Below are 103,491 nucleotides of genomic sequence, written 5' to 3'. Positions count from 1 at the left end.
CTAGAATCTCAGCCATAAAGAAGGGCAGGACTGCTGCTTACAATGGGGGGGGGGGGGGGTCAGATAGAATCTGTGCCACTGTGACAGAATGCTCTGTTATACAGATAGCTAGAATCTCAGCCATAAAGCAGGGCAGGACTGCTGCTTACAATGGGGGGTCAGATAGGATCTGTGCCACTGTGACAGAATGCTCTGTTATACAGATAGCTAGAATCTCAGCCATAAAGCAGGGCAGGACTGCTGCTTACAATGGGGGGGATCAGATAGGATCTGTGCTACTGTGACAGAATGCTTTGCTTTTCTTTGCATATGGGACTCCTTGGTGACTCTCCTTCTATTTTACAGTGGGGTAAATTATAAAACGATGTTATCGGGTATAATTGCTTATTGATGTCATTTTTGTCAGGACTGACTAAAACATCACAGATAATGTACCCTCCTTGCCAACTATAAAGGTATTATAATTTACCTCAGAATTCCTTGTCCTTCATGACTACAAATATCCGTATATTTTTCAGCAGGGGCGGCTTGTTCTATACAAGTTTATATTATTCTATATAAGTTTATATTATCTATATTATTATATATGATATGTGTACATAGGCTGTATCACAAGTAAACATTACCATGCAGAGCGCGTCCACGGCGCACGGGGCCGCGCCCTGCGCGCTCCCGAGCCGTCGCTACTACGCGCGTCCCCCTCCCATGTGTGCTGCTGCGCGCAGGGCCTGACGGGATCGCTCGCCGCCTTGGTAATGTCCGCCATGTTTGCCATGGCGCAGGGAGCGGATCGAGCCAACAAAGCCCGGATCTAGGAACGAGGAGGCGCCGCCCGAGCCGCCGCATTCCGCCCCTTCTCGCACCCCGGGGTCCCCATGAGTCCACAGGGGACGTTACCGTGCGGCTCCGGCTGGTCTTTCTGACTGAGATTTTTACGTGTTTTTTTTGTTGTTCCTCCCCCCTCCCCTGCGCGTCGGGTGTTTGTGTGAGACAATGAGCAAACTCTCCTTCCGAGCGCGGGCGCTAGACGCCGCCAAACCTCTCCCTATCTACCGCGGCAAAGACATGCCCGACCTCAATGACTGCGTCTCTATCAACCGGGCCGTGCCGCAGATGCCGACGGGGATGGAAAAGGAGGAGGAATCGGTATGTAATATATATATTTTTTTTCATTCCCCCCTCCTCCCTCCATTGTAAATGGGAGATTGGTATTCAGGATGCCTCTTACGCCGGACGGGATACGTAGGGGTCGCTGTTTTGCCTGCTAGCTACGTCAGGGTTGGTTGGCGTAAGGCTCTGGCAGGCGTAGTTGGCGGCAACCGCCATGTTGTTGCGTGCGGTCCCTACGTCAAAGTGGGATGGGGATCGGGACGTAGGCGCAAGTGGTGTTGTGAATAGGAAGCGGCGTTGGGGGAAGCGTAGCGCAGCGGCTGCAGTTCTGTTGCCGGCTTGAGCTGTGTGTGTTATTGATACTGCTGTCAGTGTTATTAAAGGGGAAGTTCTCCCTAAACATAGTTACCTATAGACAGTAGCCAACTAGGTGTATTAGTCTGTGTGTGTTATTATTCGCGTTTTGTCATTCTGAACCCCTGTCATTTTTATTTTAAATTGCTGTCTGGTTGCCAAGACGCTTTTATTTAAAGGGGATACAAACCCTCACTTTAATGAAAGTAGATATAATTATAAGTAACTTTTTTTCCTACATTAGACATCTTCAAAAGATGTTACTGTAATTTCAGCGGGAAGCAATGTCTGTCCCTTTCTGCTCCACTGTTTCTTCCCTTTGTATCGCACTCATGCTTCCTAGGTTGGATATTGGGGAGTCTTTTCTTCCCCTTTAAAGTAGAAAGATGTTTCTTTTGGGGGAGGAGTCTGTGTTTGGAGGCTGAGGGAAAGGGACCCCTGCAGCCAGCAAAGCCTTATACTAAAAGCTCTTGGTTTAGTTGCCCTTTAAATCAGGGCTCCAGTATTCCCAGGGCATCTCTCAGTGTCTATAGGAATCCAAGAGCATCTGCTACAGCTGTGACTCTCCAGCTGTGTTTCATAACACTAGCAGCTGATACTCCGTCTCCCAGCATCCCTTGTGGGTACCAAGTGGGAGTGGTAGTTCAGCCTCACGTTGGTTTATGCCGCACGTAAGTGAAATGGTGCGGCGGGAGAAGCTGCACGGCTGGCCCAGGGCACGGCGGTCCGTACGGAGCCGCTTTACAAGCGTGTGTGATAGTAAAAGCGCAGAGAGATGTGTTTCCTGAATGAGAGCTGGGCCCCGCCCCTCGCACCCTGCTATTGGCTGCGCCTGATCCTGCTGTCACAAGCTCCCGCTAGCGCCAAATTATGTCCCGCCCCCGTGTGACGCAAGCTGCGCTGATTGGATGGACGTGTTCCCGTCCGCTTGGTTTGTCTGGCGAGCTCCTTCCTGCTCAGTAGTGTTCGGCTTGTGGTACATTCAGCACCGAGGGCGTTTGTCCTGGGTCCTCAGGGATGTCCAGCCTGCGCAGAGCGGAGCCCTCTTCGCCTTATTTCAAGCTTGCAGCCCTTCAATTGCAGAGCCCACCTTTCTTACAATTGCAATTGAGCATCAGCTGTTGTCGGCCTGCGACTTTGTCTTGGAATCTGTTAGAGATGATTCCTATAGTGTGTGAGCCCCCTAACAGGGCAGCCTTTCCTACCATAGCAATCACCTGTGCTGCTATTGTTTATTTGAAGGGTTAGTTCACCTTTTTGTATGAGGTAGATGAAGATATTCTAGACAATGCATTTGGTCTTCATTTTTTGTATTTCTTGTTGTCTTTGAATGCTTTAGATTTCAGTAGCGCTCCAGCTTGGGATTTCGGCAGCTGCCTGGTTGCTAGGGTCCAGTTTAAGGTCCCCATACACCTTGGACCGATTCGTCAGCTAATTGGCCTGTGTATGGGCAGAAATGAGCGGCCTGGCAGACCGATATCTGGCTTGAAATTTGCCAGATCTCGATCGGCCAGGTTAGAAAATCCAGTCGGTTGGGGGACCGCATCGGCTCGTTGATGCGGTCCCCGAACCGACTGCCCATGGCCGCAAATGTAAGGGCCAAACGATCGGATTATTATTTTTTTTTTTTAAAGCAACTTGCTACCCGATATCGCCCACCCGTAGGTGGGGATATCAGGTAAAGATCGCCAAGCGAGCGGATCTAATAGTGTATGGGGACCTTTACCCTTGCAACCATGTAGTAGTTTGAGTGAGAGCCTGGAAGATGAATAGGAGAGGAGTGAATAAAGAGATACACGATTCAGTGTAACAATAAAATTATAGCCCCATAGAGCTGGGGTCAAGTAATTAAAACATTGAAAATTGTTTATATTAAACGAAGATTTGAAAAGTTAAGGACCCCGTTAACAGTACAACAGTTGTACATACCGTGTCCAAAAATACACTTTTTAAACACTTGAAATTTGGTTTTATGTTGTTGCAAATGACTCCTGTACCCTAGTACCGGGCACAGATATGCTGTGTCAGTATTTCCCTCATTTAATTCTGAATAATGCAACAAATGGGCAAGATATTCCCCCATGTTCCTTGATGTTGGGATTAGCAATTTGCATCCTGACTTGTAAATTAGTTACTCATATTTATTGATTTATTATGTTAGCATTTTAAAGGAAGTAATAAACCCATATCAAATGAGAGTGTTGTGCATTTTTTCAGTTCTGTTTCTTGTCAGTTAACAGGTGGCTTTGTTACTAAGTACTTACCTTGGGGACTGGCCAAAACATCATACACCATACAACATTATTCTTGTAATATGTTTTATATGTCATGGAATTCAGTTTGTTATTCTGTTAAATCTTATTTCTTGTCTCTGCGTTGCTGTACAGATATAACTTATCCTTATTAACAGCCAAAAGTTTTAAGGGCTCATTTACCAAAACAGTGCTCTATGTTAAGTTCAGGACAGAGAATAATAATAGATCAGTCAATATATATATATTTACAAATAACTTGGAAACCCTTTTCATTTCCATTTAGAAATGAGCCCTTTAGTCTGTGGGTTCCTATGCAAGCAGACATTTCCACTGTACTCACTTCTTTGTATCACAGCACAGGTATGGGACCTGTTATTCAGAATGCTCGGGGGCCTGGGGTCTTTCCGTAATTTGGATCTCTATACATCAAGTCTGCTAAAAATCATTTAAATATTAATTTAAACCCAGTAGGCTTGTTTTGTCTCCAATAAGGATTAATTATATCTTAGCTGTGATCAAGTACAGGTACTTTTTATTATTACAGAGAAAAGGGAATCATTTAACCATTAAATAAACCCAATAGGGCTGTTCTGCCCCCAATAAGGGGTAATTACATCTTAGTTGGGATCAAGTACAGGTACTGTTTTATTATTACAGAGAAAAGGGAACCATTTAACCATTAAATAAACCCAATAGGGCTGTTCTGCCCCCAATAAGGGGTAATTATATCTTAGTTGGGATCAAGTACAGGTACTGTTTTATTATTACAGAGAAAAGGGAATCATTTAACCATTAAATAAACCCAATAGGATTGTTCTGCCCCCAATAAGGGGTAATTATATCTTAGTTGGGATCAAGTACAGGTACTGTTTTATTATTACAGAGAAAAGGGAATCATTTAACCATGAAATAAATCCATTAGGACTGTTTTGCCCCCAATAAGGGGTAATTATATCTTAGTTGGGATCAAGTACAGGTACTGTTTTATTATTACAGAAAAAAAGGAAATCATTTTTAAAAATTAGAATTATTTGCTTATAATGGAGTCTATGGGAGATGGCCTTTCCGTAATTCGGAACTTTCTGGATAATGTGTTTCTGGATAAGGCATCCCATATCTGCACATTTTTACATTATTATTATTATTATCAACTCTTACTTATGAAGCTCTAACATGTTCTTCAGCTCATTACAGTAAATTGTTGTATGCAATTAAACATAAAGATTACATATTAATATTAACTAGTACAAGGCCCTGCTCAGTCTAAAACTTAGTAATATGTTTTGAGGCATATTTAGTTAGGTTGGCTATATATACAGGTACATTGTTTAATATATGACTCTTATGTTGTGTCTGTGTGTGATGTACATAGCTGAAATTCTAGTGCAGTGCCTGTACATCTGCTAGGGGTCTGTAGGTCTGGTATTTGTGTGTGCACCTTTGGGAAATAAAGTTTTTGTGGTAGGCAATCAATATTAAAATTAAACTAAAACATAGAATGTTGAAATGCAAAAGTTTTTAAATTGCATTTGTCAGAGATGTGAAATTCAGCAGCGGCGCTTTATTTATTCTGCTTCTTGAATAATGGAATGTTGTTGCCATAATATGAAACTGAAAGCAGCCTGATATATTCACCAGTTGGTGCAGAGAGCCTGAAGCCATTTCTGTTTATTACCTGTGTCCTCCTTTCTTAGCAGTACCCATTTAAAGGCACACTAACCTCTCCATATAACTCAAATAAGGTATCTGATGTAAGTGCATAAATTGCATATCCTCCATCTAAATGATATTAGAATTCAAGGCATACTGCTGTTATTGCTATCTATAATAGTTTGGCCTGGCTGCCTACTAAAGTGCTTGCTGATTCTACTACACTTTCCCCAGTGTCCCAGGGTTTTCCTGATGAGATGCTGAAACCAGAACAGAACTGACCCAAATCCGTTTTCATATTCGTACCATGAACATTCTTATACTGTAGCCGCTTAACTGTGTCGTTGAACTGTTTGACTTTCAGATTTACTTTTTATTCATTTTAATGAGATTTCACCATCATGTTGACCCAAGGCATTAAACTGCCTTCCCATTTATGGGTATTATGGCTTGTGTTTACTTGAAAGCAAGCAAGCATACAGCTCCATCAGATGCAGTCATTAATACAGAGTGAGAGTGCGTTGTTGAGCTGCTTTAGAGAAATGGGTTGTTTTTACTTAGTGCCAGACCAATTGGAAATAAAAGGTTATATCTCCAATACAGTTAAAGCTAAAGCTGGTTTGTTAATTTCATCTGTTCCGCCTAGTAGGATTAGCACATAGTGTCAAAGGGGTGGTTCACCTTTCCATTAACTTTTAGTATGTTATAGAATGTCCTATTTCCAGCAACTTTGCAATTGGTCTTCATTAATTATTTTTTATATTTTTCACACCGTTTACCTTCCACTTCTACATTTTTCTAGCGTTCAAATGTGGGGGTCACAGACCCTGACAGCCAAAAACTATTTCTCTGTGTACTTACAAATATATTAATATGGTTACTTTTTATTCCTTATCTTACTATTCAGTCTCTCTCCTATTTCTATTCCAGTCTTTCATTTAACCCACTGCGTGGTTGCTAAGGTAAACAAGACCCTAGCAACCAGATAGCGACTGAAATTCCAAACTAGAGAGCAACTGAAAACATTGTGACTGGGCACAATTCACAACTTCTTCTCTAGGGCTTATGCATAATTATTATTAACATTTAATTTATAAAGCGCCAACATATTCCGCAGCGCTGTACAATAAGTGGGTTTCATATATTGGACATACAGAGTAACATATAAAGCAATCAATAACCGATACAAGAGGTGAAGAGGGCCCTGCCCAAAAGAGCTTACAATTTAGAAGGAGAAAGGGTTGAGACACAAGGTGTGATTGATTTGATGCACTCCCACCATGCAGCCCATAAGATAATACATCAAGTGAGCGGTGTTTGTCACTCCATGCTTGATGCCGTATTGTAGTACAGGTATCGAGCCCTTATCTGGAAACCCATTATCCAGAAAGTTCAGAATTATGGAAAGGTCATCTCCCATAGACTCCATTTTAATCAAGTTTACATTTTTAAAAATGCTTTCCTTTTTCTCTGTAATAATAAAACAGTACCTGTACTTGATCCCAACTAAGATATAATTAATCTTTATTGGAGGCAAAACAAGCCTATTGGGTTTATTCAATATTTAAATGATTTTTTAGCAGACTTAAGGTATGGAGATCCAAATTACGGAAAGATCCCTTTTACGGAAAACCCCAGGTCCCAAGCATTCTGGATAATAGGTCCCATACCTGTAATCATCAACCCATCGTCCCGCTCAGAGAACAGTCTCATAGCACAAAGCTATATCCAGCAATAGGTGTATGTGTTTATACTTCTTGTGTATTTCCCATGTGTTTCACTAGGAATGTTTTGACGCCCAGTTCAGTGGTTCATACACAGATAGGTTTGCTGACTGATAAGAATAGTAAATAAATAGGAAGCGATACTAAAGGCAACATCATTACTATGCCGTCTGTAGCAGTTATAGGTCAGCAAGCAGAAGGGCATTGCTCTTTTTGCCCATAAGGTTATCCAGAAAGTGAAAACCAATGAACTTACATTACCCTATAATAAAGACCTATTGCCTAAGGGCCAGCATTATTCTGGTATTATTTTTTATTAAATTGCTGTTAATATTTGAAGACATAATCAAATCTAAGACCTTGGGTTTTCCTTACGCTAGCTCTGTCGTAGGTCTTGTGATTCAGCAGGGCCTTGTGATTCTATTTCTATTTTGTAATCCTTTAAGCAATTGTTCACTTTTTGAGTTAACTTTTAATTAGACATAGGGAGTAATATTCTAAGTCAGTTTGCAATTGGTCTTTTTTTTTTGTTTGTGGTTTTTGAATTATGTAGCTTTTTGTTCAGCAGCTCTCCAGTTTGGAATTTCAGATGCTATCCGGTTGCTAAGGTCCAAATTACTGAATAGAAATATAAGTAATAAAAAATAAAAAAATAACAAATTCTACCCTCACAAATCAATAGTTTAGGGGCTGTAAGGGTCAGTGACCCCTATTTGAAAGCTTAAGAGTCAGAAGAAGAGGGCAATCAAATGGGAGGCTTCTTTCCATGTGTTGTTTGTGACTGAGCAGTATTCTGTGATCAGGGGACCCAGTATTAAGTTCTAGGTTTTGAAGTTCTTGCACACAAGCACTGCTCTGGGCAGGGTTCATGAACAGCGCAAGGTAAAACCCAGGGGTGCAGATGGGCATTTAAACATTTCATTCATGCCAAGGCCAGAAAAACACCATCTGGCCTATTTGTTTTCTGGATCTGCCGTTTAACTGTGTTTGTGCTGTGGTTAGAGATGTACGGGATGCCAGCCTGAATATGTAATTCCATTTGTGGCCCAACTGGGCCAGCTGTTAAAGACTTAATGGCACTATGATACAATATTACAGCTGTGGGAAATAATAAGAGAACTTGCAGCCAGCCTTCCTAGGAGATGCTAGCCATAGTGGCAATTGCCCGTAGTCCCTTTGCCTATGTACCACACCAGCGAAAGTGCAGCCTTGGAATAAGTTATTATTAGTTAATACTGGTTACTGCATGGGACAAAGGGGACACTACTGGGGACAAAATAATCCTTCCATGGCTTTTTGCTGAAAAAAATAAGGGTTTTGAACTCATTAAAAAACATAATGAGAATTCTATGATGACATTTAGAAATCAGTGTAATTAAGTATTCAGCCTGCTGCAGAATCAAATATGTGCAGTCTTTCCTTTCAATTACTTGTTGTTGGTACCCAGCAGTCACAGATCTCTGTTATATCTTTTTAATTGTTTCTGTAAGCCAAGTTTTTGTTTCCCTTCTAATAAATGAGTCCCCAGCAGTTTTTGCTCTACATACCCCTACACCCCTGACATAAAGTGACTTATATTACTGTTGCCTGCAAAATACTGTTGGTAAACCATGCATATGCTCATTTTCTTTATTCCATAACTTGTATGCAGCGTAATGGGCCTTTTCGGCGTATATTATTTTGTATGCTTAGACTTCTGTATGTGCAGTGTAAGTTAACTGGAAGCAAATACTGTATTGGCCCTAGGGTGAAGCTGTTGCTAGAGGCAGACACTGACAAGGTTATTGCATGGAGCTGAATGTAAGGTTAATGGCTGGCAGCTAGTCGCTTGCCTAGTTAGCTTCTTTCTGGGGCAGAGCTGTTGCCGTTTGTGGTATCCGTCATATGGAAGTGTTAGCTTTTCTACAGGCATTTGTGCGAGTGGGCTTTTTGGGGTCCGTCTCTCACATAATAGGCATGAGGGAATATACACCAACTGTAATTCAGCCAGACTGCTGTATAAAACCACAAATGACAAGGGGCATAGAGTTGGTACTTTTCATTGAAACATTATTAAATATAAAGTGGGAAGGGGAAGACCTGTGGCAGGGGTGGCATTTTACTGCTGTATTTTCCCAGGAAAGAATGCCACACCATTTCAGGTATTGTGGATCACTGGGTTCATGGCCCAGATGTGTTAGTGCCAAGAAAGCAACTATTGCCCTGTGTGTGGCTGGCTTTACATACAGAGGGATAGAATGGACTTAGCTACTAATAACTTTCTTGCTTATTTTGATCAGTGAGTCCTATTCATCTCATGTTTCTCTTTGCACTTATGTGTGGTGCTGCCATACATTTAAACCAACTGTATTTGCAATATTTTTTGATCTAAGGGGAATACCTAAACCAGCAGTGAATTATAACCGTAAGGGTAGTGGCACACACAGGGAGATTTGTTGCTAGTGGCTAAATCTCCGCTACAGTGGGTGACAAATCTGCCCAAAATGCTTTCCCCCCCTGCAGTAAAGTGAATTGCTGTTGGGAAAGCACACGCAATGCTTGGTTTTCCGAAGTTTCCTGAGCATAATACTGGGAAAGCCATTTTATGGAGGTTAGTCACCTGCGGTAGCCGAGATTTAATTACAGGTAATCTCCCAGTGTGCCACTGCCCTTGGGTAAATCTGTGCTACTGTGACTATAGTGTACTTTACATACACTAATATACATTATTTAAATTTGGTTTTCTCCAGTATTGGAATTCAAAGCTCACAGCAAGCAGTGCCATTTTGTGGACACTGTTGTTAAGGCTAGCATTGCTTAGATCTGATGCCTATGCACAGGATATACAGCTATAGAGCGTGAGGAGGGGGGAATAGGAGGAGTGCAGCGACATATAGAAAGTGCTAAATGGAAAGTGAAAGTAACTGCCTGCCCCACCTCTAGGAAAGGAAAATAGCAGCTGGCCAGGCAATACATGATTGAAGCTTTTTTTAATACTTATAACAGATGTGGATGTTTAAAAAAGAAATTCAAGTTTCATATTAAATTTGCAAAGGACTTTTTATTATACATGTTTTATTATATATGTTATGTGTGGGTGACAGGTCCCCTTTAAGTGCTTGGTGATGGCAAGGTTTCACTACAAATGCTTGGGGGGAGAGGTGATTAGTTAGGCCTGTAAGCTATAGTCTATGGCAGTGATCCCCAACCAGTGGCTCGTGAGCAACATGTTGCTCCCCAACCCCTTGGATGTTGCTCTCAGTGGCCTCAAAGCAGGGGCTTATTTTTGAATTTCTGGTAAGGAGGCAGGTTTTGGTTGCATAAAAAACAATTATAATGCCAAACAGAGCCCTCTGTAGGCTGTCAGTCCAAATAGGGGCTACCAATTAGCCAATTATAGCTCTTATTGGCACCCTCCGGAACCTTTTTTATACTTGTGTTGCTCCGCAACACTTTTTCCATTTAATTGTGGCTCACGTGTATAAAAGGTTTGGGGATACCTGGTCTATGGCATACTTTTAATTCTAATTGATTTTAAATAATTATTTCATATTTGCCAGAAAATCTGTGTTTTACTTTTTGTTTTTTTCTGTACAAGGATTAGCCACGAGCAGTTAGACATTATGGCCACGGAGCTGCACTGGGCAAGAGACCGCTTTGCTAGGCAACAAGCCTGTGTTCATACCTTGCCTGTTTTATTCCCAGCTTTATACATAAAGGGCATCTTTGGGCTGACATTTCATTCAGTTACATACCCAGCTGCTCTGACATTTACTACAGTGTATCCTTTAAACTGCTGCAACCTGTCAAAACTGTGTATGGGAAGAGAGAAGGGGGGCTTTACGCTTAGGGCTTCAGGCATGGCCCGTGTGGCCACTAACAGCCCGCTCACCCACATTTTGGGAAATACAAGTCTTTGTTATTACTAGTTGGCTGATGACCTCTCATACACAGTGGTAAAGGTACTAAACTGGTTGATTTTCAGGCCAGGATCACTGTCTCAAATGTCAGTCAGTGAGAATGACCTAGTGCCCCATGGCTTGCTGGTTTGGCCAGCCACAGCAGCCCTGGGGTAACTGATTTCAGAGGCATTTGTGGGTGCACCGTGGGAACAGAAGACATGTCAATCTGTGACTTATGGTGTTTTTGCTGAATGAGGGTATAAATCTGATGCCAGTGACAGGTTGGGACTTTGCTGGGATGTTAAGGCAATATGTTCTTTGGTGACTTTTTTTCTGCCTTATTTTAAGCAGCAGTCGAAATTGGTGCCAAATACGGGCGGATAGAATTCTTTATTCATACACTGCGCCTCTTTCATGTTGGAGTGCAGTTTGTGCTTGTCAGAGGTGGCAGATTTAGAGCAGAACCTGGAAGTGAGTAATTATCCCTCAGGGTCTCTTTATTCCACCCAAACCTCTACCCTGACCCCCCCTTTTGTTTTTGTCTCGCTCTGTGCAATATACATTCATTTGTAATGCCATTTCTGTGCAAAATGGGTTTGGTGTCATTGCCAGTAGGGTGTTTACTGGTTAGTAGGAGCTACATATCTCTGACTTTTCTCTGTATCAGGGAAGATAGATTTCCTGGTAGGAGTCGCTTTGTGCGTGAAATCTGGTTGGAAGCTGTAAGTGAAAGTGGTGTGTGTAATAGTGAATAGCGCATACATGCCCTAAGTCAGTGGAATGTCATTTCATTCAGTTTATTTGCCTTGAATATATTGTATGCCTTTATTATTGTAGCCCACACAATGCTTCATAGGTACCTGTATTGCATTTTGATGTTTGGTTTTGGATCTCAGTTGGGATCTATAGTATCTATACTGCAGGTTATTATTACCTTGTATATGATATTACTGTCTGACCAACCTGACAGTTTGCGGGTTGAGAAATACATTTTGTTCTGCCACTGCTAGTAACACACGCCAATGTCTACACTGAATATAATACTTCCACATGCGGCACAGAAACGCTTTGTCTTTCCTTCCTTCCGCTTGCCCACAGGCTCTCTGGATTGACTGCAAAGGTATCACAAGGTAAAAGACAAAGCCATCAGGTGATCAGTGTGTAATTACAGCAACGAGAGCGGTTACATAATTGGGAGCCATGCCCAGTTCCTTAGAACTACCAGCTTTGCTGACATTTACTAGGAGAGCCTGATCAAATTGGAAATAGGCTAATATCCAGAACAGGTTCAGCCACTACTGGGCTAGAAAGACTGAGCTAATGGTAGCCAGTCCAATATCATGGAAAGTTACCAGTATCCGATGTTCCAACATGGACTGTATCCATTGCGGATAAGATTGTCAGTGTTGGTTTATCCAGTCTGCGGGACCTGGCTGCTGTTGTGTAATGAGTGGCAAGGTGGGGGGGCACCTTGTGCATGGGTGGCTGCTTAGAAATTGAGATTTTTTTGCCTTTTACTTGTTGTTGCCTCAGTACAATTGCTTGGTAAATATATATTGTAATAGGAAACCTACAGCCTCATGGATGTTATTGATTACAGCTTCCAGCATTTTGGTTGTTGTGGTTCTGCTGTGGCTTGTAGTTCAGTGATATCTTGGGGCCAAAGACTGCTGTGCCCCCCCCCCCCAGCTGCTGGCAGGGTTGAAGGGTTAGGGTAATGGCACACAGAGCCTGGGCAAAAAAAGGTGCCCAAAACTGCCCCCAGTAATGTGTGTGGTGGTGAATGTGGGTGTTGTGGTGCTGCCTATTTCAGCTGTTTAAAAAACATACAGGGCCTGAAAATCTGTATTTCTTTCCTCTGAAAAAGCAGCTTCAGGGTTGTTTTGGATGTCTTAACATTCCTAAGATGTATGGCAAAATAATATCTGTGCGTTGTGTCCAGCAGCGATGAGGTTCCCCTGTGTTACTACTCATTCCTCAATTCATTTATAGCATTGCAGAAAGACACAGAAAAAGCTCAAACCATTGCATGTGAGTAGCCTATGGGAATGTTGTGCTCGGGCTCAAAATGCAAGATGCAATAACTACTAAAGACTCGGGCATAGCTGTGTTTGGCAGTAAGTTCTGACTGTCGGATTCACACCAGTACCAAGGGAAAGGTGCAGCAATAGGTGTTCCGTTGTGTATATGTATGTACTGCCCAAGCAAGTTATCCAAAGATATGTGTTTGTGATTACTCCAAGAACAAATGCAGTGAGCAGCACAGACAGATGGCAGGGGTCTCTCGGCGGGTTACGTTCCTCGTGGGTATCATACTGGTTAGTGTCATTATGCACAAGTTTCTGTGTTTCTGTGCCAGCATCGCCGTGCCCACCTGTTTCTGTGGCCCCCTTGTTTAATCTAGGAAAGCATGTGTTTGGTTTTGGCAGTGTAATTAAATGGTGACTAACACTCTTTGTCAGCATATTTCCAACCCAGCTGATCCATAGTAATAAATGGAATTGTGGCATATAAAAGCTGCTCCAGCTGAAAGGGCACAACTACTCTCCAAGCATAAAGGGCAAATAAAGGCTGCGTAACTGTGTGTGCTAGGAATGCAAAATCTTTCGTTTGTGTGCACTGTGACTCCTATGATCCCAGGGGGCGGCCCTTAGTACTTAAAATGGCAGTTTTCTATTTAGGATTACCCAATAGCACATACTACTAAAGTATATTTTCATGAAAATGGTTTATTTAGATAAAGCAGGGTTTTACATATGAGCTTGTTTATGCAATATATTTTTATAGCCATTGTTTGGGGGTATAGTTTCCCTTTAAGCACCAACTCAAGCTCTGCCTTTCGGCCACCCCTCTAGTAGAGTGTGCGATGGCGCAGACCAATGCATGTCCCACGATCAATGCACTTCTGCAGCAAAAGAGTTTCTTATTGGCAATTAAACTGTTTCCTTTACAATTATCTGTTCTGCATAGAGCAGAGTAAGTAATATGGCAGCTCCTGTTTGTTTAAAATGCCAATAAAGAGAGATGGAATGCTCTGGGCACACTAAGAGATGTCATTATACTTTCATATTTAAGGAAAAAAGCAACACTTTTATAAATAGAAATGATAGTCATGTCCTTTTATTCTGTTATTCTTCCCCTGACTGTATCTATTGTGGGGAATCTGTTCCTTCCTCTCCCCCACGTTCCCCTCTGTTCTATATAGAAGCTGTAATAGTGTTACAGGCCTGCTCTTTGTTACACAATGTAACACTTGGTATTTCTGCAAGAGAGAGAAGCGCTTTCCTTTTCCCACAGTAACTTGCACAGTGCCATGGAATGTCTGTCTGGTAATTACACAATTATAGGGTGCCAGGAGTTAAGGCAAAAATCATTGTTTATGTTTCCGCCTCGCATCTGTTGCTTTTTTTCCCCAAGTGTGATCATCTCTTATGCGCATTAGCTGGCTTGTTCCTCGTGGAGTGTGAATGCATACTAATGTTACTCTGCTATGAGGGGCTTCTCCCTGCTGGAGGGACACTGTTACCCCATATACACGTTCACTTGTCACTAGAAAGCACTGCAAGTTGCCCATTACATTATCCAGCTTGAATTGCCTATACTGGGTGCATGGTTCTGATCACCACCGCAAGTAATGGCAACCAAATGCAACATGGCCCATATCCAGGAGGCTTATAGCATATTTTAGCTGGCTTAAAAATGCCCATCATCAGGGTCGGCCTGTGGGGTGTAGGGCCCACCGGGGCTGCCACCCCAAGGGCCCTAAGGGTGCCCCCGCCGGTCGTGTCCCCCTAACCCCCCGCAGAGCGTCAAGGGAGGAAAGGTTGGCTGGGGGAGCGCATGAATGGGATACATGCAGAAGTGTTTTAAGCTATATAGTGCTCTCAGCCGCACTTCCATGTGTATCCCTTTAAAGTCAATGGGAGCAGCCGTTTGTGATCACCTGCCAAGCATGCTGCATTTGTGCTTAAGGGTGAAGACACACAGGGCTACTAGTAGCAGCTATTTGTCTCGGCTACTAAAATAGACAATGCTGATCATTTACTGATAATTGTCTCTACGTATGTTTTAGCAAAGGCAATTCTCAGTAATGTCTATGGCAGGGTATTTTCTGGCGTTTAGTAGCCGTGCAAAAGTAGCTGCTACTAGTAGCTCCGTGTGTTTTCTTTTCTGTTTGCTTATAGGTAATACAGTGAAGCCACAGGGGGAGAGGGCTGCTCCTCTGTTTAACATGGCTGCACTTCATATTCATAATATTTTAAGGATCATATCTTTCTCTGACTCCTGCATTCATTCTTCATTCCTAATCAGTGCTGAGAAACAGCAGCCACTCCTCCTTTGGCATCGTCCCCTTCTTTGGTTCCTAAGCGTGTCCCTCGGTTCCTGCATCTGGCTGCTTTCCTAGATATCCTGAACAACATGATGTAATTTAATGTGACTACATGTAATATCGTGTAATTTTCTGCAAGTCATCCCATCATAACTTTTCTTCTGAAATTAAAATAATGTGCTGCTTTCCTGCTCCCAATAGCAACAAAAAAATTCCATCTTTTCCCTTAAAGCTGCTAAATTAGTCTAAAAAGAATTCCCATTATCAGATATAGTGTGAATAAAGTACCCCCTGTTGTACTAATATAAGGATATTATAAGTCACCGAGGATTTCCATGATCATATAAACGCATGCGGCCAAAGGCTGAGTGCTTTTACACAGGTCATGGAACTCCTAGGTGACTTTCAATATCCTTATATTTTTTAATAGGGGGTTCTTCATTTATTTTAATACACAAGTTTCACTGATGTGTCACGTGACAAATTACATCATCCAGCCCCAATTATAACTAATGACATCACTAAGCACCCTGTATAAAAATGTAATTTATGGGATATTCATGCCTCTTGCACTTTTTAATATTTTATTTTATTGGGAATACAGCCTGGAAGCCTGTTATTATTGGCTACATTAGCCAGATGTCCTGCTCGCCATTTATTATTACATCTGTGAAGTGTGTTGTTATCCTGGTATGAAGGTAGTAACCTAGTCATGGTCATCCTACATGCTCTTAATCAAAGGGTCCACACTATTACCCTACCCCATTACCCATAGTCCTGTCTAAACAGCTTTTCTGATTGGCAGACTTGCCACATCTTTCCTTAGCTCCTCCCACAAGGCTTCTGTTGTGTATATAAACCTCACCAAGAAGCCAAAAGGGCTTGTGGTCTAGCAGTTCAGCATAGCTATTACCCTATACTAAGTACAATGCTACTGGGAAATTTAAAGGTACAGTCACCCTTAAGGTAGTATTAATGTAGGGATAGAAAGTCAGTGAGCTGGGTGCTGCTGGTTTATGCATATAATCTAAAATATAAAGTCCGGGAACCATGGGAGCACACTGATCATTTTCCAGGGGCGATATTAACTTTGATACATTTCTTCCATGGCAATAATGCCACTGCACAACCCCTGTATATGCAATATATACCCCTTTTATACAATGAAAATGTATGTCTTCAAATCAGTGTACATTAATTATTTTGACAATCTTAAGTCTTATGCCATTCTTGCCAGATGGATAGTTACGCTTGGGACTGAAATCTGTCATGTTATTCCATGGCTCCATAGACTGCTATAGCGGCTGGAAGCCTCATTGGCTAGCAAGAGCCACCAAAATGGTGGCTGCCAACAATGTTCTAATTCATTGCTCCCCAACTCGTTGGATGTTGCTCTCAGTGCCCCCAAACCAGGGAGTTAATTTTGAATTCCTGACTTGGGGGCAAGTTTTGGTTGAATAAAAACAAGATTTACTCCCAAATAAAGCCCCCTGTAAGCTGATAGTGTGCATAGAGGCTGCCTAATAGCCAATCACAGCCCTTATTTGGCTCCTCCATGAACTTTTATGATGCTTGTGTTGCTCTCCAAGTCTTTTTACATTTGACTGTGGCTTATGAGTAAAGGTCCCCATACACGGGCCGATAGTAGCTACCGATATCTGTCCCTTGGACCTATTCGACAGCTTATCAGACCGTGTAGGGGCATAAACGAGGGGCCTGCCCGACTGATATCTGGCCTAAAATTGACCAGATATCGATCCGCCAGGTTAGAAAATTCAGTCGGATTGGGGACTGAATCAGCTCGTTGATGCGGTCCCCAAACCGACTGCCCCATTGACGCCAATATAATGGCCCCCGTAGGTGGGGATATCGGGTGAAGATCTGCTCGCTTGGCGATCTCTCCAAGCGAGCGGATCTCAACGTGTATGGGGGCCTTAAGAAAGGTTGGGGACCCCTGTTCTAATTCATCTATTCAGGCAGGGATTTTTCTCTGTGTAAAACAATCCACTTCCCCATTCTTCTCCGTATTCAGGATGGTATATTTTCCTCTTAATGATTATGGAAGTGGGTTGGGGCTGTGAGACTGGAAAATCAAACAGTATTCAGTTATTTATAGCTTTTGTAAACTGTGTCGCTCTAAGGAAAATAGGTTTCCATTATAGTGCCCCTGTCATTTTCCTTTTTGTACTTACTGCAGAAATATAAATACATATATTGGTAACAAAGTGCCTAGAAATAATGTAGCACAGGAGATATTAAATGGTACACATGAAAAGATGACATATTCTTGGTTTTAGCCACTAATAGGTTTGAGTCCATTTCTGTAAATGTGCTTTGGCCAGACAGATAGCCAGAAATGTGAAGGCCCTGACAATGGGAGAATAAATGCCCTTTTATAACACAGGCTGTGCAGGTATGATATGCCATTTCTATGACACTCTCTCCCTTGCCTTTGTTACATGGATACTGAATAATAATTCACTTTCAGCTTTCTCTGCCAGTGCTCAATTAAATATCCTACTTAGCCTGCAGTGGTATGGTGCCCCACAGTGGCCAAATTACCTTGAAAATAGTAACATGCCCAAATAGATGCCCATAACTTGGGTTTCTGGGGGCTTTATGTACTCTCATTTATATGTTATAGGCATATGATACTGACCAAATAAAAGGAACACAAACAAACTGTTTGAAATAACAGAAATGGAATATTGTGTGTTCATTAAGACAGATGTTCTCTACTGGCAGCCACGCTGGAATCAACCCATTACAGTGTCCCGTGTCCCTGATCTAGAATGTGCATAATGATTCTGGGACCTTATACGGGCTCAGCAACACAATACTTGCCTATTCTTCAGAGGGTTATATACCAGGAGAAGTCCAAGAGAACCTTGTTTGTGAGCTTCTTTTTATACTGCTAAGCAGCCCGAGCAAGTGAGAAATTATAAACATAATGCTTTGCATTTATGGGCACAAATTGCTTCAGATAACAGATGGATGCTTAATGTGTTCTAGAGAGAACAAAGCAATTTTGCATAAAGCAACAAAGTACACATTTTATCCACCGCACACATCTGAAATGTAATAACCAGTCTATGTTATAGCTTTGGCATTAATGTTGTGTTATTTTCTTCCTGGAATTGGTAGCCCCATGGCTCCTGCTCTTTTCAGCCTGGGTGCAACTTGGGTCACAGAATGACCCCTGCAGTTGCATGTATCTGTTTTCTGTTCTTGCAGATTTTTCCTGCCATTGGTAAGATGGGTATACAATGGGGTTGTCTAAGAGTAGTTCTTCACCAATTTTACTTACCAGTTTGTGTTACCAGCTGGGTGTGTTCTGACTGTATTAAATAATAGGAATCTAATGGCATAGACTGGGCCCAGTAAGGCAGATACAGCCTCTAGATATTATTGTCTGAGTAAAGTGTTTATTTTTACTTAAATATGTGTAATATTGTGTAGTGTAGTGTTCACAAATATTTTACTTTGCTGCTTTAAAAGTAATTGGTGCTTTTTGTCCTCCTATGAGAGATTCTGTTTCCTTTCTGGCAAACAACAGAAACCTATTATGCTGTATTGCGTGGATTTTAGATACGTTCTTAACTTGTCCCCAAAACACAGAGCAGGATCATATATAATCCTTAATAAAAAAAATTGAGTGCGAATTCTAAAATGGTGTCTTTTTCCTCCTCTGTTTCAAACACACACCATGCGCTATCGATTGGCCAGATATAGACTGTACAGGATTGAAAACATCTTGGAGTTTGTCCAGTTAGCCCATTGGTGCATTGGTTGCCCCAGAGGCCCCATTTATGATCTGATTGTGAACTAACTTAAAGGAACAGTAACACTAAAAAATAAAAATGTTTTAAAATAATTAAAATATAATGTACTATTGCCCTGCACTGGTAAAAGTTGCGTGTTTGCTTCAGAAAGACTACTATAGTTAATAGAAATAGCTGCTGTGTAGCCACGGGGGCAGCCATTTAAATTGAAAAAAGGAGAAAAGGCACAGGTTACATAAGAAGATACCAGATAAACTGTGTAGAATACAATGGGAATCTGTTACTTATCTGTTATCTGCTTAGTAACCTGTGCCTTTTCTCCTTTTTTCAATTTAAAAGGCTGCCCCCATGTCTACACAGCAGGGTATTTATATAAACTGCAGTAGTGTTTATGAAGAAAACACACAACTTTTACCAGTGCAGAGCAATAGCATATAATATATTAATTATTTTTATACACTTTCATTTTTTGGTGTTACTGTTCCTTTAATCGGTATAGTTGATTCCCCTTCTTGGGTTGCCATACTAATTGATCTTTTCATATGAGTGCCCAGCTTTAGTTAAGACAGCAGTTGCACTGTACCTATAAACTACCTAAATACCTGAACCTCTAATGTAACAAAATAATGGGGTAATTATGTGATGAAAGTACATCTTTAGATTTTCTTATAGCTTGTGTTGAGAGTGAGCATAAAACTGTGACACCCCGCCATTCTGCTGTTATGTACAGATGCAGCCAAGTTCCTTTACCATGTTGTTGCGTTATGTCACAAGGGAAAAAAAAAATAACACCAAAATTAACCCCCAGGTGGGGCACGGTCTGTCTATGGCATTTTCTATTGTGTTTTGCTGGCAAGTCTTTGCAGTTGAGCACCATCTAGAGGCAGTATTTAAAGGGGTTGTTCACCTTTCAAGTTAATGTTTAGTATGATGTAGAGCAGTGCTGTCCAACACGAATGCGTCCCGCGACCCCCCTCTGTGTGGCCCCCCACCTGTCTGGCTGCTTTGATGGCTTACCTTTGTGTAAGCTTTAAATGGTATCAGTACTGTGATTAACTGCCCCCCCCCCCCCCTGCATGGTTCTCACCTCAGATTCAGGCTGTAATCAGGCTGTATTGTTTAAATATGTAATCCCCTGTGTTGTTCACACCTTTTAATCTCTGCATTGTTCTACCCCCTGCAGTGTTCACACCTCAGGCTCAGGCTGTAATCACTCCCATTGTTCACTTCTTCACACCTCAGGAGCAGTAGAAACCCACAAATAATCCCTGCATACTACAAAAAGAACATATACTGAGGTGGTACTGCAATTAAAAAGTTTTTTAATATATAGTTATTGTGCAGACTGTAGGAGCAGTGCCAGCATTGTGTCACAGTAGGCTGCCTGTGTGTGAGCATAGGGCAAGCAGAGTATGGCACACACAGGCAGGGTAGGGAAGGCAGAGTATGGCACACACAGGCAGAGTAGGGCAGGCAGAGTATGGCACACACAGGCAGAGTAGGGCAAGTAGAGTATGGCACACACAGGCAGGGTAGGGAAGGCAGAGTATGGCACACACAGGCAGAGTAGGGCAGGCAGAGTATGGCACACACAGGCCAAGTTTGGCACAAACCAGCCAAGAATGGCACACACAGTGAAAGTATGGCACACGCAGGCAGGGTAGGGAAGGCAGAGTATGGCACACACAAAGGCAGGGTAGGGCAGGCAGAGTATGGCAGGTTTTTGCTGTACTACAACCATTAATATGGGTATGGTCATGTGATAACATGGGTGTGGTTTCAAGTGGGTGCGGTTTCAAAAAGGGGAGTGGTCAAAACTGGCTTCCATTATCGTCCCTCCACCACGTAGGTCGGAAAAATTCCGGCCCTCGGTACAACAGAAGTTGGACAGCACTGATGTAGAGAGTAATATTCTGAGACAATTTGCAAATGGTCTTCATTTTTTCTTTAGTTTAGTTTTTAGTTTTTTTCGGTTCAGGAGTTCTCTGGTTTGGAGTTTCAGCAGCTATTTGGTTGTTAGGGTCCAAGTTACCTTAGCAACCAGGGAGTAGTTTGGAGAGAGACTGGTATGTGAATAAGAGAGGGCCTGAATAGAAAAGAAAGGTACAAAAAGTAACAATAACAATAGAATTGTAGCCTCGCATAGCAATAGTTAGCAAAGAGTTGTAAGAAGAAGGCAAATAATTCAAAAACTATAACAAATAAATAATGTAGACCAAGTGAAAAGTTGTTTAGAATTGGCCATTCTATAACATACTAAAAGTTTAACTTTAAGGTGAACCGCAAGGTACAGAGAGAGAAAAAGGTCATATAAATAAAATACAAATAGTTTGCTTAAAATTAGCCTCTGTGGGAGAGAGCACTCCTCTGTCCAGAACCTGTAATAATCTTCAGTCAGTGCACCTTATATTAATATATTCAGGGTGGGTTACAGGAGTAAATTCAGATTTATGCCATGTATTTGTGTGTGTGCATAAGGAAAGGGAGAGGATTAGTAGGAAGGAAGGTCTGTGTGTTGCACAGTAGGGCAGCTCCATTCAGCCTAAGGGACATTACCATAACAAATAGGCATTTAAAGGCTCCACTTTCAGTTTTCAAGCTTTTGCCTGTGTTATGTTGATGGCGCACATGGTGCCAGAGCAATAACTCATTGTTATTATTATCAGGCCACGTGTAGGAAACTGCTGCGGGCTGCTCATTAGCATCCCCGTGCTTTTATTTGTAGGCATTTCTCTGCTCCAACTGGGTGATGTATTATCTGCGCTCCCACACCGTTATACACAAGCGCTGACTCAACATGAGAATGGCCTTATCCTTGCTCAGTATTGTCACCCTTTCCCTGCTGGGCACACAGGGATACACAGGGGAAAGAAACTGGGGGTAATTATTGGGGCTGTACTTTCTCCAAGACCATAATCTTGGAGGGCACACATAATATACACACATATATATATATATATATATATATTTATTATATATATATATATATATATATATATTTATTATATATATATATATATATATTTATTATATATATATATATATATATTTATTATATATATATATATATATATATATATATATATATATATATATATATATATATATATATATATATATATATTATATATATATATATATATTTATTATATATATATATATATATATATTATACAGTGGCTTGCAAAAGTATTCGGCCCCCTTGAACTTTTCCACATTTTGTCACATTACAGCCACAAGCATGAATCAATTTTATTGGAATTCCACGTGAAAGGCCAATACAAAGTGGTGTACACGTGAGAAGTGGAACGAAAATCATACATGATTCCAAACATTTTTTACAAATAAATAACTGCAAAGTGGGGTGTGCGTAATTATTCAGCCCCCTGAGTCAATACTTTGTAGAAGCACCTTTTGCTGCAATTACAGCTGCCAGTCTTTTAGGGTATGTCTCTACCAGCTTTGCACATCTACAGACTGAAATCCTTGCCCATTCTTCTTTGCAAAACAGCTCCAGCTCAGTCAGATTAGATGGACAGCGTTTGGGAACAGCAGTTTTCAGATCTTGCCACAGATTCTTGATTGGATTTAGATCTGGACTTTGACTGGGCCATTCTAACACATGGATATGTTTTGTTTTAAACCATTCCATTGTTGCCCTGGCTTTATGTTTAGGGTCCTTGTCCTGCTGGAAGGTGAACCTCCGCCCCAGTCTCAAGTCTTTTGCAGACTCCAAGAGGTTTTCTTCCAAGATTGCCCTGTATTTGGTTCCATCCATCTTCCCATCAACTCTGACCAGCTTCCCTGTCCCTGCTGAAGAGAAGCCCCCCCAGAGCATGATGCTGCCCCCCCATATGTGACAGTGGGGATGGTGTGTCCAGGGTGATGTGCAGTGTTAGTTTTCTGCCACACATAGCATTTTGCATTTTGGCCAAAAAGTTCCATTTTGGTCTCATCTGACCAGAGCACCTTCTTCCACATGTTTGCTGTGTCCCCCACATGGCTTGTGGCAAACTGCAAACGGGACTTCTTATGGTTTTCTGTTAACAATGGCTTTCTTCTTGCCACTCTTCCATAAAGGTCAACTTTGTGCAGTGCACGACTAATAGTTGTCCTATGGACAGATTCCCCCACCTGAGCTGTAGATCTCTGCAGCTCCCCCAGAGTCACCATGGGCCTCTTGGCTGCATTTCTGATCAGCGCTCTCCTTGTTCGGCCTGTGAGTTTAGGGGGACGGCCTTGTCTTGGTAGGTTTACAGTTGTGCCATACTCCTTCAATTTCTGAATGATCGCTTGAACAGTGCTCCGTGGGATGTTCAAGGCTTTGGAAATCTTTTTGTAGCCTAAGCCTGCTTTAAATTTCTCAATAACTTTATCCCTGACCTGTCTGGTGTGTTCTTTGGACTTCATGGTGTTGTTGCTCCCAATATTCTCTAAGACAACTTCTGAGGCCGTCACAGAGCAGCTGTATTTGTACTGACATTAGATTACACACAGGTGCACTCTATTTAGTCATTAGCACTCATCAGGCAATGTCGATGGGCACCTGACTGCACTTAGACCAAAGGGGGCTGAATAATTACGCACACCCCACTTTGCAGTTATTTATTTGTAAAAAATGTTTGGAATCATGTATGATTTCGTTCCACTTCTCACGTGTACACCTCTTAGTACTGATCTTTTACGTGGAATTCAAATAAAATTGATTCATGTTTGTGGCTGTAATGTGACAAAATGTGGAAAAGTTCAAGGGGGCCGAATACTTTTGCAAGTCACTATATATATATATATATATAATTCATTAGCAGAAGCTGTGATGCTTCTCCCCTTTGTGGCCATATGGTGATTCTTACATTGCTTTTGTCTGTATAGAGAGCTGAGACAAGTACAGGTATGGGACCTGTTATCCAGAATGCTCGGGACCTGGGGTTTTCTGGATAAGGGATCTTTTCATAATTTGGATCTCCATACCTTAAGTCTACTTAAAAATTAATAAAACATTAATTAAACCCAATAGGATTGTTTTGCGTCCAATAAGGATTAATTATATCTTGGTTGGGACCAAGTACAGGTACTGTTTTATTATTACAGAGAAAAGGGAATCATTTAACCATGAAATAAACCCAATAGGGCTGTTCTGCCCCAATAAGGGGTAATTATATCTTAGTTGGGATCAAGTACAGGTACTGTTTTATTATTACAGAGAAAAGGGAATCATTTAACCATGAAATAAACCCAATAGGGCTGTTCTGCCCCCAATAAGGGGTAATTATATCTTAGTTGGGATCAAGTACAGGTACTGTTTTATTATTAGAGAGAAAAGGGAATCATTTAACCATTAAATAAACCCAATAGGATGGTTCTGCCCCAATAAGGGGTAATTATATCTTAGTTGGGATCAAGTACAAGTACTGTGTTATTATTACAGAGAAAAGGGAATTATTTAACCATTAAATAAACCCAATAGGACTGTTCTGCCCCCAATAAGGGGTAATTATATCTTAGTTGGGATCAAATACAGGTACTGTTTTATTATTACAGAGAAAAGGGAATCATTTAAAAAAATTAGAATTATTTGCTTATAATGAAGTCTAGGGGAGATGGCCTTTCCGTAATTCAATGGGTTTCTGGAGAAGGGATCCATACCCTGTAGTTACTAAGTATAAGCATCTGTGGAGTGTGTAAGTGGCACCTATATATTTTAATAGGGTAGTTAATGTTTAAGTTCATTTTTAATAGTTATTTGCCTTCCTTTTCTGCCTCTTCCTAGCTTTTAAATGGGGGTTGCTGACCCCGGCAGCAATTTCTCTGTAAGGTTACTTAGTAAGTAATCTTCCAGTTTCTTGTTCAAACTACTACCTGGTTGCCAGGTTAAACTGAACCCTAGCAACAAGAGAGCTGCTGAAAAAAAGCTAAATCATTTAAAACATTTAAAAAAAAGCCCAGTTTGTCTCAGGATATCACTGTCTTCAGCATACTACAAGTTAATTTAAAGGGGAACGACCCTTTTAAGGTTTAAGGGACTGTGAGAGATGATAAAGTGTCCCATCAGGAGAATGAGGGGTATGCTTTTCATTGGAAGCTACTGTACAAAAGAAGCTGTTTTTCTATTTTTCCATTCTACAGGTTTGAGCACATTTTGACACTTTACAGAAAAAAAAACACTTGCTATTTTGAGGATATTGTCAAAGGGAAAGCAAGTTCTATTCAGCCGGTAATTCTTCTCCTGGAACAGAATAGATTGCTGTTTCTCATATGATCCACCCTTCCCTAGGGTAAATCTGACCCCTGATCTCAGATATTATACAAAGTTGCATCACTACATTACCGTTTTTTAATCAGAACATTAAGATCACCCTAATTATATCCCAATACATTGGCTGCCATTCTTCCCCACAGCTCTTCTGGGAGCTCTGTGAGTTGTAGTTACACTTCCCCCGGCAGTCGGGTCATTTCTGATATGTAATGCCTCGCTGGCAGTATCCCGGGCAATCCCATGGGCCATGCCTGCCCTATACGCACACACGCTATAACGAATAGAAAACATATATATGTATATATAATAACTCTGTAATGGTTTCTTTTAAGTGGTAGCAGTGAAGTCAGGCTGATTAGGAAGATGACACAGGTACACTGAGCGAGTGTGTCATTATCATGGTTGGAGGTGATGGCAGGATCAGTATGTATGTATAATGGGCTGGTATCCATGGAAACAAGGAGATGCACACTGATAAATACGAAATGGATTCAAACACAGACCATGACTTGCTCTGTATAAAGCTGTGAGATGCTGTGTGGCCCTTTGTTATAGGTTCCTGGGAGTTTCTAGCCCACTGATGTACCGGAGCCAGAAGCTCTTGGTGTCCCCTTATGTACATATAACATAAAGGGAATTGTGCCTTCTGATCTGTGACATATCTTTATATAGCATTACTGTATGGATGAATAGACTGAACGTTCACTCCAATAAATATACGCATATACGCAATATAGTGTTATGAGAATGAGGAGCTTCCTGACCCTTACAGCTTGCAGTGTAAATGCTATGGGCATCTCCCTGGGCTTGGGGCACACACTAGGCACTTTGTATAGTGCAGGTCACCCACCACTCATTGTGCGGAATCAAAACTTCCACTAGGACCTTTGGTAGCCTACTAGTGCCAGTTATATATCCAATACAGATCGTCAAAGGCTGGGGGTCACTGGTACATGGGCAAGAAGTCCTTCTTCTTAAAGGAAAACTATACCCCCAGAATGAATACTTAACATAGTTTATATTATGTTAAGTGGCCTATTATAGAATCTCTCCAAACTGGAATATATATATCAGTAAATATTGCCCTTTTACATCCTTTCCCTTGAGCCGCCATTTAGTGCTGGGCTGTGTGCTCCCTCAGAGATCAGCTGACCGGAAATAATGCAACTCTAACTGTAACAGGAAGTAGTGTGGGAGCAAAAGGCAGAACTCTGTCCATTCATTGGCTGATGGGGCCTAGCATGTAAGTGTGCCTTGGCTTGTTTGTGTGCACTGTGAATCCTATGATCCCAGGGGGCGGCCCTTAATTCTTAAAATGGCAGTTTTCTATTCAGGATTACCCAATAGCACATACTACTAAAAAGTATATTTTTATGAAAATGGTTTATTTAGATAAAGCAGGGTTTTACATATGAGCTGGTTTATGCAATATATTTTATAGCTATTGTTTGAGGGCTATAGATTTCCTTTAAATGAGTTGTTCACCTTTAAATGAACTTTTAGTATGATTTAGACCTACATCTACTGAGACAATTTGCAGTTGGTCTTCATTTTTTTTCTTTGTTTGTGGTTTTCCAGTTATTTAGCACTTTGTCCAGAGACCAATAGTTTTTTGGCTTCAGGGGGTTCCGTGGCAAAAAAAGGACTGCAAATAATTGAAACGCTATAAAAATAATTAATAAAGACCATTTTAAAAAGTTGCTAGGAATAGTACATTCTATAACTTACTACAAGTTAAGGCAGAGGTGAACCACCCCTTTGTTGGAGTGATACTCTGTTCTCCAACATAGACTGAAGTGTCAAGGCATTTCTTATATATATATATTTATTATATATATATATTATATATATATATATTTATTATAAAAAAGACCAGCAACTCCGGGATTTCTTGTGAAAAATCAAAACATGTATTCAAAGTAGCATAAACAGCCGACGTAACGTTTCGGTCCCCATTGGGACCTTTCTCAGCCCTGAGAAAGGTCCCGATGGGGACCGAAACATTACGTCGGCTGTTTATGCTACTTTGAATACATGTTTTGATTTTTCACAAGAAATCCCGGAGTTGCTGGTCTTTTTTATACTATTGGAACCCTTTACCGAGCACCCGAGGTATGTTATGTAGCGGTGTGCCATCCTTTGTGTATGTATATATATATATATATAATACACACAAATAGGTGAAAGTAACATTTTCTGTTCCTGCTCAAGTGACAAATTGCACTTTTTTTATTGATGTAAATAAATCTGATTTGTTTTGTGCCATTGACTTGCAGGAACATCACTTACAGCGAGCAATCTCAGCACAACAAGTTTTCAGAGAGAAGAAAGAGAGCATGGTCATTCCGGTTCCTGAAGCCGAGAGCAATGTTCACTACTACAGTCGTCTGTACAAAGGGGAATTTAAACAGCCCAAGCAGTTCATTCACATCCAGCGTAAGATCCTCTTGTTGTTTCTTCCCTGAAAGCCTCGCTGTCCTTATACTTGTCTCTCTTCCAATGCACAAACAAGCTCGCATCTGTTACTCATAAATGGGCTAAGCCACCTGCCCCCTCAAGCGCCAAGCCTTGCCCATTGCCCTGGATCCGAACGGCTGAAAAGCTCCACTCTTTAGTACCCTCTTCATGTTGTTATGGGACTTCCTAGTTTTTGTTTTCTGGTCCTAAAGGGCTCTGGAAAATACAGAAATCTAGGATTTATAAATCCCAGCACTTTATCTCAAACCAAATGCCTCGGTGTCGTGTCATTTATTTTCATGTGTGACTGTGTCAAGCTTCCAACTATGGCTTGGATTCAGTTTGGTTTCCGTCCATACAATTTGAATCAGAGTGGTGTTTCATTGCTGGAGAATTCATCCCCAAGATTCTGTAGCAAAACCAACACTCTGATTCACTTAAGTTGGAAACACTTGACAGCACTTTTTCAATTAAAAACATGTTTTGGTGCATTTATTTCTTCCAATTTTGTATTAATATATTCTTATGAGGGAGGTTCCCTAGGGGACCTACACAAGCCATTTTTTTTTTTTACTTTGCCCACTACACATAATTATACAAATATCTGCAGACCTTTGTGCTCCAAAACGGAGCAGCACAATGCGCTTTGAATGGACCGTTGTCTACATTACACAGCGGGGATGGAGGGGTGTAAATGTTCCTCCTACCTGCCTTTTATCTTGTGTGTCATTCACAGTATGGAGTAACACTCCACAGGGTGTTCGGGCACCTACGCCCCCGAGGGTCATGAAAAACCCCTCATATGTTCTCATAGGCATTTTCTAGCTAACATTTAAGCACTGCCATCTAGTGGTCATAAGTAGATGATACTTTTGTTCAGGAGTCAGAAGGTTGTCTAAAAAAAAAAAAAAAAAAAAAAAAATGACTGCTGAAATCATATGTATAAATGCATACTGATGAACAAATGTGACACTTTTTAGCTTTTAATCTGGACTATGAGCAGCCAGATTATGATATGGACTCTGAAGACGAGACGTTGCTTAACCGACTGAACAGGAAAATGGAAATCAAGCCACTGCAATTTGAAATTATGATTGACAGGCTGGAAAAGGCAAGCTCAAATCAGGTACCATACGAGTTATTATTCATAATGCGTCCTGGGCTTGCTGTCCCGTCTCTAATTATGATAATGGGGGATTTGGATTCCAAGTTTTGTAGTGTGTGGGTTTTTTTTTTTTTAATGATTGTATGTTTGAAGGGCATCCAGAAAGTTGCAAAATTGCAAATTGTAGCAAAACGATAGCACAGTAAATTGGTGTAATTTAATCCTTTCATTATCGCTACCACTGGATGCACCCATCTGCTCTAAATGAGATAAAGATTTGTAGCTCATTTCCCCCTTTAAATCACCTGTAATGTGTTAGATTCTATTTTAAACTTAACTCACATAGCTGAGAATAAAGGCTTTCGGCAGTAACATTTGCATAGTCTTGTTATCTCTATTGCAGTATGGAAAGGTCACCAGATCTGGCCCAAAGGGTAGTAGTGCCAGGGGTACATTGCTGCCAAGCACGCTGATGCCCAAACCCCCTCTTGTTTGCATGTTTGTCCAAATATCTGCCCCCCGCAGCTGCCCTCTATGCACATGCTTTTGAAGCCTACTCTACTTCTGAAGGTCACTCAAGTTGCAGGGGTTTCATTGGTTGTGAGAATACCAATAAAATAGGCAGCTGTCTATTAATTACATCTTGTTGAGGTACAGGTCAATATGTTGCCAGGGTCAGAGAGACTAGCAACCAGGCTCATTGCAGAAGGGAGAGTTTTTTTTTTTTTTTAAACTAGTAGCAGCCAAACATATAACTCTGCAACATTGCTCTACAATACCAAGGGACATTGTGTGGAGGAAAGAAGGACCTATGTCAGGGACCAGATGAAGGATGGGGACCCGGATTGCCATTTAGGGCACAGTAACATAACCCACTTTTCAGCTGCATGGTGATTTTTTTTTCCTCACTATATTAATCATATATTTATTTGTGCATTTCCTTTTAGCTTGTTACTCTTCAGGAAGCTAAGCTGCTGCTAAATGAAGATGATTACCTTATCAAATCTGTATATGACTACTGGGTAAGAAAACGGAAGAACTGCAGGGGGCCCTCCCTCATTCCTCAAGTCAAGCAAGAAAAAAGAGATGGTTCTACAAATAATGACCCCTATGTTGCTTTTCGACGAAGAACAGAGAAAATGCAAACTCGAAAGGTAATGTTCTGAGGCTAGAGTGTCACTGTTTAGCTGACCATAACGATACACTTGTTTGGCGAGGCCACGTTAAGCTGGACTATATCAGGCTCATCCTATCGTTTGGCCCTTGGACTAAATTCGAAACAATTTGCACTAACGGAGAAAAGCACACGAGTGAATATGAGGCGTACTTGCGAGTTGTTCAGTTATTCTTTTCTCTTGAACAACATTTTTTTCCCCCTTCAATTAAAAACCCTTTTTTCATAATGGCATCTCGCCTTTCTTGGTAACAGTGTTTTGTATAAATGTAAATGACATGCAGCACGGTGACGCATTAGGCATTTCTCTGCTGAAATATTCCCACAGCGAAAGGTTATATGTGCCATAGGCTTAAAGCACTTCAGCTGAACTTTGCTAGTGCTATAGGACTGCTGTGCTTTCTCTGAGGCAGCTTCTTAACACAATTATGCTCCCTTGTCTTCCCCCACCCAATACTAATGATGGACAAAATATGTTTTACAATGAACTAAAAGGCAAGCTGTGTTGAATGATATTTAATTATCTCTATTTGCTTCCCTCTTGCAGAACCGAAAGAATGATGAAGCCTCTTATGAGAAAATGTTAAAGTTAAGAAGGGAGTTTAGCCGAGCCATAACCATTTTGGAAATGATCAAAAGGAGAGAAAAGACAAAGCGGGAGTTGTTGCACTTAACGTTGGAAGTGGTTGAGAAAAGGTAAAAGATGCACAGGAAACGTTGTTATGGTAACTCAGCTTGGCAACGAGCAAGAGATATCCACGGTTTCCCCTTCTGAAATATTTCATGTTGCTTTATTCACTCAAGGTATAATCTGGGTGACTTTGGAGGTGAAATACTAAATGAAATAAAGATTCCAAAGGTTGAGAAGGAGATCCATGCCATCCCACCATCTCTGCATAATGGAAACCATCACAAAGTACCAGAATGCAAAGTCAAGGTATGGTATTTGCTACTTGCAGGGATGTCTGTGTTTTTGCCCCTCAAAGCATATATTCTCCTGATGCTGTGCTTTGAGAGGCCACTATTTTTTAAAAAAATTGATCTGCTACCACTTTCCCCCATAATATTGCCAGCTGCAAACTACTTCATACTATGTTTTAGTTTCATACTTGACTATATGGTATTCTGCAGAAGCTGGAAATTACCTTTTAGTAGAAGTGCAGTTGTTTAGAAGGATATTAATATAAACTGCATTGAAATTTTATTGTAGTATACTCTCACTGGGACTGCCCTGTTACTCAAAATCAGGGGAAAATGCACTAACCTGTTAGATTCATTAGAACCATTTTTGCTTCTTTCATTCATTCTGCAACATGATCTTGACACTCCAGAAATAATGAGTGTTTTCCTCCTAGAACACCCACCACCCCTCCGTAAAAGACGAAGTCTTAGAAATCGTTCGCCTGAAAAAGAAGTATCCAAAGAAGCCAAAAGCAGAAACCCTTGTAACCCCTCAACCCCAAGCCACCTCAGAGCCATTGGCAGTAATAAACAAGAGTGATATCAAACAATATGACTTCCAAAGCTCCGATGATGACGAATTCCCACAGGTATGTTTTTACATAATTGTGCACTGTATTTTTTCCCCCCCGCTATAAAAAAGCCAACTCTCCATTCTTATTGGCTTTAGCTGGACTGTGACAGTCTTTCTATTACAGGTACCCTCTCCACTGTCAGAGCTTGAGGAAGAGAATGACCCCGATGGATCTTATGCTTTCAGAAGGAGAACTGGATGCCAGTATTATGCAGTAAGTGTAATGGAGTAAATTCTTTCCTATCCTCTTCCAGTCTTGCAACCTCAGTAAGTAGCACTGTTAAAAACGAGCTTCAGTACATTTTTTGGGGGTTTAGATTTCCTTTAAAGTATTCTTTCACTGTATATTTGGCTTTTAACATATATGTTTACTACTATTATCTAATTAGAGTTGACGCTCTCTTTTAAAACCCCACACACCAAAATATGGTAAAAACACGCAAGTGACTTTTGTTTGCTCACAATACAAAGAATAAAAACGAATCAAATAAATAAAAATATATTTTATTATTTTAATATATATGGAGCACATTTGGCATGTAGTATTTCTCCAGAGTTTCGGTTAATATTCAATATATCCGGATTCTTGCCCAGTATTACAATCTCCTTATACCGTGATCTATTTTGGACAGATAATCAGTGGTTTAGTGAGGGGATATGTACAAGTAGGTAGCCAATATAGTAAGGTGGAGAAATCCCAAGTGAACAAATATCACTAATATGTTAAAATCGTCCCAGCCGGGAACTTACTCAGTTGCTAGTGGGTAGCCTCTCTCTGTACCGCTCCATTCCGATGGCGTTTGATTTAGTTGTTACAATATATGTCTACCACCCCCACCCCTTCCAACACCTGACCATAAGTGGTCTTAGCTTGGCCACATATTAGTTAAGGTGCCCATACACTACTAGATAATAAACACTGCCTCTAGCTAATAAGAAATTTCAAACAGTAATGATTTTTTCCCCCCATACAGCCTCGTTTGGACCAAATGAATGATACTCCGGAAACCACAGACTTATCGGGATTAGCAAGGCATCGGTATAGGCATTGTCTCACAACCCTCACAGTCCCCAGGCGATGTATAGGATTTGCCAGGAAGCGATTAGGCAGAGGCGGAAGGTAATTATACCGTTTCCATATGCGTTCTTTATACAGTCTTTGTTTTTTTACCCATTTACAGAAGTGCCAGTATTTTAATTTTTTTCTTTCAACATGTTTTAGGGTAATAATGGACCGACTATCGACAGAACACGACTCCATTCTCAAGCAAATTGACCCTGAAATGTTATCTGGCTTTTCAAGCTCTTCCCACGTTGCACAGCCCCCCTCCTCACCTTCACGGACCAATGCTTCCGATAGACATTGTGAAAACAGACTTTCTCTTCCCGAGATCTTAAGCAATATTAAATCTTGTCGACTGCAGTGTTTTCAGCCAAGGCTACTACATACACAGGACAGCGATAGAGAAGAATGTACCTCAAGGCTAGGGCAAGCTGTGAACGTGAAAAGAGTCTCTGCCGCTTTATTAAACACCAGCAAGAACGGCATAACAGGTATAGCCACGTGTATATGCTTCATTTTCTATTTGAATGCGGGCTTTTTATTTTTCATATTAGATAAATATGCAGACAATCATTCCCGGTAGCGTAACCGCCTTTAGTAAACTGCTGCGCGCCTAGATAAGCTTCAGGCCAATCAGGTGCCTTGGTGTTCATTTTGGCTGCTTATCAGAACTCCAGTTCATTGTTGTGCCTTTTAACTTGTCTGCTGCTTATTACTGCAAAGCTCTTGGTAGTGCAGAAAGAGCACGTGTGCATTAAGGGTTAAATCAAGAAGGAAAGGATAATAGAAGCAGTCCAGAATAAAAAAGCAACATATGCCAAAAACAGATCTTCCAACCACTATCCCCATATACTAAAATGAATGAAGTGACTACTGAAGTGTTCTACTGCATTGGAAAGGGTTTGTTCGCCAAGAAGTTAACTTTTCGGTTGGTCATCATTTTTCTTTTTATATTTTTTTTTTCATTGTTTGCCGTCTACTTTTGCCTCTTTCCAATTTTCTAATGGGGGTCAATGACTCCAGGAGCTAAAAAACAATTGCTCTCTGAGGCTACAGTTTTTTCTTGTTACTGTAACTTTTTGTTGCTTAACACTCTATTCAGTCCCTTTCCTATACATATTCTATCATTAAAGGAACATTTCAGTGTAAAGATTAAACTGGGTAAAATAGACAGACTGCGCAAAATAAAAAATATTTGTAATATAGTTAGGCAAAAATGTAATCTATAAAGGCTGGAGTGAGCAGATGTCTGACATAATAGCCAGAACACTACTTCCTGCTTTCAGCTCTCTAACCTCTTATTCGGCAGCTTATCGGCCTGTGTAGGGACAGCAACGACTAATCTGCCCGACCCATATCTGGCCTGAAATTGGGCAGATATCTATCGGGCAGGTTAAAAGATTCAGTCGGATCGGGGCCGCATTGGCTCGTTGATGCGGTCCCTGAACTGACTGCGCCCTTAACAGTCGTTATAATTCAATTGTTTGGCCCCAGGGCGAATTAGCCTAAATTCCCCCGATATCGCCCGGCGAGTGGATTGTTACGTGTATGGCCACCTTAAGTCAGTGACTTTAGGGGGCGCCACATGGGACATAACTGTTCAGTTCGTTTGCGAGCACGCAGGTCAGATTTAAAAGCGAACTAACTGAACAGTTATGTCCCATGTGCCCCCCCCCCCCCCCTAAAGTCACTGATGTGTTCTGGCTATTATGTTATACAACTGCTCACTCCAGTCTTTATAGATTACATTATTGTCTAACTAACTATATTGAAAACATTTTTTATTTTGCACAGATTTTGCCCATTTTCATTTTCACACTGAACTGCTCCTTTAAAATCAATGCCTGGTTGCTCAGGTAATTTGGACCCTGGCAACCAGACAGCTGTTGAAATTCCAAACTAGAGAGCTACTACATAAAAAGCGAAATAATAAAAAAAAAAAAAAACTACGAATAATACAAAGAAAAAAAAAGTATGTGTGCAATGAGATGATGTGCCTGCCCCAGACACCTTACAGTTACACCAACGGATAATATTTTGGTTTTGAATAAAAAAATCCATATATATTATGATAGAGTTCCACAATTAGGACTGTAGCTTCCCCCTATAGGCTGTAAAACAATATAATTATTCCGTGGCACTGCTGCAGCTATCACCAACAGCAGATCTACCGGTGAGACTCCATATGGCTATTGATTACCCCTGCTGAGAGGTTTGCCGAGAACCCTTTACAAAGCCGCTCATGTGATGGGATTAGGGAAGGAATGTGTTGCAGTGGGTCTAAGCACCCTCTGTGTTTACAAACCATTCCTGGAAAGTGATGCTGTAGTAACATCTCTGCCGCCGATGCTTGCGAGCGCTATCATTGCACGTCCAGTATAATAAATCACAGGCAGCTGCTACAGAGCCCTGTATCCATTTTGCAAGTATGGATCCTGTTATGCTAACGTGTGCCCTCTTTTAAGGTTAGAAGATCACTTAATCAGATATTAAGACTGTCACAGGGGGGTTGGAATTTGCCATCTGTTCTTTCACTTTAAAATCATTGCTGCCTCCATATTCAGCTAGGACCACACAGATTGAGTTCAATATAAACCAAATGTTATCGGGCAGCTGCTCAGAAATCCATATAGCGAGAGGGAGATGCAGCTTTATAGCCGCTGTCTGGTCATCTCTGACTACTGACATGTCAGAACCGGTTCCCAGCTGCAGAACATTCCACAGCTCTCATCGGGGCAGCCATGACAAGGGCAAACATATTGGTCTACAGCTGCCATTGGCAGGTCCTGTTTATTTAACCACACAAAGCTTCCAACTCCACTGCTCTCCTGTGCCCAGGAAAGTAAATGGATTCTGATTGCATCCGTATGGCACAGAATGGCACACTGCCCCAGAGCCCTTTCTTTTGCTGTGTGTTTGTCTAATAAGAATATGGAGGGGCAAATGCATATTTATTTTCGTTTGATTGTCCTAGCTTCTGTGAAGGTGTTACTGACTCAGTGTAGTTTCAGTCTTCACTAAGCCTCCATTGTATTTCACTAGCCTCTTTATTGTGGTGTTATCCCCACCAGGGGGCTAGTAGGATTAAACATAGAATAGCATTAGTAGGGATTTAATCCTAAATTTGCTTAAAGCCTGCACTGAAAGATGCCATAAAGCTATGAATATATTTGTATAGCCTTGTACTTAGTACGGTTCAGCAGGAACAACCCCCTAGATTATCTTCTAGCTTGTGTTTTAAGTATATATATTTTGTTTTTGTTGTTGTTGTAGTGACAGGAGGCATCACAGAGGAACAGTTCCAGACACACCAACAGCAGCTGGTTCAGATGCAAAGGCAACAGCTGGCGCAGCTCCAGCAAAAACAGCAGTCGCAGCAATCCTTGCAGCAGAGCCATCCGAAAGCACAGGTACATTGTCCCTAGCACACTGCAAAATGCAGCAAACTGCAGCCGTTCTGCTCGCCAACATTGCCCCGGTGCCCAATCTGCCTCTTGGCTTTGGATCTCCATAGCGGAGTTCCAAAAATAAAGTGTCATCAGTACATTTTGCTTATTGATTATTGAGCAGAAGTGGATGTTGTCGTATTGTAGCTGCAACATGTCTGTAATGGGAAGATTTCGCTATGGAACCCCTGTTCTGTAATTAGTGTGACACTACCCCTTAGAGAGAGTCAGCAAACATATGTTTTACTATATCGGTGTTACCTGGTTTATTTTGTCTCCTGGATTCATTCTTCCTTTTTTTTCATCCCCTGATCGTGTCTAGGGCTCGGCCAAATCCGACTGCATGTCCAAGACGCTTGACTCAGCAAGTGCCCTTTTTGCTGCATCTGCTGTGGTCAATTCTCCAACTCCAGGCCGCAGTGAAGTGAACAAGGATCAAAATGCCGGTCATAGCAACCTGAATGGCGTTGTACAACCTTCAGGTACGAACGAAGTGGAATAAAAGAAACATCTCTTCATAAGATTAATCAAATAAAGGCATGCCAAATATAACAGAGTTCATTTAAATGCTTTTGCAATCAGGATGTATCCATTGCTTGACACTAGGTGTGATGGGAGAGATTTGGCTTTATGGGCGGATGTGATACTAGGGAATATGGTGGCGAGAATGCAAATTGGACATTTTACCCTGAGTTGTTATGGGCGGCTAAAGAAAATGGGGAAGATAATGTGCTTAGGGTGGTGCATTCTGGGAAATGGGAAGCTGCAATTGGGAAGGAAATGGTTTTGTAAACCTGCAGACAGGATGTGATCCTACAAGGGATTCGTATGGCTCCCAGCCTGCTTAAGAGCTCAATAGACTCCCTGATCTTGTTTTAAAATAATATTGTCCTTGGGTATGTCAAATAATCTGCCCACTGCATGGCTAAAGCACTATTTATTATTTACCATGGGTCGTTACAGGCTGCTAATGGGAATGAGAAGGTTAAGGTGAAAGGGAAGCATATAGAAAGAGGTGAATTCTGGGGAAAGATGAGAAGAAACAACAGTCGGGGAAATGTCACACAATGTCCTTAAATCACCAGGTTTACAAGATATATATATTTTATCTGCTGTGCAACTGGTAAGGGTTAACTTGGATCAGGGTAAGAGCAGCCTTCAGCTTGGCAGATATATATGTGGCTCCTTTTGAGACCCAGCCCATACACACTGCTTGCTGTTACAGATGCGAGTATTGGGTCTAAGACATGTTCCAGCGATTCCTTTATATTTTATTTTGGTTGAACATATGGGTTTTCTTTGTATTTTCCAGGCACTGCTAAAACGCTGTACTCCACAAATATGGCTTTATCGTCCAGCCCAGGGATTTCCACCGTTCAGCTTGTAAGGACAGTTGGCCATCCTACCACTAACCACTTAATTCCAACATTGTGCACAAGCAACCCTCAGACCCTCACTATGGGTAACTCTTGCCTAGCTAACACAGTCCACCTCAACAATGTCAGTGTTGTCTCCCCTGTCAATGTGCATATCAATACAAGGACTTCTGCACCATCGCCAACAGCCTTAAAACTTGCCACAGTTGCTGCCAGCATGGACAGAGTGCCAAAGGTTACTCCTAGCAGTGCCATCAGCAGTATAGCAAGGTATGTATACCAGTAGGCTTTCTCCTCACTCCCTATAACCAGTATGCATGTCTTCTGTGGGAGAGTCAGCTGACTGAAGACCTTACGCTTCTGCCTGCCAATACGCCTGCTTCCTTGGCTAAAATGCATTGCTGGGCAAGCGGTTTTCCAGCAGCACAACATAGGTGCTATGTAGTTAGCAGGCTGCCACTTTGCTTGCCAATGTCCTAGTACCTGAGTTGGTGGCAGGCAAAAGGTTAAAGGAAGTCAACCCAGAATACAATTTTTTGCCTAATAAAAAATTTAAATTCTAAGCAACTTTGCAATATACATTCATTACAAATTTGTAATGGATTTTTAGTTATTTGTAAATAAAATTGCTATTAAAAGCATTTTCTGTTCTCTGCTCTGGTGGCTCTGGCATTTCAAACAATGCAACACAAGGCAGCAGGCTGACAGACCTGTCTTGCTGGAGGAGACTGACCTTTGCAACATTGTTTAAAAAGAAACAACCAGGATTCCAGCAAATGCTGTTTTCGATAGCAATTACATTCACAAATAACTTTAAAAGCAATGAAAATTTTTAATAATTTCATATTGGAAAGTTGCTTAGAATTATGTTTTCTTTTATTAGGAAAAATATTATTTTTGGGGTTGACATGTCCTGTAAACGATGTTTACTGGGAAAATTAGTTTTTAATTTGCGCTCGTTTCTATTCACTAATTGCCAGGCAGTCCCTAGCTGTGAGCAAGCAAATGCCTCTTGTGCCTTTGGGGTTTAGGCATGTCACAGTGCTATGGAGTCACTCTTTCTTCCACATATTTTACATTGAGGCTAATGCCACATGGAGCTGGTTCTCGCCTTGTGGATAAACATAGACAAGAATCAGCCCCTGCCCTGCCATAAGCCTTTCCTGTGCCTTCACCTGGAGCCATTGTGTCAGCCCAGGTATAGATGCACAGAGTGGATTTTGCCACTGTAATGTGTACTTACTGTATCATTGCCAAAATCTGCTCTGTGTGCCTGCACTTGGGCCGGAGCAATGGTTTCTGGTGCAGGCACAAGGAAAGGCTGATGCCAGCATAATGCAGTCTGCGAATCAAGCCCAACTGGCATTAGCCATATTGTTTGCCCTCTGCCATATACGGCTTGGTTGCCACTAAGGGTTAAGACACACAGAGCTACTAGTTGCAGCTACTTGTCACGGCTACTAAAATAGTCAATGCTGATCATTTACTGATAATCGTCTGTGTGTTTTAGCAGAGGCAATTCTCAGTATTGTCTATAGCTGGCCATACACGTGGCGATCTCACGATGTTTCGTACGACCGTCGGTCGCACGAAACATCGTCAGATCCGCCACACACCATTCAGGGCTGAATCGGCAGGTAAGGAGGTAGAAACAATAGGATTTCTACCTCCTTCTGCCGATTCAGCTCTGAAGGGAGAATTTTGGTCAGGCGCCTTCTATGGCGCCCGATCAAAATTTTCTAACTTGGCCGATCGGCGAGCCGACCGATTTCAGCAGCTTCCTGCGATATCGGTCGGCTCGCTGACATGCCATACACGCACCGATTATCGTACGAAACGAGGTTTCGTACGATAATATCGGTGCGTGTATGGCCACCTTAAGGCAGGAGATTTTCTTGGACTTAGTAGCCGTGACAAGTAGCTGCTACTAGTAGCTCTGTGTGTCTTCACCCTAAGGGAAAGTCTACACAGGCACAAAATCACTTCTTATGGTTCAATTGGGGCTGTTCCTGAAATGTTTTTTTTGGATTACAGGCTGATTCATAGATGTGTTGTTTGTCACGGTATTGATCTTGTGTTTCCCTCTCTTCCCTTAGAGAAAACCATGAACCAGAAAGATTGGGTTTAAACGGAATCGCCGACACCACAGTGGCTATGGAAGTGACATAACTCTCAGCCCACAGACTTTGCCTGACCCTTCCAGGCGTTTGTTTTCCAACAAAATGCAAATTATATCTAACGCTCTGCGGATCACAGTGCGCTAATATGGACCTAAACGGACTGTCCGCGTCATCGGCCCGTTCCTCCGATCACGCCCGTGTACATTTTGTAAAAAAAAAAATTAAAAAAAAAAAATCACTACCTTGTAAAATAGTTTATTTGTATCATCAATATTATTTCTGTTACTTGAATAGTAGATATTCATCATCATCATCATCATGCTTTTGCACTTGAATTTGCAACTGAATGGATATAAAACAAACAAACAAAAAAAGACAAAAACATAACAAAAAAATAAATAAGAAATCTTTCCCGGGATCATGAGCATGAAGTGGGGATCCCGTATCACTTGTTTTAACTATTTATTTTGCCATGTTTACATTTTGTATCTTGTACAAATAAATCCGACTTTGTGTCTACAGAAAGCGCGCGAGGAAAAAAAAAAAACAGATTCGTAGCTAGGAAAAAAAAATGAAATTCTTGTAATTCTTTTTCTAAAGGAAATTGTAAAGTTTTCACTCGGTTCATTTGGTTTCACAATTTGACTTATTACGAACCTTTTTTGGTAAATAATTTAGCGGCATTTCACTGTCAGAATATGAAGTTCGAGGCAAAAATAGTATTTTCTATTACTGTGCTGGGGAGGGGGGGGGAAGGGATGGATCGATAATTAAAAAGAAAAAAAAAAATGACATACCGACTCACTTTTCCATATATTTTGAATGTATATTTCTATTTATAAGACCAGTTTATATTAGTCTACGGGGGGGGAGGGGAAAGGATGCATCTGGCGCAGACCGTGCAGACACACACAGTGATTTTTTTCAGACATTTTACATTTTATCAGAAAAAAAAATTGCATATTTTATCCAACACCCAAAGTACAGAGTATTTTACCAGTTACGTATTGCATTCTATACCATTGCAATAATTATTGGATGTCTAATATCGAGCCATCCCTGGAGGGGGGCGGGGTTGTGGGGGGGCGGGGCAGTTGCTATGGTTGTCTTACCAATTTGGATCTTTTTTTCCTGTAGCTGCAAGGCAAGTAACGGGTCTGAAATAGTCTGACTAATCGTTGGACACTTTAGTAGCGTTGGTAACGTTTTTTTGTTTTGTTTTTGTTTATTTTTGTTTTGTTCTGTTTTTTTTTTTTTTTTTTTTACTTTTTTTTTTGTATTTTTTATACTGTTCCTGTAAATTAGATATGTGTAGTGCCGTTTCTCCGAATGTTCGTTAATGCACTAGTCCAGACAACTTTCCCTGTTACTTGTTCTTGATAAGTGAAAAACCGCAGGGAAATAAAATACATATCAAAAACACTGAATCCTGGCGCCCATGTCTTCTTTGTCTCTGTGGCTGGAACAAAGCTGACCCCTCCCCTCGGGCACAGTCATTGGGTGAAGATCATTGCATATGGAACCGCTCGGCATGAAACATTACCCTTGGCACTGTGGGTGCATAAAGCCAAGGTACTGGCCCATATCTGGGGTATATTGCATATAGAAAAACAATGGTGCAATGGCAACTCTGGCCACTAGAGGTGCAACTTTCCTCATTAGGCAGATTGTACATGAGCACTAGTATATTTTGGGCAGGGGGGGCAGCCTGTATACCATAGGCTTTAGTTTCAGCTTAGCCTTTGCCATAAGGGATGGCTATAGGAGAAGGAATTCTGGGTAACCATTGACTTCACTATGTTATGGAATTAAATCCTCTCTCTGCTCCCGGGTTGGCAAATGTTCTGATAGAGCCCAGAACAATTGTGCCTGATCCATTCCCTTAAATATGTGTGAGGGCTGGCCTTGCCTATTGCTTCCCATTGGCTGCATGGATTGGAAAACAGAGGCGTCTTTCTTCTTTTTGGCACAAACCCCGCTCTCTGGTTTTTGTATTGAGGATAATTACTCATATCTGGGAAATGAGGACAGCACAGTACTATTATATAGAGCAACGAGGGGCCCTCGCTATTGTGTTTGGCTTCCAGAGACCCTACATACAGTCACTATGGTCGGCCCATTCTTTAGATACATAAATATGGGTTAGTCTCGCCCCCCTACCTTATTTATATTGGTCCGTTTGGGATCCTAGTGTAGGCCCTGCTGGTGTCCCTGTATTGCGGTAATGGGAGTGAGAGTGGGGAATGCTGGGAGCTTGCTCAGGCCATACGTACCTGTACATATGGACAGACTCACTGCACATACAGGTATTGATGGTAACAGTCACATTCAGTTGCAGACTCCTGCTGTGTAATGTTTCTGGGGAACAACCCCCTTCCTGCCCGAAGGTACCCCCACATACAAGTACGTGCTATGTAATAAGTTATATAGGCAGAGCTCCTCTACAATCCCCCCCCCCCCTCAGCCTCTTGTAACCTCCCATCCTCTACTCACTGTTTCTTCCCCCATACTGATTTATTTTCTGTTTTATCTCCTCCCTTCTCTCCATGTTATCTGTTGTTCTGTCCATCTTACCCTTTATATTCTGCCCCCCATGGCTCTTCCTCTCTTTATTCCCCCCATTCCCATTATATCCTTCATGGTCTGTTTCTCCTTCCCACTTATATACCCCCCCACCTTCTTTATTTCCACTCAGCCCCAATGCCTTGTTCTTTCCTTTTACCCCTATCTCCAGTCCCATCCCAAATTTATTGCCCAATCCTAACCCATTCCTACCCCCTCGCTGCTAACTAGATTGCTGGTCTGAAAACGCACAATGGTTCCACTTATTTGCGGGGTGGTGAAAATATTATCATTAGAAATGTGGGGGAGCAAGAAGCAGGGCACCTGTTGGCCAGGCCTGTTATAAAGCATTATGTACCCCTTAAATTATGTGACGCCCCTTAGAGATTTCAAATCCAGCCCTTAGCAACCCCCAATAATATGGAGCTGTGTGTTTTATATGGGGTTATACCAGATCCTGAGCTTCTAAAGCTGCTGAGGCTGATGGGAAAGGTAGGCAGGAACCCCTAGTAACTACATACCCCAATGTGTAATCAAAAACATTGGAGCCATTGTCCTGAGCATAGAGACCACAGCTGATAACAAATTGCACCAATTACTCCATTATTACAATGCTTGTAACTTGAACTTGAAACAGACCATATTAACAATTAGTGCCACAGTCAAGCTCTGGATTATTACAGAGACCACCATACAAATATTAAGTCCCACCAGAACCCAAATTAATCTTTAACATCCGCCTCTTCCAACTTCTTTATTTTTATTAAAGGCCGGTGTTCTGCCACCATCCCATGCCCAAAAGGTGTCAAATTTAACCCCCAATGGGTCAGGGAGTGAGGTCCCAAGAGACATTAATGGAAGGTTGTTTAGAGGATGCTTCCCAATCACAAATTCAGGCACCTATGGAGCAACAACCTAGGCTTGTGCTTTGGATTGGTGGGCCTTGTATCATAGAATGAGCCTATAGCTTGCTTTAGACTGATACTGTTTGGAACTGCAGTGTTTCTCTTTCCCTTCCTGCACTGCTGCTTCTGACTTTCAAACAATGTGACAGAAGCCAACTAACCACCTCCAGCCAAGGCTCCACTTCGTCAGAAGCTCCAGGACAGAGAAAAGAAAAAGCACCGATGCTGCTTTCAGTAGTAATGAGACAAAAACAATTCTCTCGTTATGCAAACTTCCCCTTTAAGACCTTTCCCTGAATTAAATAAAAGAATTGTATTTCAAATAATTCACATTCAGGTGCAACAAACTCATGAGCCTCCTATTGTGTTATACAGTCAGAAGTGGGAATGGCCTAGCAGTTAAATGGAGAGTTATGTGACATAACTGGGGCATCTGAAAGCTCTCTAGGTTTCCCCACATTCGGCACAGACAGAGACCTGGAATCAGTATTCCCTGGTGCTATGTACAGTTGATCAGGAACATAGAACAAGAATAGAATGTAAATATAGTAATTTCTACACAGTCCCTTCTGTATGAATATAAGCTGCTGGGGGAATGGGCATGGAATCATCTGTCGTTTTCCTGCCTATAATAACCTTTGCTTACATTCAAGGCAATTTCCCATGTAGATCAGTGATTCATATAGCAGCTCTGTATTAACTCCCGCAGGGCCAAGCAAGTGCTATAACCTTACCCCTAGCAATGGTGTAGTTACCGGCAACTGCCCACAATATCACAGTCCTGCTGAAACCCCAATTGCTCTGGATGCTGCTTATTTCAAGTCATACTGAAGCCATAATACAAGAGGCAGGAATGATCTAGCAGGAGCAGCCTGTAATCACAGGGCCCCATTCTACTTAGTCATTAAGGCCCCACCCTCCAGGGGACCTGGGTTATTGCCCTGGGAAGTGGGCCCTGCCAAATAAGTTGAAAGGGACCCCAAGGAAATACAAATAGGCAACTAAACTGTAGGTCTGGCCATGTCTTCAATCAGCCCATCAATGTGCCCAAACCCCACCCATGATCTGCCCCAAATCCTCATACTCCTCCATAAGCCCTGCCCTCCCTGAAATTGGATCTTTGTATCGCTCAGGGCTCCCCCTGTACCCCCAGATGGCAGCCCTAAACATTATATCATTTTATAAGCTATTTAAATAGTAATAGGGATTGTATTCAGCAGGAACATCCCACTAAGATTTCTCTACGCTTCTATTGAGAGTACCAGCTCTCCTTGCTCATAGCCTGTGTACTGAGAGCATAAGCATTAGCAGAGTTATACCCTTGTATTAAACCTAGTTAAGCAGGAACAGCCCATGTATCTCATAGCTTGTACAGAGGGGCTACCATACTCAATTCCCATTCATTTCCCATGTGCCCTTGATTGGAGGGCATTGGTGCCATAAGAATACAGTTAATTAGGGCTAAAGATATATTGGACCAGCCAGACAAATTACATGACCCCAGTGTGTGTGAATGTGATAGGGACGTTTAATTGTAAGCTCCGCTGGAGCAGGGACTGATGGGAATGATGTATAATCTCATTAAAGCCCTCTTGTATATAAACATAGGGTAGCAGAATGTGTGAGCAGTGACCATAAATATACATAGGACAGATATATGGATATAGGGATATATATATATATATATATATATATAACACAGGCAAATCTGTGCCAAGTGGAATGCTGTGGGCTCAGTATGGATCCCAGGGCTGCAGCAGCTCTATAGAAATGTCTCCATCCCTCTCTCCCCACTCACCTTACCCCGGCAAATGCATTCGCTGTGTGCAAAGACTACAATTCCCATGAAGCCTTGCGGCCGTAGAAGTGCGCCTGCGCCGGGAGGCTGATGCAGTACAAAGCTGCTGGTGCTGATGCGGGATGGCTGGGCTCTGATTGATGCCGATCGGATGGTACATGGGGCTGGGGATGAGGTTGCCAGGGGCAGGGAGATGAGCTGCTGATTGTGCCCCGGTTCTGGGTTGATGATTTCCCGTTAGACTGGGGGTGGGGGGATCCGGTTCGTATTTGAGCCCCTGGAAGGAATCGCTATGGCAGATCCAGCCGAGTGCAGCATTAAAGTCATGTGCCGGTTCCGGCCACTCAACAAAGCGGAGATCCAGAGGGGAGATAAATTCATCCCGGTCTTCAAGGGAGAGGATACCGTCGTGGTCGGGGTGAGTGGGCTGCCGACCCCGGGGTCGGTGCTTTGTTGGCTTTCATTATGTAATGTGGGGGAGATACTACCTGAAAGTGGGGGTTCCCTTGCTACCAGCAAGATGAGGGTTCCCTGTCTGTCAATAAAGTGGGGTATTCTACCAGCAATATGGGGGGTCCATGTCTGTCAATAAAGAGGGGTATTCTACCAGCAATATGGGGGTCCCTGTCTAGCAGCAATGTGGGGGGGGGGGGATATTACCTGTCTGTCAGTAAAGTGGGGTATACTATCAGCAATGTGGGGGGGTCCTTGTGTGTCTAAGTGGCATCCCCTGGTCTCTGCAATGAGGGGGCCCTTCCATTCAGTACAGTGGGTGGTTCCCTGTCTCTCCTGTGCATCAGCCGTACAATGACCGGGTTGGGTCTATGGGGTTATCAGTGTGGGATTCCTGTGCCTCATAGGTGATTTACTAGGCCAAACCAGTCCATTTGCAGTGACCCCTTCCTGGGCTAATTGTGGGGCAATCCCTGTACATCGGCTGCTAGTCAGCGTGGAGGTTCCCCTGTGCATCTTATGTGACCCATTAGGGTGTGATTCCTGTGCATCTCTATCTGTTTAGCTGGGAGGAAATCCCTGTGCATCAGCACAAACATCAAATGATGATCCCTGGGCATCAGCTGTAACTATGGGATTCCTGTGCATCGTGCATAGCCTGGGCTCCCTGCCTCCCTTAGCTGTGTTTAATTAGCAAGAAGATTATATATATATATGTATATACCAGCCTGTGCCCCAGAGGCAGACACATCTGCACCCCACGTGGGTCTGAATGGCCCTGTGATGTCGTTCTGGTGACTCCAATAGGGCAAGAGGCAAAGGGTGAGATCCAAGGGGCCCGGCTGTGGAGCCCAGAACTGTATTTATTCAGTGTATTCCTTAGACTGTGCTGTTAACTCTCTGGATGCCAGTGGCCCTCATGATGCACTTATGATGGGAGCACATTAACTCCTAGTCCCTAGTGCATAGAGACGTGGCCCTCTGGCTGCTGTTGTTGTTGAACCATAACATCTCTACTGCAGAATTTTGGGAGATGTAGTTCAATGCCAGCTGGACTGGACAGCCGTCCCTGCGTTAATGCTTTGCCCTCCTGCTGTGCCTCCATTCATTGTGCAAAGACTTTGGCTGGCTGGGCACAGATGGCAGCCCAGGGTAGGGGGCACTGACTGGTGGATTACAACTGGTTACTTTGTTATTTAATCCTGCCAGTCAGAAACCATTCAATCACCAGCCCCGGGCACCGTCTGTCCCCCCCCCCCACCCCCCCCCACTGCAGATCAGCAGCCCTGGTTCCCTGGCAGCCTCCCCAGCATTGAGCCCATGACGTCACCATTGGGACATGCGCAGCCTCCCTTCTGCAGAGAATCAGCTGATTGACGTCCCACCCCCCCATCCCTGTCCTTTCCCTTGGAGACAAGGGGGGTTTCTTGTAGGACAAGAGCTGGCTGAGGTGGGGGAATGTAAATAAGGGCCTTACCGGTCTGACTGAGGATGCAATGCAGGAGTAGCTGCAGAACCTCTTGCGACGCAGAGCCCAGTTACACAGAGCAGGTTCAGGAAAGATCTGGTTATAGATACAAAATAAAGCTGCCATATTGCTTCCACCTCAATAAGGGCCTTCTGTGTCCTGAATCCTTGACTTGCCCTTGCTTTTCAGTTACCTGTAAAGGATCAATTCACAGTATTACTGTACGGGTTTTAGTTGGGAAATTGCTTCCATGGTACCAAGTAGGGATGCACCCAATCTATTATGTTTGGGTTCAGCCGAACCCCAAATCCTTTTTGAAAGATTCAGCTGAATATCAAACTGAATCCTAATTTTTACTTTTGTGTTCTTGTTACCAAAAGTCAAGGATTGGGTTTTTGGTTAGGCCAGACACTTCAATTCGGCCAAATCCGAATCCTGCTGAAAAGGGCAGAATATTTGCCAAATACCGAACTGAATCCTGGATTGGGTGCGTCCCTAGTACCAAGTCAGAACCAGACCAGCCCAGTGGGACACATGATCGTATTGTGAGTTTGCTGCCCACAGATGATGATTGGCCGTGCTTACGTTATCCTTTGGGCTGCTGAACAGTGATTTGTGTCATTTCCTGACAGACAAGTTGATGAGAGATTGGTAGTGAATTTATTGGTCAACAGAGCTGACTATCTAGATGCACGTGGGGAGAGCTTAACAGCTTAACTGGCAGAAGGAGGGGGGGGTCAAATTTGTTTAACTCCCCCTAGTGTTCACTCCTGCCCCAGGCTAGTGTGCCTTTTCTACTCCATCTCGGTGTAGAGATTAGTAGGAGGGGAGGGTTTCATTACTGGACAAATGGCCCCTTAACCGTTCTGTAGGACTGTTGAAGGAAATTAGGATTGGGGTGTGTGTTGTACAGTTTAGCCACCCCTAAATAGTGGCAGGTCAAATGGAAATGGGGTCTTAGACCCTTCTTGGTCAGACAGTGGCCCAGGCTTGGCCAGTGGGGTTATATACCAATTTTTGAACAGTTGAGGGGCATTAGGCAAAATCCTTGACAAATATTCTTTTCTTTTGTGGGGTGATTTCTCAATGACAAACTTGACAAACAATGACAAAGCTGCTCGTTAGGAACCGTGAGATTTAATTGTACAGGTGAGCATATTGCTGCGCAGTGTTTATCCCAGATGCAGCACGCTGTGATTCTGTGGTTATGGCTTCCTTCTGAATAGCCATTAAGTGTTGGCCACAGCTCAGCGCTGGGTTTGCAATTCACCTTAATTTGTGCAATCTTTGCATTAGCACAGAGCTGTTTTTATATGGGGGTTCAGGTAAGGATGACATACATGAGCAGTAAGGGGCACAATCTGCACCTGTTAGTGGTGTTGCACTTGCACCCGGGGTATGTGTAAATGACCCCCACTGTATATAACCTGTGCATCCATCAGGACGCCTCCTGGAAATTGCTGATCCCAACATGGGGGACTTAGTAAAGAATTAGGGTTTGGGGGAATCAGGGTTGTGTGTTGGTATAACTCATTAGAAAGGTGGGAAGGTATAGTATATAGAGAGGGTTAACCTGCACTGTGTTATTTATTTCTTATCAGCAGTGGATGAAATTGCTCTGCTGAGCGGAGCCGGCGCCATGCAGCACAGGGAAATATCCAGCCAATTATAGAGACAAGAGCCTCGACCACAAGCGTTAATGAGATAAAGAAAGTTGCCAGCTTGCTGGAAAGCTCCGTGATATAATGTTCCGCTAGTGACCGGTAGAGATTTCTCCTTAAAACAGTTGCTTGGCAATTTTAGTAGAACTAGGGACAAAAAAAAAAATGCTTGTAAAGGGTAACTTAATATGAACTTTTCTGAAGTCGCGGCAGACACCATTGGTTTGGCTATCCAGGTCCTCCCCAGCTTTGGAATATAATATACAGGTATTGGATCCCTTATCCGGAAACCCGTTATCCAGAAAGCTCCGAATTAGGGAAAGCCTGTCTCCCATAGACTCCATTTTAATCAAATAATTTAGAATTTTAAAACTGATTTCCTTTTTCTCTGTAATAATAAAACCTTACCTGTACATGATCCCAACTAAGATATAATTACCCCTTATTGGGGGCAGAACAGCCCTATTGGGTTTATTTAATGGTTAAATGATTCCCTTTTCTCTGTAATAATAAAACAGTACCTTGTACTTGATCCCAACTAAGATATAATTACCCCTTATTGGGGGCAGAACAGCCCTATTGGGTTTATTTCATGGTTAAATGATTCCCTTTTCTCTGTAATAATAAAACAGTACCTGTACATGATCCCAACTAAGATATAATTACCCCTTATTGGGGGCAGAACAGCCCTATTGGGTTTATTTAATGGTTAAATGATTCCCTTTTCTCTGTAATAATAAAACAGTACCTGTACATGATCCCAACTAAGATATAATTACCCCTTATTGGGGGCAGAACAGCCCTATTGGGTTTATTTCATGGTTAAATGATTCCCTTTTCTCTGTAATAATAAAACAGTACCTGTACTTGATCCCAACTAAGATATAATTACCCCTTATTGGGGGCAGAACCGCCCTATTGGGTTTATTTAATGGTTAAATGATTCCCTTTTCTCTGTAATAATAAAACAGTACCTGTACTTGATCCCAACTAAGATATAATTACCCCTTATTGGGGGCAGAACAGCCCTATTGGGTTTATTTAATGGTTAAATGATTCCCTTTTCTCTGTAATAATAAAACAGTACCTGTACTTGATCCCAACTAAGATATAATTACCCCTTATTGAATGCAAAACAATCCTATTGGGTTTAATTAATGTTTTATTGATTTTTTAGTAGACTTAAGGTATAGAGATCCAAATTACGGAAAGACCTCTTAACCGTAATGCCCTTGGTCCCGAGCATTCTGGTTAACAGGTCCTATACCTGTACTAATGTGCTAGGAAATACATCTATCAATCCAAATATATTGGATTAAACAGCAGAAACCTCTCCCTCAACTGTAGGGTTTTAACAAAACAAACCTAAATAGTCCCCAGTGCTTCTCTTACTATGGAGACCCGGCTGGTTCAGTACAGTAAAATGTAGACCACAGTGGAAGGCCCACACCCCAAAGAGCCAACGGCTTATGAGTTCTGCACCCCCTCCCCTCAGCACCATCTGTGCCTGCTGAATGGGGCTCTGATAAGAGCCCCATAAGGGGTAATTATATCTTAGTTGCTATGAGCCCCATTGTGTTTCATAAGTCCCAGAATCCTCCCATTGTGTTGTTCTGACAATGCTGTAGGCGAAAAGGGCTTTGTGCATCGTTCTGCATCTGATAAACCTGTTGTGTGTTCCCTGCAGCCATCCAAGCCTTATGTGTTCGATAAGGTGTTCCCCTCCAACACCACCCAGGAGCACGTGTACAGCGCCTGCGCCAAGCAGATTGTCAAAGGTGAGCCATGCCTCCATATTCCAAATATTTATGTCATGATTTATTCCATATCCATTTATGTTCCCTTAAGGTTCCAGACTTCCATAACTGCATTGCCCTGTGGGTTCCGGCGAATGCCAGAGGGGCTGCTGTAAGATGCCATAGACAGTCACTATTGATTGGGCCGGTGGGGGGCTGTTTGTGCCTCTGTGTAACTGAAATGCCAGGGCCTATTTTGAATCCCAGTTCAGACCTGATTCCCAGCATGCTCCATGTTCTAAAGGTTTTGTGCATACTGGGGACCCCCAGGCTTACCTATCTGGTAGGCAGAGTTCATACTGGATTATCATGACACTTGTAAGGTTTGTGTTACTGTACCTTTAAATGGAGAAACAACATTTTCCTATTGTTTAACCCAAAATCATAGTGCTTATGTCAATTTATTGCAATTGCTCCATCCCAACGGGTGGGCTCTGCAGGGGACAACAATTATTTACTGACTCTTATTTCCTTCTGTATAATTAAACACTGATAATTTATTGGACTGATTGGAAGCAGGGAGTAGGTATTTATTATGCACAGCTCATTATATAGTCCCACAGTGTTGGGGGGGGGGGGAGAAATTGCCCCTCCCCTAATGTCTGGACCAGTGTTTATAAGTGCTGGGGTACTGATCAGGATATGGAGTTTCTATGTTCTTTATAGGGCTCATTTACAAAGGACTAGGTGCAATAGCAATAACACAAGGGTCAATGCAGTAGGCGCTTGTATCTGCTCCCTGCTTTGGATTAAAAGGTCTAGTTAAACCTAATGTGTATTTTTGTGGTTGGCATGTAGTGATTGTAAGCTCTGCAGTAGCGAGGATTCACGGCAATACGCTGTACAATGCTATGCAGTAGGGTATAAATAATATAGGATAATAATAAATATGGAGTAAGCTGATTTTTGGTTCAATTTGTACTATGAATTTTGACAGCCAGTCGGAACCCCAGAAACCTACACCCGGTGTTTATATGCTGGTTTCTTGTATAGATGCCATTATAGAGCATTCTCCACTCCCCTGAACCCCCCCCCCCTTACAATGGAGCCTCTTGTGCATGGAAGCCATGGTTACTGCTGAGTAGCTGGTGGCTCGGATCGTTAAAGCCCTTCAGTCATTTGCCTTCTGAATAAATTAGCGATTCAGCTGGGGACTTGTAATGAGGGGCTGATCAATACCTGAGCGGCAGTGTTTGGTAATTATAGCGGTGGGGGGGTTGGACATCGGTCTGGGGCTGCAGGTCCTTTCCAATCCATATGCTGTTTTCTACCCACAGCTTCACACTGGTCCTGTCATGAAACGATTGCCCCTACATTATGGACAATTCCTGCTTCACTACCGGATTTCATGTAGCCATGCAGTGGGTGTTTCCATAGTAGGAAAACTTTTGGTAGTCTGACATCAGTAGTAGGAAAACTTTTGGAAGGGGTAATAAGGGATAGGGTACTTGAATACATTGCAGTTCACAATACTATTAGTTTGTGCCAGCATGGTTTTATGCGTAACAGATCTTGCCAGACTAATTTAGTTGCCTTTTATGAGGAGGTGAGTAGGAACCTTGATGCTGGAATGGCAGTTGATGTCATCTACTTGGACTTTGCTAAAGCGTTTGATACAGTACCTCACAGAAGGTTAATGATCAAATTAAGGAATATTGGCCTAGAACATAATATTTGTAATTGGATAGAGAACTGGCTGAAGGATAGAGTACAAAGAGTGGTTGTAAATGGAACATTTTCTAATTGGACCAGTGTGGTTAGTGGAGTACCGCAGGGGTCAGTCCTTGGGCCTTTGCTGTTTAACTTGTTTATTAATGACCTGGAGGTGGGCATAGACAGTATTGTTTCTATTTTTGCTGATGACACTAAATTGTGCAAAACTATAAGTTCCATGCAGGATGCTGCCGCTTTGCAGAGCGATTTGACAAAATTAGATAACTGGGCAGCAAACTGGAAAATGAGGTTCAATGTTGATAAGTGCAAAGTTATGCACTTTGGTAGAAATAATATAAACGCAAACTATCTACTGAATGGTAGTGTGTTGGGGGTATCCTTAATGGAGAAGGATCTAGGGGTTTTTGTTGATAACAAGTTGTCTAATTCCAGGCAGTGTCATTCTGTGGCTACTAAAGCAAATAAAGTGCTGTCTTGTATAAAAAAGGGCATTGACTCAAGGGATGAGAACATAATTTTGCCCCTTTATAGGTCCCTGGTAAGGCCTCACCTTGAGTATGCAGTGCAGTTTTGGGCTCCAGTCCTTAAGAAGGATATTAATGAGCTGGAGAGAGTGCAGAGACGTGCAACTAAACTGGTTAAGGGGATGGAAGATTTAAACTATGAGGTTAGACTGTCGAGGTTGGGGTTGTTTTCTCTGGAAAAGAGGCGCTTGCGAGGGGACATGATTACTCTGTACAAGTACATTAGAGGGGATTATAGGCAGTTGGGGGATGTTCTTTTTTCCCATAAAAACAATCAACGCACCAGAGGTCACCCCTTTAGATTAGAGGAACGGAGCTTCCATTTGAAGCAGCGTAGGTGGTTTTTCACGGTGAGGGCAGTGAGGTTATGGAATGCCCTTCCTAGTGATGTGGTAATGGCAGATTCTGTTAATGCCTTTAAGAGGGGCCTGGATGAGTTCTTGATCAATCAGAATATCCAAGGCTATTGTGATACTAATATCTACAGTTAGTACTAGTGGTTGTATTTATAGTTTATGTATGTGAGTATAGATTGGTAGGTGTGGGTTAGGTGTGCTGGGTTTACTTGGATGGGTTGAACTTGATGGACACAGGTCTTTTTTCAACCCTATGTAACTATGTAACTATGTAACTATCCTAAAGGGATGATATTATAGCCCTATATCATAACCAGAGTTAGTGGTTATACAGTAAAAAGCATTACATTTGCCAAGGTGCACATTTGCTTTCTTGCAGTACATGATAGCAATAACAATATATTAAATATATAGGTGATTAATTTTCAGGGAATCCATCACCCCGTGGTTGTATGGGCAGCTAATGTGCATTCTGGGAAGTGGCATATGAGGCCTGAGTGTTTGCTGCCATGCACATTTAGGGCCTGGATGAAACAGGGAGAATGGCTGCTAAAAACCCATCATACCTACTAATTTCTCTACCAAGTCTATATAACCCCCCTAAAGCTGTTAAGAATAGGCAAAAGATATGATGATCTCTGCCCCCCATGCAATACCCCAGGTGCTAACTTTATACATATGGTCTGGACATATCCCCTATAAACAGATTTTGGAAGGATATAATGGGGACTCTGGCTCTGGTACCCCCCAAATAGTAGACCCTGTGGTCTGCCTACTAGGGGTCATTGATGATATAGTACCTACCAATGCAGCCAGAATTAGCCTCCGCACTTTTATGTTCTATGCAGAAAAGACAGTGATTATGCACTGGATGGGGAATAACTTACCTTCCCTGACTTTCTGGAGGCAGTTAGTAAACTTAAATATGAAACACATGGAGCTGCAGACAAATTTGAGAGAGTATGGAGTGACTGGTGTAACACGGACCCCTCGGGCATGTAACCTCTACCATAGACTAATACTCCCTATATCAGCTCACCCCTTTGACAAATGCACTTGCCATCAACAACAGATCACTTTAACAAACTGTGATACTGGTAACGACACCATATTGTAATATTGTTACTGACTTACTGCAACCAATTGTATAGCATTGTTTATGTCCTTTATTTTTGTTTGATATATGTATAAACTCAATAAAACTTTACCTTTAAAAAAAATCATACCGAAACCTAATTTTAAGATTAGGAAGGTGTATAATTTGGTAGGACTGAGCCCCACAGCAACATTTTTTCTCACCACCTCTGCATTCCCAAATACCTGGCAAGATAAATGAGTTAGATAGTGGGGAGTGATGGTTGTGACCCCCATCAGACCCCTTAGAAGTCATGTGGTTTGCTGAGATGGGATCATCTTCCCGTTTGACTTAATCCTCGGCCAGTTTGGCTACATATGTGTTGGGTACAGCCACTACTGGTCCATATTTCCCCCTCTGTGGCAAATTAGGCAGTTAGGCAGGTTATATATAGGCATTATGGTTGAACTTGATGGACATATGTCTTTTTTCGACCTAACTTACTATGTTACTATATCTTATTATCAGTGGCTGCCTGAATGGATTTGTATGGAGGTACAGAAGGTTCCACTATGCTAATGCAACCCTTAGTCATGAGGTTTTACCAATAGGAACTTAGCTTGTTTCAAGGCAACATGGAGATTTTAGCTAGTTTGGCTAAAAATTGCCAGCTGGCTGCCCGTACCTACTCTTGTGACTCTAGGACAGAGGTCCCCAACCTTTTTTTACCCGCGAGCAACATTTAAATATAAAACAAAGTTATGGAGCAACGTAAGCATGAAAATGTTCCTAGGACTGTGATTGGCTATTTGGCAGCCCAATAGGGATTGGCAGATTACAAGAGGTTCTGTTTGGCAGTACACCTGGTCTTTAGGCCTTCAAAACTTGCTTCCAAGCCAGGAGTTCAACAATAAACATCTGCTTTGAGGCCCCTAGAAACAATATCAAGGGGGTTGGTGAGCAACACATGGCTCGCGAGGCACTGCTTGGGGATTACTTCTCTAGGCTTACGTTCAGCTCCTAAAGGTCTATGTGGGAAGGCATTTAGTTGCAATGGGAATTGAAAGTCATCTTGTTCACACAAAAACTGGGCAAAAAGTAATTCTTTTGTCCATGTGGAGATTATATTTTTGCTCCAGAGTAATGGCTGAGCTTGCACACCCTGACCTGACCAGACTCTCATTCGACCCCCAGGCAGATGGTCTCTAAGAATAAACAGCACCATGTATGTACGTTATGTTCTTCTATTAAACAGTATGTGTATTTAATTGTGTTTTTTTCTTGTAGATGTGTTGGACGGTTACAATGGAACTATCTTTGCCTACGGACAGACCTCCTCAGGAAAAACACACACCATGGAGGTAATGAACGATTGCTCAACACCAACCTACTTCTTGTCCCTTAACCAAGACTCAATCATATTTTAACAGGGGGGGTGGGCAACAACCCAGACCCCCTCTTACTGTATTTAGACTCAAGCAGAAGTAGTTGCCCCATACATATCCTGCTAATGAAAGGCATGGCCACTCTCTGTTATCCCCGGTCCTTCCCCCAACGTCTTTTTACTTTGGTACTTCTCCCTACTCCGCTATATTTGGTCCTTCTCTTTACTTTGCTATCTCTGGTTCTTCTTGTAAGTCTACTGTATTTGGACCTTATTCTGCTTTCTCTAGACCTTCTCCCTTCTCTGCAACATCTTCCTACTATATATCTGGTCCTATCTGAGGGTTACCACAAAGTTGGACAGCGCTGGTCTACTGTATTGGACCTTATTCTGCTTTCTCTAGATCTTCTTTTCAGTTATATCCGGTTCTTCCCCTACTTCTTCTTCTTTTTTTGTTGTCTCTGATCCATATCAGGAGAGTATTTATGGCTTTTGCGACCCAAGGCCTAGGCTATAATGAAAATGGGTTCCTGCCTGACGTATAGGGTATATACTGTCGAAATATTCCTGTTATTCCAGCTCTATTCTGTATCATAAATCATTATAGCGTTGAAACCAAATTAAGCTATATGGTAAATAGTCTAATCCTATGTATGTATTATGGTAGAACATGTATTTGGGACCCCCAGGTCCCCCTGCGCTGTATGTGACTGACCTCCCTTTGCCTATAATTTCCTTTTGTTTCCAGTTCTATGTTCCCTATAAAGACTCTCGTGGATAATGATCAGTTGGGTAATACCCTGTACAAACACAAGATCTTCAGTAGAATGGCTGTTAAACACAAAGCCTCTGTACCAACGACTGTATAAAATAAGTGCTTGAGAGAATAAAGTCTCCCGACCACTGGGGAACCAATTAGGGAACGTAATAGATTCTAAATTCATTTAATTTAACGTCTGTGCTATTTATAATGTTCTACTGGCATAAGAACGAGGGAGGAAACGCTACTTTAATGTAATAAAACCGCAGATGAATAATGAATTGTCTGATGGCTACTCACTGCGCCTGACAGATGTTTCATTTTCTGGCGGTTGGAATAGATGCAGGACTCGCTTCTCTACATGGCCCGTGAATAGAATATGTTTCTTCCTTTGCAGAATAAGTGCTTCTCATGGGGGGCTAAAAACAAGCTAAAGGGACCACTGCCTACAGCCCAAGGCTGATAACTGGTTACTTGGATATTTTTATTGGTATATTCACCATCTTCTGAACGTGTCTGCAACACTGTAGGCTAAAAGTCCTCATATAAGACCAAGATATTGGTTTTGCCAGTAGCCTTTATCATTTAAACCAGACATCCCTAACCTTTTTTATCTGTGAGCCCCATTTAAATGTAAAAACACTTGGGGAGCAACAAAAGCATGAAAAATGTTCCTGGGGTTACAAATAAGGTCTCTGATTGGTGATTTGGTAGCCCCTATATGGACTGGTAGCCTACCGGAGGTTCTGTTTGGCAGTACTCCTGGTTTGTATGCAACCAAAAGCCAAGAATTCAAAAATAAGCACCTGCTTTGAGGCCACTGGGAGCAACATCCAAGGGGTTGGGGAGCAACAGGTTGCCCTTGAGCCACTGGTTGGGGATCACTGATTTAAACTACAAGATCCTATAAAAATAACCCTTATAAACGTGGCTTGGTAATGTCATCAGTTATTTTTTGCACTTTGCACACTGCACTTTTGCACATTATAAATGGCCTCCCCTAACAGGGTGGGACTGGCAATCTGTGGATTCTGGCAAATGCCAGATGCCATAGACCAGGGATCCCCAAACCTGTTTTACTCTTCAGCCACACTCAGGTGTAAAAAGTGTTGGGGAGCCACACAAGCATGAAAAAAGTTCTTTGGGGAGGCCAAATAAGGGCTGTGATTGGCTATTTGGTAGCCCCATGTGGCCTGCTGGAGGCTCTGCTTGGAGCAAAACTGTGTCTCTGGGCTTCCAAAACTTGTCTCCAAGCCAGAATTTTAAAAATGGCACCTACTTTGAGGACACTGGAAGCAACATGAATGGGGGTGGGGATTGCTTACTAGCCACTGGTTGGGGATCACTGCCATAGACAGTCACTATTTAGTGGGCTAGTGGGGGCTGTTTAGGCCTCTGTATTATAAAATATGAGGAGATTACAAGATACTTTGGAGTTCCATGACCTCCATAAAATCCTCCAGCCTTGTACCTTTCTACAGTTTGTCTTCATGACTTCTATATTATTCCCTGTATAATACTGAGCACTACGGGAGCAGGTACCTTGTATTATTCCTAGATATAATATACTGTATGTAAAATCATAGTTGTTTCACTATGTATATTTATATATGAACGTATTTTGTAGGTGAGTGCAGTACAAGCTGTTATTCTGTAATTAGCTGTGTAAGGCTCTCAGCGGCTCCGAGTAATGTCCTTCAGCAAGTATAATGTGCAGAAAGGAAAAAAGGGAAAATGTTTTATTCATGGTGACAGCCATTATTTCTAACAGGTTACTGATCGGTTAACATATGAATTTATGAGTGTTACCTGCAGCTCTTATTATGATGTAAATTGCACTTTAAATGGTTCTTTAACATACAGGCTAGCAGTTTGCATATTATCTATAATATCAGGGTGTTTAAAAGGGAGGGGGGCATTGCACACACTGTTAATATGGCAGATATTAAAGAGAATATGTGAAAATTCACAATGCAGTCTGGCACTGTAGCAAATGGAAAAGGTTGAGTTGATGTGGCTGTTGGATAAAGGTGGCCATAGAAGGTGAGATCGAGATCGCCAAAGAGCGAATCTTCTACCAATATGCCCACCTAAGGGGGCGATATCGGGCTAAGTCGGGTCAAATGAAACCGGCGGGCATAGGTGCCGTTGGACTGAGGACTGCATCAAAGATGTGGTCACCGATGCAATGGAAAATCAAACCTGCCCAAATTTAGGCCAGATCTCAGTTGGGTAGGCCTCGTTGGGGGTGTCGATACATGGGCAAATCAGTCTAAAGCAGTGTTTTTCAACCTTTTTTGGGCAAAGGCACACTTGTTTCATGAAAAAAATCACGAGGCACACCACCATTAGAAAATGTTAAAAAATTTAACTCTGTGCCCAGCAGCAGTGCCCCCCTAGTACACTGGTGCCCAGCAGCAGTGCCCCCCTAGTACATTGGTGCCAAGAGCAGTGCCCCCCTAGTACATTGGTGCCCAGCAGCAGTGCCCCCCTAGTACATTGGTGCCAAGAGCAGTGCCCCCCTAGTACACTGGTGCCCAGCAGCAGTGCCCCCCTAGTACATTGGTGCCAAGAGCAGTGCCCCCTAGTACATTGGTGCCCAGCAGCAGTGCCCCCCTAGTACATTGGTGCCAAGAGCAGTGCCCCCCTAGTACATTGGTGCCCAGCAGCAGTGCCCCCCAGTACATTGGTGCCAAGAGCCAGCCCCCCTAGTACATTGGTGCCCAGCAGCAGTGCCCCCATAAGTCAGTGTGCCCCTTGGCCCCCCCTAATACATTGGTGCCCAGCAGCATTTTACTCTTCGGCGGCTTCAGCAGCATCTTCCCCTCACGCGCGCCGCCTCTGCACTTCTGCCTACACGCGACCGCACACAGGCCCTTTTATAACGTTGCGCCCCGTGCGTACTAACGTCTCCCGTACACACGGGGCGCAACCAATGACAGGGCCCGGATTTTTTTTTGAAAGTAAAAATTGCGGCCCTGCCTACGGCACACCAGGCAACATCTCGCGGCACACTAGTGTGCCGCGGAACAGCGGTTGAAAAACGCTGGTCTAAAGGACCCGAAGACTTCTAGTGCTCAACTAGATATTCCCTTTGTGTCTGGAACAATGGTCAACAGTTACTAGATGACAGTAGTTCCCAAACTGTGTTGGAGCATTGGAAGTGGGGCTCAGCCTGAAGGCCATTTAAGTTGAGAATTTGGGAGATGGCCATTTAAAATGAATGCTCATTTGGATATGTATTTGCTGTCCTAGATATGCTGGAAGCCATGACTGATACCCTGATACACTAATATTTTCCTGTATATGTAGCCATTTAATGAGTTTAGAGGGATCTGACCAAAGGTTGGACCATCAAAGGGCATTTGTAGATACCAGATATTTGATTGTTTAGATCATGGTGGGCATACTTTTTGGCTCAGGGGCTTACAGACGGGCCGGGCCAGCGTTACGCCCAGGGCTGCCATCAGAAATCACGGCCTCTCAGCTTCCCCTAGCATCCCACCCAGCATCCTCCACCTCCACTCCCCAGCATCCTGCAGCTCCCCACCCCAGCATCCTCCCCAACATCCTTCAGCTCCCTCCCACAATCCTTTAGCTCCCCCCCAGCATCCTCCAGCTCCACCCACAGCATCCTCCAGCTCCACCCCCAGCATCCTCCAGCTCCACCCCCAGCATTCTCCAGCTCCATTCCCAAGCATCCTCCAGCTCCCTCCCAGCATCCTCCAGCTCGATTCCCTAGCTCCCCCCCAGCGTCCTTCCCAGCATCCTCCCACCAGCATCCTCCATCCCCAGCGACCTGCGACTCCCTCCATCCTCCGGCTGCTTCTGACCCCGGCTCCCCGCTGCATCCTTTTATATGGTTGTGCCCTGTGCGTGCTGACGTCACGCACACATGGGGCACAACCAATCAGGGCCCATAATTCTTTTAAAGGGGCTGGATTAAAAAGGCCAGCGGGCTGTAGTTTGCCCACCCCTGGTTTAGATATTCCTAGTCCATTACATCAGTGCTGTCCAACTGGCGGCCCGCGACCCCCCTCTGTGTGGCCCCCCACCTGTCTGGCTGTTTTGATGGCTTACTCTTGTGTAAGCTTTAAATGGTATCAGTACTGTGATTAACTGGCTCCCTGCATGGTTCTCACCTCAGATTCAGGCTGTAATCCCCCTGTATTGTTTAAATATGTAATCCCCTGTGTTGTTCACACCTTTTAATCTCTGCATTGTTCCCCCCCTGCAGTGTTCACACCTCAGATTCAGGCTGTAATCAGGCTGTATTGTTTAAATATTTAATCCCCTGTGTTGTTCACACCTTTTAATCTCTGCATTGTTCACCCCCTGCAGTGTTCACACCTCAGGCTCAGGCTGTAATCACCCCCATTGTTCCCCTGTTCACACCTCAGGAGCCGTAGAAACCCACAAATAATCCCTGCCCACTACAAAAAGAACATATACTGAGGTGGTACTGCAATTAAAAAGTTTTTTAATATATAGTTATTGTGCAGACTGTAGGAGCAGTGCCAGCATTGTGTCACTGTAGGCTGCCTGTGTGTGCCATACACACAGGCATCATAGGACAAGCAGAGTATGGCACACACAGGCAGGGTAGGGAAGGCAGAGTATGGCACACACAGGCAGAGTATGGCACACACAGGCCAAGTACGGCACAAACCAGCCAAGAATGCCAAACACAGTGAAAGTATGGCACATGCAGGCAGGGTAGGGCAGGCAGAGTATGGCACAGACACAAAGGAAGGGTATGGCAGGCAGAGTATGGCACAAACCAGCCAAGAATGGCACACACAGTGAAAGTATGGCACACAGGCAGGGTAGGGAAGGCAGAGTATGGCACACACAGGTAGGGTAGGGCAGGCAGAGTATGGCAGGTTTTTGCTGTACTACAGCCATTAATATGGGTATGGTCATGTGATAACATGGGTGTGGTTTCAAGTGGGTGCGGTTTCAAAAAGGGGAGTGGTCAAAACTGGCTTCCATTATCGGCCCTCCACCACGTAGGTTGGAAAAATTGCGGCCCTCGGTACAGCAGAAGTTGGACAGCACTGCATTACATTATCATTGTGCGATTGCTGTGTCTCCTCAATGTAGGAACCATCTATAGAATAATTCGCTTCTGATATCTGTGTTTGAGATACCTTAGCTGATTGTCTTGTTAGAATAGAGTTTTAGTCATTTTCTTTAGGACCTGCCCCATGGCAACTCCCATGTTTTCAAGGAGACAGTCAGGGCATAACCCCCTTCGATGAGGACCATCCTGACCCCAAGTTTATAGTAAATTGTGGGACTTCAAAAATCAAGCCCTGGGAGGAATTCAGAACTTCTAGGTCTTCTTCTTGGACTTCTAGGTCTATACTGCATATTGAAACTGTAACTTACCTTATTGGTTTAATGTTCATAAAAACTTTGTCACTTAGGTTGTGTTGAGCTGTCTGATAGCTCACACAGATCTGGTGCAGCTGTATGTACAGAAATAATATGGGCAAAGTTTGCCCTGTTCCAGGAACCTAACTTAACCAATCACCATCTACTGGTCTACTGCAGATTGAAAGCAAACATCGGATTGGTTCGTGTCATCTTTGCCTGTGTTGCTGTATAGGCCCCTCCATCTCTGTTGACAGGGTATTTCATGTGAACATTGTCTCTACTAATGTGAAACTCAGGTTATGCAGTTTCCCGTTTGTCTTTGTGCTCCCAGGGGAAGCTGCACGACCATCAGATGATGGGAATAATTCCAAGAATTGCACATGACATCTTTGATCACATCTATTCCATGGATGAAAACCTAGAATTCCACATCAAGGTAAATATAAAGTGGCATGTTATATAAGGGGGGCACACAGGGGGCACACGGGGGGGTGTGCAGAATACACAGAGGTAAAATGATCCGTCACTTTCTGTTTGTCAACCTGTACAGGCAAGGCTTTCTCAGAAGGTTTATTTGAGAGCTTATCCTCATTTGTACTTATTCCTCTTTATTTGTACAGTGAAACATGCAGACATATATATTTAGGGATGTTTAGAGACCTGAGATGTTCATGGGTATCTCTTATTCTAGTGATCTTCTGAACCAGAGCCCCACACAACACAGAAACCCCTAATATACCTATCAATATAATCTGTTCCTTCGTATGAATAAATACCATTTTTATGTGCTGAAATCTAGATGCAAAACAGATCCTTTCTTTCTGCATCATTTGAAATCCTGGCAGGGGAGGAGGGACTAAAACACTGATATTACACAGCTTACAGACAGCATTCAGGAACTACATAACCCACAATGCATTGCACTGTGATGTTCCTTTCCTTATTGACATCACGTGTGCAGGGAATTGTGGGATTGGGAGGATGCAGGCTGAAGGCAGGCTAAGGACAGGCGACTACTGTTACATTTTATTTGGGTCTCGAAGCAGTCAGTCAGATCAGCAGGGGAACAGGGGGCGGGGCTTAGGGAACTGTTCCAAACCATATTATTATTACATAAAAAATCATCAAAAGGCTGCATATTTTTTAATTGATGTATCTTGTAAAGTTGCTTGAATTATGTTTTCTTACGGGCTCATTTATGGGGATGTGCTCCAACTGAGGCACCCTAGGGCCTATATGCTTATGGCTAATGCCATACGTAGCATATTCTCGGCAAGCGGAAAAATGCTTGCCGAGGGCGGGCGTATTCCTGGCAAACGCTTTTCCGCTTGCCGAGAATATGCTACATATGGCATTAGCCTAAGCACTAGCGCTGTACCCCTAGGAACCAAAGAGCACTGCGATGAGGCTTCTATCTCCCTATTACTATAATGTTTAATTCTTTAGCTATTGTTTCTTTTTCCTTAGTGTGACAAGGCCAACTAAAGGCATCATTTTCTATAAGAAAGCTGTCTCTATCGCTGCACACATTATGATTATTTTTACAATGGTTTTTGTCTTGTTTTTTTGGCCAGGTGTCCTACTTTGAAATTTATTTGGACAAAATAAGGGACTTGTTGGATGGTAAGCAAAGCCTTTATGCATAGTAAAGTCTTAAAATGGCTTAGGTGCCTGTCTTTGTGTTTTAGTAAGGAGAAGCCACTAACACGGTTGCTCAGTTGGCATTAGGTGGTGGGGTGGGGGCTTCTTCTAATGGTCCATGCAGTTATCTGGCTTTATATTGTTCCTCCACCTCCCTATGGTGCCTCCTCAGAACTCCATAAGGGTCAAGATTTTCCCAGCTTGGTATATTCATGTGTAGACTTCATCATCCATGCAAAGCATTTTGGAGTTAGGCTAATGTCCCACAGAGATTTAGTGATAGATCTCTCGCCGGTGGTAAGGCCTACGCATCGCTTTGGTTTTCCAAAGTCGTGCAAGGTTTCCTCCTTCTGTAACTTTTTAAAACCAAAGTGATGAGTAGGCCTTTCCACTGACCCTTGTTGCCGGTGGAAAGGCATTTTCGGAGCGATAAGTCACCCACAGTAGCAGAGATCTATTGTGGGCAACTAAATCTCTCAGTGGGACATTATTCCCTTTAAAGATTATAGAGACTATATCATTCTTTCTCATATTTATGATATCTTGTGGTTGTGGTGTAACTTGGCAGCCAGGGGCCCCAGACCACCCCCACGTTGGGGCCACCAGCCAATTGGCTACATATTAAGGTTAATTCATAGTACAGGTATGGGACCCGTTATCCAGAATGTTTGGGACCTGGGTTTTTCCAGATAAGGGGTCTTTATGTAATTCGGATCTCCTACCTTAAGTCTCCTAAAAAAATTATTTAAACTGTAATTAAACCCAGTAGGATTGTTTTGGCTCCAATAAGAATTAATTATATCTTAGTTGGGATCAAGTACAGGTACTGTTTTATTATTACAGAGAAAAGGGAATCATTTAACCATTAAATAAACTCAATAGGGCTGTTCTGCCCCCAATAAGGGGTAATTATATCTTAGTTGGGATCAAGTACAGGTACTGTTTTATTATTACAGAGAAAAGGGAATCATTTAACCATTAAATAAACCCAATAGGGCTGTTCTGCCCCCAATAAGGGGTAATTATATCTTAGTTGGGATCAAGTACAAGGTACTGTTTTATTATTACAGAGAAAAGGGAATCATTTAACCATTAAATAAACCCAATAGGACTGTTCTGCCCCCAATAAGGGGTAATTATATCTTAGTTGGGATCAAGTACAGGTACTGTTTTATTATTACAGAGACAAAGGAAATCATTTTTAAAAATTGGAATTATTTGCTTAAAATGGGGTCTAAGGGAGATGGCCTTTCCGTAATTCGGAACTTTCTGGATAATGGGTTTCCGGATAAGGGGTCCAATACCTGTACATTTACCTCCGTCTGTAAGCAAACCAGTAGGGAACAAGAAATATCCATCCCCTTGTTTTGGACCTGAGACACTTGGGTAAAGGTGCAGGGATTATTATAAAGGAAATTTGCTTCCTAATAAGAAACAAGGCATCCAACCACCCAAAATGATTTCCATGCCAATGCTTTGTACGCTGCCCCTTTATATACGTATTGTAGCCTTTATTGTGCTGGTCGGTTGCTTACACACGGCGGCACCTTATATCTAATTAAAACAAGCATGTGATGCCGGTCATGTATTCTTAGCATGAACCCATGGCAAAGTCAGCCGTGACCTGCCGTATAGAGAAATCAGCAGTGAGTAATTGCACTGACGGGATTCTAAATGCACCATCAGAAGAGCAGTCTCATATGACTCATGAAAACTGCTGATTCTCCCCCTCTCCTCCGACAGTCTCAGAGCCCCAGTCTCTCGTTCCAAGTCACAGGGCTGCAGCCTGGCGGGGTCCTCGGAGATTTCATCAAAATGATCTTGTTAAAATGCAGAATTCTCCCACAAACAGGAGCTAAGGAGCTTCCAGCTGATTAAAGTGGGGTTAATGAAATTACCCTGTTTAGCTGAGAAGCAAATGCTTTCCCCTTTGGACAGAAAGGAGACAAATAAGCTGAAAGAATATAAATTATGAAGCAGCAGATTCTTCAGGGCAAATTAAGCTTGTGTATAAATGTAACTGCTGTGATGGATAAAGGCAAAGTTGTCTCTGTTGATCTAGTTTCATGTTCGTAAAAGGGAAAAATATTTATTTTGGCCCCGGGGACGCAGTCCCGTGTTTGTGCACAAACTACAATGAACTCCTCTCTTGCTTTCTGTAGTGTCCAAAACCAACCTCGCTGTCCATGAAGATAAAAACAGAGTTCCGTTTGTTAAGGTATCGTCCGATTAGCTATTTATTTCCTTCTTGCAATATGAAAATCCGGCACCACAGGCACAATAAGAACATGAGGGAATGGATGGGGGATTATTGCAATGTACATTTGCCTCCCTTGTTAATTGAACATCTATTAAGGGGATTGTACCATCTAAACTGGGGTCTAGTCAATCCCAGGCCTCTCCTACCTCTCCCTCCTGACTGTTTCTCACTTGTATCTCTCTCACCTGCCTTTCTTATTCTATTCTACATCTGCCTTGTACCCCCCAACCTCTCCTGCCCTCCCTCTCACCTACCGTACCCTGGCACCCACCAGCCTCTTTACTTATTCATTCTTTCTAACATATCGGGAGATTTCCCTCCCACACTTCTTCATTTCAAATCCTACCTCTCACCCCCCAGCCACCCCAACTCCCCGGCCTGCCTTCTCCCCCACCCATACCTTTACATGCCTTCCTTTTCTTTTTCTTCCTTTCAGTCTCTGCCCACTTTAACTTTTTCTCCCATCTGCCTATACTGCATGCCTTCCTCCCAGCCTATTAACTCCCCCCAACATCCAAATCCTTTTCCTCCTCCTGCCAATGCTCATCCTTTACTAAACCACCTATCAGCTACCATCTCCTGCTTGCCTTCTTGCCATTCATTTTCATACAAGCAAGTTTACCCCATCCCTTTCTTACTTTCACCTACATTCATTTTTCTTGCTTCTCCCTTTACTCTCTATCCAGCCATACTTTCCTAATTTTCCTATCTGATGTCCTCACTTAGTACTTTGTATGAACTGCTGTTCTCTCCCACCTCTCCTTTCCCCTGCCCATCCTCTCCTATATTTTCCTCTCACCACCAAATTCTCTCCCACTCACCTCCTACCTTTAAAGGCTACATATATATATTTTTCTCTTGCTTCCCTTCCTTACCCGTGCTTACTACCACTCTCCTCAGCCAGGTGTCCTATTTGTCATCTCTTTCTCACCTACTGTGCCCGCCTACCCTCCTTCTGTCCTCTCTTACCTCTCCTACCCACCTTCTGTCCTCTTTTATTTCTCCTTTCCATGCATTTCTCTTTACTTTTTACCTGCTCTTGTCTGCTACCCCCTGTCTTATTTGGCCTTCTTTCCCTACCTCTCCGTACCCCCATATCTACTTATCTCCTGTTACTTTTCTCCCCTTTTCATCTTCCTTCTATCTGCTGTCATCTTCTTCCTACATATTCTATTGTTCTCTCCTTTCAAGTTTAGTGAATAAAATATTATTATATAATATTATAATGTATTCTATAAATATAAATAATAATAATATAATATTATAATGTATTCTATAAAGAGAATTTCATCAGTATTTCATCAGTATCAGTATTAGTAGTGCCATGCTCATAAACCTTCCCAATATCTGAATAATCAGCTATTGATCTGCTGTAGCCATAGCAGAATATGGATTAGAAGAAGTGACTTGGCTGAACTTTTCCTTACTATGATGTTTGCATGTTTAGGGTTGTACAGAGAGATTTGTATCCAGCCCAGAGGAGGTGATGGATGTAATTGATGAAGGAAAGGCAAATAGACATGTTGCAGTTACAAGTAAGTAGCCAAGAGCCCCCTTGTGAGTATCTGCTGCTGGACCATTGGGAAACTGAAGGTGACAGTGGGCCATCAGGTTGGGTTAGAATAGATACCCACAGTAGCTCAGCACGTTGGTCTGTGTTTCTTTTCAGATATGAACGAGCACAGCTCCAGAAGCCACAGTATTTTCTTAATAAACATCAAGCAGGAGAATGTCGAGACAGAGAAAAAACTTAGTGGAAAGCTCTACTTGGTGGACTTGGCCGGGAGTGAAAAGGTAAGTCCCGTAAGCCTATTGCATGTGTGTGTGCAGTGTCTGCTCATTCTGTACAAAGTGCTGAGAATCCTGTGCTCTCCGGCAGGTCAGCAAGACTGGCGCTGAGGGGGCGGTGTTGGATGAAGCGAAAAACATCAATAAATCCCTCTCTGCTTTGGGGAACGTAATCTCTGCTTTAGCCGAAGGAACTGTAAGTAATGCATTACTGGCGCCTTTTTCTCTTCGTTAACTCAATAAAAAATGACCAGATTAACCTGCTTCTCAGATGCTTTTGTGGTCAAAAAATGTCCTTTTTATATTATAAGAAACTAACCATTGGCAACAGGTTCTCTGCGTCTTTATTAGTCATTCTGTCTCATTCTTTTTGACTGTATTGTCCTTTCATGATTATGTTTCTTACTAATAGGGGGTTAGGGGGTCCCAGCAACATTGGTGCAGGGATTCTCACTTTTGCATTGGCCACCCCTTACTGGAAACCTCCTAATGGGCCCACAAGGTGCCCTCAACCTGGGGCCTAGGCCACAATATTTTTTTATGGATTCAATAATATATATATATATCTATTCATCTATCCATCTGTTGCTCTTCAACTTACCAAAAGCCATCAGAAGTTGTACTTTTGCAATAACAATGTGTGGGGCAGAGGGCAATTGTCCCTATTTGTACCAGTTTAGGCTATCTCTCCTTTTCATAAAGGTTTAACCCAATAAAAGAAGTTGGTATCAGAGATGCCAAGCTTGTAGATCCCAGTTCTGTGGACGAGCACTTGGAGTTGTTTATTGTATTTGTATTGTCCACAGTGAGTAGATTTTTTTCCATTTGGAGCCTTACGTACGTCTTGAACACTAACCGCCTAAGTAATAACAGGCACTAAGTTTGCCCAGGAGCAGTAACCCATAGCAACCAATGGGTTTTTAAACAGGTGACCAGTAAATGCTACCTGCTAATTGGATGCTCCTGGGCAACTTAGTGCCTTTTATTACATTACCCCAAATCTGTTCCCTTAAAAGGCCCATGGCACACAGACCAGATTTTTCCCAGGGACTCTTCTCTGCCATTGTTTTTCAGACAGCACAGAAGCACCCAAACCACTGGTGTCTGTTCACTTGCTACTTTTATCCACATAAAGGGTCTCTGTGATTCCGGGGGTCCAGGAAAATGTCTTTATTATCATTTCCTAAAATCAACCTTGAACTTTAGCTTCCAGGCTCCAATGTAAAGGAGTAACTCTGCACAGAGACAACCTTTCCTTGGGGATTGTTTGCAGAACTTCCATCAATTTTATAATTATTCCCTTTCTAGAAAACCCACGTCCCGTACAGAGACAGTAAAATGACCCGGATTCTACAGGATTCCCTCGGTGGAAACTGCCGGACCACCATTATAATCTGCTGCTCTCCATCTATTTTCAATGAAGCGGAAACAAAGTCAACGCTAATGTTTGGGCAGAGGTAGGTTCACCTCTATTATTTATCTCTAATAAGGTTCCTAGGAGAGGGGGGTGGAGGTAAACATCTTGCATCATCTCTGGGAAAACACTTCCCAATATACTCCTTGGAGGTGCTGATCTCAGAATGTAGATAACATGGTGGTATAGGAGTGATCTCTAGTTTTGGCCCGAAAGCTATCACTGGAGAATTAAGCATCACCCCAGTTAGTCCTCTTTTATAATGAGGATATCTTTCATGTATTTCCCTTAATAGTCCTGTACATTGGCTGATTCTGGTCATATTAGATGCTGAATTGCACGCTATGTGACTACACACTGACCTGTTAGAGAGCAATTTGATCACGGGAATCAAACTGGGGCCCTTGACATTTGTAGACTGGCCAATACAAATTGTAATGGGAAGCGACAGGGTTTTGACTTTAGATCAGACCAGTGATCCCCAACCAGGGGTTCTTGAGCAACATGTTGCTCCCCAACCCCTTGGATGTTGCTCCCAGGGGCCTCAAAGCAGGGGCTTATTTATAAATGCCTTGCTTGGGGCAAGTTTTGGTTGCATAAAACCCAGTGTAAAGCCAAACAGAGCCTTCTGTAGGCTGCCAGTCCCCATAGGGGCTACCAAATAGCCAATTATAGCTCTTATTGGCACCCCCAGGAACTTTTTCCATGCTTGTGTTGCTCCACAACACTTATTCCATTTGAATGTGGCTCACGGGTATAAAAGGTTGGGGAAAAGACCATCTGAATAGACCCAACATGATAGTTATTATTAACAGCATATAATAGAGATGTCATCTACGTTGACATTTGGGATCTAGAACATTGGGTGCTGGTGATGGAGGAGATCAGTTCTACCAGATCTTTCATTTAGAGACACAAGTATGGAGTCTGATAAAATGCCGTTTCTCCCCGGCACAGGGCGAAGACCATTAAGAACACTGTGTCTGTCAACCTGGAGCTGACGGCGGAGGAATGGAAGAAGAAATATGAGAAAGAGAAGGATAAAACCAAATCTCTTAAGAACATCATTCAGCATCTTGAGATGGAGCTGAACAGATGGAGGAGGGGTAAGGACACCCGGCGCTCATTAACATTTAATGATTTCCCTTCAGCAGCTCGTGTTGTTAAAGGCAAAGTGCAAAGAATTCACTTGACTTGAAACCCCTGCTTGAAAGGGAAAACTTCAGCGAAAACCAGTTTTCTTGCATAACGAAAGTAAATGTGATTCTAAGCAGCTGCCCAATAGGCGTCAGTTAGGAAACGTCCGTGGTTGGAAAGCTGTTAGGAAATGTAATTGCCATGGAAAGCGGTGCCTGCGTAACCCTTTGTGTTCCCTGGGAGGTCAGCTCCGCCCACCAGGTCTGTCCATCAGCGGCTTCTGCTGCATTGTTTCCAGACACACACACTGCTTTCAGTAGTAATTATATTGACAAGTAACTTTAAAATCAATGGACTTTTTCAATTAATGTCTATTGGAAAGTTGCTTACAATTATAATTTCTTTTATTATGCAAAAAAACTATTTTTGCACTTACGTCACAAAAAATAAACTGTGTAAGTCAAAGATCCCAGTCCTTCAGAGTCATTTAGCATTAATGGGCAACTCCTGTCCTTTATCAGGTAAAGGTTGACATATACTGTAGCTGGAGTGCAGAGTCTCTTCAATCACTTTTAATATCCTTATCATTTACAGTAGGGGGTACATTATCCCTTATAATACATGAGTGATACTCAGAGTTCCCTGTATAACTCAGCCTGCAGCCTTGTGCCTTTATATGGGCACAGAACCCCTCAGTGACTGCTAATATCCTTATCATTTACAGTAGGGGGTACATTATCCCTTATAATACATGAGTGATACTCAGAGTTCCCTGTATAACTCAGCCTGCAGCCTTGTGCCTTTATATGGGCACAGAACCCCTCAATGACTGCTAATATCCTTATCATTTACAGTAGGGGGTACATTATCCCTTATAATACATGAGTGATACTCAGAGTTCCCTGTATAACTCAGCCTGCAGCCTTGTGCCTTTATATGGGCACAGAACCCCTCAGTGACTGCTAATATCCTTATCATTTACAGTAGGGGGTACATTATCCCTTATAATACATGAGTGATACTCAGAGTTCCCTGTATAACTCAGCCTGCAGCCTTGTGCCTTTATATGGGCACAGAACCCCTCAATGACTGCTAATATCCTTATCATTTACAGTAGGGGGTACATTATCCCTTATAATACATGAGTGATACTCAGAGTTCCCTGTATAACTCAGCCTGCAGCCTTGTGCCTTTATATGGGCACAGAACCCCTCAGTGACTGCTAATATCCTTATCATTTACAGTAGGGGGTACATTATTCTTCTTTTACCATTATAAGATTGTAGAAATGCAGAAAGAATGTGAGACAGCCCAAGTCATGACACAAGTGGGTGGGTGAGGGTGTTCTTATGAAGCCTGGCCAAAATAAAGATGATAGATGATAGATAGATAGATAGATAGATAGATGATAGATAGATAGATAGATAGATAGATAGATAGATAGATAGATAGATAGATAGATAGATAGATGATAGATAGATAGATAGATAGATAGATAGATAGATGATAGATAGATAGATAGATAGATAGATGATAGATAGATAGATAGATAGATAGATAGATAGATAGATAGATAGACAGATAGATAGATAGATAGATAGATAGATAGATAGATAGATAGATGATAGATAGATAGATAGATAGATAGATAGATGATAGATAGATAGATAGATAGATAGATAGATAGATAGATAGATGATAGATAGATAGATAGATAGATAGACAGATAGATAGCAATAACTAAAAGTCACTGAGGGATTTCTTCCACAACTTTTTTGTAGATAAATGGAGGAATCTCTGTTGAAGAGATTACTGTCAGCTCACAGGGAAATACAAGGCTGGCAGCGTGGGGGGAGCAGGTGTACACGGGGGCCCTACATGCCTAATTCCACTGACAGGGGCAATAAAGGATTCCCTTCTCTATCAGCAGGCTCTCGCCGGCCCTTTGTTCTCTATTGAGCAGCACAGCTCTGCGTTTAGCTCTGTCCCAGGGGTGCGTGCCGACTGCAGAGCAATGAATGTATTTTTGATTAGAAGGAGGAAGTTGCCATGGCGACGGGTTGCCGCCAGCTCTTAGATTGCCAAGAATATAACTCCCAAATGTAATTACAGGTTCAGCGGCTGCATTTTCCCCGTCACGTTTTCCTACAGGTTCCATTTCTGGTCACGTTTTCACACATGTTCCCTTCCTGGCCCTAATGCTCTTGTTGTCCTACAGATAATGGCCTTAATATACAGAGAGGCAGAGCTGTCCTTAATGGAACTGAATAAGGGAGGCTCCCAAGAGCCCCTGCACATAGTGTGGCCTGTAGAGCAGCAGCTATTGGTGGGAAGAGTAAGGGAAGTAGGTATGGAAGTGCGTAAGATAGGACCATGGGTGCCAGCTTCCTGTTCTTTTGGCTCCATATCTTTGGGGTAACCGTAGATAGGGCAATTGGACAAGTCCGCTACATTAAAACAAGAGGACAAAAGAAGAACAAAGTTTCAACAGTAAGGCTGGGTGTTGACAGTAGGAATAGATTGTAGGACAACAAGGTGGAACAACATAGAGACAGTAGGGTGGGATTGGAGAGCAGAACAATATGTTGACAGTAGGGCAAGATGGGGGCAAGGGCTGCCATCTATTCTGGTATCTTTCCTTTCTTTCCTATCAATTGCATTGCTATTACAGTAAATATCAATTTTATAACAGCCTGGTGGCAACCCTAGATGGAACAGTAGGAAAAATGGCTACAGTCATGCATGTTGGCAACGTTGGAGGCAAGGTTTCAGCAGTATGGAAAGATGGGATTTTTTTTTTTTTCAAAAAAGACAAAAGAACGGCAAAATGGCAACACTAGGACAAGGTTTCTGCAGTAGGGCAAGAAGGGGACTTTCAGACAAAAGTAAGGCAAGATGGTGACATTAGGACAAGGTTTAAGCAGTAGGGCAAGAAGGGGACTTTCAGACAAAAGTAAGGCAAGATGGTGACATTAGGACAAGGTTTAAGCAGTAGGGCAAGAAGGGGACTTTCAGACAAAAGTAAGGCAAGATGGTGACATTAGGACAAGGTTTCAGCAGTAGGGCAAGAAGGGGACTTTCAGACAAAAGTAAGGCAAGATGGTGACATTAGGACAAGGTTTCAGCAGTAGGGCAAGAAGGGGACTTTCAGACAAAAGTAAGGCAAGATGGTGACATTAGGACAAGGTTTCAGCAGTAGGGCAAGAAAGGGACTTTCAGACAAAAGTAAGGCAAGATGGTGACATTAGGACAAGGTTTAAGCAGTATGGAAAGATGGGATTTTTTTTTTTCAAAAAAGACAAAAGTAAGGCAAGATGGTGACATTAGGACAAGGTTTCAGCAGTAGGGCAAGAAAGGGACTTTCAGACAAAAGTAAGGCAAGATGGTGACATTAGGACAAGGTTTCTGCAGTAGGGCAAGACGGGGACTTTCAGACAACAGTAAGGCAAGATGGTGACATTAGGACAAGGTTTCAGCAGTTGGACAAGATGTCAACAGTAGGACAATGGAGACAATGAGATAAAAGGATTGTGACAGCAGGGCATGATGGGACTACTGCTGGCACCTTTTCAGGAATTAAACACCAGCCCTCTGGTATGTTCAGCTTTCTTCCATATAAATAGCATTTGCATCAATCCTAATCTTAGCCAGGTGGCCAACCGTAGATAGGACAGTAGGGTATGAAGCTGACAGTAGGGCAAGGAGAAATGTTCTTGAAGTAGAACGCTCTCACCCTCCAGCAGCAGAATGGCCTTATTAGCTGTTATCTGTACCAACAATCATATATTCCTCCCTCAGCCTCTTCCATATATGTATACTGCATTTCCATTGTATTTTTATTTCTATTTAGAACTTCTTCCCTGCCGAGCTGCTGCACGCAGACACTCGGGCAGTTGTACCGACTAAGTGTCCTATGGATTTTTCCTTGCCTTCTCCTCCTTTTGTGCCCCCCACCAGCATATACTCAGGCATTTGGTATGCTGTGTGTGTTCGGAGACATTTCCTTTGTCAGCACGTCGACCCCCACCTGATCTGTATGCTGTATCTCCATCCCGCTCCCAGTGCCGCACTGCCAGGCTAATCCAGTGCTGACATGAGAAATTTTTAATTTAGCTGCTTGAATGTGATATCCATCTGATGAGTGAATTGAATTACAAGGGTTTATCCTATTCAGCACTTATTAGCTGTGTATACACCCCCTTGTGCTCCCTTCTGTACCATAGAAAGCGAGCATTTGGGTGCATTGTGCAGTGTGCATGGCTACCAGCAGGGGGTACACTCCCACGCACATGTTTATTCTAATGGAGCCTTGAGCTTTATTCAGGCAATGGGATTTTTATAGAGCCACACTATGGGTCTGTATTCAGGGAATGGCTCTGCTGATCCCTATTGTCACGTTAACATTCTGTGCCCTGATTTACACAGGGGACTATCAACATGGGGGTCTTATTAGTATTTCACGCCCTTATGACACCAGTGCAGCTATTTCCAAGGTCCCCTTTCCCTCCATAGTGGGATGTTTGGAAAGATTAATGGTATCTCTGTAAAGGCTATGGGAAGTCCTTTCTGACTGTCATAAAATGAAATGGTATGATAACACAATTGGTGCCCTATAGTAGAGTCCTTTGCGGAACCAATTTTTGAAACCCAGCCCATGGCCCGCAACCTGTGACCCGAACCCACAACCTGCATTTAAACCTGCTTGGACACACTACCTTGACCCAACCTGCAACTGCCTTGTCCACAACCCCATCAGCCACCCACTGACCACCATTAAACAGGAAGTGCTGTTGCTGCCAACTAATAGTGATATCATCAGTAGTGGGCGGGGTGGAAAAAAAAGTGTAACATTTATGTAATATAGATAGTACAGGTATAGGACCCATTATCCAGAATGCTCGAGACCAAGGGTATTCTGGATAAGGGGTCTTTCTGTAATTTGGATCTTCATACCTTAAGTCTACTAAAAAATCAATAAAACATTAATTAAACCAAATAGGATTGTTTTGCATGCAAAAAGGATTATTTATATCTTAGTTGGGATCAAGTACAAGTACTGTTTTATTATTACAGGGAAAAAGGAAATCAGTTTTAAAATTCTGAATTATTTGATTAAAATGGAGTCTATCGGAGATGGGCTTTCCGTAATTCGGAGCATTCTGCATAATGGGTTTCCGGATAAGGGATGCCATACCTGTATAACAAATAGAGATAAGACTCACAACCCAACCCCCAGACCCGCAACCCACAGACCCCCATCTATACCTGCATCCAGAAGCCCTACCCATAGGGTACCTGCTTTTTTTACAGGTAACCTGCACGTACCCCATCTGCTGCAGGACTCTACCCTATAGAAGGTTTCCAGGCTGCAAGACACCCTTATTAAACCTTGTAGGAATAAAGCAAATATAAAATAGGTCCATTAGACAAAAGAATGAGGGAAAAAAACAAGGGTGGCCTTGCACTTTATGCGGCTTGAGTTTCTTTTCATCTCCATGGAGACTGCAACTTCCCATGGTTATAGATTCTGTGCTGTGTTACACGTCTACATCATGTTTTTCTGTACAGAATACAGCCAGCTGGGATTCACTTACAGTAACAGTTGAAGGATGGGCACAGGTTGGCACAGCCCAACTGCAGTGCCAACATATGATGCCTGTCCAGTTAGGAGTTTATTTGAGACCCCGAGGCAGGGGTTTCCTTGTAGCGAGGCAGTAGCATCTAAATATTGCTAATTACCATTTAACACATGGACATTTGAAATTTTTGGGTGGCGGTTCCATGTGTGGACAATGTGTTTTGTGAGCTATAAAGGTTGTGCCCTTCTCTGTGCAACAGGAGAAGCTGTGCCTGTAGATGAGCAGACAAGTGCAAAAGACCAAAAGACCCTGGAACCATGTGACAACACCCCAGTCATCGATAATGGACTGGTTGGCGCAACCAACATCTCCTCTGAGGAGAAGAAGAAATACGACGAAGACATTGCTTCTTTGTACGGACAACTGGATGATAAGGTTGCTTCCCATTACCCAAAGCCTTGATTGAATCCCTTGCACTGAATATGTCTATATGGGAATGGTACCACTATGGACAACAGAGCCATTTGCTGGCCGGTTCTTCCTACCGACCTGACAGTCAGGAAGAAATTTCAAAATAAGTAGAGGAAAGCCTTCTGCTTAGAAAAGAACAGAGAAGAACCTTCTTTTCTAAGCAGAACAATGTCGGAATACTTTCCTCTTCTTCTTCTGAAGTTTTCTCCCAACCAGCAGATGGTGCAGGAGAGCACCCCAAACAATTTTACATTCATTGGTTTTTATTGTCTACATTTCCTTGAAGACTTTTGCTACCAGTACATAACAGTAACACTATTGAAGTGCTTCATATTATGTGCCACCACATCCTACGCCCTTTCTGTACTCCATGCTGTCCATCACACAGCCACCCAGCACCCTATCTATAATACTGCTGCCTCTCAATACGTTGTTCCCTCTTCATATATATTGATAGCATTTCCCTGTTTCTCTAGGATGATGAGATTAATCAGCAGAGCCAGCTGATAGAGAAACTCAAGCAACAAATGCTGGATCAGGAAGAGGTAAAATAAAATATTATTTCCGCTTATTGACCACATTATGTTAAGGACATACTTGAATATTACTCTTGCTGGAAACTCATGGCTGACAAGTTTATTTATTTTTTGTCTATACCCTGTTGAGCAGTCAGGTAGCTTCAAAAACACATGCTTATTAATAGAAGAAGCCATCAAGCTCCACCCATGTGGTTCCTCATCCAAAAAGTTTGGTATATGTGAGATTGAGCTAAATTAGAGATTCTTACTGAGAGAGGCAGCCTATCAAGCTCCACCCATGTGATTCCATATGCACAAAATTGGTATATGTGGAATTTAGAGATGCTCAGACCCAGACATTGTCAAGAGTCTTGGGCCTTAAGGATCCTTCCGATAAAGAAAATAATCTATGTAATCCAACATCCCCCAATAGCCTTTATCTGACAGCTGAAGGGACACAGGTTGGATATCCCTGATGTATATGCTCAAAGGAGCCCCTCTAGTACTGGAGGCCCAGAGAGAATCCTCTTTGTCTAACTACCCTAAACTCAACAAGATTTGGTAACCCAGTTCTACATTTAAACAGTGGCCAATTCCTTCAGCTCTGTTGAGGAGTTTCAGTATTTTGGCTTCCCAACTGGGGATGATAGTTCATACAGTTGCTGTGTGTTTATGGTTTTCAGCTTTTGGCATCAACGAGGAGAGATTACGAGAAGATCCAGGAGGAGCTGACGCGCCTTCAGATAGAGAACGATGCAGCCAAGGATGAGGTGAAGGAGGTGCTTCAGGCGTTGGAAGAGCTAGCTGTCAACTATGATCAGAAATCTCAGGAAGTGGAGGACAAGACAAAGCTTAATGAACAGCTTTCAGAAGAACTGACCCAAAAAACAGTAAGTCCAGGAAGAACTTGTTTGGCACCGACAATCTGTATTTCTTTACAACATTGAGTTCTCTGTGGGACGTCTGTACTGATTGGTTTTATTAGTTGACCAGGGATTTCTGTTGATCTATGATGTCTATGAGGGCCACATTTCACTAGTGATCAGATTGATCAGCCCATATGCAACAGTCATTGTAGAGGCTGGTTACCTTGGGTGCCAAAGTTCCTTGGCCCAGTTCTGAAGAATGATGTCTGTATTTGCTACTATCTGTAGTATTTCCAGGGTCGGACTGGCCCGGGAAACTGGGAAAAATCCTGTTCCTGTTGGGCCCTGCCACCTAAGCACCAATTTAGTAAAGATTCAAATAAAATTTAAGATGGCCATGCATTCCACGGTGGAATGTATGGCCATCTTTAATTGTTTAACCTAGCTTTGTGGCCTGAAAGTGGAAAAGTAGTGGAGCTGGAGCGGGGACGGACAGGGGACAGGGCTGGACAGGGGTGGTGGTGGCTGCATGGTGGGCACTTGACTTGGGAACCCAGTGGGCCCCTGATTTCTAGTAAAGCTTTTGAGTACTGTTCATTAATGTGCATGATCTGAGGGTCCATTCACACAACACATCATTGGGACAGTACATTTTTACATTGCATGGGAGAGAAATTGTACAACGTGTCACGTAAAGCTTTTATAATATTTTTTTTTTGGTGTTACTGTTTCTTTAAACATTGCCGAGCTGAGATAATGGAGGGAATCCATAATTGTGGATAATGCAGCTCTCCGCAGCAAATTCAAGCCGGCGCTATTAACAGCCATTTCTAAATGGTGCAAAATTAAATTTGTTCCCACCATAACTGCTGCTAGATAACAAAAACCCATTAAGATATGCAAAGTAAATGGCCTTCAAAGTAGCTATTACGATCGTTAGCGATAAAGAGCACAAATAATCCGAAATATCTTCTGAACTGCGTGGGTGGTGCTTGGGGGAAATCGGTATGCGGTAGGTAGCGCGTGGAGATTGGTTAATTAGATATTAGTGTGTTATAATTATTAACCCTTAAGTCCACTGACACTGTTACTTGTTAGACTTTCTGGGTAATAAAGCCTACAATTCCCAGGAGTGTATTGGGGAGTGGGGTTCTCATGCACTTATTGGGGTACGGATGGAAAGTTGTACTGAGAACATCAAGGGGGATAGCAAGTATAGTACAGCAAGATGGCAGGAGTATGACAAGGTTTTGACAGGAGGTCAAGATAACAGAAGCCCGTGGACCTCCAGTTATTGATCTACAGTACCCAGCACCCACAGACAACTGAAACAATGGGGCCCTAAAAACTCTAATTTGGTGTAGGCCCAACTGCTAGCTCATTAATTACCCAATATCTGAGACTCTTGTATGACTCATACCAAAGGTTGACACTTAGGGGCACATTTACTAATCCACGAACGTCCGAAAAGCGTCCGAATGCGTTTTTTTCGTAATGAACGGTATTTTGCGACTTTTCCGAGAATTGTCGCGACTTTTTCGAGCTCTCAATACGAAAAAGTCGCGACAATTCGCAAAAGTCGTAATGGCTATGAAAAAGTTGCGACAATTCACGAAAGTCATAATGGCAATGAAAAAGTCACGACAATTCACGAAAGTCATAATGGCAATGAAAAAGTCGTGACAATTCACGAAAGTCATAATGGCAATGAAAAAGTCGCGACAATTCGCGCAAGTCGTAACGGTTACGAAAAAGGCGCGACAATTTACGCAAAATTCGTAACGGCAACGAAAAAATCGCAAAAAATATGAAAAAGTTGCAAAATGTTCATTTTTTCCAATCCGAATTTTTCGGATTCGGATTCGTGGATTAGTAAATCAGCCCCTTAGGGTGGCTTTTACCAAATGCCGTCTCTTATCCCATATTCTATCTATTCCCATCACCCTTTGATAAACCACCAAAGAAATGCCACATCTTTCTTCTGTCTTTGGATGAAGAGATCAAGGAGGAAGCCACGGATTCCCTATATATTGCCCTAAGAGAACTACAAGGTCATCTACTAAATCAGCCTGAATCCTGCTGCTAAATATTTCCATCTTGTTTGGATTTGGGATCAGCCTAAGGACATGACTGTCCCCAGATGATGTCCCTTCAGATATCTCTACATGGCGTAGACAATATCTTAGTTTCTATGAACATAAGAAGAAGAATTATATATTGTCCTGTTATGTTCTATGCCAAATATTGAGTCCTTATGAGAACAAGGAACAAGGAGAATGAGTCACGTTGTGTGGATCTTTTAATCTAACGTGCAAATCAAATTAACATGCACTAGGTTCAGTTTCATCAGAGGCCAATTAACCGGCCTTTATGGTCTTTGGAACATGGGAAGAAAAAACCAATGCAGACACTGTGAGAACATACAAACTCCATGGGGATAAAGTCCAGTGTGGAATCAAAATCAGGATTCCAGGGCATAAATGTTGTGTGTTGCACCTCAGGCCAGAGGTTCCACTTGTGTCAACCATATGGAGCAGCCATGTGGAATGGAATGAGAAAGACTTAGATACTACCTTAGATAATTAGCTCAGTCTAGGACACAGGCAGTTGCAGGTGTTGTTTTGCTATAAAATTGGCGTGATAAATTGTGATACCTAAGACTGAGCCTAAAGTGAGAGGTCAAACACAGAGAGTGGGTCTGTGTCAGCTACACTGGAATGGTATTGTAAGCCAAATGATAAATGGGTACAGCAAGGGAGTGTGTGGCCCCCAGGGCAGAGCCTTGAGTTACATCAACCAAGATGTCAGCACTGGAGAAGGTAGATAGAGTATGGGAGGGAAAATCAGGAATAATGAGTATTATATTGCCCCAGCCCTGAAACCCATAGCAACCAACCAAGAAATATTGATGATTATTCTAGTGCAGTTAGATTCATAACAGTAAATACTCAGCTGGTTGCTATGGGTTAGTAATTTATTATAGGGCCACAATGAGTTCTATTTATGGGCAAAGAAGAAGCACTGGCACACTACACAGACACAATTACTATGTGCAAAAAGCCAATTATATCATTAATCTCATTAAATAATATTTTTGGCACTCAGCCTTTTACTGTATTCTGAGCTTGTGTGGCAGAAAGAGCCACTAGAATGCCCCCAACGTGTCCATAGTCCTCGCTGGTGCTCCTCACATCATAACCCGAATTTCCTTTTCTAATCAGCTTTGAAGACTTTCTACTTTGACAAATGCCCCCCCATTCATCTCTGCTTGGCACAATGTCTTTAATCTTGTTTTATGACTGAGCTGCATAAAAGTGGCTGATATAATATGTTCTGGGGATGTTGTACAGCAGCCGGGAGAGGATTAGGCCATTTCATCTCTCTGTACAAAGTCCTTCTGTAGAGTATGAGCCATTCCTCATCCGCCGGCGCTGGGCTTACAGATAATGGAAACCTCTTTCGGAGCTGCCGTACTGATACAGAACCACATCAAATCTGCACGGGAATGATCCAGGCTTATTGCAGCCCTGGTATATAAAGGGACCTGTGTAATTTTCTGCTACCCTAGAGAAGCCCAACCACTTGAATTTGATTATCACAATTTTAATTGTAGTGTTTTTCCATTTCTAATGACCCAATAATATTAGCTCAGCAGGGTACCCAACTGCTGTGTTGACCTGCCCTTGTCGCTATATATTCAGGACAATGTGATCCAGCTGCAAGTGCTCCATCTGTCAGAAACAGATACAGATCCCACCTCTGACCCTCCCACTGTAATAGTGTCCTAAGGACATGTATGAGAAGATGTGCCCTGAACGTTACACCAATGATTCATTGCATTGCTCACCTAAGCGTGGGAAACCATTGGGAAACCATCAACAAGGTGAAACTGATAACCTAATGTGCATTTTGTTTTTTTCCCCTCCTCTCTTCCTTACAGACCAACCTGACTGTCACTCAACGTGAGCTAAGTCAGCTTCAGGAGCTAAGCAACCATCAGAGGAAACGCACTACCGAAATCCTCAACTTGCTGCTCAAGGACCTTGGAGAAATCGGAGGAATTGTTGGCACCAACGATGTCAAAACAGTAAGGGCGTTCAGGCCACCCCGTGCCTTCGTTATCTATGACATATGGGGTCTTTTTCTATGTTACATCCCACAGGTAGAGTCACCATGGTAGATGGAGAGCTTAAACCTTCAGGTGAAGGAGCTGATGTACCAGGGTTGATGTAGGCCTGGCACAACAATGTCTACAGACCAACAGACTTTTATTTACTACAGAATAATATATAAATGTATAGCCTAATTTGTTTTATGTTGCATTCTTGCTCTGGAGATATCTCTTTGATTCCCTGTCCTTCATCAACCCTGATACAACCTACACTTGCCCCATTATTATTTGCACAAAACGCGTTAGGCTGTGCATTTTATATTACTATCTCCTAAATAAAAGACAGTTGCTGTTGCAATCTTACTTTGGAGATGTCTCTTTAAGTCCCTGTCCTACATAAACCCTGGTACATCCTACACTTGCCCCTTTCTCACTGCTTTTGTTGCTTTCCCAGAGATGGGTTTCATGGTGGAAATGTTTCAGTGGTACAATTAACATTTGACTTGTTAAAACAGATTGAATAAAATATGACTTCTGTGTTTGTAGTTGGGGCAATTAGATTTGCCATTGAAGGACCTTGTGTTTGACTCTTTGGACCACGACTTGCCCTCAGGTTGCGGAATCTCTGCTCATTTGGCCTTTTCAACTTGTTCCTTTGCTTGTAGCTGGCAGAAGTGAATGGAGTCATTGAAGAGGAGTTCACCATGGCTCGCCTATACATCAGCAAGATGAAGTCAGAAGTCAAGTCGTTGGTCAACCGCAGCAAGCAACTGGAAAGCGCTCAGATAGAGGCAAACAGGAAGATCAATGCCAGTGAGAAAGAACTCGCCGCGTGCCAGCTACTGAGCTCCCAGGTATGTGGGTTCCTTCTTTATCATCTTTTACAGAGTTTGGCCCAACTCATCAGGAAAGCTTATTTATAGCCTTGGTCAGTGTTGGACTGGCCCACCAGGATACCACGAATGGGTGGCCTACTACTGAAGGGCCAAGGTGTCAGTGGGCCCTCCTGCTCCTGACCATTTGGCCTGCTTCATGGTCATTCCCTATTTCTGAATGGGAACAAAGAGGGAAGAATAGATTCTAGCATGTAAATAAAAGAGACTAGGAGAATAAGGAGGTTCGGTGAGGAAAGGAGGAAAATATAGTTTGGAAAGTGGGCCTAGGGTCTAAGGTTTTCTGGTGGGCCCCTGGGTTCCCAGTCCGACACTGGCCTTGGTATCTTGACTTGTTGATATATATATGAGGTGGGTTCAGCTTGCCTTCATCAAGTGGCCTCCAAATGGTGTGGCTGGGTTATGTGGAGGATGCCCATATCTATTGTATGTGGTCCTGTTGACTGATGTTCTAGAGCTGGAAATTCATTTCTCCATAGTGGAGCCACTAATCTGAAAGGACTGACCCCCAAGCACTGGTCTGGGGCATTATAAGGCCATTTCAGCTGACGCTGAGGGTGGGTTCCTATTCCCAGTACTAGTAGGCGTTTGGTAGCCAGTAAACTACATGTGGTTGGCAGTTGCTGTGCCTTCTAGGATTGTATATTTGTACCATTCATTCACTGAACGTGTGTTTCTCTTCCCAGCACGAGGCGAAGATTAAATCCCTAACAGATTACATGCAGAACATGGAGCAGCGCAGGAGGCAGCTGGAAGAGGCCCAGGATGCACTTAATGAGGAGCTGGCGAGACTCCATGCCCAAGGTACCCACGCTGAGCTTGTTGGATTTGGCCTGCTGGGACTGCAGCTCTCACAGGGTTATTAACTCTATGAACTCAGGGAGCAGCTTCTGGTCGGCTGCAGGAGCAGATGTTCATTCAGGATCATTTGGACCAAGCTAACAAAATGCTGAATAACTGAGCCCTTTCTATAGAGCTGTGAGGCCCATTCTCATCAGTCTGCCCCCTGCTGCCCCTCTGTGTCCCTGCACTGATACCCTACCTACAAAGTGACAATCACCTATTTAAAGGGGAACTGCCCTAAAATAATGGAATAAATAGCTAAAACTGCAGTGGAATGTAGCTGCTCAAATAATATAGATCTATAAAACAGTACATTTATACTCAGTGTTTGACTCCCACCTACCCATTAACCAGTGTATTATTATTAGGGAATGAAATACCCCACATCATTAGCTATAAATTGTCTGTATATATATATATATATATATATATATATAGATAGATAGATAGATAGATACAGCTGCTTGCTTATTACTGGTGTTTACTGCGTAATTACACAGAGCTTTGAGCTCATTAGCAGAACATAGGTGCTCCCTATAATTACTGCTGGGTGCTTATTCAGCCCTATATAGTTACATAGTTACATAGTTACATAGGGTTGAAAAAAGACCAGTGTCCATCAAGTTCAACCCATCCAAGTAAACCCAGCACACACAACCTATACTTACCAATCTATACACTCACATACATAAACTATATATACAACCACTAGTACTAACTGTAGATATTAGTATCACAATAGCCTTGGATATTCTGCTTGTTCAAAAACTCATCTAGATAGGATGTTCCAGCCCACATTTTCCTCTATTAAGGAACCAGATTTAGTTGTTCCAGGGGTCTCTCCCATCATACTTTTATCTTGTGAAGCAGCCCGGAACCGTCCCTTCCTAATAGAATCTCAGCGCTGCCTGATTCATTATTCCTGCCCTCTGTCTGTACATTGAGCATTGAATTAGCCCCTTAGCCAGGAAGCCGGTGAATTAACTATACGTCAGCCATAATCATGTTACTGTCACAGGGCTGTAGAATTATAAAGTGCACTTACACAGAGCTGTCTTTTTGCTGTAGCCCTTTGACCTCCTAAGAATGCTGTATATTTGCTTTTAAAATACTGCCTTGAAATTATATTGGCTTTACCCCACCACCACCATAAACTCTTTAAAGCTCCCAGGGCCCAAACAGGGAATCAGAGACCAGCAAGTCTGACCATAAAAATTGTCACAATCTATTGTGCAAAATAGGGCCAAATAAGTTTCTGCAGGGGAAGTTTCTGGGGTGTGGGATTCAGACAAACACTTGTTTTAGTGGTGGCAGCAGACAGACCCTAATGTGGCCAGATTGTCTGCTTTACATTGACATTTCATGTTTCCAGCATTCCATACTGTATGTGTTATGGATTATTTACATCTTTTCCACAGAAAAAATGCACAAGGTATCATTTCAGGACAAAGAAAAGGAACATCTGACAAGACTCCAGGATGCTGAAGAAATTAAGGTAGAGCATAAATTGTCTTTTCCCTTGGGGATATTGAGAGATACATCCGCGTGTGTTATGTGCCCAAGCTCCTATCAAGGTGCTACCAATGTTGGACAGGACCTGCCAGAGAAAGTGGCCCACTCATACAACAATTACATGTAGGCAGTGCTAAATATAATAGATTAGCTATAGGCCTATGATGGCAATAAGAATGGACTTATGGGAATTGTCCTTGGCTGGGCCCTTCGAGAGATCCACTGGTTTGACCATGGGTGCTACTGACTCAACTCAGCATTTTTAGTTTGTGAGTTGCTCCTTCCCTATTGGTTTCTGGCTACAAACTCTTTTATGGTTGCCATACCCCCTGTTGTGGTATAATTCCATTACAAGCAATCAGAAGGGACAAAATCTAGCACTTCGGGTGTGTGGCTAGCCGAATTGGGACAAAACTGCCAAAGCAAGGACCATGCTCTTGGTATTGCTTGAACCTGTACAGAAAGATTCCATAACACAAAACATTTCCCAGTACTAAGAACAATTTAGCAGGAACTGCCCTCTGTGTTTATTCATAGACTGTGCAGAACAATACCATTTATCTATGGCAGCCCAGACATTTCCCTGTAGTAAGAACAGTTCTCCTGGACATTTCCACTGAGCAGCAGGGTGTGTCCTTTGGACCTTTCCAGGGCGCAGGGAGACAATGATTATGTGCTTTTTTGTCTTCTGGGGGGGTCAGAAAACTTTGGAGCAGCAAATGGAAAGCCACAGGGAAGCCCACCAGAAGCAGCTGTCTCGCCTACGCGACGAGATCGAGGAGAAGCAGAAGATGATTGATGACTTGAAAGAGTAAGTTAAACTTGTTTTGTGGAACTTTCAGTTGAACCTTTCTCGCCCACGTTGCAGACGTTCTTGCCCTCTAAACCTGCTTCTTCTCTTCTTGCCATGAAGCCTGAACCAGAAGCTGCAGCTCCAGCTGGACAAGCTGACATCTGACTATGAGAAGCTGAAGACAGAAGAGGAGCAGAGGGAAGAAGACCTGCAGAAGCTTGTGTGAGTAATAGCCCCTCATTTGCTGTGAGTGTAGCTGGCCAACTGTGGCACCCACTTATTGAGTAGCGCTGTACACCCCAGGCAGTTTGAGATGGTAGAAGTGATGAAGGCCATGTCCACATGGACATTTTAGAATCCTGAAGAAGATTTCCAATGCTCATTATTGATCCCATATCACACATGCACATAGAATGATGGTCAGGACTATGTAACGGACTAGTGGCCACCCCAGCCACTTTATATTACAGAGATTAGCTGCTCATAACTGATATCCAAGCGACCTATGGTAACATCACCTGCATGTTGATTCCCTAAGCACCTAAAGGTAAATATGGCCATTTTGGTTACACGGACTGGTAGCCAATTGCCAATACAATGGCCAGTATCTCATCAAACCAAGTGGGTGAGACTAATAATCCCTCTGGCTGTTAATTGTATATACGCACCAGTGAGGTAACCTAATGAATGGCTTACCAATATATGCCCTGAACCCACCCCTACATGACCCCTACCCAACCAGGCCTGGTGGCCTCCCTGGAATTATATAGACACACCCCTCGGTGACATCACACATAGGTATGGTATAGGTGAAGATGCAATGGAGGCCGTACAGTTTGCCTTCTAATGTCAAGGAAGGGAATTAGATTAATGTTGCACTGCTACCAGGGGGGGCAAATACCTATTTTATTAATATTTGTGCTTCTGCACCTCAGGCTTCTGAATGAGAAAAGGGAACAATCACGTGAAGACCTTAAAGGCCTGGAAGAAACAGTGGTACGTATACAATATTTATCTTCCATTTCATATGTAAGAAATAGACTGTGAAGAAAGGGGGCGGAGCTTCCTTTATACCCTTCTTATTGCTTCTCTGCCCCTTTGGGAGCTGCCATATTAGAGTTACCTTCCTGGGCAGCCATATTTGTTTTTTTTTTATTTCACGCCCAGCTGTGTAAGATAAAGGGCATAATTATATTTTATTTTACACCCCTTTATACATACGGCCCAGTGTGATCTTCCTGCACTTTAAACTTTCAGTGTCACCTTTGCTTTTCTGATATATTTCTTGATATTTTGTATCTTCATTTAATTCTTTGTTTACATTATTTAGTTATGAGAATGATATGTTTAAATGTCTATTCATTAGAAGCTCAGTCTGTAGAAGCCCTGTCTCAGGGTACATATACTGTATATATATATATATATATACATATCTGGTTTGTCCCTGAGGAAGAGCACAGTTGGTGCTCGAAACGTTGGATCGTTTTCATTAAAAAATTTTTTCTTTTCTAACAAAGTCCCTGCATGTGCGGCTCATTGTCTTGCTATATATATATTTGTGTATCTGTTCTTTATTCTCAGGCCCGGGAACTCCAGACTCTGCACAATCTGCGCAAACTTTTCATTCAAGACCTCGCCCTCCGAGTGCAAAAGGTACGCCCCGCACCCTGGTTATTCTGAATGATACAGCAATAAACAGTTCTTCTCTTTCTGCATCATTTGAAATCCTGGCAGGGGAGGAGGGACTAAAACATTGATGTTACAAATTGTAACAATTTCTCCACAGCTTACAGACAGCATGCAGGAACTGCATAACCCACAATGCATTGCACTGTGATGTTCCTTTTCTTATTGACATCCCGTGTGCAGGGGATTGTGGGATTGGGAGGAGGCAGGCTGAAGGCAGGCTGAGGGACAGGCGCTACTGTTACATTTTATTTGAGTCTCAAAGTAGTCAGCCAGATCAGCAGGGGAACAGGGGGCAGGGCTTAGGGAACTGTTCCAAACCATATTATTACATTAATAATCATGAAAAGGCTGCATATTTTTGTAACTGATGTATATTACATTTATGTGTGATATAGCCGTTGCCTTTGAGCCCACGTATGCTCTTTGGGTTCCCTGTCTGATTTATTTTCCTTTTCTAATTTTTCATTGCAGCGAGTGGAACTGGACAGTGATAACGGAGGGGGAAGCGCTGCCCAGAAGCAGAAAATCTCCTTTCTTGAAAACAACCTTGAGCAGCTCACTAAAGTGCACAAACAGGTGGGACCTGCCGGCTGCATGGTATTCGAGCGACCACTAGATGTCACTGTTGCTATTAAATTAGTTATTATTATTATTAACATTTATTTATAAAGCGCCAACATATCCCGCAGTGCTGTACAATAAGTGGGTTTCATACATCGGACATACAGAGTAACATATAAAGCAATCAATAACTGATACAAGAGGAGAAGAGAGCCCTGCCCAAAAGAGCTTACAATCTACAAGGAGAAAGGGTTGAGACACAAGGTGTGGGAATGGGCATGACCAGAGTTGTGAGAGGTTTGGCACAGGGTATTGCTTTTAGCAGCAATATATTAGTTATAGTTCACAATTATATTAAGCAATTTAGTTTATCAATTAGGTCTGAAATTTCCTCGTTGGAATGAATACTGTTCACAGTTATTGTATTTACAACTCAATGCACAATAGTTGCAGTACCGCATCTCACCAGATCTGGCACTGTGCAGTGTTCCCATAGCGTCACAGTTGAACAGCGCCACCATAGATTTGTACTGCAGACAAGATATTGATGTTTCACAGCTTATTCTGTTTGTGTGTTCTGCAGCTGGTTCGGGATAATGCAGATCTGCGCTGTGAGCTTCCAAAACTGGAGAAACGCCTTCGCGCTACAGCTGAGCGAGTCAAGGCCCTGGAGGGTGCACTGAAGGAAGCCAAAGAGAACGCAATGAGGGACCGCAGGAGATACCAGCAGGAGGTGGACCGCATTAAGGAGGCAGTAAGAGCAAAGAACATTGCAAGGAGAGCGCCCTCTGCCCAGATTGGTGAGTACTGCACCTATTCATGGCGTTCGAAAGCTTCCTATCTTGTTCCATCCCCGAATGTGTCCTTTAAAAACTGATTTGAATTAAAAATATGCTTTTTTTTTTGTCTCGTTCTTAGCCAAGCCAATCCGCCCTGGACATTACCCAGCATCCTCTCCAACTGCAGTTCATTCCATCCGAGGGGGAGGTGGATCAACCCATTCTTCCTACTACCACCACCACTCAAAATAAATGAGAAGTAAGTGATGTACCTCTCTTTGTGTCTTAGCTGCAAAGTTGCCCTGGTCTAATAACCCATAGCAACCAATTATACCTGGGAGCTGTAAAGCTGGCATTGACAGGGGCAGAACCAATGAAAGGGTCTGGCAGAGATGGAATTAACCCTGGGCCTACAGAATCAGAGCAGCTTCAGTATGGTTACCCTTAGCCCAGTGGGTATTAATGGGCTATCAGTTAGTGGGATATTACAATATAGAATGTTTCCACTAGAGGGCATTGTTAGACTTGGCTTTATTGCACTGTCTATTGCAATTTTAACATCTCCTCCACAATGTGAGCAACTTTTATTTGTGCATTATTTCCTCTATATTAGCATGTATTAGGTTTTAGGAAACTACAAATAAATGAATGGGTAAATTCACTAAAATAAATCCGTATTATACACAGTAGGGGGTACATTATCCCTTATAATACATGAGTGATACTCAGAGTTCCCTGTATAACTCAGCCTGCAGCCTTGTGCCTTTATATGGTCACAGAACCCCTCAGTGACTGCTAATATCCTTATCATTTACAGTAGGGGGTACATTATCCCTTATAATACATGAGTGATACTCAGAGTTCCCTGTATAACTCAGCCTGCAGCCTTGTGCCTTTATATGGGCACAGAACCCCTCAGTGACTGCTAATATCCTTATCATTTACAGTAGGGGGTACATTATACCTTATAATACATGAGTGATACCCAGAGTTCCCTGTATAACTCAGCCTGCAGCCTTGTGCCTTTATATGGGCACAGAACCCCTCAGTGACTTCTAATATCCTTATCATTTACAGTAGGGGGTACATTATCCCTTATAATACATGAGTGATACTCAGAGTTCCCTGTATAACTCAGCCTGCAGCCTTGTGCCTTTATATGGGCACAGAACCCCTCAGTGACTGCTAATATCCTTATCATTTACAGTAGGGGGTACATTATCCCTTATAATACATGAGTGATACTCAGAGTTCCCTGTATAACTCAGCCTGCAGCCTTGTGCCTTTATATGGGCACAGAACCCCTCAGTGACTGCTAATATCCTTATCATTTACAGTAGGGGGTACATTATCCCTTATAATACATGAGTGATACTCAGAGTTCCCTGTATAACTCAGCCTGCAGCCTTGTGCCTTTATATGGGCACAGAACCCCTCAGTGACTGCTAATATCCTTATCATTTACAGTAGGGGGTACATTATCCCTTATAATACATGAGTGATACTCAGAATTCCCTGTATAACTCAGCCTGCAGCCTTGTGCCTTTATATGGGCACAGAACCCCTCAGTGACTGCTAATATCCTTATCATTTACAGTAGGGGGTACATTATCCCTTATAATACATGAGTGATACTCAGAATTCCCTGTATATATATATTTCTGCTTGAGCTGCAGGTTTATGGGGGAATAATAACATTACAATAGCAGCAGTTGGGAGTGAATGGTAACTGGGCCCCGGCTGGTTTCTATACACCAGCAGCTCGTTTCCACGGAAATGAAGAATCATTGTTGAGTTGTAGCCTTGCAGGATAAACTATTCCTCTCCCAAACAAAAACTCTTTTCAGGGATGGGCAGAGCTCTGTGCATGGTCGGCTGGGGATGAGACAATAGCGCTTCCCCGCTTCTCTCCCGGAGCTGAAGGCACGTTGGGTAAATATGGAGTTGGTCACAGTGTGGCCGGTGGGCTTTCCCTGCCCGGGAACCAGCTGAGTTATAGGCCTGACTTTGTGCTCACATAAGGGGCAGCATCTCTTGGTGGGATGCAGGGAGTATTAGTTTAACAACATCTGAAGGGTCACCAGTTACCTGGTTTAAAGGCCAATCATAAAGTTATTTGTTTAATATCCCTTTGTGTTTGTCTAATGGGGAGAAACATGTACAATTATTTCCCACCCTATTGCTTCCCCCCTGGCTTGTAAGAACGTGTCACTGACTAAACCGCGTTAGCAGCCATTTTCCTCAGCGAGCTCCTCCTATATTATGGTATAGCTAGTGATGTCACATGACCAGTATCAATGGAGCTTCATACTGTTGTTATTAATAGAGAGTGAAGGTAGGAAGATGATATTTTTTCCAGGAAAGGTGACAACAATAGTCATAATACTATTAGCAAAAGTGATAAGGGTGTGGTCTAGGTATCCAAGGGGCGTGGTCTGACATTTTTAGGGTGTGGCCAGTCAAATAGGGCTGTAAATGGAGCTGTCTGCAGCAAAGAAAATTGAGAGCCTGTACAGGATATCATAGAGCACCACCATCAGGGGGTACAGGGGGTACAATTCAGCAGGAACAGCCCCCTAAGTTTGCTCATAGCCTGTACAGAGAGATACCATAAAACTATGGCACATAGGGATTCCCCTGTACTAAGCACAATTCAGCAGGAACAGCCCCCTATGTTTGCCCATAGCCTGTACAGAGAGATACCATAAAACTATGGCAGCATAGGGATTCCCCTGTACTAAGCACAATTTAGCAGGAACAGCCCCCTAAGTTTGCTCATAGCCTGTACAGAGAGATACCATAAAACTATGGCAGCATAGGGGTTCCCCTGTACTAAGCACAATTCAGCAGGAACAGCCCCCTAAGTTTGCTCATAGCCTGTACAGAGAGATACCATAAAACTATGGCAGCATAGGGATTCCCCTGTACTAAGCACAATTCAGCAGGAACAGCCCCCTATGTTTGCCCATAGCCTGTACAGAGAGATACCATAAAACTATGGCAGCATAGGGATTCCCCTGTACTAAGCACAATTCAGCAGGAACAGCCCCCTAAGTTTGCTCATAGCCATATGGTGAGATACTAGAGACCCTCTCCTGTGGGTACAGAGATATTTTTATAAAACCAAAACCTTTTATTTTGATACATTTTCCCTTCTTTCTCCCCCACAGAGAAGAGCATCGCTCAGCATGTGAAGGCACTGCCATCATCGTCGCCATCTTGCCAACCTCACACGTGTAGCTCGCACCTTCCCGCGCTCTCTACAATCATTCGACGTCTCCCAAGATCACGGCATCTCGAGCTTCACCAGAGCCATCGCTGTGTAGATCTCTCCGCCTGTGTAATGTAACCACGCATAGCCATCAGCGGGTGCTGCAAAGAGCTCCTCCCCTTTTTGTAGACCCCTCCCATCAGTTACATACGAGACACCGCCATTCCCTTGTTGTGATGTCACAGCCTCCCTGGCAGAGTACAGCCAATGAATGTAACGGGAGAGTGTGCGCATCACAACTGTATACTATTTTATATATTTACGGAATGAAGGAATAGCGCTGCTCTCCCGCTGTCAGCCATTTTATATAGGTTCAATTCCCTAAACTTTTTTCATAGTCATTAAATGGGAAACATTTAGAAATCAAGGGGAAGTAGTACTTAGAAATGTAATTACAAAAACTCTTGGTCAGAAAATGGCCTTGGGTATAAATACAAAGAAAAAGATATTATTCTGTGTAAGAATTTGATATTTCCTCCTGGGATGTCCAGCCTGTTGAACGGCAACTCCCAGAATCCCCCCCAACTTCCTGTCAGACGGTGCAAGGAGTTGTTTAACAGCAGTTGGAGGGTCTTCTTCTGAAGTCTGGGCACTTACGTTCCTGGGGTCTATCCTGTCCCATTGCAGCCCCAGAGCTGATAATGTTAAAGTGAAATGAAGGGGAGAGCTCTGAAAGGTGATATTTCCTGGAGTGCGTTGGTGGCCATTTTTGTTTAACATAAGGCGTACCCATGCTTTTATGCCTAATGAATGGTTTTATAAATATAATTAGGCATAAAACCCCTGCTAGGATGTGATGAGTATCGCAAACCCGGGCAAAACAGGGCCCTATTTACTTGCCTTTAACTAGCAAGGTTGACATCATAAGCCCAAATGGCACTTAAAGGGGAAGGAAAGGCTAGTAAAGAGTTAATCCCAAGCTGCAGGCATACCTTCAGTTCTCTCAATAGTGCCCTTAAGTCTCCCCATATTTCTCCCGTTCAGATGATCAGAAGCCAAACAGGAAGAAAAAAACGCTGAGCTGTGTAAAGAAAGTTCCCATAATGCCTCGCTCCTGCACCGAGACCCAGACCAAGTGAACATGCTCAGTTAGTAAGACTATGAGTTAGCTTCCTGCTGATTGGCTCAGATCCACATTCTTAAGGGGGGGGGTGAGTTCTTAGCATTCTTGAGGGAGGGGGGAGCAGGAGAGGAGAGAGCTGCGTGTCTCTGGCAGAGGAAAACAGAGACAACAAATCTTTTGACAGAGGACTGTGAGTGCAGCGTTTCTGTGAGTGCTTATGGCTGTATTTACATAGACCTTTCTGATAAAGCTTACTTAGTTTTTACCTTTCTTTCTCCTTTAAAGGGGAAGTGGCACCTTTTTATAAGAATAGCTACACGGGGACTCTAGCAGATGCTTCATTCCAAAGTTATTCCATTTCAGATCTAAAGTCTCATCTAGGAGTGTTTTTGCTATGAGATAATGTCAGAAGCCCCTTAAGAGGAGAAGTTCAGCTCCTGTTAGGGCTTTAGATAATGTTAGCGCCATATTAGCGCCCAATGAAGTTCCCACAGACTCCAGTGAAAATCACCCAATAAGTGAGTATGGCAATGCTTGTCAGGCAGTAGAAGAGAAACCATTCATGCACATTGTCAAGATACTACTGCTGCCTGAGTGTGTCATGTGGTTTACATTAAAGTCTATGGGGGTCTGCTGTGGGGGCTACTTTGGCTACTAAACTACACAGCCCTAAAAGCACCCAGAGGAGCCAAGTGTGATGTTCTCTTTAGGGAGAAAGAGGGGGTGCACCCTAATCCTTAGTATATGTCCCTTTACAGATCAGGACATAGGAAGGGGGTCTGGGGTGACCCCTTGTTTTATTTGCAGGATAATTCAGCCTTTACTGCTGTCCCACTAGAGCCCAATGGAGCAGAACTGGCTGATATTCTTGATATTTTTTAAGACTTTGAACTTTGGAAACAGCACCTCCCAGAGGCGGGAAGCCCCTCATTCTAATCAGCTTATATAGGGCACCCCAGCCCCTTTCAATGCATTATATTTGGGTGCTCCTGACCCTCTTTGTACGACATCATCATTTTATTATAGACGGGGGGGGGGTTTATATATATGTGAAACAATTGGCCAGCAAGTTGGACAGCACTATCCCTGCAAAGAGGACTAGTGATGAGCGAATCTGTCCCGTTTCGCTTCGCTATGAAATTTGTGAAATGGCAAGAAAATTCGTAAAACGGCGGAAAATTCGTAAAAAGCATTTGTCACGTTATTTTTTTTTGTCGGGCACGTCTATTTTTTGCCGCCCGCGTGTTTTGGACGTGGCCGCGACCAATTTTGACGCGAGTGCCGTTTTGGTGTGCGACAAAAACAATCCTGTGCAACGAATTTTTCCGAGGCGAATGTTCTTGAAGGTTTCACGAAACAATTCGCCAATGGCGAAATGTGGAAATTCGCTGTGAATCCATGCCTGGCGAAAAAATTCGCTCATCACTAAAGAGGACTAACTCAACATGCTGCAATGTGATTGGCTGCCCCGGGTGTATGACTTTGCCCTATCAGAATTAGACAGGTCAGAAGCACATTCCAATGAGAAATGAATGTACAAACCGCGCTTTCATGCCGTTGCTTGGCCACGCCCACCTTGTTGCATCATCACATTGACAAACATGACTTTATGCCTTTTTTAGAACCCTATGTGCCAGTCAGAGGTTTTCCTCATGGAAATAAAAACTGCCAGTGTATTATGTATAGGATTAGCCCAAAAAAACATACAAAAAAATGATATTTATTTTACAGACGCTATGGGGGAAAAAAACCTTTATAAGGATTAACTTCAAATACTCCGGTTGCACTTTTTTTTGGGGGGGGGGGGATTTTTTGAATGAATAATTTAGCTATTTATTGTTTTGTGATTTATTTATTTACATCTATTTGTATAATAATTTTCTGTTATTTATTATGTACATGAGAAAAAAAAGGAAGCAAAATGTATATACGTATGGATGAAATCATGTAAATGGTATCTTCCACGGACAAAGTCAAAGTCAGGAGGGTTAATTAGAGGTTAGAAAGACTGTGTTTGCTGAGGATTATGGGTATATCAGTGAATGGATGTTTGTAATGAGACATGCAATAATGTCTCCATTGTTACGTCACTTCTGGATGTCCAACTGTTGCAATAACCTCTCCATTGTTACATCACCACTAGATTTCCTGCTGTTGTGACAACCTTTCCCTTCTGAACCTGCAGCTGTTATCATAACCTCTCCATTGTTGCATCACTACTAGATCTCCAGCTGTTGTGACAATGTCTCCCTTGTGAACCTGCAGCTGCTATCATAACCTCTCCATTGTTACGTCACTACTAGATCTCCAGCTGTTGTGACAACCTCTCCCTTCTGAACCTGCAGCTTCTGTCATAGCCTCTCCATTATTATGTCACTACTAGATCTCCAGCTATTGTAGCAGCCTCTCACTTCTGAACCTGCAACTTCTGTCATAACCTCTCCATTGTTACGTCACTTCTGGACCTCCAGCTGCTGTGAAATGCAACTCCCATCACCCTCAGCCAGCCAGCCACCCACTGAGTGCTGGAAATTGTTTCTCACAACAACTGGCTGATACAGTTGTGCAGTTCACAACAGCTGAAGGTGCATATGTCCAATGCCTGCTTTAACGTGTTTACTGTTTGGGGGGGAGCCTAAAATAACCAGTGTGGGGGGCTTAGTTACTGAGGACTTGGACAGAAGAATGCAGACCACAAAAAGGGAATAATGGTTCCCCTTTACAGCGAGCAGATCTATAAAACACCAAAAAAAAAAAAACAAATTCAATAGCAGCGTGTGAAAACACGTTCCCAAATACTTGTGATATTTGTTATGTACTTGCCTTGCACAATGCCGAGGCAGGGTTCCCAGGGGTTAACTGAGCGTTATTCAAATTCACCGGGTGCCGGAGACTTCCCTGAACGCTAAAAAAGATTCACTGGGTGCCGGAGACTTCCCTAAAAGCTAAAAAAGATTCACTGGGTGCCGGAGACTTCCCTAAAAGCTAAAAAAGATTCACTGGGTGCCGGAGACTTCCCTGAAAGCTAAAAAAGATTCACTGGGTGCCGGAGACTTCCCTAAAAGCTAAAAAAGATTCACTGGGTGCCGGAGACTTCCCTAAAAGCTAAAAAAGATTCACTGGGTGCCGGAGACTTCCCTAAAAGCTAAAAAAGATTCACCGGGTGCCGGAGACTTCCCTAAAAGCTAAAAAAGATTCACTGGGTGCCGGAGACTTCCCTAAAAGCTAAAAAAGATTCACTGGGTGCCGGAGACTTCCCTAAAAGCTAAAAAAGATTCACTGGGTGCCGGAGACTTCCCTAAAAGCTAAAAAAGATTCACTGGGTGCCGGAGACTTCCCTAAAAGCTAAAAAAGATTCACTGGGTGCCGGAGACTTCCCTAAAAGCTAAAAAAGATTCACTGGGTGCCGGAGACTTCCCTGAAAGCTAAAAAAGATTCACTGGGTGCCGGAGACTTCCCGAAAAGCTAAAAAAGAAAACCAAGACGGCAACACAGCAAAGGCCACTTTGTAATGGTTTTAGCCTCCCTAGTATCTGATCAGCCAGTCAGATCTTCTAGAGAACAAGTTGCAGTTTGGTTTTCTATCTGGATAACAACTGGGCCCCGCAGCAAGGTAATTTTAGGGCCCCATCTAAATGATGGGAATAAAATATTTTTGCCCCCTTTTACCTCCCAGGCTCCCCTAGTGGTTGTAGGGTGTAATTCCTCTATGGAATCCTCTATATGTATGCTCACATTATGGGGTTTCCCCAGCAATATCCATTTTTGATTGTTGGTATCACAGAACATTCTTTTGTATCATATTTCCCTTTATATGTATGGCAGGAAGCTGCCACACTGCTTGCTGTGGCTCATAGATGTTGCCAGGGGACTTAAAACCCAGGGGCACACAACCACAACCAATCAGAACTATGGATTAAAACTTGGCCACCCTGTACTTAAATAAGGCCATTGCTTTATGTTAAACTCAGGTAAAGGGCAGATAGCGTTCAGGAAAGCTTTAGCCAAGCAGTATGGCAGCTCCCCTTGATTAAAATGAAGGTAAACATAAAAGGGATGTTCTGTGCTAACGATAAGCTTTTGCTCTTCTAATGGGATGCCATTATCATGAAAAATCATTTTCTTCAAGCTTTGTAGTCAGGTTCTACAGTAAGCAAATCATGTCCCCGCCCCCGAGGAGCAATGAACCGCTCTGTCACCCTGCAGAACCCGCCCCCTAGGTTCCAACCTGCTTGTTACTGAGTAATTTCAGTAATTAAATGTAACAACTTGATTCTGCAATTGATACTGATAAACTGACAATGATTGCTTACCAGTTGGACCTCTTGATGTTGTTGTCTGGTCAGAGCTGTGCGTTTTGTTCCGTGTAAAGGCAATAGGCGTTCAGGCATCCGTAGCGCTGTACCTGTCTGTGTATTGTAACCCTATGTTATTGCTCCAGCAATGTGTCTGAATAGGGGTTGCCCCAGGAAATCAGCAGGGGCTCCCAAAAAGAAAAGGACAATTACATTTATTAAAAAACTGCAGAAATGTACAAACTTTGATTTTGTTTTTAACAATAATTTATTTTTTTTCCTTGGGGTGGGACGGTTTGTCTGTAATTGTTACATTCCCAGACAGCCCCCCAAAAAACAATTTGGGATTTTACAGTCAGAATCTCCCCCCGGGGGAACGTTCCCAGGTCTCACAGATCCGTATACACTGGCAGACTGCATGATGTTTTATCTGAAACTGTCAAAGTGAGAAATAAAAATGAATTACACTTTACACCTTGGCCCTCGTTTCTTTCTTTCCCTTGTGAAATTGCCGCTTTCCCTAAAAGGAGCTCGAGGACATGAGTTGGTTGCAGCTTAAAGAGAAGGAGAATAAAACCTCAAAAAAGAATTAGCAAAGAAATGCTGCACATTATGTTTTGGGGTTCTGTCAGGTCTGGACTGGGAGTCAAAATAGGTCCTGGCATTCCAAGCACTGAGAGGCCCAAACAGCCCCCCACTGACTGACTAAATAATGACTTTCAATGCAGTGGAGTTTCTAGACCATGCGAAGCCCCCCCACAAAAAAATCTTTGGAGGGGCCCAGCACTCAAAGCAAGGGCTCCCCATTCACCCCTCCCATTCCGTGCCTGCCTTCCCCTCTTTTCCCCCCTCCATACCTGCCCTTTATACATTCATGCTCTGGGCTTCTGCCACTTACCTGAGCTTACCTGGCTCACAATTTACTGTATATATAGAATATAAAAATAACTCTGCAATATTAATTGGTGATTAATTCACATTACATGGCAGCTCAGAAACCAGTGAATTCTGCAAGAGAATTTGGTAATCAGCCCCATAATATCAGCTTCTATACCGAATGTGACAACATTTTGCTCCTGATGATTTCTGACGACCCCTAAGCTCAGCTTCTCAGCAGCCCAGAACTTACTGAGCATGTGCAGTGCCACTGGCACACAAAAACAAGATCCAAGATGGGGAGCTCCTGTGGACAATTTTGAAGGCCTAGATAATTACTGTTTTAGGGATGCTGAACCTCAGTGTCTTCTAACTAAACCCTGCACCCCCCAAAATATGCTGATGCTATAACACTTTATTATCTCCAACTTGTTCACACTTTTTAATTCGTCAGACTTGATGATTATTACAGTAATTAGACATATGTGGGCCAAAGCGAACCATTGGTTTATTGAAATATTAGTCTACTGTTGGAGAATCCCTCCACTCCGGCAAACATTATGGCAGCACCCGTTCATTTGGGTAATTTCAAGTACACAGAAAACTGTGTTATGGTATTTATCTAGTGTTATGGTACTTATCTAATGAATGAACAAATAAACCTTACATGTAAGTAGGGTCTATTCTATGCAGTGGCAGTTACACAACAGCTGTGAATATGACTTTCGGAGCAAACTTCTCCAGGTGCCCTGGGGCCCCATTGTGCTCAGGAAAATACAGTGATGTAAAAAACAGAGAGGAATTTCTAGTTAAATTGTTCCCTAAATAAACTCCTATCTTTAGGGGATTAATTTAGAGAAAAAAGTTTATTTTTACTGGGACCTGCCACTAAATTCTGCCCATAAATTGGCACATTAGTAACCCGGAGCCCCCAGTGGGGCAGGACTAAGATGGAAGGCCAAGTTTAAGAACATGGTGGTGTGGTCTGAGGCCGAGCAAACTTCAGGGGGTCCCAGTATTTGTACAAAGGAAGACTGGCCAAGCTGTGGTCCCTCAACTACAACTACAGCTCCTAACCCAAGGCTATCAGTGGTGCTGGAGTTGGGTAACACTTATATAAAGTGCCATCTTGGCTACTGTGGTCACCTGACCCGTCTCTACCTGTTGCCCCCCCTTATTCTTTCTCGAAGGAACGCTCTGTTGGGTGCTGCGATGTGCAGTGACCCTGTGCAGTCACCTCTATTTGCACCCTGCTGCTGACAGCTCTGATCATGAAAGTAAATGAGCCATTTGTTTGTTTTTATGTATTGTGTCCTTCTCTGTGTCTGCATTGCCTGACAGGGCTGTGTATATAACTTGTGTTTCACCTGTATCAGTGGCAGCCAATGGCCGGCACAGCGATACTGCTGAACTACAGTGAATAGCTACCAGCTGCCGGCACCACCTACTAACCATAATTATGTCTATGTCCTATGTGGGGATGCACCAAATCCACTATTTTTGGGTTCGGCTGAACCCCGAATCCTTTGTAAAAGACTCCAAAATCTTAATTGGCATATGTAAATTAGGCTACCGAAGGGTTAAATACAAATTTTTACGTTTGTACTGTGTTCACGTGACCAAAAGTCCCGTAATTTGAGAATTCGGAGAGAGAATTTGGCCAGATTCAAATTCCATGAGCGAATTCTGTATTCGGTGCTTCATTAGTCCCATGTAGTACCAGGGGCACAAGATACAAATGTGGCATCAATGGGTCATTATAGTATGAAATCTGATCTAGGTACCGCTGGGGTTTGTCCTTAAAGGGATGCTATTGTCATGATTTTTATGGGGTACTTTTTATTTCTAAATGACACTGTTACACAGCAAATAATTCCCTCTGCCATTTAACATTTTATTCTTGAACCAACAAATGTATTTGTAGCTGTAATATTGGTGTGTAGGCGCCATCTCAGTGCATTGTGCCTGAGTCTGAGCTTTCAGCCAGCGCTACACATTAGAACTGCTTTCAGCTAACCTATTGTTTCCCCTACTCCCATGTAACTGGAGGAGTCCCAAGCCGGACTTGGATTTCTTACTATTGCGTGCTATTCTGATACCTACTGGGAGCTGCTATCTTGCTCCCTTCCCATTGTTCTGCTGATTGGCTGCTGGGGGTGAGGGGGGGGGATATCACTCCAACTTGCAGCACAGCAGTAAAGTGTGACTGAGGTTTATCAGAGCACAGGTCACATGGCTGTGGCACCCTGGGAAATGAAGAATATGGGAAAAACAGATTACAATGCAGGATTCTGCTGGAGAAGCTCTATTAACTGATGGGTTTTGATGCTTTCCCATGACTTTATTCCATTAATTGGATGCCATGCCACGCCTCTGTACTGCAATCTCCGCCCCTTTATGCTCCTTGTAATGAGATTATAACACAATAAGAGATGTACAAGGGGTGTAGGAAGGTAGTGGCCAAAGCTAAATACTGCAAGCTAATTTACTTAAGGGTGGAATTCCCATTGGTGCAATAGGTGTGGGGGCACTGGAGGCCCCCTTTTAGTTCTAACTGTGAAAATAGAAATGTTCTGCTCTGTTACTGCACATTTATTAATTCCCACGTTATTATATTTCTGCAAAAAATACGGTTAAAGAGCCCCCATATGTGTAACCCCTGTGACTAATGAGTCAGTGACAGGACATGGCATTTGAATGGCTGCGACGCAGAAACACTAAACAAACGCAATGGAGCCCAAGGAATGGATGAGGCAACAGAACAAACCGGTATTTTCACTCGGCGGGGCTGCAGCAATGACTGGGACTGTAACTGCCCCTCAGTTCTCTGGGATTCATATTCACTTGTCTTTGTCTCATTCCCTTAGTTCTTCCGCCTCTGAATTCCCCATCCCCTTAATTCTCTTATTTTCCTGCTTCTTCCGTATCTTTCTAAGCTTCGCCTTCCCCTTTATTCAGCCATTGTTACATTCTTCACACTCTTATTCTCTTCTTAACACTTTCCCTTTCTTTAGAAACCTGAAAAGGTTTTCGGACTTTCAGTTTGGACATTTCTTCATTTTTTTACTTCTACTAATCTGATTTTTTCCAGAACCGTCGCCACTTTTTAGGGCCGTGCCCACAATGGACAGCAGCATTTCATGGAACAGCAACTCTGTAGGTCTTACTGTCCCTTTAACAGTCAGTAGCAGAAGGGAAAGGGGTATAGGGTTTCTGTGCAGGAAGCCAGAAGCCATTCACCTGCAGATGCCTGCAGCCATATCAGCCCTACGAGTGACAGGCACAGTGCACAATGGCTTCTTGCAGTGTAAAGAGCCCTAAAAACTCAGGTTACAGGTTAACATCCCCAAAACCTACACAGGACTGGGTATTATACCCTCTACACATATGGCTGGCTAGAAGGGCAAATACATGTGTGTATGTATGTATGTATATCTTTATTTATAAAGTGCTACTTATGTACGCAGCGCTGTACAGTAGAATACATTAATACAAACAGGGGGTTATTAAGATAATAATAGATAAATACAAAGTATAATAATAAATACAAATAAATACAAGATACAGTTGCAATAAGATAAGAGTCTAAGACACAAGAGGATGGAGGTCCCTGCCCCGTAGAGCTTACAATCTATATGGGAGGGGAACTTACAGACACAAGTAGGCAAATATAAGTGCTGTAGGTCACAGTGGGTGACATTACAATATAAGTAAATATGTGTGTAAGCCTGACAGGGGGTTGACTGTGCACAATAAGGATATATAATACAATCACCCAGAAAAAGGATTATGCGCGCATAGTTGGGCTTGGGAAGGGGTGCACATAGGGTTATCCCCACACCCCTTTAATACTGGCTACATATTGAGTCTATGTCCTGCACGGCTAGTTAGCAATTATTTTAAATGCATTCTGCATGGCTGCACAGAAATCAGTTCAGTCTGCAGCACGTTTCTAAATTAATTGCTAATTAACCAGACAGGATGTGGGTGGTACTAAAGCGGTGACATGGCAACCCTAGGTGCACAGTATAGCTGGGAAAAGCTTCATCCAGCTACCCCTAACTCTCAGGGGGTCGTAGAGTTTTACAAGGGCTTTTTATGCATAGCAACCAGGGCCCCCATCAGTTAATAGAGCTTCTCCAGCAGAATCCTGCATTGTAATCTGATTTTTTTATATTTCATTTTGAAATGTCATATGGGGCTAGCCATATTCTTCATTTCCCAGGGTGCCACAGCCATGTGACCTGTGCTCTGATAAACTTCACTCACACTTTACTGCTGTGCTGCAAGTTGGAGTGATATCCCCCCCCCCCCCCCATCAGCAGCCGATCAGCAGAACAATGGGAAGGGAGCAAGATAGCAGCTCCCAGTAGGTATCAGAATAGCACTCAATAGTAAGAAATCCAAGTCCGGCTTGGGACTCCTCCAGTTACATGGGAGTAGGAGAAACAACAGGTTAGCTGAAAGCAGTTCTAATGTGTAGCGCTGGCTCCTTCTGAAAGCTCAGACTCAGGCACACTTTACTGCTGTGCTGCAAGTTGGAGTGATATCCCCCCCCTCACCCCCAGCAGCCGATCAGCAGAACAATGGGAAGGGAGCAAGATAGCAGCTCCCAGTAGGTATCAGAATAGCACTCAATAGTAAGAAATCCAAGTCTGGCTTGGGACTCCTCCAGTTACATGGGAGAAGAAGAAACAATAAGTTAGCTGAAAGCAGTTCTAATGTGTAGCGCTGGCTGAAAGCTCAGACTCAGGCACAATGCACTGAGATGGCGCCTACACACCAATATTACAGCTACAAATACATTTGTTGGTTCAAGAATAACATTGTAAATGGCAGAGTGAATTATTTGCTATGTAAACAGTGTCATTTAGAAATAAAAAGTACCTTGTGACAGAATGCCGCAGCAACTATGATACAAACCCATAATCATTTTACTGACTATAATGAAACACTAACTGCACCATCTGGGGGAACTAGAGGGGGCCCAATGGAATTAAAGCTTACGGGCCCCAAACTCTTGCTGTAGGGCCCAGTAACCAGTCATTCCGCTGCTGAAACGTTCATGTAAATAGAACCCAACTGCCACTGCTATTAACTAGATTGGCCTTCTCAATGCATAATGTACCTGGGGGTTTATAATAAGCCACATTGCCAGATCTGATGGTTAGTAGCCCACTTACTGGTGAGACTTCAAAATCATTTTCTGTGATGTATTTACTAATAAATAACTATCAGGGAGCAGAGGTACAGCTGTACTAGCCCCCCAAACTGTTAGGGCACTGAAAAATCCTTATATAGTTCAGTATGTCAGGGGCAACTTGGGTTTCTCATTATTACTCTAATGCGCTTTGAATTGTTATTTTCAATCTTTCCTACAAAGGACCCCTCTGATACTGAGGGCAAATTCACCTTCTGCTCAGCCTTAAACCCTTGCAATACATTTACGAAGAATCCCTGAACCCAAGAGCTTGCAGTCTAGTTGAACTGGGTGACTACTAAAGCAAAGTCCAGTGTAAACTGGGCACAAAACACCCACCTTGCAAGGGGCAGATTGATCAAAATGCGAGTTTAAAGCTCAATACACAAAACTCCTGGCTTTCTTTTCATTCCTATGGGATTTTTAGAAGCTTATTTACCAATAGGCGCAAGTTAGAATTCCTCATTGGATAAACATACTTATACAAATCCTATAGGAATGAATGCAACAAGCTCGAAA

At 42.8% G+C, this 103,491-nt stretch overlaps 2 protein-coding genes across 2 annotated transcripts; both read left to right on the top strand.

Moving 5' to 3' along the window:
- The first annotated feature begins 757 nt into the window (after window positions 1–757).
- epc2 (enhancer of polycomb homolog 2) lies at window positions 758–39,855 on the top strand. Its single transcript, NM_001005683.1, is given in 14 exon segments — window positions 758–1,146; window positions 27,619–27,778; window positions 28,780–28,925; window positions 29,852–30,058; window positions 30,626–30,774; window positions 30,883–31,015; window positions 31,434–31,628; window positions 31,737–31,826; window positions 32,587–32,732; window positions 32,835–33,166; window positions 35,949–36,085; window positions 36,444–36,603; window positions 37,434–37,767; window positions 39,594–39,855. Coding segments are annotated over 14 exon segments (2,415 nt in total). The 5' UTR covers window positions 758–993; the 3' UTR covers window positions 39,667–39,855.
- A 5,112-nt stretch (window positions 39,856–44,967) lies between these two features.
- kif5c (kinesin family member 5C) lies at window positions 44,968–91,986 on the top strand. The gene is made up of 26 exons (XM_002935291.5): window positions 44,968–45,300; window positions 50,152–50,242; window positions 55,177–55,250; window positions 61,744–61,848; window positions 62,987–63,035; window positions 65,216–65,271; window positions 66,761–66,848; window positions 66,983–67,107; window positions 67,193–67,297; window positions 68,410–68,558; window positions 69,473–69,621; window positions 75,491–75,666; window positions 76,179–76,247; window positions 76,904–77,110; window positions 81,027–81,173; window positions 81,863–82,051; window positions 82,777–82,894; window positions 84,352–84,428; window positions 85,147–85,256; window positions 85,359–85,460; window positions 86,174–86,234; window positions 86,820–86,891; window positions 87,399–87,503; window positions 88,072–88,288; window positions 88,407–88,526; window positions 91,438–91,986. Exons 1-25 carry the CDS (start codon window positions 45,175–45,177, stop codon window positions 88,517–88,519), a joined length of 2,880 nt encoding a protein of 959 aa, XP_002935337.3. The 5' UTR covers window positions 44,968–45,174; the 3' UTR covers window positions 88,520–88,526; window positions 91,438–91,986.
- Window positions 91,987–103,491: the final 11,505 nt, after the last annotated feature.

This window comes from Xenopus tropicalis, chromosome 9 (genome assembly GCF_000004195.4).
Source record: "Xenopus tropicalis strain Nigerian chromosome 9, UCB_Xtro_10.0, whole genome shotgun sequence".
NCBI classification, from domain to species: domain Eukaryota; kingdom Metazoa; phylum Chordata; class Amphibia; order Anura; family Pipidae; genus Xenopus; species Xenopus tropicalis.
The sequence above is the reverse complement of the archived record's forward strand: the minus strand, read 5'-3'. Positions and strand labels throughout refer to the sequence as shown.

Excerpts from the sequence above, each read along its gene's own strand:
- kif5c (XM_002935291.5), top strand. The coding sequence starts at position 45,175 with ATGGCAGATCCAGCCGAGTGCAGCATTAAAGTCATGTGCCGGTTCCGG. Across the intron at positions 69,622-75,490 it reads GCTGAACAGATGGAGGAGGG|GAGAAGCTGTGCCTGTAGAT; the intron begins GTAAGGACACCC and ends TCTGTGCAACAG. Across the intron at positions 75,667-76,178 it reads ACGGACAACTGGATGATAAG|GATGATGAGATTAATCAGCA; the intron begins GTTGCTTCCCAT and ends CTGTTTCTCTAG.